Below are 144,179 nucleotides of genomic sequence, written 5' to 3'. Positions count from 1 at the left end.
AAGAAGTATAAGAATAATTTTAAGGTCCCAATAAGTTTAAGGAAAATTCGAGGACGAATTTTTATAAGGAGGGAAGAAAAAAACGTTATGAAACAAATCCAAGCGTTTCACCTTTTTAGCAATATAAGGCAAATGTTTACAAACGTTCTGAAACGAATCAAACCGTTTCACCTTTTTAATAATTTAAGCTAAGCGTTTACAAATGCTACGAAACAAATCCAAGCGTTTCACGTTTTTAGCAATTTAAGCCAAATATTTACAAACGTTACGAAACAAATCTAAACGTTTCACCTTTTCAGCGATTTAAGCCAAACGTGTACAAACGCTACGAAACAAATCCAAACTCTTCACTTTTTTAGCGATTTAAGCCGAACGTCTACAAACGTTGCGAAACAAAACCAAATGTTTCACCTTTTTTGCGATTTAAGCCAAATTTTTTCAAACGTTACGGAACAAATCCAAAAGTTTCACCTTTTTAGCGATTTAAGCCAAACGTTTACAAACGTTATGGAACAAATCCAAACGTTTCACCGTTTTAGAGATATAAGCAAAATGTTTACAAACGTTACGAAGCAAATCCAAACGTTTCACCTTTTTAGCAATTTAAGCCAAACGTTTACAAAGGTTACGAAACAAATCCAAACATGTCATCTTTTGTAGCAATTTAGGCCAAATGTTTACAAACGTTGCGAAACAAATCCAAACGTTTCACCTTTTTATCAATTTAAGCCAAACGTTTACAAAAGTTACGAATCAAATCCAAGCGTTTCACCTTTTCAGCGATTTAATCCAAACGTTTACAAACGTTACGAAACAAATCCAAACGTTTCACCTTTTTTGCGATATAAGCCAAACGTTTACAAATATTGCAATACAAACCCAAACGTTTCACCTTTTTAGTGATTGAAACAAAACGTTTACAAAGGTTACGAAACAAACCCAAATGTTTCGAAACAAATCCAAACGTTTAAAACGTTACGAAGCAAATTTAAACGTTTCACCTTCTTAGCGATTTAAGCCAAACGTTTACAAACGTTACGAAACAAAGCCAATAGTTTACCACCATTACGAAACAAAGGTTACAAAACAAAACCAAATGTTTCACCGTTTTAGCGATTTAAGCCAAATGTTTACAAACGTTACGAAAAAATCCAAGCGTTTCACCTTTTTAGCAATTTAAGCCATACGTTTACTAACATTACGGAACAAAACCAAACGTTTCACATTTTTAGCTGTTTAAGCTAAATGTTTACCAAAGCAACGAAACAAATCTAAACATTTCACCTTTTTAGGGATTGAACCCAAACGTTTACAAACGTTACGAAACAAATCCAAACGTTTTACATTTTTAGCGATTTAAACCAAATGTTTACAAACATTATAAACAAAACCAAACGTTTCACCTTTTTAGCAATTCAAGCCAAATGTTTACAAACGTTACGAAACAAAACCAAACGTTTAAAATGTTACGAAACAAATCGAAACGTTTACAAACGTTACGAAACAAAACCAAACATTTCACCTTTTTAGCGATTTAAGCCAAACATTTACAAACGTTACGAAACAAATCCAAACATTTCACCTTTTTAGCAATTTAAACCAAACGTTTACAAACATTACGAAACAAAACCAAACATTTAAAGCGTTACAAAACAAACGTTACGAAACAAATGTTCCGAAACAAATTCAAACGTTTCGCCTTTTTAGCAATTTAAGTCAAACGTTTACAAACTTTACAAAACAAATTCAAGCGTTTCACCTTTTTAGCAATTTAAGCCAAACGTTTACAAACGTTACGAAAAAAATCCAAACGTTTCTGCTTTTTAGCCATTTAAGCCGAACGTTTACAAATGCTACGAAACAAAATAAAACATTTCACCTTTTTAGCAATTTAAGCCAAACGTTTACAAAGGTTATGAAAAAAAACCAAAACGTTTCCCCTTTTTAGCGATTTAAGCGAAACGTTTACAAACGTTACGAAACAAATCCAAACGTTTCACCGTTTTAGCAATTTAAGCCAAACGTTTACAAAGATTACGAAACAAATCATAACATGTCACCTTTTTAGCAATTTAAGTCAAACGTTTACAAACGTTACGAAACAAATCCAAACATTTCACCTTTTTAGCGGTTTAAGCCAAACGTTTATAAACGTTCGAAAACACATACAAACGTTTCACATTTTTAGCGATTTAAGACAAACATTTACAAATGTTACGAACCAAAACCAAATGTTTAAAACGTTACGAAACAAATCCAAATGTTTCACCTTTTTAGCAATTTAAGTCAAATGTTTACGAACGTTATGAAAAAAATCCAAGCGTTTCACCTTTTCAGCAATATAAGCCCAACGTTTACAAACGCTACAAAATTTCAAACGTTTCGCCTTTTTAGCGATTTAAGCCAAACGTTTACAAACGGTACGAAACAAATCCGAACATTTCACCATTTTGGCGATTTAAGCCAAACGTTTCCAAACGTTACGAAACAAATCCAAACGTTTCACTTTTTTAGCAATATAACCCAAACGTTTACAAACGTTACGAAACAAATCAAAACTTTTCACCTTTTTGGCTATATAAGCCAAAAGTTTACAAGCGTTACGAAACAAATCAAAACGTTTCACCTTTTTTGCAAATTAAGCCAATCGTTTACAAACATTACGAAACAAAACCAAACGTTTAAAACGTTACGAAACATATCCAAATGTTTCACATTTTTAGCGATTTAAGCCAAACCCTTACAAAAGAAAACCAAGCGTTTCACCTTTTTCGCAATTTAAGCCAAACGTTTACAAACGTTACGAAACAAATCCAAGCGTTTTACCCTTTTAGCAATTTAAGCCAAACGTTTACAAATGATCTGAAACAAATTCAAGCGTTTCACCTTTTTAGTAATTTAAGCCAAACGTTTATAAACGTTACGAAACAAATCTAAGCGTTTCACCTTTATAGCAATTTAAGCCAAACGTTAACGAACGTTGCGAAACAAATCCAAACGTTTCAACTTTTTAGCTATTAAGCCGGACGTTTACTAACGTCACGAAACAAATCCAAGCGTTTCACCTTTTTAGTAATTTAAGCCGAACGTTTACAATCGCTACGAAATAAATCCAAACGTTTCACCTTTTTAGCGAATTAAGCCAAACGTTTACAAACGATACGAAACATATCCAAACATTTCACCTTTTAGCGATTTAAGCCAAATATTTACAAACGTTACAAAAAAAATCAAATGTTTCACTTTTTTAGCAATTTAAGCGAAATGTTTACAAAATGTTACGAAACAAATCCAAATGTTTCGCCTTTTTAGCAATTTAAGCCAAACTTTTACAGAGATTACGGAACAAATCCATACGTTTCGTCTTTTTAGCGATTTAAGCCAAACGTTTACAAACGTTACGAAACAAAACCAAACGTTTAAAACGTTACGAAACAAATCCAAACATTCACATTTTTAGCGAATTAAGCCAAACCTTTACAAACGTTACGAAACAAAACCAAGGGATTCGCCTTTTTAGCAATTTAAGCCAAACGTTTAAAAACGTTACGAAACAAATCCAAGCGTTTCACCTTTTTAGAAATTTAAGGCAAATGTTTACAAACGTTCTGAAACAAATTCAACTGTTTCACCTTTTTAGCAATATAAGCCAAATATTTACAAACGTTACGAAACAAATCTAAATGTTTCACCTTTTGAGCGATTTAAGCCAAACGTTTACAAAGGTTACGAAAGAAATCCAAACGCTTTACTTTTTTAGCGATTTAAGCCGAACGTTTACAAACGTTACGAAACAAAACCAAACATTTCACCTTTTTTGCGATTTAAGCCAAATGTTTTCAAACGTTACGGAATAAATCCAAACATTTCACCTTTTCAGCGATTTAAACCAAACGTTTACAAACGTTACGAAACAAATCCAAACGTTTCACCTTTTTTGCGATATAAGCCAAACGTTTACAAACGTTGCAATACAAACCCAAACGTTTTACCTTTTTAGTGATTGAAACAAAACGTTTACAAAGGTTACGAAACAAACCCAAATGTTTCGAAACAAATCCAAACGCTTAAAACGTTACGAAGCAAATTTAAACGTTTCACCTTTTTGGCGATTTAAGCCAAACGTTTACAAACGTTACGAAACAAAGCCAATAGTTTACCACCATTACGAAACAAACGTTACAAAACAAAACCAAACGTTTCACCGTTTTAGCGATTTAAGCCAAACGTTTACAAACGTTACGAAAAAATCCAAGCGTTTCACCTTTTTAGCAATTTAAGCCAAACGTTTACTAACATTACGAAACAAAACCAAACGTTTCACATTTTAGCTGTTTAAGCTAAATGTTTACCAAAGCAACGAAACAAATCTAAACATTTCACCTTTTTAGGGATTGAACCCAAACGTTTACAAACGTTACGAAACAAATCCAAACGTTTTACATTTTTAGCGATTTAAACCAAATGTTTACAAACATTATAAACAAAACCAAACGTTTCACCTTTTTAGCAATTCAAGCCAAACGTTTACAAACGTTACGAAACAAAACCAAACGTTTAAAATGTTACGAAACAAATCGAAACGTTTACAAACGTTACGAAACAAAACCAAACATTTCACCTTTTTAGAGATTTAGGCCAAACATTTACAAACGTTACGAAACAAATCCAAACATTTCACCTTTTTAGCAATTTAAACCAAACGTTTACAAACATTATGAAACAAAACCAAACGTTTAAAGCGTTACAAAACAAACGTTACGAAACAAATGTTCCGAAACAAATTCAAAGTTTTTGCCTTTTTAGCAATTTAAGTCAAACGTTTACAAACGTTACAAAACAAATTCAAGCGTTTCACCTTTTTAGCAATTTAAGCCAAACGTTTACAAACGTTACGAAAAAAATCCAAATGTTTCTGCTTTTTAGCCATTTAAGCCGAACGTTTACAAATGCTACGAAACAAAATAAAACATTTCACCTTTTTAGCAATTTAAGCCAAACGTTTACAAAGGTTATAAAAAAAAACCAAAACGTTTCCCCTTTTTAGCGATTTAAGCGAAACGTTTACAAACGTTACGAAACAAATCCAAACGTTTCACCGTTTTAGCAATTTAAGCCCAACGTTTACAAACGTTACAAAATTTCAAACGTTTCGCCTTTTTAGCGATTTAAGCCAAACGTTTACAAACGGTACGAAACAAATCCGAACATTTCACCATTTTGGCGATTTAAGCCAAACGTTTCCAAACGTTACGAAACAAATCCAAACGTTTCGCTTTTTTAGCAATATAACCCAAACGTTTACAAACGTTACGAAACAAATCAAAACTTTTCACCTTTTTGGCTATATAAGCCAAAAGTTTACAAGCGTTATGAAACAAATCAAAACGTTTCACCTTTTTTGCAAATTAAGCCAATCGTTTACAAACATTACGAAACAAAACCAAACGTTTAAAACGTTACGAAACATATCCAAATGTTTCACATTTTTAGCGATTTAAGCCAAACCCTTACAAAAGAAAACCAAGCGTTTCACCTTTTTCGCAATTTAAGCCAAACGTTTACAAACGTTACGAAACAAATCCAAGCGTTTTACCCTTTTAGCAATTTAAGCCAAACGTTTACAAATGATCTGAAACAAATTCAAGCGTTTCACCTTTTTAGTAATTTAAGCCAAACGTTTATAAACGTTACGAAACAAATCTAAGCGTTTCACCTTTATAGCAATTTAAGCCAAACGTTAACGAACGTTGCGAAACAAATCCAAACGTTTCAACTTTTTAGCTATTAAGCCGAACGTTTACTAACGTCACGAAACAAACCCAAGCGCTTCACCTTTTTAGTAATTTAAGCCGAACGTTTACAATCGCTACGAAATAAATCCAAACGTTTCACCTTTTTAGCGAATTAAGCCAAACGTTTACAAACGATACGAAACAAATCCAAACATTTCACCTTTTAGCGATTTAAGCAAAATATTTACAAACGTTACAAAAAAAATCAAATGTTTCACTTTTTTAGCAATTTAACCGAAATGTTTACAAAATGTTACGAAACAAATCCAAACGTTTCGCCTTTTTAGCAATTTAAGCCAAACTTTTACAGAGATTACGGAACAAATCCATACGTTTCGCCTTTTTAGAGATTTAAGCCAAACGATTACAAACGTTACGAAACAAAACCAAACGTTTAAAACGTTACGAAACAAATCCAAACATTCACATTTTTAGCGAATTAAGCCAAACCTTTACAAACGTTACGAAACAAAACCAAGGGTTTCGCCTTTTTAGCAATAGAAGCCAAACGTTTAAAAACGTTACGAAACAAATCCAAGCGTTTCACCTTTTTAGAAATTTAAGGCAAATGTTTACAAACGTTCTGAAACAAATTCAACTGTTTCACCTTTTTAGTAATTTAAGTTAAGCGTTTACAAATGCTACGAAGCAAATCCAAGCGTTTCACCTTTTTAGCAATATAAGCCAAATATTTACAAACGTTACGAAACAAATCTAAATGTTTCACCTATTCAGCAATTTAAGCCAAACGTTTACAAAGGTTACGAAAGAAATCCAAACGCTTTACTTTTTTAGCGATTTAAGCCGAACGTTTGCAAACGTTACGAAACAAAACCAAACATTTCACCTTTTTTGCGATTTAAGCCAAATGTTTTCAAACGTTACGGAATAAATCCAAACATTTCACCTTTTCAGCGATTTAAACCAAACGTTTACAAACGTTACGAAACAAATCCAAACGTTTCACCTTTTTTGCGATATAAGCCAAACGTTTACAAACGTTGCAATACAAACCCAAACGTTTTACCTTTTTAGTGATTGAAACAAAACGTTTACAAAGGTTACGAAACAAACCCAAATGTTTCGAAACAAATCCAAACGTTTAAAACGTTACGAAACAAATTTAAACGTTTCACCTTTTTAGCGATTTAAGCCAAACGTTTACAAACGTTACGAAACAAAGCCAATAGTTTACCACCATTACGAAACAAACGTTACAAAACAAAACCAAACGTTTCACCGTTTTAGCGATTTAAGCCAAACGTTTACAAACGTTACGAAAAAATCCAAGCGTTTCACCTTTTTAGCAATTTAAGCCAAACGTTTACTAACATTACGAAACAAAATCAAACGTTCCACATTTTAGCTGTTTAAGCTAAATGTTTACCAAAGCAACGAAACAAATCTAAACATTTCACCTTTTTTGGGATTGAACCCAAACGTTTACAAACGTTACGAAACAAATCCAAACGTTTTACATTTTTAGCGATTTAAACCAAATGTTTACAAACATTATAAACAAAACCAAACGTTTCACCTTTTTAGCAATTCAAGCCAAACGTTTACAAACGTTACGAAACAAAACCAAACGTTTAAAATGTTACGAAACAAATCGAAACGTTTACAAACGTTACGAAACAAAACCAAACATTTCACCTTTTTAGCGATTTAAGCCAAACATTTAAACGTTACGAAACAAATCCAAACATTTCACCTTTTTAGCAATTTAAACCAAACGTTTACAAACATTACGAAACAAAACCAAACGTTTAAAGCGTTACAAAACAAACGTTACGAAACAAATGTTCCGAAACAAATCCAAACGTTTCTGCTTTTTAGCAATTTAAGTCAAACGTTTACAAACGTTACAAAACAAATTCAAGCGTTTCACCTTTTTAGCAATTTAAGCCAAACGTTTACAAACGTTACGAAAAAAATCCAAACGTTTCTGCTTTTTAGCCATTTAAGCCGAACGTTTACAAATGCTACGAAACAAAATAAAACATTTCACCTTTTTAGCAATTTAAGCCAAACGTTTACAAAGGTTATGAAAAAAAACCAAAACGTTTCCCCTTTTTAGCGATTTAAGCGAAACGTTTACAAACGTTACGAAACAAATCCAAACGTTTCACCGTTTTAGCAATTTAAGCCAAACGTTTACAAAGATTACGAAACAAATCATAACATGTCACCTTTTTAGCAATTTAAGTCAAACGTTTGCAAACGTTACGAAACAAATCCAAACATTTCACCTTTTTAGCGGTTTAAGCCAAACGTTTATAAACGTTCGAAAACACATACAAACGTTTCACATTTTTAGCGATTTAAGACGAACGTTTACAAATGTTACGAACCAAAACCAAATGTTTAAAACGTTACGAAACAAATCCAAATGTTTCACCTTTTTAGCAATTTAAGCCAAATGTTTACAAACGTTACGAAAAAAATCAAAGCATTTCATCTTTTTAGCAATATAAGCCCAACGTTTACAAACGTTACAAAATTTCAAACGTTTCGCCTTTTTAGCGATTTAAGCCAAACGTTTACAAACGGTACGAAACAAATCCGAACATTTCACTTTTTTGGCGATTTAAGCCAAACGTTTCCATATATTACGAAATAAATCCAAACGTTTCGCTTTTTTAGCAATATAACTCAAACGTTTACAAACGTTACGAAACAAATCAAAACTTTTCACCTTTTTGGCTATATAAGCCAAACGTTACAAGCGTTACGAAACAAATCAAAACGTTTCACCTTTTTTGCAATTTAAGCCAATCGTTTACAAACATTACGAAACAAAACCAAACGTTTAAAACGTTACGAAACATATCCAAATGTTTCACATTTTTAGCGATTTAAGCCAAACCTTTACAAAAGAAAACCAAGCGTTTCACCTTTTTCGCAATTTAAGCAAAACGTTTACAAACGTTACGAAACAAATCCAAGCGTTTCACCCTTTTAGCAATTTAAGACAAACGTTTACAAATGATATGAAACAAATTCAAGCGTTTCACCTTTTTAGTAATTTAAGCCAAACGTTTATATACGTTACGAAACAAATCTAAGCGTTTCACCTTTATAGCAATTTAAGCCAAACGTTAACGAACGTTGCGAAATAAATCCAAACGTTTCACCTTTTTAGCGAATTAAGCCAAACGTTTCCAAACGATACGAAACAAATCCAAACGTTTCACCTTTTAGCGATTTAAGCCAAATGTTTACAAACGTTACAAAACAAATCAAATGTTTCACTTTTTTAGCAATTTAAGCAAAATGTTTACAAAATGTTACGAAACAAATCCAAACGTTTCGCCTTTTTAGCGATTTAAGTCAAACGTTTACAAACATTACGAAACAAAACCAAACGTTTAAAACGTTACGAAACAAATCCAAACATTCACATTTTTAGCGATTTAAGCCGAACATTTACAAACGTTACGAAACAAATCCAAGGGTTTCACCTTTTTAGCAATTTAAGCCAAACGTTTAAAAATGTTACGAAACAAATCCAAGCGTTTCACCTTTTTAGAAATTTAAGGCAAATGTTTACAAACGTTCTGAAACAAATTCAACTGTTTCACCTTTTTAGTAATTTAAGTTAAGTGTTTACAAATGCTACGAAACAAATCCAAGCGTTTCACCTTTTTAGCAATATAAGCCAAATATTTACAAACGTTACGAAACAAATCTAAATGTTTCACCTTTTCAGCGATTTAAGCCAAACGTTTACAAACGTTACGAAACAAATCCAAACGCTTTACTTTTTTAGCGATTTAAGCCGAACGTTTACAAACGTTACGAAACAAAACCAAACATTTCACCTTTTTTACGATTTAAGCCAAATGTTTTCAAACGTTACGGAATAAATCCAAACATTTCACCTTTTTAGCGATTTAAACCAAACGTTTACAAACGTTATGAAACAAATCCAAACGTTTCACCGTTTTAGAGATATATGCAAAATGTTTACAAACGTTGCGAAGAAAATCCAAACATTTCACCTTTTTAGCGATTTAAGCCAAACGTTTACAAAGGTTACGAAACAAATCCAAACGTGTCACCTTTTTAGCAATTTAAGCAAAATGTTTACAAACGTTACTAAATAAATCCAAATGTTTCACCTTTTTAGCGATTTAGGCCAAACGTTTACAAAGGTAATGAAACCAAACCAAACGTTTCACCTTTTTAGCGATATAAGCAGAACGTTTACAAAGGTTACGAAACAAATCCAAACATGTCACCTTTGTAGCAATTTAGGCCAAACGTTTACAAACGTTGCGAAACAAATCCAAATGTTTCACCTTTTTAGCGATTTAAACCAAATGTTTACAAACGTTTGGCTTTGTTTCGTAACGTTTCGCTTAAGTTGCTAAAAATGGGAAACATTTGTTCTTGTTTCGTAGCGTTTGTAAACTTTTGGCTTAAATCGCTAAAAAGGTGAAACATTTGTATTTGTTTCGTAACGTTTGTAAACGTTTGGCTTAAATTGCCAAAAAGGTGACACGTTTGGATTTTTTCATAAACTTTGTAAACGTTTGGCTGAAAAGGCGAAACGTTTGGTTTTGTTTCATAACCTTTGTAAACGTTTGGCTTAAATCGCTAAAAAAGTGAAAAGTTTGGATTTGTTTCGCAACATTTGTAAAATTTTAGCTTAAATTGCTAAAAAGGTGACATGTTTGGATTTGTTTTGTAACCTTTGTAAACGTTTGGCTTAAATCGCTAAAAAGATGAAATATTTGGATTTGTTTCGTAACGTTTGTAAATGTTTGGCTTAATCGCTAAAAAGGTGAAATGTTTGGATTTGTTTCATAATGTTTGTAAACGTTTGTCTTCAATTGCTAAAAAGGTGAAACGTTTGGATTTGTTCTATAATGTTTGAAAACGTTATTTTTAAATCACAAAAAAGGTGAAACGTTTGGTTTTGTTTCGTAACATTTGTAAACGTTCGGCTTACATCGCTAAAAAAGTGAAACGTTTGGTTTTGTTTTGTAAACGTTTGTCTTGAATCCCTAAAAAGGTGAAACGTTTAGATTTGTTTAGCAACGTTTGTAAACGTGTGGCTTAATTTGCCAAAAATGTGAAACATTTGGATTTGTTTCGTAACGTTTGTAAATGTTTGGCTTAAATCGCTATGTAGTTGAAACACTTGGGTTTGTTTCGTAACGATTGTAAACATTTGGCTTAAACCGCTTAAAATGTGAAACGTTTGGATTTGTTTCGTAAAGTTTCTAAACGTTTGGCTTAAGTTGCTAAAAAGGGGAATCATTTGGTTTTGTTTCGTAATGTTTGTAAACGTCCGGCTTAAATCGCTTAAAAGGTGAAACGTTTGGATTTGTTTTATAACGTTTGTAAACGTTTGGCTTAAATTGCTAAAAAGGTGAAACGTTTGGATTTATTTCATAACGTTTGTAAACGTTTGGCTTATATCCCTAAAAAGGTGAAACGTTTGGATTTTTCCCGTAACGTTTGAAAACATTTGACTTAAATCGCAAAAAAGGTAAAACGTTTGGTTTTGTTTCATAACGTTTGTAAACGTTCGCCTTAAATCGCTAAAAAGGTGAAACATTTGTAAACGTTTAACTTAAATTGCTAAAAATATGAAAAGTTTGGATTTTTTTCGTAATGTTTTAAATGTTTGATTTAAATTGCTAAAAAGATGAAACGCTTGGATTTGTATCGTTACGTTTGTAATCGTTTGGCTTAAATTGCGAAAAAGTTGAAACGCTTGGATTTGTTTCGTAATGTTTGTAAACGTTTGCCTTAAATCTCTAAAAAGGTGAAACGTTTGGATTTATTACGTAACGTTTGTAAACGTTTGGCATAAATCTCTAAAAAGGTGAAACGTTTGGTTTTGTTTCGTAACTTTTGTAAACGTTCGGCTTAAATCGCTAAAAAGATGAAACGGTTGGATTTGTTTCGTAACGTTTTAGTCGTTTGGATTTGTTTCGAAACATTTGGATTTGTTTCATAGTGTTTGTAAACGTTTGGCTTCAATCACTAAAAAAGTGAAACGTTTGGATTGGTTTCGTAACGTTTGTAAACGTTTGTCTTAAATCACAAAAAATGTGAAACATTTGGATTTGTTTCGTAACGTTTGCAAACTTTTGGTTTTGTTTCGTATTGTTTATAAATGTTTGGCTTAAATCGCTAAAATGGGGAAACGTTTTGTCTTGTTTTGTATCGTTTGTAAACGTTTGGATTTGTTTCGTAATGTTTTAAACGTTTGGTTTTGTTTCGGAATGTTTGTAAACGTTTGGCGTAAATCGCTAAAAAGGTGAAACATTTGGTTTTGTTTTGTAATGCTTGTAAACGTTTGGCTTAAATTGCTAAAAAGTTAAAACGTTTGGATTTGTTTCGTAATGTTTGTAAACGTTTAGCTTAAATCGCTAAAAAGATGAAACATTTGGATTTGTTTTGTAACGTTTATAAACGTATGGCTTATATTGCTAAAAAGGTGAAACATTTGGTTTTGTTTCATAACGTTTGTAAACGTTTGGCTTAAATCACTAAAAAGGTGAGACCTCTGGTTTTGTTTCATAACGTTTGTAAACGTTTGGATTTGTTTCGTAACGTTTGTTTCGTAATGTTTTAAACGTTTGGTTTTGTTTCATAGCGTTTCCAAACGGTTGGCTTAAATCTTTAAAAAGGTGAATCGTTTGGTTTTGTTTCTTACCGTTTGTAAACGTTTGGCTTAAATCTCTAAAAAAGTAAAACATTTGGTTTTGTTTCGTTACGTTGGTAAACGTTTGGCTTAAATCGTTAAAAAGGAGAAACGTTTGGATTTGTTTTGTAACGTTTGTAAACGTTTGGGTTCAATCGCTAAAACGGCGAAACGTTTTGCTTAAATCGCTAAAAATATGAAACGTTTGGATTTGTTCCGTAACGTTAGTAAACGTTTGGCTTGAATTCCTAAAAATGTGAAACGCTTGGATTTGTTTCATTACGTTTGTAAACATTTGGCTTAAATCGCTGAAAAGGTGAAATGTTTGGTTTTGTTTCATAACGTTTGTAAACGTTTGGCTTAAATTGCTAAAAACTTGAAATGCTTGGATTTGTTTCGTAATGTTTGTAAACGTTTGGCTTAAATTGCTAAACATGTGAAAAACTTGGATTTGTTTCGTAACGTTTGTTAACGTTTGGCTTAAATTGCTATAAAAGGTGAAACATTTGGATTTGTTTCCTAACCTTTGTAAACGTTTAGCTTAAATCGCTAAAAAGGTGAAAGTTTAGATTTGTTTTGTAACATTTGTAAACGTTTGGCTTAAATCGCTAAAAAGGTGAAATGTTTGGATTTGTTTCATAACGTTTTAAATGTTTGGCTTAAATCGCTAAAATGGGGAAACGTTTGAATTTGTTTCGTAACGTTTGCAAATATTTGGCTTAAATCGCAAAAAAAGTGGAAACGCTTGGATTTGTTTCGTAACGTTTGTAAACGTTTGGCATAAATAGCTAAAAAGGTTAAATGTTTAGATTTGTTTCGCAACGTTTTAAACGTTTGGCTTAAATTGCTAAAATGGGGAAATGTTTGGATTTGTTTCGTAACGTTTGTAAACGTTTGGCTTAAATTGCTAAAAAGGGGAAACGTTTTGATTTGTTTCATAACGTTTGGCTTAAATCGCTAAAAAAGGGAAACGTTTGGATTTGTCTAGTAACGTTTGAAAACGGTTGGCTTAAATCCCAATAAAGGTGAAACATTTGGTTTTATTTCATGACGTTTGTAAACGTTCTGCTTAAATCGCTGAAAAGGTGAAACGTTTAGATTTCTTTCGTAACGTTTGTAAACGTTTAGCTTAAATTGCTAAAAATGTGAAACGTTTGGATTTTGTTTCATAATGTTTTAAATGTTTGGTTTAAATTGCTAAAAAGGTGAAGCGCTTGGATTTGTTTCGTAACTTTTGTAATCATTTGGGTTAAATTGCTGAAAAGTTGAAACGCTTGGATTTGTTTCGTAACGTTTCTAAACGTTTGGCTTAAATCGCTAAAAAGGTGAACCGTTTGGATTTGTTTCGCAATGTTTGTAAACGTTTGGCTTAAATCGCTAAAAAGGGGTAACGTTTGGTTTTGTTTCGTAACATTTGTAAACGTTTGGCTTAAATCGCTAAAAAGGTGAAACGGTAGGATTTGTTTCGTAGCGTTATAAACGTTTGGATTTGTTTCGTAACATTTGTAAATGTTTGGCTTTAATCACTAAAAAGGTGAAATGTTTGGATTTGTTTCGTAACGTTTGTAAATGTTTGGCTTAAATCACTAAAAATGGGAAACATTTAGATTTGTTTCTTAACGTTTACAAACGTTTGGTTTTGTTTGGTAACGTTAATAAACATTTGGTTTAAATCGTTAAAATGGGGAAACGTTTGGTGTTGTTTTGTAACGTTTTTAAACGTTTGGATTTGTTTCGTAACGTTTTAAATGTTTTGTTTTCTTTTGTAAAGTTTGTAAACGTTTGGCTTAAATCGCTAAAAATGGTGAAACTTTGATTTTGTTTCGTAACGTTTGTAAACATTTGGCTTAAATTGCTAAAAAAGTGAAAACATTTGGATTTGTTTCGTAACGTTGTAAATGTTTGGCCTAAATCACAAAAAATGTGAAACAATTGAATTTGTTTCGTAACATTTGAAAACTTTTGGTTTTGTTTCGTAACGTTTATAAACGTTTGGCTTAAATCGCTAAAATGGGGAAAAGTTTGGTGTTGTTTTGTAACGTTTGGATTTGTTTCGTAACGTTTGTAAACGTTTGGCTTAAATTGCTAAAAAGATGAAATTCTTGGATTTGTTTCGTAATGTTTGTAAACGTTTGGCTTAAATTGCTAAACAGGTGAAACACTTGGATTTGTTTCGTAACGTTTGTTAACGTTTGGTTTAAATAGCTAAAAAGGTGAAACATTTGGATTTGTTTCCTAACCTTTGTAAACGTTTAGCTTAAATCGCCAAAAAGGTGAAATTTTAGATTTGTTTCGTAACATTTGTAAACGTTTGGCTTAAATCAATAAAAAGGTGAAACGTTTGGATTTGTTTCGTAACATTTTAAACATTTGGCTTAAATCGCTAAAATGGGAAAATGTTTGAATTTGTTTCATAACGTTTGTAAACATTTGGCTAAAATCGCTAAAAACGTGGAAACTCTTGGATTTGTTTCGTAACGTTTGTAAACATTTGGCATAAATAGCTAAAAAGGTTAAATGTTTGTATTTGTTTCGCAACGTTTTAAACGTTTGGCTTAAATCGCTAAAATGGGTAAACGCTTGGATTTGTTTTGTAACGTTTGTAAACGTTTGGCTTAAATTTCTAAAAAGATGAAACGTTTAGATTTGTTTCATAACATTTGGCTTAAATCGCTAAAAAAGGGAAACGTTTGGATTTGTCCCGTAACGTTTGAAAACGGTTGGCTTAAATCCCAATAAAGGTGAAACGTTTCGTTTTATTTCATGACGTTTGTAAACATTTTGCTTAAATTGCTAAAAAGGTGAAACGTTTAGATTTCTTTCGCAACGTTTGTAAACATCTAGCATAAATTGCTAAAAATGTGAAACATTTGGATTTGTTTCATAATGTTTTAAATGTTTGGTTTAAATTGCTAAAAAGGTTAAGCGCTTGGATTTGCTTCGTAACGTTTGTAATCGTTTGGGTCAAATTGCTGAAAAGTTGAAATGCTTGGATTTGCTTCGTAACGTTTCTAAACATTTGCCTTAAATCGCTAAAAAGGTGAACTGTTTGGATTTGTTTCATAATGTTTGTAAACGTTTGGCTTAAATCGCTAAAAAGGTGTAACGTTTAGTTTTGTTTCGTAACCTTTGTAAACGTTAAACTTAAATCGCTAAAAAGCTGACACGGTTGGATTTGTTTCGTAACGTTATGAATGCTTGGATTTGTTTCGAAACGTTTGGATTTGTTTTGTAACGTTTGTAAACGTTTGGCTTTAATCACTAAAAAGGTGAAACGTTTGGATTTGTTTCGTAACATTTGTAAATGTTTGGCTTAAATCACTAAAAATGGGAAACATTTGGATTTGTTTCTTAACGTTTTGCAAACGTTTGGTTTTGTTTCGTAACGTTTATAAACTTTTGGCTTAAATCGCCAAAATGGGGAAACGTTAAGTGTTGTTTTGTAATGTTTGTAAACGTTTGGATTTGTTTCGTAACGTTTTAAACGTTTGGTTTTGTTTCGTAACGTTTGTAAATGTTTGACTTAAATTGCTAAAAATGGTGAAATTTTGATTTTGTTTCGTAACATTTGTAAACGTTTGGCTTAAATTGCTGAAAAGGTGAAAACATTTGGATTTGTTTCGTATCGATTGTAAACGTTTGGCTTAAATCACAAAAAATGTGAAACATTTGGATTTGTTTTGTAACGTTTGCAAACTCTTTGTTTTATTTCGTAACGTTTATAAACGTTTGTCTTAAATCGCTAAAATGGGGAAACGTTTGGCTTAAATCGCTAAAAAGGTGAAACGTTTGGATTTGTTTTGTAACGTTTGTAAACGTTTGGGTTCAATCGCTAAAAAGGCGAAATGTTTGGATTTGTTGCGTAGCGTTTGTAAACGTTTGGCTTAAATCGCTAAAAATGTGAAACGTTTGGATTTGTTCTGTAACGTTTGTAAATGTTTGCCTTAAATTCTAAAACTGTGAAAGGTTTTTATTTGTTTCATAACGTTTGTAAATATTTGGCTTAAATCGCTAAAAAGGTGAAATGTTTTGTTTTGTTTCGTAATGTTTGTAAACGTTTGGCTTAAATTGCTAAAAAGATAAAATACTTGGATTTGTTTCGTAATGTTTGTAAACGTTTGGCTAATATTGCTAAAAAGGTGGAATGCTTGGATTTGCTTCGTAACGTTTGTAAACGTTTGGCTTAAATTGCTAAAAAGGCGAAACGCTTGGATTTGTTTCGTAACGTTTCTAAATGTTTCTCCTAAATTTCTAAATAGGTGCAACACTTGGATTTATTTCGTAACATTGGTAAACGTGTGGCTTAAATTGCTAAAAAGGTGAAACACTTGGTTTTTTTTAATGTTTGTAAACATTTGGTTTAAATTACTATAAATATGAAACATTTGGATTTGTTTCGTAATGTTTTAAACGTATGGTTTTGTTTCGTAACGTTTGTAAAAGTTTGGCATAAACTGTAATACCCCAAAATATTTAAAGGTAATTAAGTCGTGCCACGTGTCGTGATTTCCGATAAATTAAATTAAGGAGAATTTAATTTAATTATATCGGGAATTTAGAATAAATGTTAATAAGTCAATTAGCGGGATTTAAGGATATAACTTCGAAAATTAATATAAAATAAATTATAAATCCCGTGACGGATTTTATTTCGCCAAAGTCCGCGAAATAATATATAGTATTGTGGTAAAAGTCTCGAGTCGATCGGAGATCGTTTAAAATTTGGACGCGGATAGGTTATGGACTAAATTGAAACTTTTGAAAAGTTTTAAGGACCAAAGTGCAAATTAGCCGATATATATAATTCCTTCAGCTGAAGGAATCATCCAGAAACCATCACTTTCATTTCTTTCATTTCTCTCGCTCCGTTTCATACGATCCATCGCGCGGTTTCCGTTTCTCGTCCGTTTCCGACGTTCTATAACTCCAAACGATCGTATTTCTACGGGTAATCACGGTAAGCTTGACGTTTTATCGTTTAGACGGATATATTTTGAGTTATATCGATTCAAAGTTTTAGGCCACGGAACGAATATATCGTTTTAATCGATATTAAAATTGGATTATTGTGTTTTGGAGTTAGATTATGCGTTTAGGATGTGTTTAGGCGTTTTCGGATCGAAAGCACGTCGGAAAATTGATTTCCGGGACGACGTGTGCGGCGTGCGCTCGCGTAGCGGGGCTACGCGCCCGCATATGCGGGGACATGCGCCTGCATACGCGGGGCATGCGCCCGCATACGAGGGGCATGCGCCCGCATACTATGCGGGCTATGCGCCCGCATACTATGTGGGCTATGCGCCCGCTCCGCACACTACCCGCGCCCGCATAGGCGGGCAACGCGCCCGCATATGCGGGGCATTGCGCCCGCAGCCCGCGTGAGTCGGCGACTCGCCCGCACCGTAAACTCGCCGATCGACCTAGTTTTGAGAAAAATTCGTTATACGCGCATATCGAGACTTGAGATTAATTAATACTTGATTAATTATCGATTAATTTGAGACGTTAACCTAACGAGGTTAGACGAGAATTGAACTAAAAGTGATATTTTATCTATAAACGAGTTTGATACCGTTTATCGGGATAATCACGTGAGAAGCACGACGGTTAATGATAGTTCAGTGTGTCGAGTCTCGAGTCTAGAGTCAATCTTAGAATAGGATTCTAATACAAGTCAAATGTTTTAAAAATTGTTTTAGATCCGGCGAGGCAAGAAGCAGCTGGACCAAAAGTTTGGGAAGCTTGACGTTCTAAAGCCCCGGCGTATTTTTGGATAAGCGTTTTCTATGAGTTTATACGATTTTCTTTTAAAGTATTTATTTAAGCAAATATTTTATATTGCTTTATGTTTGTTTTGCATGACTACGATGCGAATTGTTTTTATGAATTGCATATGCTTGATTTGAAACCAGTATTGATCTGATGGAACGTGCTACCTATTGGGCGACAATAGGACTGCGTGATCACCAGTTTTGATGTGACTCAGCTGGGAGCTGATGATGATTATGAAATTTATGATTGGGTATATGATTTTGATACGAGTGAGCACTCGGCTACGGTGTAGTCTGGAGTCCCCGTATCTAGTGGCTGGGCCACCAGCGAGTTGGACTCGCAATTTGATATTAATGATTGGGTTTCTTGATTGATGATTAGTATGTTTGAGGATTAAGGTTTCAATCGGATCCTGTACTTGGCTGCATACGATTGAGTATCGTTTTATGATTTAATTTGAATACTTATTAGTAAATGTATGAACTCACTCAGTATATCCCAATATACTGACCCCCTCACAGATTTCCTTTCAGGATAAAGACGCTTTGAAGCAACGGACTTCTATCCTACTTCCAGAAGTCTGTATTTTTGAAAGTATGTAAAGAAATAATACTTTATTCTTAGAGCTGCAGTAGATAAATGCTTGTAATATATAGTTTTCTGTAAATATAACTTTAACGTTTTAAAGTTTTAAACGTTTTACGCTTGCTGCGTTATTTATATTGTGACTGCTAGAGGATATGTATGCCTGGCATGTGTGCTTCTGCATGACACGTGTTTATGTATGTCATGCATGACGTTTATGTTTCGAGAAAAATTATTTTACGTTTTTAGGCTTGCTACGGGTTTCGGAGCAACCACTCCCATTCCCTAGCGCCGGTCTCGGCCCTGAGATTGGGTCGTGACAATGTTGGTATCAGAGCATGGTACAGTTACCATTGCTTATGTCAGAAGAGTGATTGATTTTCCTAGGAAATTCTACTACATCACATAGGACTCGAGTCTTGTCTTTGTTAAGTATTCATTTGATTTTCAAACTTTCAGCTTTCCCTCTAGGATGTGAGTCTGTCATACGTGTGTGTTCGTATGTGATGAGATGCGCGTTTGATACGATATGCGGTTGCGATAATATGCGATTATGTGGTTAAGTAACGCTGTTTGTCTTGGTCAGGATGTCTGACCAACGACAAGAAGAAGAACGAGCTGCCGCTGCAGCACGAAATGTTATAGAAGGGGCGCATGACGTCCATCCAGAAGCTCAAGATGAGTCTTCTGTTCACGGAGGAGGTGGTGGCCAAGAGGCTCAGGCGCAGGCACCTGGAGTGCAAGCGCAAGCCCAGCAACCTAATGTTGTGGGTTTTGATCTGAATCAGTTTCTTACAGGAATTGCAGCTATGCAAGCCAATCCGGCTGAGGTGCAGAACATGCATCGTGAACAACTACAGTAACAACAGTTGCGTAATGTTGCTTTTACTGACCGAGATATTGTCTTGGCTTATATGCGGCTTAAGCCAACTAAGTTTGAGGGCTCAGGTGATGCTTTAGATTTCCTTGAAGAAGTAGAACGTAACGCTCGACGCCTGCAAGCTAATGAGAGACAGACCATCATTATGGTAGAAATGTCAATGAAAGGACCCGCGAAAGATTGGTTTCAGCAGCATATTCAGCCAACCATGGACACTATGACTTGGGCTGAATTCGTGAATCGTTTTAGAGAGTTTTTCTTACCATATGCGGTGACGGAGAGTTATCGTAATCAGTGGCTGACCCTGAGTAGAGGTAATCGGTCTGTGCAAGAGTTTGTCACGGAGTTTACCAGAGTGAGTAGGTTTGCACCAGACCTGACTACAGACCCAGCCAGAGTGAACTCGAGGTTTGTAGAGGGTCTAGGAGCTGAATTTGTGAGTCTGACGTCTGATATCGGTAGAACCCTAGTACAACTGATCGATAGCGCTAGGCAAATGGAAGTTTCTCTTATCCGTTTTGGGAAGATTCCCGATCCTTCCAATGTTGCTCCTGTGAGGAGTGATGTGTTCCGCAGCGTACAAAGCGCACCTACCCAATCATATGCTAGGAGTTATTCTCGACCCCCATCACGTCAGCATAGAAATAAGAAAGCTCGGTATGGAACTAGAGTCAGTACTTCAGGCACTGGATTTAGTGCCAGATCGATGAGTGACATGGGAGGCGGAGTTCCTTTATGTCTAAACTGTAATAGGAGGCACTACGGCGCGTGCTACATTGCTAGTGGAGCATGTTTTAACTGTGGTCAACGGGGCCATTTTGCTAAAGATTGTCCGAGGCAGATGCCCCAGGGTTCGATGACTACTGTGATGCAGCCTTTTTATCAGCAGCAGAGGACTACGCAGCAGACAGCGTCAGGGTACAATCAGACAGGGAGTACCTTCGCTGGCCAAAGAGGCCGTGGTTATGGAAATCGTGGAGGAAGAAATGGCGGAGGATGCGGTACTGGTCAGACTTCGCAGGCTGGCGGGAGTCAGGCCAGGGTCTTTGCACTGAATCCTCAGGAGGCTCAGGCTTCCAATGCTGTGGTGCAAGGTACCTTTCCTATCGCTTCTCAAGATGCACTAATTTTATTTGATCCGGGCGCTACGCATTCGTTTGTTTCGCCTAGTTTCGCTAGCAAGTTAGGAGTGCAACCAGCGTACATTAGGAACCCTATGTCCGTAGCTACCCCAGTGGGCGAGAGTGTAGAAGTTAGTATCGTTTATCCGTCTTGTCCTGTGAGAGTTTAAGGACGAGATTTGTTAGTTGACTTGATTTTACTCGAGGTATTAGCTTTTGACGTCATACTAGGAATGGATTGGCTAGCTCAGCACTACGCCAATGTGGATTGTCGGAAGAAGACGGTAACGTTCAACACGCCTGGAATTGAAGCGGTTTCAATTCAGGGTGATAAGATGGAATCTTTTACAAGTATCATTTCAGCTATTAAAGCTTGTCGCATGTTAAGGAAGGGATATCAAGGATTCTTAGCGATAGTACGAGACGTGGAGAAGAAAAGTGTGAACTTAAGTGATGTACCAGTTGTATCGGAGTATCCAGACGTTTTTCCAGAGGAATTACCTGGATTACCCCCAGATCGCGAGATTGAGTTTTGTATCGAATTGGCTCCTGGCACGAAGCCAATATCCATACCTCCTTATTGGATGGCGCCGGCAGAGCTCAAAGAACTTAAGGATCAGCTAGAAGAGTTGTTTGATTGTGGTTTCACTAGACCGAGTGTATCCCCATGGGGTGCACCAATGTTGTTCGTGAAAAAGAAGGATGGATCGCTTCGACTATGTATCGATTATCGACAGCTGAACAATGTGACGATCAAGAATAAGTATCCGTTACCTAGAATCGACGACCTATTCGATCAATTACAAGGAGCGAAGTATTTCTCCAAGATTGACTTGAGATCAGGCTACCATCAGCTAAAGATTTGTGATGATGATGTTCAGAAGACTGCTTTTCGAACTCGATACGGACATTACGAATTTCTCGTTATGTCATTCGGATTGACCAACGTGCCAGCAGCCTTCATGGACTTGATGAATAGGATATTGAAACCGTACTTGGATCAGTTCGTGATCGTGTTCATTGACGATATTCTGATCTATTCACGTACAGAAGAAGAGCACGCTCAGCATTTGCGGATAGTACTACAGACGCTAAGAGAGCACCAGCTTTACGCGAAATTCTCGAAATGTGAATTTTGGCTAACGGAAGTGGCTTTCTTAGGTCATGTAGTGTCACAAAGTGGCATTAAAGTTGACCCAAAGAAGATTGAAGCTGTGATAGAATGGAAGCAGCCTGAATCAGTTACGGAAGTTAGAAGTTTCCTTGGTTTAGCAGGATACTACAGACGATTTGTACAGGATTTTTCAAAGATCGCCATACCTTTGACGAAGTTAACTCAGAAAAACGCGAAATTCAACTGGACGGACAAGTGTGAACTCAGTTTTCTGAAACTGAAAGAGTGTTTGACGACGGCACCAGTCTTAGCATTACCAGAAGGAACAGAAGGATTTCACAGTTTACTGTGATGCATCAAGAGTTGGATTAGGATGCGTCCTTATGCAACACGGTAGAGTGATTGCGTATGCTTCGCGACAACTCAAGAAGCACGAAACGAACTACCCGACGCATGATCTAGAGTTAGCAGCGGTGATTTTCGCGCTAAAGATCTGGAGACATTATTTATACGGCGCTACGTGCGAGATCTTTACGGATCATAAAAGCTTGAAGTATATTTTCGATCAACGAGAGTTAAATCTCAGACAGCGAAGATGGATGGAACTATTAAAATATTACGACTGCACGATACAATACCATCCAGGCAAGGCCAACATAGTGGCAGATGCCTTAAGCACGAAGTCAGCAGGAAGTCTCGCGCATGTTACAACGACATGGCGGAGACCATTAATCAACGAGATTCACACGATGTTTAGCCAAGGAGTGGAATTTGAGATTTCATCTCTCGAAAACCTAATGGCTCAGCTAACGATACGATCAACGTTGATAGATCTAATCAAAGAGTTGCAAGCAGACGACCCTCAATTAAAGAATTTAATTGAAGAAGTTCAATAAGGAAAGAGTCAAGATTTAGGTATCGTCAACGGAATGCTGAAATACGGCAATCGAATGTGCGTTCCAGATGTGGAAGACTTAAGACAGAAGATCATGGAAGAGATTCATGGAACGATTTATAGCGTTCATCCAGGTTCCACGAAGATGTATCACGACATCAAGACGACGTATTGGTGGAGCGGAGTGAAGAAGGACATTGCAGAGTTCGTGGCGAAATGTCCGACTTGTCAGCAAGTCAAGTTGGAGCATCAACGACCTTACGGATTTCTTTAACCGTTACCCATTTCGGAGTGGAAGTGGGAGCAAATCACGATGGATTTTGTAGTTGGGTTACCCAAGACGCAGAAAGGTTTTGACTCCATTTGGGTAATCGTGGATCGTTTGACGAAGTCAGCGCACTTCATACCTATTAAGACAACGTATTTGGCAGCAAAGTTAGCTCAAAAGTATATCGACAAGATCGTGAGCCTACACGGAGTTCCCGTGTCAATCGTTTCAGATAGAGGTTCCGTTTTTACCTCTCATTTCTGGAAGAGCTTACAAGACGTGTTAGGAACGCGATTGAATTTCAGTACTGCGTTTCATCCTCAGACGGACGGTCAGTCTGAGCGGACGATTCAAACGTTAGAAGATATGCTTCGGTTATGTGTACTAGACTTTGGAGGTAGTTGGGATACGTACCTATCATTAGTGGAATTCGCCTACAACAACAGCTATCACTGGAGCATTGAGATGGCTCCATACGAAGCGTTATACGGACGTAAATGTCGATCCCCTATCTGTTGGGATGAAGTCGGCGAACGGAAGCTCACTGGAGCAGAGATCATCCAGATTACGTCAGAAAAAGTACCGTTGATAAAGCAACGTTTGAATACTGCTTCCAGTCGACAGAAGAGTTACGCGGACCCCAAGAGAAAGGATATCGAATTTCAGATCGGAGACTACGTGTTTCTCAAAGTATCACCAATGAAGGGAGTGATTTGTTACGGAAAGAAGGGCAAGTTGGCTCCGAGATATGTCGGACCATACCAGATCGTAGAACGCATAGGCTCAGTTGCCTATAAGCTAGAGTTGCCACCAGAAATGTCGCAAGTTCATCCTGTTTTCCATATTTCCATGCTCCGGAAATATGTACCAAACCCTTCTCGAATAGTTCAACCGCAAGTGGTGGACGTTAGCGAGGAACTAACATACGAAGAACGGCCAGTGCAGATTGTCGATACGCAGATACGACAATTGCGAACGAAGAGGATTCCGATGGTGAAAGTCCTATGGAGAAGTCAGTCCATAGAAGAGTGCACTTGGGAGACAGAAGAGGATATGAGGCAGAAATACCCATATCTATTTACTCAAGGTACGTGGCTAAGTTTTAAATTCGAGGACGAATTTATTTTAAGGAGGGTGAATGTAATACCCCAAAATATTTTAAGGTAATTAAGTCGTGCCACGTGTCGTGATTTCCGATAAATTAAATTAAGGAGAATTTAATTTAATTATATCGGGAATTTAGAATAAATTTTAATAAGTCAATTAGCGGGATTTGAGGATATAACTTTAAAAATTAATATAAAATAAATTATAAATCTCGTGACGGATTTTATTTCGCCAAAGTCCGCGAAATAATATATAGTATTGTGGTAAAAGTCTCGAGTCGATCGGAGATCGTTTAAAATTTGGACGCGGATAGGTTATGGACTAAATTGAAACTTTTGAAAAGTTTCAAGAACCAAAGTGCAAATTAGCCGATATATATATAATTCCTTCAGCTGAAGGAATCATCCAAAAACCATCACTTTCATTTCTTTCATTTCTCTCACTCCGTTTCATACGATCCATCGCGCGGTTTCCGTTTCTCGTCCGTTTCCGACGTACTATAACTCCAAACGATCGTATTTCGACGGGTAATCACGGTAAGCTTGCGTTTTATCGTTTAGACGGATATATTTTAAGTTATATCGATTCAAAGTTTTAGGCCACGAAACGAATATATCGTTTTAATCGATATTAAAATTGGATTATTGTGTTTTGGAGTTAGATTATGCGATTAGGATGTGTTTGGGCGTTTTCGGATCGAAAGCACGTCGGAAAATTGATTTTCGGGACGACGTGTGCGGCGTGCGCCCGCGTAGCGGGGCTACGCGCCCGCATATGCGGGCGACGCGCCCGCATAGGCGGGCGATGCGCCCGCACACTATGCGGGCTATGCGCCCGCATAGGCGGGCGATGCGCCCGCACACTATGCGGGCTATGCGCCCGCATAGGCGGGCGATGCGCCCGCACACTATGCGGGCTATGCGCCCGCACACTATGCGGGCTATGCGCCCGCATAGGCGGGCGATGCGCCCGCACACTATGCGGGCTATGCGCCCGCATAGGCGGGCGATGCGCCCGCACACTACCCGCGCCCGCATAGGCGGGCAACGCGCCCGCAGCCCGCGTGAATCGGCGACTCGCCCGCACCGTAAACTCGCCGATTGACCTAGTTTTGAGAAAAATTTGTTATACGCGCATATCGAGACTTGAGATTAATTAATACTTGATTAATTATCGATTAATTTGAGACGTTAACCTAACGAGGTTAAACGAGAATTGAACTAAAAGTGATATTTTATCCATAAACGAGTTTGATACCGTTTATCGGGATAATCACGTGAGAAGCACGACGGTTAATGATAGTTCAGTGTGTCGAGTCTCGAGTCTAGTGTCAATCTTAGAATAGGATTCTAATACAAGTCAAATGTTTTAAAAATTGTTTTAGATCCGGCGAGGCAAGAAGCAGCTGGACCAGTAGTTCGGGAAGCTTGACGTTCTAAAGCCCCGCGTATTTTTGGATAAGCGTTTTCTGTGAGTTTATACGATTTGCTTTTAAAGTATTTATTTAAGCAAATATTTTATATTGCTTTATGTTTGTTTTGCATGACTACGATGCGAATTCTTTTTATGAATTGCATATGCTTGATTTGAAACCAGTATTGATCCGATGGAACGTGCTACCTATTGGGCGACAATAGGACTGTGTGATCACAAGTTTTGATGTGACTCAGGTGGGAGCTGATGATGATTATGAAATTTACGATTGGGTATATGATTTTGATACGAGTGAGCACTCGGCTACGGTGTAGTCTGGAGTCCCCGTATCTAGTGGCTGGGCCACCAGCGAGTTGGACTCGCAATTTGATATTAATGATTGGGTTGCTTGATTGATGATTAGTATGTTTGAGGATTAAGGTTTCAATCGGATCCTGTACTTGGCTGCATACGATTGAGTATCGTTTTATGATTTAATTTGAATACTTATTAGTAAATGTATATACTCACTCAGTATATCCCAATATACTGACCCCCTCACAGATTTCCTTTCAGGATAAAGACGCTTTGAAGCAACGGACTTCTATCCTACTTCCAGAAGTCTGTATTTTTGAAAGTATGTAAAGAAATAATACTTTACTCTTAGAGCTGCAGTAGATAAATGCTTGTAATATATAGTTTTCTGTAAATATAACTTTAACGTTTTAAAGTTTTAAACGTTTTACGCTTGCTGCGTTATTTATATTGTGACTGCCAGAGGATATGTATGCCCGGCATGTGTGCTTGTCACGACCCAAAACTATTGAGCCGCAACCGGCGCTAGGGAACGGGAGTGGTAGCTCCGGAACCCGTAGCAAGCCTAAAACCACTATTAATTTTTCGCAAATATAATGTAAACAAATAATATCAAGCAACGGAAGCAAATATACAAATATAACATATAATCATATATTTGCACTAACTGTTTCAAAACCTCGGGGGCTCTAGTTACCGTACTCTGTACGAACTGGCCTCGCGGTACTATATAAATCAGTTAGTGTTTCAAACATCTCACCGGCATCTGGGGCCGTGGATCAAATACTAAACATGTAGCCTATCAAAATGCATATAAAACAATAACAGCAGTTAATATATACAATCAAAATGAACTGCTGACTAGGCTACTATACTATCGACACAGGACCACTACTGCAGCATTCACAGAAGTCATAAACTATCATATACAGATGACTTCTGCACTCCAAAATTAGCTTCTAGCTAGGTCCACAAGCTAAGCACCTGAAAGACATCAAAGGTGAGGGGTCAGTATTTGGGGAAATACTGAGTGAGTTGACATTTACTAACAGTATTAATATAGAAACATAGCATCGCATCTCAAGAAAAATATTAATATAAAACATATAAACATGTATTTGATCCGTACGAAACTAATATCCTAGCATGCGACAAATCTCTCGAATAATCATATATTGTTCAACCCAATCATAAATCTCAAGTTGTGAGTCCAACTCACTGGTGGGCCCAGCCCACTAGATACGGGGACTTCCAGGCTACACCGTAGCCGAGTTCACTCTCGTATCGAATTCATATCATATCATACATATCCAATCATTTCTCAAGTGCAAACACACTAGACTGACTCAATACTGGTGATCACACAGCCTATTGACACCCAATAGGTAGCTAGTTTCTTCGGATCGCATACTAGTTCTCGTATATACATTTGATAGAAACATATAATATTTAATCAAATCATCTAACATGCGATGCGTAAAAACAGTATACATATCAATATGAAATGACTTTATATATATAATACACGAAAGTAAAGTGCAACTCACAGTGACCGCAATCCAAGAAATGATATGATCAATTTGATAGTACTCTCTCGCTAGTCCGCCTCTACTGACTCCACTACTCGCTGACACGTCTGATAAATCGTTAATAATTAGACGTGATTCTCGTAGTCTTATACGTGTAATACTTTTAAGTTTTAGGATTTAGTTTCGTTTTACACTTATTTACGTATTCGATATCTCTAGTCGTATAGACGACTTAGTGAATACTATTTCTCATAATTGAGAATCGCTTAACGTCCTTGACGTTTCCCATTATTATTATTCATTTAAAATGTCGAGATAATCTCGAGATTAATAACTTTCCAAGTCCGAAATCTGTCCTTTAGCGTCCAATTACTCTAAACGTCGAATGCCTAGGTCAATTTCGGTTTGCATACGTGTGGAAGCGAGTTGGGGTGCACGGGTGTGCGTTTTGGTGGGTGCACGATCGTGCAACTGAGTACACGTTCGTGCACCTCAGGGGTACACGTTCGTGTACTTATTGTACACGTTCGTGCACCATGAAAGGTGCACGTTCGTGTACTTCAGTACACGATCGTCTACCTTGCTAGGTGCACGTTCGTGTACTTCCAGTACACGTTCGTGCACCCGTGGTGCACGGTCGTGCACTACGTGCACAGCCCCGGAAATCAGATTTCCCGGGGTTTCGCCACAACCCCGACGTGCTAAGCATACCCACGCTCAATACCCATATCACGGTTTCTTCAAAAACGCTATACAAATCTCACAAACGTCAAATTCAACCCAAAATCACAATCTCATTAAAACAGCCTATAAACTTGCTTTTAGTACCAAAAATCCGAAGTTTTACCTTGAAATAAAGCTCAAGATCAGTAGAGGATTGAATTCCGGAGAGATGGCCGCGAAAATCGCTTGAATCGGACGTCGAACGGCGAAACGGCGGCGAAACGACGGAAATCGGCGATAGCTTCTGTTTCCTCTCGATCCTTCTCTGATCTTCATTTCATATTTCCATAATTATATATGATTTGGCTAAAAGCTCATTTGGGCCCTTGTTCTTTTTGTTTCTTATCATTTATCCTTTAAACTTTTCAATCATACGATTTAGTCCATAGCTAAATCGTTAATCTCTTTTATTACGACTTATACGTATTATTTATATCCTATAAATAATACAAAGCCCGATAATAACACTTTCCCGTCAAAATCCAATATTTCTATTTTCGACATAAAGTGGCTAAATTACCACTTTGGTCCCTATACCTTATTTTAGGCTTTTCTCGCCATTCTCCCATTTAATTCCAATTCTAACTTTAGAATTAAAATATAATATAAGTTTTCTCCGTAATGACCTTTTCTAAAACGACCTACTAAAACTTATTTATCGGAAAACTTTCCAATATTGCCACTTCTGCGACTCAAAACTGGACACGTGGTCCAATTAGCTAATTAATTATTTTGGGGTATTACATTCTTTCCCCCTTATAAAAATTCGTCCTCGAATTTTCATAAAACTTGTTGGGACGTTACAATTATTCTTATACCTTTCTTGACATTCATTACTACGCGTCAGTCATGTCTTTTTCTTTTACTTAGCTCTTAGCTCTTTACGTATAGCTGTGATTTCGTACTTATCATTAATCGATTATCTATCTTGCTTATAGTAGTCCCTTGTCGTAGCATAGCTGAGAATCTTCTTACTGTTACCATTGTTCTATTCATCATCTTTCTAAAATAGTGTGGCTCAAGGCGTATCACCGATATCGTAATCCTGACGTCTTGTACAACTGGTTGCGATCTCTCTTTTGTCCTTATTAACGTCGATTAATCCTCGCTCGGTATCCTTCAAGTCTACTGTTTCATTCTTAATCATCATCGGGTCGCTATTTGTCTCTTTTATACGTGAATAATCATGACGTATCGGCTACCTCTTTAATGACGTACTTACTTCATTCATACTTCTATGAGTATTTTCTCTTATAAGCACAATCTATGGCTTTTAATCCTTGCTATTTCTCAACGTAGTTGAGATTGATACTTCCTTTGCTTCTTTCAACTTTTCCTTGCTTTGTTTAAGCTATTGTGAACTTTATGTTATTCTATTGGTCGTGATCCTTCGTACATTCCCCATTGCTATATGTACTTTTCTTTGTGTTGACTTTAACCGTATAGCTTATACGATCGTCTTCGTTGACCGATACTATCCATATTTTTATCTTCTTGACTTTCTCTGATTAGTCCTTAAAGATCCCCTCGAGTCATTAATTGACTTGTCAGTAAAAATGTCTCTCCTTTATGTCATAATTCCTTGTTTATAATAACTTCATAAGAATCTCGCATGTTTCTTTTAAGTCTAACTGTTTCGAGAATCCTTCTCGTTAGCTAACCTTCATTTAACTTCTTTCTTATACTATCTCTCGTCTTCTTTTGAAGGGTTTTCCGATTGTTTTTAATTTTTATATTTTATTTACTTTACAATTCCCAAAGTCAGGGAATAATTTCAATTTACTGTCATCCTATACACTTTATGCTTCCTTAGCTCTTATATCTTGATTCTAATTGTCTTTAAATATCTTGATCTCTTTGTACTAGTATCGACTCTTATCTTGTCTTTTACTTGTTATATTCGTTACGTTTTTCCTTCGTTTATAGCAGTTCTATTGCTGCTGTTCTATTCTGACAATCCTTATGGCGTATATCTAGAACTTTCACTTCTTTAATCACCTTACTAATTTTCGAGGGTATTTGAATTTTACCCTACACTTTTCTTCATATCATCCCCCATTCTTACATTTACTGACACGTATGTCTATACGTGTACCTTTGTCCTTATTATTAACGCGACTTATAATTCTTAATGCTGATATTAGTAACTTTACTTAATATCAGTCACATAGCATTATTATCTCTTTTGATCTATCCAACTTAGACTTTCATGTCTCACAAAATCATCTTCTTTGTCACTTGTATCCCTTTTTCTTTTTACTTCTGTATTTACAAACACTGATATTGACAACGCTATATCTTCTTTGAATATCGATTAATGTTCATCATTTATATTATCATCTTTTCGTCCTTCATACTTTTAATTTCTTTTCTCTATTGTGTTCCTCGTTTACTATGCTACTTATTTCACCATAAGAATAATCGTTATATTCTTCGTCCTTGCATAATCATTACGTTTCTTTCCTCTAACATAACTCTCTATCATTTCATCCTTCGTTTTATCATAAGGATAAATATCGTACCCTTAAGTATTGCCAGTGTATCGCAACTCAGCTGCGTATGCTTCCCGACGATAATTCCTTGTTCATATTCTTCCTTGGCTTCATTAGCCTTGTGGCAATAATTATTAACATGGCTTTGTTCTTCTATTGGAGTTTCTTTCACAATTTTTATTCTTATTTGATAAGAATCTTTTATTAATTGTCGCAGGGCTTTACATCCGAGTTTACTTACTGAATAACACGACTTTAAAACTTCTTTTGGCTGCGCAGCTCTTTCTAAATCACTTTTCATAAATCATTTAAAATCGTTAGTACAATTGTTGCTCAGAGTGATGATATCTCTCATCACCAAGGAGTTGCTCAAAATCGCAGTTTCTTTTTCCATTACAAAGTTATGATGCATGATCTAAAATTTTGAAAATCATTCTTTTATGCATTTCTATCGTGGTTATGCAATGTCACATGCGATGCCGGAGCACAATTGTATCTTGAAAAATCATAAAAACTTTCAAAATCTTCATAAAATCGTAAGTCTTACTCTAGATTATACGCTCTGCGACTATTAACGGCTTTCTTTATACTTATTGAGTATATTTCAGATTTTTGTACTGCTGTCAAATTTTTGTCATTTACAGACTGTTCGTCTGTCACATCACTTCTTTCTCCATATCTCTGATAACTCAATTAAATTCAAAATTTTCTATTGCTGTAATCATCATATCCACTTCTGCAACATTCTATTCTACGTCATATACAGACGCAAGTGCCGATGTTCCACATCGACTTCTTGTAAGCAATCCATTTCTTTCTTCAAATACTAAAACGTAATATAGGAATTACGTTTGCGATAATTATGTGTTGTGATGTTTATTGTATTATTGTTTTTGTGTGTTATGTTTATATGTTCTTTTATTAGGCGCGTGTTTAACTACAACGCTTCCTATAGGTTCTCGCTTTTCGAGGCTTTATCTTATAGGCATAACCTATTACTGACATTCTATCATGTAATGCAGCAATTATATAAACACAATAATGCAAACACATAAACACAATACTTAAAGCATATAAATTGCTAATACCTGGAGGTGCCTGGTGCGGAACGTTAGGTTCCCTAATAACTATGCCAGTGTGTCGGCCCCTAACTGTTCTACCCGAGTTTCGTCCACCTCTTTGTACGAAATAGGGGTTGGTTGTAGTTCTGGAGGACGTACTGACGTAATCTGGGTGGTACTCACGTCTAAAGTAATAAGGTCGTATCGGATCACCCGACCATTCATGCTCTGTTTCAATCCTACGGGCCATTGTAGTAAGCATGCTGAAATGTTCGTCCACGTGCTCATACAGCTCATCAAACTGAGGTCCTAAACCCCTGACATATCTACGATTAATGGTCCTATTGTCTTCGTTCAAATTAGGGACTCCCTCTGCCATCCGCAGAAAATCAGTAGAGTACGCTCCTACAGTTAACATCCCTCTAGAAAAAGAACGCATTTGCCTCCTAACCTGATTTAGGGCTATCTGCGCCTGACCATTAGCTATGTCCGCATCTTCCCTCAAATTGCGGTATCTCCGCACACTTGACCAGAAATAGTCACCTCTGTATTCCTCAACGTCTAACTCATCTAACTCTTCTTCTTCATACTCTTCTTCCTGAGGATTTTCCTCTTCTGCTTCTTCTTCTAATTCTTCTTCTGGATCTTCTTCAGGATCCTCCTCAGGGTCTTCCTCAGGATCTTCTTCAGGATCCTCTGCCGGATATTCTTCTGGTTCCTCTTCCTCTTCTTCACTGTATTCAATTTCCGGTGAATGCACTCTAACTCGGTTTCCAGAAGAACTACCTATCTCTGATACAGACATATAGCCATTTTGATATATCTCTGGTGATGCTCTAATATTTGCGTGGAATCCATTCTGATGGACCCCAGATAGTTCGCCTACTTCATTATGAAATCCGTTTTGAAATATAGGAGGCGCTTCCTCCCGTTCTTCCTCAGCATGCGACTGAGCTCCGTTTTTCCCAGACATGCTGAAAAGAAACAATTTCGAACGTAAGCGACCATCTGAGCCCATTTTACACGCAATTCCAAAATCAGCTTATAAAATGCTGTAACCATTTAGCATTTAATCCAGTTGCACGTAATTCGCAAGCAAATATTTATTTAATAATCTCAACGCAAGTAACAAACACTTTACCATCTCAATCGTTCATAATTTGCGACCACATAACCACTTTCTATTTCCTAGTATAAGCAATAAATACTTAGTTGTCTTCGTCGTCCGTATAAACAGATACTATTCACTTACTAACTTAATAGTCCTGGTTCGCGCGTGTAATGCCACGTACTACTAATGCACACATAACACAATTACAGACAACCACGGTCTGACTCTTGCTGCAGTAGTTCCTAGGTATACTTACTGACAATACTCCCAGTCAAACAAGCAATCAGACAATTCTAGCAGTTGTTACTGGACCAAACTGCTCTCAAACAAACATTGAAATAAACTTGCAGTGGTAACTGGACCAAACTTCTCTGATACCAACATTGTCACGACTCAAAACTATTGAGCCGCAACCGGCGCTAGGGAACGGGAGTGGTAGCTCCGGAACCCGCAGCAAGCCTAAAACCACTATTAATTTTTCGCAAATATAATGTAAACAAATAATATCAAACAATGGAAGCAAATATACAAATATAACATATAATCATACATTTGCACTAACTGTTTCAAAACCTCGCGGGCTCTAGTTACCGTACTCTGTACGAACTGGCCTCGCGGTACTATATACATCAGTTAGTGTTTCAAACATCTCACCGGCATCTGGGGCCGTGGATCAAATACTAAACATGTAGCCTATCAAAATGCATATAAAACAATACAGTTAATATATACAATCAAAATGAACTGCTGACTAGGCTACTATACTATCGACACAGGACCACTACTGCAGCATTCACAGAAGTCATAAACTATCATATACAGATGACTTCTGCACTCCAAAATTAGCTTCTAGCTAGGTCCACAAGCTAAGCACCTGAAAGACATCAAAGGTGAGGGGTCAGTATTTGGGGAAATACTGAGTGAGTTGACATTTACTAACAGTATTAATATAGAAACATGGCATCGCATCTCAAGAAAAATATTAATATAAAACATATAAACATGTATTTGATCCGTACGAAACTAATATCCTAGCATGCGACACATCTCTCGAATAATCATATATTGTTCAACCCAATCATAAATCTCAAGTTGTGAGTCCAACTCACTGGTGGGCCCAGCCCACTAGATACGGGGACTTCCAGGCTACACCGTAGCCGAGTTCACTCTCGTATCGAATTCATATCATATCATACATATCCAATCATTTCTCAAGTGCAAACACACTAGACTGACTCAATACTGGTGATCACACAGCCTATTGACACCCAATAGGTAGCTAGTTTCTTCGGATCGCATACTAGTTCTCGTATATACATTTGATAGAAACATATAATATTTAATCAAATCATCTAACATGCGATGCGTAAAAACAGTATACATATCAATATGAAATGACTTTATATATATAATACACGAAAGTAAAGTGCAACTCACAGTGACCGCAATCCAAGAAATGATATGATCGATTTGATAGTACGCTCTCGCTAGTCCGCCTATACTGACTCCACTACTCGCTGACACGTCTGATAAATCGTTAATAATTAGACGTGATTCTCGTAGTCTTATACGTGTAATACTTTTAAGTTTTAGGATTTAGTTTCGTTTTACACTTATTTACGTATTCGATATCTCTAGTCGTATAGACGACTTAGTGAATACTATTTCTCATAATTGAGAATCGCTTAACGTCCTTGACGTTTCACATTATTATTATTCATTTAAAATGTCGAGATAATCTCGAGTTTAATAACTTTCCAAGTCCGAAATCTGTCCTTTAGCGTCCAATTACTCTAAACGTCGAATGCCTAGGTCAATTTCGGTTTGCATACGTGTGGAAGCGAGTTGGGGTGCACGAGTGTGCGTTTTGGTGGGTGCACGATCGTGCAACTGAGTAAACGTTCGTGCACCTCAGGGGTACACGTTCGTGTACTTATTGTACACGTTCGTGCAGCATGAAAGGTGCACGTTCGTGTACTTCAGTACACGATCGTGTACCTTGCTAGGTGCACGTTCGTGTACTTCCAGTACACGTTCGTGCACCCGTGGTGCACGGTCGTGCACTACGTGCACAGCCCCGGAAATCATATTTCCCGGGGTTTCGCCACAACCCCGACGTGCGAAGCATACCCACGCTCAATACCCATATCACGGTTTCTTCAAAAACGCTATACAAATCTCGAAAACGTCAAATTCAACCCAAAATCACAATCTCATTAAAACAGCCTATAAACTTGCTTTTAGTACCAAAAATCCGAAGATTTACCTTGAAATAAAGCTCAAGATCAGTAGAGGATTGAATTCCGGAGAGATGGCCGCGAAAATCGCTTGAATCGGACGTCGAACGGCGAAACGGCGGCGAAACGACGGAAATCGGCGATAGCTTCTGTTTCCTCTCGATCCTTCTCTGATCTTCATTTCATATTTCCTTAATTATATATGATTTGGCTAAAAGCTCATTTGGGCCCTTGTTCTTTTTGTTTCTTATCATTTATCCTTTAAACTTTTCAATCATTCGATTTAGTCCATAGCTAAATCGTTAATCTCTTTTATTACGACTTATACGTATTATTTATATCCTATAAATAATACAAAGCCCGATAATAACACTTTCCCGTCAAAATCCAATATTTCTATTTTCGGCATAAAGTGGCTAAATTACCACTTTGGTCCCTATACCTTATTTTAGGCTTTTCTCGCCATTCTCCCATTTAATTCCAATTCTAACTTTAGAATTAAAATATAATATAAGTTTTCTCCGTAATGACCTTTTCTAAAACGACCTACTAAAACTTATTTATCGGAAAACTTTCCAATATTGCCACTTCTGCGACTCAAAACTGGACACGTGGTCCAATTAGCTAATTAATTATTTTGGGGTATTACAGTGCTTCTGCATGACACGTGTTTATGTATGTCATGCATGACGTTTATGTTTCGAGAAAACTTATTTTACGTTTTTAGGCTTGCTACGGATTTCGGAGCAACCACTCCCATTCCCTAGCGCCGGTCTCGGCCTTGAGATTGGGTCGTGACATAAATCGCTAAAAAGATAAAACGTTTGGATTTATTTCGTAACGTTTGTAAACGTTTGGCTTAAATCGCTAAAAAGGTGAAACGTTTGGAATTGCCTCGTAACGTTTGTAAACGTTAGGCTCAAATCGCCAAAAATGTGAAAAGCTTGGATTTGTTTTGTACCGTTTTGTAAACGTTAGGCTTAAATTGCTAGAAAGTTTAAACGCTTGGATTTGTTTCTTAACGTTTGTAAACGTTTGGCTTAAATTGCTAAAAAGGTGAAACGCTTAGATTTGTTTTGTAACCTTTGTAAACGTTTGACTTAAATTGCTAAAAAGGTGAAAAGTTTGGATTTTTTTCATACGTTTGTAAACGTTTGACTTAAATCGCTAAAAAGGTGAAATGCTTTGATTGGTTTCGTAACGTTTGGCTCAAATTGATAAAAAGGTGAAACGCTTGGATTTGTTTCCTAATGTTTGTAAATATTTCTCCTAAATTGCTAAAAGGGTGCAACACCTAGATTTGTTTCGTAATGTTGGTAAAAGTGTGGCTTAAATTGCTAAAAAGGTGAAACACTTGGTTTTGTTTCATAACATTTGTAAACATTTGGTGTAAATCGCTAAAAATATGAAACCTTTAGATTTGTTTCATAAAGGTTTAAACGTATGGTTTTATTTCGTAACCTTTGTAAACGTTTGATTTAAATCGCTAAAAACTTGAAATGTTTGGATTTGTTTAGTAGGTTTGTCTTAAATCGGTAAAAAGGTGAAACGTTTGTATTTATTTCGTAACGTTTGTAAACATTTGGCATAAATCGCTAATAAGGGAAAACGTTTGGATTTGTTTCCTATCGTTTGTAAATGTTTGGCTTAAATCACTAAAAAGGTGAAACGTTTGGATTTGTTTCGTAACCTTTCTAAACGTTTGGCTTAAATTGCTAAAAAGGTGAAAGACTTTGATTTGTTTTGTAACGTTTGTATATGTTTGGCTTAAATTCCTAAAAATGAGAAACAATTGGATTGGTTTCGTAACGTTTGTAAACGCTTGGCTTAAAATTCTAAAAAGGGGAAATGTTTGGATCTGTTTCGTAGCTTTTACAAACGTTTGGCTTAAATTGCTAAAAAGGTGAAACATTTGGATTTGTTTCATACCGTTTGTAAACGTTTGGCTAAAATCGCTAAAAAGGTGAAACGAATGGATTTGTTTCGTAATGTTTGTAAATGTTTGGCTTAAATTGTTAAATAGGTGAAACATTTGGATTTGTTTGAAAACCTTAGTAAACATTTTGCTTAAATCGCTAAAAAGGTTAAACATTTGGATTTTTTTCGTAACGTTTGTAAACGTTTCGCTTAAATAGCTAAAAAAGTGAAACATTTGGATTTGTTTTATATAGTTTTAAATGTTTGGATTTATTTCGAAACGTTTGGATTTGTTTCGTAACATTTGCAAACGTTTGGGTTCAATCACTAAAAAGGTGGAATGTTTGGATTTGTTTCGTAACGTTTGTAAATGTTTGGCTTAAATTGCTAAAAAATGAAACGTTTGGATTTGTTTAATAAAGTTTGTAAACGTTTGGCTTAAATCGCTAAAAAGGTAAAACGTTTGGATTTGTTTCGTAACGTTTGTAAATGTTTGGTTTAAATCACTAAAAAGGGGAAACATTTGATTTTTTTCTTAATGTTTGTAAATGTTTGGCTTAAATTGCTAAAAAGATGAAACGCATGGATTTGTTGCGTAACGTTTGTAAACGTTTGCCTTATATTGGTAAAAAGACGAAACGTTTGGATTTGTTTCGTAACGTTTGTAAATGTTTGGCTTTAATAGCTAAAAAATGAAACGTTTGGATTTGTTTCATAACATTTGTAAACGTTTGGCTTAAATCGCCAAAACGATGAAACGTATGGATTTGTTTCGTAGCACTCCTAAACGTTTGGCTTAAGTCACTAAAAAGTTGAAACGTTTGGATTTGTTACGTACCGTTTGTAAACGTTCTGCTTAAATCGCTAAAAAGGTGAAACGTTTGGATTCGTTTTGTAATGTTTGTAAACGTTTGTCTTAAATTGCTAAAAAAGTGAAACATTTGGATTTGTTTCCTAATCTTTGTAAACGTTTGGTTTAAATCGCTAAAATGGTGAAATGTTTGGATTTGTTTCGTAACGTTTGTAACGGTTTAGCTTAAATCGCTAAAATTGTAAAACGTTTGGATTTTTTTCGTAAAGTTTGTAAACGTTTGGCTTAATTTTCTAAAAAGGTGAAACGTTTGGATTTGTTTCGTAGCATTTGTAAACGTTTGGCTTAAATCACTAAAAAGGTGAAACATTTGGATTTGTTTCGTATTGTTTGTAAACGTTTGGCTTATTTCGCTAAAAAGGTGAAATGTTTGGATTTGTTTCGTAACGTTTGTAAAAGTTAGTCTTAAATTGCTAAAAAGGTGAAACGCTTGGATTTGTTTCGTAACGTTTGTAAACATTTGGCTTAAATTGCTAAAACGGTGAAACGCTTGGATTTGTTTCGTTATGTTTGTAAACGTTTGGCTTAAATTGCTCCAAAGGTGAAACACTTGGTTTTTGTTTCGTAACGTTTGTAAACGTTTGGAATAAATCGCTAAAAAGATGAAATGTTTGGATTTGTTTCGTAACGTTTTAAACGTTTGGTTTAAGTCGCTAAAATGGGGAAACGTTTGGATTTGTTTCGTAACGTTTGTATACGTTTGGCTTAAATTGCGAAAAAGGTTAAACATTTGGTTTTGTTTCGTAACCTTTGTAAACGTTTGGCTTAAATCGCTAAAAAGGTGAAACGTTTATATTTATTTCGTAACGTTTGTAAACATTTTGGCTTAAAATTGCTAAAAAAGTGAAACGCATGGATTTGTTTTGTATCTTTTGTAAACGTTTTGCTTAAATTGCTAAAAAGGTGAAACGCTTGGATTTGTTTCGTAACGTTTGTAAACGTGTTTGGCTTAAATTGCTAAAAAGGTGAAACGCTTGGTTTTGTTTTGTAACATTTGTAAACGTTTGGCTAAAATTGCTAAAAAGGTGAAACACTTGGATTTGTTTCGTAACGTTTGTAAACGTGTTTGGCTTAAATTGCTAAAAGGGTGAAACGTTTGGTTTTGTTTCGTAACGTTTGTAAACGTTTGGCTTAAATTGCTAAAAATGTGAAACGTTTGGATTGGTTTCGTAACGTTTTAAGTGTTTGGTTTTGTTTCGTAACGTTTGTGTCACGACCAAAATTCATGGATCGCGACCAGCGCTAGGGAATATGAGTGGTTGCTCCGAAACCCGTAGTAAGCCTAAAATCCTTTATAAATTTTTTGTGTTTTAAAACATAAAAAGGTTTGCAACCTCGTTGCAGAAATACTATAATACCATTATTAAAAACGGGATCGCAATTCAAGACCATACATCACATATGATATGTTTTCAGAAAATACCGTTAAAACTTTTTCTCGTTTAACGAAAACACATTTCTGAAAACTGGATTCTTAAAACCCTGATTGTATTTCAAGAAACCAGAGCACAAACATCAATCTCATATGACGTACATGCTCTGTTTCCAATACAATCCTAAAATGCTAAAAATATGAAACCAGTGTATCTCTGAAACAACTGGTTAAAGCATTTTAGAAAACACGCAGCTTTTCAATCATATATATATATATATATATACAATAGTTCAAATAAGAGTATATCAAAATAAGTTTGAACTGCTGTAAATAAAAAGACAGACTTCCCAGTACCCGACTACTTGCAACTCTAGAGGTATGGCTGACATTGACTTCCAGAATTATTATGGAAGTCTTACCTCGTACTTGATAACCTGAAAGGTAAACGTTGGGGAGGGTCAGAAATATAAATATTTCTGAGTGAGTTCACACATTTACAAATGAATATTCAAATCACATGTATATAAAACAATTGTATATATAAAATATTACCAATTACTTGATCCAGATGCAACCCTACAAGGTACACTATTGTATGGGTCTCAACCTACACAACATGGGCCTTAGACCGTGAATTAAATCACTGCCGTCTAAGCTTGGTGTCTGGACCGTAACCGTGAAACTGCCATCACAGTATTGCCTGTGACTGTAACCTTTACTGCCGTCTCAGACTGTTAAGTCAGGGTCACTAGCACTTCCAACGCCCAATGACATTAACTGACCTCTATGTCAGACACAGTCTCGTATCTATCGTATTACTGGTGATCACACAGTCCTATTAAAAACCAATAGGAAGTTTGTTCCAATGGATCTTCCATGGTTAATTATACTAGTGCGATGTGTTATTTAAAAACAGTTTAAATATAAATATTCAAAAGTAAAAACCACAAAGTAAAACTCACTGTACTGTCGTCCCCATTTTAAAAAACGTAAGCTACAAACAAGCTTGTCAGTCAAACACGTTGGTGTTTGGCTCGCTAGATCGACCACTCCTCGGATCTAATTAAAATTCAAATGTCAAAACAAATCAGACATTGAATTTCTAACTCTAGTCCTATCGTATAAACGATAGACTCAAACAACTAATGTTTATAGACGACTCTATAAACAAACACATAAACTAATCTCAATATTGAACTTCTCGTTCAATATATAATACCATTCCTGGTATAAACTTATAATCCTTTTGACATTAATCACATTGATTAATATAGGATTTTATTAAAACATCACATCGTTTTAATAACCCGACTATCCTCAAACGTCGAGGTTCTTTTAAACCTTTTAAACGTCCTAGTTCATATTTTAATAGTCCACTTATATTCTTTTCAGATCGATTAGAACTAACTAGATCAAACCGAACCGAGTCAGGGCGAAAGCCCAAATCATTTTCCCCCACTAGCCTACTGTGCTTCCGCATAGTAGGGACTATGTGTCCCCACAGTCTACTGTGCGCCCGCACAGTTTCAATACTGTGCGCCCGCACAGTACGGACAGCCTGGAATCTTTGATTCCAGGTCGCACCGACCTATTTCCGACACTCTGAAGCATCCAGAAACATTAATTCAACACTCTACTACACAATTCAATTCAATTTTGTAATTAAAACGTTGAATCGATACGCACACGATCGATTCGATATGTTTACCGTTTAATATCAAATATATAATAATTATTTATCGAAATAAACATCGTATACGAGATTAATACCTCGATTACTACTGGATTCGTTGAAAAATCGGAGTCGGAATCGCCAAATGGATCGCGTCGCGCCGGCGTATAACTAGCAAGCACCTCAGTTATGAAACTGAGGTGAGCCTCTGAGCCTCCCCACTCTTCTCTATTTATTGAGAAATGATTTGGCTAAAGTACCATTTAGTACTAGCTCAATCATGCACTTTAACTCTGATTTTAATTAGTCGTCCGTAGTCCAAACAGAGACTAATTCCAAATTTTACGAAACTTTACCCAAAAATCCAATAAAATATAAAACAAATAAAAATATAATTTTTATTCACATCCGACTTATATTTTATTTTTAATAAATCCCGAAAGATTTATTATGTCCAAATCAGTCCCGCTTAATTAAAATTACTATGTCCAAATTCCATAAAAATTTGACGGTAGTTTCGTCAAATTATTTCGCGAATATTAACACTAAGATTATTCGCTCGGCACTTATAAATTATTTATTTCAATTTGAACTTACGATTAATATTTAATTACTTAAATAACTGAAAATTAATTGAAGTAAAAGTTTAAGAATTAAATTATCCCATTCTTCTTTACTTGCCGCCCACCTCACCTCCACCATTTCTTCTTTTTTTTTTATTTAATATATATATTTATATATATATATCTTAACTTATATTCATCCATAACTCGTCGAGCTTTCCGAGTTTCGACATTTTAATTTTGGGGTTTTGTCCGAAATCTTAAACTCTCCATTTTTAGATGTATATTGATATATTAATTATCAATATATTTTCATATACGACGCCAAGTCGTATTTTCCGTTTATTAACTTCGTTCATATCCCTTTGTTAAAATTTAAATCCTCGATTTAATTTTTAAACTCTCATTATTACGATATACGTTTAGGGATATTTATAAATTAAATTTACGCTTAAATTTAATTTATATATTCCCGGCTCATAAAATCTTTACACGTGGCTGATAGAAATACGTGGTATTACATTCTCCCTTCCTTATAAAAATTCGTCCTTGAATTTAAAATTTTAGCCATGTAAATTTATTAACCCTTAACATCTTTTATACCTTATTCCTTATGCTTTATGTAGCATAAGCTTATTTCTATCAGAGGTAGATTCTAAACTTCATCCTTACAGTACTCGTGTATGATATACGGAATACTTGTCACGACACCAACTCGTCGGTGGCATGTTCATGCAACTTCCCTATATGTCACGATTCATCATGACTTGGAGTTAACGCTCCACATTCTGTTATAACCTACGTTATATTCTTTATCGTATTACGTTTTCTCCTTCGATCAGTGTCTTTTATTGAATGTCTTTCGTCTGTCAACGAAGTGTAAATCCTTACACTGTTCACTCATATGTATACACATGATTTCTATCTTTGTCAAATCATGTCTTATATTGTCTATTTTTCTTTTACTTCTCTTAATATAAAGGAGATCAATTACTTTGATCTCATAATGCTGCCTCTTAGCATTATTCTATAATCTTTTCATTATCGGTTAAGTTAACCTAACTCCATAGTCTTTTATCCACTTGGGACGTGTATATTCTTACTACTGGGTTTACCCCTTTAAGTCGTTTGTTACTTAGGGCAACAAACGATACTACTGTCTATTTACTGATCTAAAATTTCTTACAAGTTTTAGTCATCCGTAGACTTCACTTTCAGACTCTCATTGACTTACTGTTATTTGCAAAATTTTGAGAGTATGGAACGTATGATCTTCATCATACTGTTCACAATCACTTATATCGAGTCAAAACTTTCCTAATACTTACGTGTTTTGACTACCAAATCCTTCGACATCTCTTCTCATTTCCATTTTAGTTATGGCAATAGTTGCCAAATTCAGTATAGTCACTGGCATTCCAGTTTGACTTACTAGTCCTTTAGACATTTACTACCATCCTTGTCATATCGTTCTACAGATACACTTTCATACCCCTATAGTACCTCTCGTGGTACTGAGACAAAACATTTTATGTGATATTCAGACTATACAAGTCTGTTCACACAATCTATTGTCCTGTTTCAGTATTTCATCAACAATACGTAATTCGCAAACTTTTCTTTTCGTATCAATACTCATCACATACTCTAATTGTGTACTTCTAACCTATACTCTCTTTGAGCTAATCATTTCATACTGGTCTCACACTTGGCTGAGCTAATAGAATTCTAAGGTTTAAAACCATACGTCTAATGCCTGACAATACCTTGCATAATCGCTAGCACAGTAGTGTAGTATGCATGTAATTTATGCAAACCTCCACACTTTCACTGTGCTATTCTGATTAACAATCCATTAACTGTTCTCTTTACAGTTAGGTTGTACGATTCTTCTCTGATCTTCTTATATCATAATTCTAACTTTTATGACTTTTGATTCGTAGGCAACTTACTCCTTGTATACTACAAGTAGTGCATCTTGACTTCTATTACAATAACTTTTATTCGAAATAGTTCGCACTTCGTATCATACCACTAGTGTCTTTCAACTTTCAGTGCGACTATAGCTATTATCAATTCTAATTCATACATTTTGTAGTTACCTCGTGCATCTCGGCCATCGAGGAACATTTTCTATATCTTAATCATGTTATCTCATAACATAGCTCTACTTGACTATTTCAACATCTTATGAATCTTATGAATAGTACTAACACTTGCACTATTGCCAAGCATTCCTTTTTACAAATTCTAATAAATTATATAGATAAAATTAAGTTTCCATTTTAAATAGCAAACATCAAAGATTTAATTTAAATAGACTAAAACATATGTAGAGTATCATAATCCATAAGTAAAAGGCGTAATAATTACTACTGGGTAAAGATGTAAGAAGCATAATTAAAATACTGAATCTGCAAAGTATTCTTATACTCAACATCAATCAAACCCATAAGGCAAATTATAAGATCCATGAAATAAAATATAATCCTCTAAGTAACAGATAATAAAGATTAAAATGACATTACGAAAAAATTCAGAAATTGACTTACCTGCAGTTTGGGACCTTCTGGAACTGGATTAATATGTTTGTGCATATCTTAATTTGACAACGACTTATGTAGCTGAAGAAGAACATATCAAAAATCAATCCATATGCGTGCTCTAGGAAAAAACTGCAATCTTTTTATATAATTCTAATTTTACTCCCACTTTTCAACTGACCTAATTTTTAGAATTCTATTAAATACTAAATTTAGACATCATAACTCATTCTTCCTAAATAATCCACTTTTCAATTTAACTCCTCTTCTACTGTATGCATATATAAAATAATAAATCGACTATATCCTCTATCAGATTTTAAAGGGGAAATAATCTACAGCAAAACGGTTTTCTCATGACTGGAAAAGTGCCAAATTCTTATTTTACCAATAAATTTAAACAACAACATAATTAAAGATGCTTATAAGTTAATGTCTCGGCAAAGACTTCGTTAGATGGAGCAATTCCTTGAAAAATGTGTTTATATTTATAATATTAATTAGAAATTAGTTTTAGGTTTTCGTAATCAACCATGAATGAGACATAGTTTTGATTTTCGTATGGCTCAATAAATAAATTTTTGCAGGACACTAATTTTATAATGTACGCTAATATACGAAACCAAACTTAATTATATGTCTTTTATTTTTTCTAGTATTTCATGGTTCTTTTCTATAAGAGGGGCCTTATAAGCGGCCCCTCTTACTTCCACTCTATAGGGACATTTGGTGGACCTCCTCTAGTATCAGGTAAGTTTAAATTTACTAAATATAACCTTGAATCAAATATTCAGGTACTCTATTCTGGTGATTATCGATCTGGATGATCTCGACATTTCATTTTTTCCTTATCTGCAAATTCAAGGTAATACTTATATCACATTAGCCGTTACCAACGGTAAGTAATGTCTTTAATTTTTTTGTTATTATTTTTGATTGTCGCTTAATATTGCTACCGTTCGTTTAGCAAATTACCCACTGGTATTTAATTTGTTAAACGAATGTGTAATTGGATGGCTCAATTAGTAGCCGCGAAGTCCACTGTTAGTTCTTTTATTTCAAGAGGGCTCATCATCTTCATTAGATGGCCTTTCTTCTTATTTATATATTGTTATCTTTGGCAAAAAAAAATCTACTTCACGTTGATCTATCCAATCAACCTTCACACTTTCTTTATTGAATTTCATTGCTAATGCAAAGATTATTGTAACTCTTGCAAGCAATATTCATAGAAAACTGTGAAACTCAAGAAATTACTAATTTCTTTGGCCATACTGGCTACTTCCACTTATAATCTCTTTGATGTTTTCAACATCACTTATTACTGCTTGTGTCCCCAAGATGTCACTCACATTTGGAGAACCTAACTTAATTCTGATGTTTTCTCAGAAATCATAACACTAGTCGTACACATTGTGCGTCTCCTTTCTTTATTAGTCACACAGACTCATTGTCCATTAACACTCTTCCAGAAATAATATAGGAGTAGCTTAACTTCTTGTTCTTATATATCTCATAAGAACATCTGAAGTGTTCGCTCACTCGATGTCCACATCAGAACTAGTGATACTCTTACCACGTTCTGCAAATCCACTTATCAGATTTGACTTATGCTACCGTCATAGTAGGCTTTAGTTTAACTTCTTTCTTATTCACGTTTTGCAAACGTGTGAGATGTATTTCTATTATACTTCTCTATTCCCTTCGTGCAATACTCATTTGCACACTTATAATTATATATACTACTCACACCTTCACTGTCAGTGTACCATATCTCAAACTCAATTGAGTTTACATTAGTGACTTTACTTACACCATAGCCAGGTAAAGTCAAACTAGCAATCATGAACATCGATAAAACGTTTCCATGTTACTCTTAATATCGATACACACTAATCGCATCTTATGTTTTCTCTTCTTATTCTGAAATTATAGTTTATATGATTCTTTAACATAAGCTCTTAGACTCAATACTTTTTCTCCATATACTCTCTCTTTTAATGTAATAAGCGATTTACCTTTTACTCGTACGCCTATTTCATCGTAACTCGTTTCATACGACGTTACTTTCTATATCTCATCTTTATCTTCTCATATATCTTTACTATCTGATGTGTCCCTTCACAGGTCAACAGTCTTTTTCCTTTTATTATCGCAGAACTCTTATCTTAATATCCGGATATTTCTACTCTTAACATATTATTTATCTCAAACTATGGCTTACTCAGAATCTTTCATTAATTCTGATGCATAAAATTCTCAAATCTTATATCTTTGATCTAACTAACGCTACGTATCGCATTTTGATTATCCACATATAGCCTCCATGCTCGCAGCTAAGAGTCATCCTCAATGCTCTATAGCCACTATTATTATATTTAATTAACTGACTATCAACTTCTCGCTCCGTTTTCAAAACATTTATATTAAAAATAAAACATATGTTTCACATTTTTTCCACTTTTGGTCGGCCATACTTTACACATTTCTGGCCCGACTTTCAAATACATGTACTCCACATGTATATTTTGCACAAGCCAGCCAAGACTTCATAATCACAAGGCCCGATAATCGAAATTTTCTCAATTTGAAACCACTGTTTCATAACAGTTTTCAAATTCATTTACATATATATGGAGCTTACATTGATAATCCTAAGTTAATTAAACTATATATTTCATAATTTCATCACTTGCACTTTTGGCTCACTGCCAAAATTCACGCAAGTTTCTCATCACTACTTTCAAAAATATCAATCGTCTAACTTTCTGTTTGACGATCGCAACGATTAACCTCTAGGCAACCATCTTAGGAATATGATATTTCAATATTTAACCGATCCAACGGTTCAATTAAAAATTATCAGGATTTTACTACACCCTGTCTGTTTTTAAACATCATCTGAAACTCGCTTCGTCTATACACTATCTCCATCTACTATAGTTATACTGAATCACTTGTCTTTCACTTACCTTGAGTCTTTCTAACTCAAGTTACACTAATCGCTAGTGAGAAGTGACGTATCTCTAACGTTTTAATCACTGCTCGATTAGTAATTTCTATCTCTCCTTTCTTACTCCTAGTGTCTCAGGGTACAATTTCCCAGACATCTTGTTTAAGGATATACTTATCCTTAACTTGTCGTAACTCGGATATGCATTGCTATCCGAATATATATTGTAGTTCAGTGAACTACAACTCGCTTCATGCGTTCTTGTCCATAACTATATTCTCCAACTTTCACTCTTATATGCTTCTGTTACCCCCTCGAGAATCGCTTACTACTTGATCTCGAGTATTTACTTTTGTTACAGAGTTCTGGTCTAGGTATACTTACAGTAAAAACAAATCTGTATGAAATATTTCAATCATTTGCGCGCATTTTCAAACAATTTGTTTTAAAAATCACTTTTAAAATATTTACATAGTTGTGCATAGGGTGATGACGTCTCATGTCTAGGCACAATTATGCTTTTAAAATCATTTAAATGAATAACCATAACAGGTTATATCATTTGGTTTTTGTAAGTTTCCTCCTGACCCACTCTGTAACCAGTAAGATTTCCTCCACAACTACTCCATTTCTCTGAATTCGTACTTATTTTGTCAATCATCTCCTTGTACAACTATCGAATGACTTCGATAGTGTCTTCACGTTATTTCCATGCTTGATATTCAAGTATCGATATCGAATTGTCTAGACGAATTGCACACACGCGTATATCGCAGTCTTATATCCCAAAAGGGAAGGCTGAGAACCTATGAAACATAAAAATATATGTAGGAGACATGACTCGAATCCTATGTGCTGCAGTAGTTCCTATTAGTACCTATGACATCTACCCCATTCTTTATTTCCATGTATCAGCAATGTTTTTAAACGTCCTAGTTCATATTTTAATAGTCCACTTATATTCTTTTCGGATCGATTAGAACTAACTAGATCAAACCGAACCGAGTCAGGGCGAAAGCCCAAATCATTTTCTCCCACCAGCCTACTGTGTGCCCGCACAGTTCCACAGTACGGACAGCCCCGTAATCTTTGATTCCAGGTCACACCGACCTATTTCCGACACTCTGAAGCATCCAGAAACATTAATTCAACACTCTACTATACAATTCAATTCAATTTTATAATTAAAACGTTGAATCGATACGCACACGATCGATTCGATACGTTTACCGTTTAATATCGAATATATAATAATTATTTATCGAAATAAACATCGTATACGAGATTAATACCTCGATTACCACTGGAATCGTTGAAGAATCGGAGTCGGAATCGCCAAATGGATCGCGTCGCGCCGGCCCGTTTGTTATAACTAGCAAGCACCTCAGTTATGAAACTGAGGTGAGCCTCTGAGCCTCCCCCCTCTTCTCTATTTATAGAGAAATGATTTGGCTAAAGTACCATTTGGTACTAGCTCAATCATGCACTTTAACTATGATTTTAATTAATCGTCCGTAGTCCAAATAGAGACTAATTCCAAATTTTACGAAACTTTAACCAAAAATCCAATAAAATATAAAACAAATAAAAATATAATTTTTATTCGCATCTGACTTATATTTTATTTTTAATAAATCCCGGAAGATTTATTAGGTTCAAATCAGTCCCGCTTAATTAAAATTACTATGTCCAAATTCCACAAAAATTTGACGGTAGCTTCGTCAAATTATTTCGCGAATATTAACACTAAAATTATTCGCTCGGGACTTGTAAATTATTTTATTTCAATTTGAACTTACGATTAATACTTAATTAGTTAAATAACTGAAAATTAATTAAAGTAAAAAATTAGGAATTAAATTATCCCTTTCTCCTTTACTTGCCGCCCACCTCACCTCCACCAATTTCTTTCTTCTTCTTTTTTTTATTTAATATATATATATATATCTCTTAACTTATATTCATCCATAACTCGTCGAGCTTTCCGAGTTTCGACATTTTAATTTCGGGGTTTTGTCCGAAATCTTAAACTCTCCATTTAAAGATGTATATTGATATATTAATTATCAATATAGTTTCATATACGACGCCAAGTCGCATTTTCCGTTTATTAGCCCCGTTCATATCCCTTTGTTAAAATTTAAATCCCCGATTTAATTTTTAAACTCTCATTATTACGATATACCTTTAGGGATATTTATAAATTAAATTTACGCTTAAATTTAATTTATATATTCCCGGCTCATAAAATCTTTACACGTGGCTTATTAAAATACGGGGTATTACAGTTTGTAAGTGTTTTGCTGAAATTACTAAAAAGGTCAAACGTTTGTATTTGTTTCCTAATGTTTGTAAACGTTTGGCTTAAATCGCTAAAAATGTGAAACGTTTGGATTTGTTTTGTAACGTTTGTAATTGTTTGGCTTAAATCGCTAAAAAGGTGCGACGTTTGGATTTATTTCGTAACGTTTGTAAACGTTTGCCTTAAATCGCTGAAAAGGTGAAACGTTTGTATTTGTTTCGTAACGTTTGTAAACGTTTGGCTTAAATCGCTAAAAAGGTGCAACGTTTAGATTTGTTTCGTAACTTTGTAAACTTTTGGCTTAAATTGCTAAAAGGTGAAACGCGTGGATTTCTTTCGTAACGTTTGTAAACGTTTGGCTTAAATTTTTAAAAGCTGAAAAATTTGAATTTATTTTGTAACCTTTGTAAACGTTTGTCATAAATCGCCAAAAAGGTGAAACGTTTGGATTTGTTTGATACGTTTGTAAACGTTTGGCTTAACTCGCTAAAAAGGTGAAATGTTTGGATTTGTTTCGTAACGTTTGTAAACGTTTGGCTTAAATTGATAAACAGTTGAAACGCTTGGATTTGTTTTGTAACGTTTCTAAACGTTTAGCCAAATTTGCTAAAAAGGTGAAACGCTTGCATTTGTTTCGTAACGTTTGTTAAAGTTTGGGTTAAATTGTTAAAAAGGTAAAACGCTTGATTTTGTTTCGTAATGTTTGTAAACGTTTGGCTTAAATCGCAAAAAATATGAAACGTTTGAATTTGTTTCGTAACGTTTAAAACGTATGGTTTGTTTCGTAACGTTTGTAAACGTTTAGCTTAAATCGCTAAAAAGGTGAAATGTTTTGATTCGTTTCGTAACGTTTGGCTTAAATCACTAAAAAGGTGAACCATTTTGATTTGTTTCATAAAGTTTGTAAGCGTTTGGCTTAAATCGCTAAAAAGGTGAAACGTGTGGATTTGTTTCATAAAGTTTGTAAGCGTTTGGCATAAGTCGCTAAAAAGGTGAAATGTTTGGATTCGTTTCGTAACGTTTGATTTAAATTGCTAAAAAGGTGAAACGTTTGGATTTGTTTCATAAAGTTTGTAAGCGTTTGGCTTAAATCGCAAAAAAGGTGAAACGTTTGGATTGTTTTCGTAACGTTTGGCTTAAATCGCTAAAAAAGTGAAAAATTTAGATTAGTTTCGTACGGTTTCTAAACGTTAGGCTAAAATTGGTAAAAAGTCAAATGTTAGGATTTGTTTCCTAACGTTTGTAAACGTTTGGCTTAAATCGCTTAAAATGTGAAAGTTTGGATTTGTTTTGTAACGTTTGTAAACGTTTGGCTTAAATTGATAAAAAGGGGAAACGTTTGGATTTGTTTCGTAACGTTTGTAAACGTTTGGCTTAAATCGCTAAAAAGGTGAAACGTTTGGATTTGTTTCGTAACGTTTGTAAACGTTTGGCTTAAATCGCTAAAAAGGTGAAACGTTTAGATTTGTTTCGTAATATTTGTAAACGTTAGGCTTAAATTGCTAAAAAGGTGAAACGCTTGGATTTGTTTCGTAACTTTGTAAACCTTTGGCTTAAATTGCTAATAGGTGAAACGCGTGGATTTCTTTCGTAACGTTTGTAAACGTTTAGCTTAAATCTATAAAAAGATGAATAACTTGAATTTGTTTTGTAACCTTTGTAAACGTTTGGCTTAACTCGCTAAAAAGGTGAAGTGTTTGGATTTGTTTCGTAACGTTTGTTAACGTTTGGCTTAAATTGGTAAATAGTTGAAACGTTTTGATTTGTTTCGTAACAATTATAAACGTTTCGCCTAAATTGCTAAAAAGGTGAAACGCTTGGATTTGTTTCGTAACGTTTGTTAACGTTTGGCTTAAATTGCTAAAAAGGTGAAACGCTTGGCTTAAATCTCTAAAAATATGAAACGTTTCGATTTGTTTCGTAACGTTTTAAACGTATGATTTTGTTTCATAACGTTTGTAAACGTTTGGCTTAAATCGCTAAAAAGGTGAAATGTTTGGATTCGTTCCGTAACGTTTGGCTTAAATCGCTGAAAAAGTGAAACGTTTAGATTTGTTTTGTAACGTTTGTAAACGTTTGGCTTAAATCGCTAATAAGGTGAAACGTTTGGATTTGTTTCGTATCGTTTGTTACCGTTTGGTTTAAATCGCTAAAAAGGTGAAACGTTTGGATTTGTTTCGTAACCTTTCTAAACGTTTGGCTTAAATTGCTTAAAAGGTGAAACGCTTTGATTAGTTTCATAATGTTTGTATACGTTTGGCTTAAATTGCTAAAAGGGTGAAACGTTTGGATTTGTTTAGTAACGTTTGTAAAAGATTGGCTTAAATTACAAAAAGGGTGAAACGTTTGGATTTGTTTCGTAATGTTTGTAAAAGTTTGGCTTAAATCGCTAAAAAGGGGAAACGTTTGGATTTGTTTTGTACCGTTTGTAAACGTTTGGCTTAATTCGCTAAAACGGTGAAACATTTGGATTTGTTTCGTAACGTTTGTAAACATTTTGCTTAAATCACTAAAAAGGTGAAACGTTCGGATATGTTTCGTAACGTTTGTAAATGTTTGGCTTAAATCGCTAGAAAGGTGAAACGTTTGGATTTGTTTTGTAACGTTTGTAAAGGTTTGGCTCAAATCGCTAGAATGGCGAAACATTTGAATTTGTTTCGTAATGTTTGTAAATGTTCGGCTTAAATTGCTAAAAAGGTGAAACATTTGGATTTGTTTCGTCACGTTTGTAAACTTTTGGCTTAAATTGCTAAAAAGGTGAAAGACTTGGATTTGTTTCGTAAGGTTTGTTAACTTTTGGCTTAAAATGCTAAAAACGTGAAACGCTTGGATTTGCTTCATAACGTTTGGCTTAAATTGCTAAAAAAGTGAAAAACTTTGATTTGTTTCCTAACATTTGTAAATGTTTGGCTTAAATCGCTAAAAAAGTGTAATGTTTGGATTTGTTTCTTAACGTTTGTAAACATTTGGCTTAAATTGCTAAAAAGGTAAAACGCTTGGATTTGTTTTGTAACGGGCTTAAATTGCTAAAAAGGTGAACTCTTGGATTTATTTCGTAATGTTTGTAAATGTTTCGCTTACATTGCTAAAAAGGTGAAACGTTTGGATTTGTTTCGTAGCGTTTGTAAAAGTTTGGCTTAAATCGCTAAAAGGGTGAAATTTTTGGATTTGTTTCGTAGCGTTTGTAAACATTTGGCTTAAATTGCTAAAAAGGTGAAACGCTTGAATTTGTTTCGATACATTTGTATACATTTGACTTAAACTGCTAAAAAGGTGAAATGCTTGGTTTTTGTTTCGTAACGTTTGTAAACGTTTGGCTTAAATTGCTAAAAAGTTGAAACGCTTGAATTTGTTTCGTAACATTTATAAACGTTTCGCCTAAACTGCTAACAAGGTGAAACGCTTGGATTTGTTTCGTAACGTTTGTTAACGTTTGGCTTAAATTGCTAAAAAGGTGAAATGCTTGGTTTTGTTTAGTAATGTTTGTAAACATTTGGCTTAAATAGCTAAATATATGAAACGTTTGGATTTGCTTCGTAACGTTTTAAACGTATGGTTTTGTTTCGTAATGTTTGTAAATGTTTGGCTTAAATCGCTAGAAAGGTGAAACGTTTGGATTTGTTTTGTAACGTTTGTAAAGGTTTGGCTCAAATCGCTAGAATGGCGAAACATTTGAATTTGTTTCGTAACGTTTGTAAATGTTCGGCTTAAATTGCTAAAAAGGTGAAACATTTGGATTTGTATCGTCACGTTTGTAAACTTTTGGCTTAAATTGCTAAAAAGGTGAAAGACTTGGATTTGTTTCGTAAGGTTTGTTAACTTTTGGCTTAAAATGCTAAAAAGGTGAAACGCTTGGATTTGCTTCGTAACGTTTGGCTTAAATTGCTAAAAAAGTGAAAAACTTTGATTTGTTTCCTAACATTTGTAAATGTTTGGCTTAAATCGCTAAAAAAGTGTAATGTTTGGATTTGTTTCTTAACGTTTGTAAACATTTGGCTTAAATTGCTAAAAAGGTAAAACGCTTGGATTTGTTTTGTAACGTTTGTAAACGTTTGGCTTAAATTGCTAAAAAGGTGAACTCTTGTATTTATTTCGTAACGTTTGTAAATGTTTCGCTTACATTGCTAAAAAGGTGAAACGTTTGGATTTGTTTCGTAGCGTTTGTAAAAGTTTGGCTTAAATCGCTAAATGGGTGAAATTTTTGGATTTGTTTCGTAGCGTTTGTAAACATTTGGCTTAAATTGCTAAAAAGGTGAAACGCTTGAATTTGTTTCGATACATTTGTATACATTTGGCTTAAACTGCTAAAAAGGTGAAATGCTTGGTTTTGGTTTCGTAACGTTTGTAAACGTTTGGCTTAAATTGCTAAAAAGTTGAAACGCTTGAATTTGTTTCGTAACGTTTATAAACGTTTCACCTAAACTGCTAACAAGGTGAAACGCTCGGATTTGTTTTCGTAAAGTTTGTTAACGTTTGGCTTAAATTGCTAAAAAGGAGAAATGCTTGGTTTTGTTTAGTAATGTTTGTAAACATTTGGCTTAAATAGCTAAATATATGAAACGTTTGGATTTGCTTCGTAACGTTTTAAACGTATGGTTTTGTTTCGTAATGTTTGTAAACGTTTGGCTTAAATCGCTAAAAAGGTGAAATGTTTATTCGTTTCGTAACGTTTGAGTTAAATTGCAAAAAAGGTGAAACATTTGGATTTGTTTCGTAACGTTTGTAATAGTTTGGCTTAAATCACTAATAAGGTGAAACATTTGGATTTGTTTCGTATCGTTTGTAAATGTTTGGCTTAAATCGCTAAAAAGGTGAAACATTTGGATTTGTTTCGTAACCTTTGTAAACGTTTGGCTTAAATTGCAAAAAAGGTGAAACGTTTGGATTTGTTTCGTAACGTTTGTAAAAGTTTGTCTTAAATCTCTAAAAAGGGGAAACGTTTGGATTTGTTTCGTACCGTTTGTAAACGTTTGGCTTAAATCGCTAAAAGGATGAAACGTTTTGATTTGTTTTGTAACGTTTGTTAACGTTTGGCTTATATCACTAAAAAGGTGAAGCATTTGGATATGTTTCGTAACATTCTTAAACGTTTGGCTTAAATCGCTAGAAAGGTGAAACGCTTGGATTTGTTACGTAACGTTTGTAAATGTTTGGCTTAGATCGCTAAAATGGTGAAACGTTTGGTTTTGTTTCGTAATATTTGTAAACGTTTGGCCTAAATCGTTAAAAAGGTGAAACGATTGAATTTGCTTCGTAACGTTTTAAATGTTTGAATTTGTTTCAAAACGTTTGGATTTGTTTCGTAACGTTTGTAAATGTTTGGATAAAATCGCAAGAATGGCGAAACATTTGAATTTGTTTCGTAACGTTTGTAAACGTTCGGCTTAAATTGCTAAAAAGGTGAAACATTTGGATTTGTTTCGTAATGTTTGTAAACTTTTAGCTTAAATTGCTAAAAAGGTGAAACACTTGGATTTGTTTCGTAAGGCTTGTTAACTTTTGGCTTAAATTGCTAAAAAGGTGAAAGACATGGATTTGTTTCGTAACGTTTGCAAATATTTGGCTTAAATTGCAAAAATAGTGAAACGCTTTGATTTCTTTCCTAACCTTTGTAAACGTTTGGCTTAAATCGCTAAAAAGGTGAAACGTTTGGATTTGTTTCTTAACGTTTGTGAACATTTGCCTTAAATTGCTAAAAAGGTAAAACGCTTGGATTTGTTTCGTAACGTTTGTAAACGTTTGGCTTAAATTGCTAAAAAGGTGAAACGCTTGGATTTGTTTCGTAACGTTTGTAAGCGTTTGGCTTACATTGCTTAAAAGGTGAAACGTTTGGATTTGTTTCGTAGCGTTTGTAAAAGTTTGGCTTAAATCGCTAAAAGGATGAAACGTTTGGATATGTTTCGTAGAGTTTGTAAACGTTTTGCTTAAATTGCTAAAAAAGTGAAACGTTTGGATTTGTTTCGATACATTTGTAAACGTTTGGCTTAAACTTCTAGAAAGGTGAAATGCTTGATTTTTGTTTTGTACGTTTGTAAACATTTGGCTTAATTTGCTAAAAAGGTGAAACGCTTGAATTTGTTTCGTAATGTTTGTAAACGTTTGGTTAAAATTGTTAAAAGGTGAAATACTTGGATTTGTTTTGTAACGTTTGTAAACGGTTGGCTTAAATCTCTAAAAAGGTGAAATGTTTAGTTTAGTTTCGTAATGTTTGTAAATATTTCGATTTGTTTCGTAACCTTTTTTTCGTAACGTTTTAAACGTTTGGTTTTGTTTCGTAACGTTTGGCTTAAATCGCTAAAAAGGTGAAACATTTGGTTTTGTGTCGTAATTTTTGTAAACGTTTGGCTTAAATCGCTAAAAGGGTGAAACATTTGGATTTGTTTCGTAATGTTTGTAAACGTTTGGGTTCAATCACTAAAAAGGGGAAACATTTGGATTTGTTTCGTAGCGATTGTAAACGTTTCGCTTAAATCACTAAAAATGTGAAACGTTTGGTTTTGTTCCATATTGTTAGTAAACGTTTGGCTTATATTGCTAAAAAGGTGAAACGCTTGGATTTGTTACGTAACATTTGTAAATGTTTGGCTTAGATCGCTAAAATGGTGAAACGTTTGGTTTTGTTTCGTAACGTTTGTAAACGTTTGGCCTAAATTGCTATAAAGGTTAAACTCTTGGATTTGTTTCGTAACATTTGTAAACGTTTGGCTTTGTTTCGTAACGTTTGTAAACGTTTAGCATAAATCGCTAAAAAGGTGAAACGATTGAATTTGCTTCGTAACGTTTTAAATGTTTGGATTTATTTCAATATGTTTGGATTTGTTTCGTAACATTTGTAAACGGTTGGCTTCAATCACTAAAAAGGTGAAATGTTTAGATTTGTTTCGTAACGTTTGTGAACGTGTGCCTTAAATTGCTAGAAAGGTGAAACGCTTGGTTTTGTTTCGCAACGTTTGTAAATGTTTGGCTTAAATTGCTAAATCGGTGAAACATTTGTATTTGTTTCATAACATTTGTAAATATTTTGCTTAAAACGCTAAAAAGGTGAAACATTTGGATTTTTTCGTAACGTTATTAAACGTTTCGCTTAAATAGAAAATAAAAGTGAAACGTTTGGATTTGTTTCGTAACGTTTGTAAACTTTTGGCCTAAATTGCTAAAAAGGTGAAATCCTTGGATTTGTTTTGTAACGTTCGTAAACGTTTGGCTAAATTTCTAAAAAGGTGAAACGCTTTGATTTGTTTCCTAACGTTTGTTAACGTTTCGCTTAAATCGCTAAAAAGGTGAAACGTTTGGATTTGTTTTGTAATGTTTGTAAACGTTTGGCTTAAATCGCTAAAAAGGAGAAACGTTTAGATTTGTTTTGTAACGTTTGTAAATGTTTGGCTCAAATTGCTAAAAAGGGTGAAACGCTTGGATTTGTTTCATAACGTTTGTAAACGTTTGGTTTAAATTTCCAAAAAGGGAAAACGCTTGGATTTGTTTCGTAATGTTTGTAAACGTTTGGCTTCAATTGTTAAAAAGGTGAAAATTTTGCATTTGTTTTGTAACCTTCGTAAATATTTGGCTTAAATCGTTAATAATGTGAAATGTTTGGATTTGTTTCTTAAGTTTGTAAACGTTTTGCTTAAATCGCTAAAAGGTGAAATGCTTGGAGATGTTTCGTAACGTTTGTAAACGTTTTGCTTAAATTGCTAAAAAGGTGAAACCCTTGGATTTGTTTCGTAATGTTTATAAATGTTTTGCCTAAATTGCTAAAAAGGTGAAACACTTGGATTTGTTTCGTAACGTTTGTAAACGTGTGGCTTAAATTGCTAAAAAGGTGAAAGGCTTAGTTTTGGTTAGGAATGTTTGTAAACGTTTGTCTTAAATCGTTAAAAATATATAACGTTTGGATTTGTTTCGTAACGTTTTAAACGTATGGTTTTGTTTTGTAACGTTTGTAAACGTTTGGCTTAAATCGCTCAAAAGGTGAAATGTTTGGATTTGTTTCGTAACATTTGGCTTAAATCGGTAAAAAGGTGAAATGTTTGGATTTGTTTCGCAACGTTTGTAAACATTTGGCTTAAATAGCTAATTAGGAAAAACGTTTGGATTTGTTTTGTATCGCTTGTAAACATTTGGCTTAAATCGCTAAAAAGATGAAACGTTTGGATTTGTTTCGTAACCTTTCTAAACGTTTGGCTTAAATTGCTAAAAAGGTGAAACGCTTTGATTTGTTTCGTAACATTTGTATATGTTTGGCTTAAATTGCAAAAAATGAGAAACGCTTGGATTTGTTTCGTAATATTTGTAAACGTTTGGCTTATATTTCTAAACGTTTGGTTTAAATCGCTAAAAAGGTGAAACGTTTGGATTTGTTTCGTACCGTTTGTAAATGTTTGGCTTAAATCGCAAAAAAGGTGAAACGCTTGGATTTGTTTCATAATGTTTGTAAATGTTTGGCTTAAATTGCTATATAGGGGAAACATTTGAATTTGTTTCATAACCTTTGTAAACGTTTTGCTTAAATAGCTAAAAAAAGTTAAAAGTTTGGATTTGTTTTGTAATGTTTTAAATTTTTGGATTTGTTTCGAAACGTTTGGATTTGTTTCGTAACATTTGTAAACGTTTTGCTTCAATCACTAAAAATGTAAATGTTTGGATTTGTTTCATAGCGTTTGTAAGCGTTTTGTTTAAATTGCTAAAAAGGTTAAACGCTTGGATTTGTTTCGTAACGTTTGTAAACGTTCGGCGTAAATCGCTAAAAAGGTGAAATGTTTGGATCTCTTTTGTAACGTTTGTAAACATATGGCTTAAATTGCTAAAAAGGTGGAAACGCCTGGATTCGTTTCGTAAAGTTTGTAAACATTTGGCTTAAATTGCTAAAAATGTGAAACGTTCGGATTTGTTTCGTAACGTCTGTAAACGTTTGGCTTCAATCGCTAAAAATGTGAAACGTTTGGATTGGTTTCGTAACGTTTGTAAACGTTTGGCATAAAACGCTAAAAAGGTGAAACGTTTGCATTTGTTTCGTAACGTTTCAAACGTTTGGCTTAAATCGCTAAAATGGAGAAACATTTGAATTTGTTTCGTAACGTTTGTAATCGTTTGGCTAAAATCGATAAAAAGGTGGAAACACTTGGATTTGTTTCGTAACGTTTGTAAACATTTGGCTTCAATCGCTAAGAAGGTGAAACGTTTGGATTTGTTTCGTAACGTTTGTAAACGTTTTGCTTAAATTGCTAAAAAGGTGAAAGGCTTGGAATTGTTTCGTAACGTTTGTAAATGTTTGGCTTTAATTGCTAAAAATGGGAAACGCTTGGATTTATTTCGTAACTTTTGTAAAAGTTTGGCTTTAATTGCTAAAAAGGTGAAACGCTTGGATTTGTTTTGTAACGTTTGTAAACGTTGGCTTAAATTGCTAAAAACGTGAAACATTTGGATTTGTTTCGTAACCTTTGTAAACGTTTGGCTTAAATCACTTAAAAGGTGAAACGCTTTGATTAGTTTCATAATCTTTGTATACGTTTGGCTTAAATTGCTAAAAGGGTGAAACGTTTGGATTTGTTTAGTAACGTTTGTAAAAGATTGGCTTAAATTACAAAAAGGGTGAAACGTTTGGATTTGTTTCGTAATGTTTGTAAAAGTTTGGCTTAAATCGCTAAAAAGGGGAAACGTTTGGATTTGTTTTGTACCGTTTGTAAACGTATGGCTTAATTCGCTAAAACGGTGAAACATTTGCATTTGTTTCGTAACGTTTGTAAACGTTTTGCTTAAATCACTAAAAAGGTGAAACATTCGGATATGTTTCGTAACGTTTGTAAATGTTTGGCTTAAATCGCTAGAAAGGTGAAACGTTTGGATTTGTTTTGTAACGTTTGTAAAGGTTTGGCTCAAATCGCTAGAATGGCGAAACATTTGAATTTGTTTCGTAATGTTTGTAAATGTTCGGCTTAAATTGCTAAAAAGGTGAAACATTTGGATTTGTTTCGTCACGTTTGTAAACTTTTGGCTTAAATTGCTAAAAAGGTGAAAGACTTGGATTTGTTTCGTAAGGTTTGTTAACTTTTGGCTTAAAATGCAAAAAAGGTGAAACGCTTGGATTTGCTTCATAACGTTTGGCTTAAATTGCTAAAAAAGTGAAAAACTTTGATTTGTTTCCTAACATTTGTAAATGTTTGGCTTAAATCGCTAAAAAAGTGTAATGTTTGGATTTGTTTCTTAACGTTTGTAAACATTTGGCTTAAATTGCTAAAAAAGGTAAAACGCTTGGATTTGTTTTGTAACGTTTGTAAACGTTTGGCTTAAATTGCTAAAAAGGTGAACTCTTGGATTTATTTCGTAACGTTTGTAAATGTTTCGCTTACATTGCTAAAAAGGTGAAACGTTTGGATTTGTTTCGTAGCGTTTGTAAAAGTTTGGCTTAAATCGCTAAAAGGGTGAAATTTTTGGATTTGTTTCGTAGCGTTTGTAAACATTTGGCTTAAATTGCTAAAAAGGTGAAACGCTTGAATTTGTTTCGATACATTTGTATAAATTTGGCTTAAACTGCTAAAAAGGTGAAATGTTTGGTTTTTGTTTCGTAACGTTTGTAAACGTTTGGCTTAAATTGCTAAAAAGTTGAAACGCTTGAATTTGTTTCGTAACGTTTATAAACGTTTCGCCTAAACTGCAAACAAGGTGAAACGCTTGGATTTGTTTCGTAACGTTTGTTAACGTTTGGCTTAAATTGCTAAAAAGGTGAAATGCTTGGTTTTGTTTAGTAATGTTTGTAAACATTTGGCTTAAATAGCTAAATATATGAAACGTTTGGATTTGCTTCGTAACGTTTTAAACGTATGGTTTTGTTTCGTAATGTTTGTAAATGTTTGGCTTAAATCGCTAGAAAGGTGAAACGTTTGGATTTGATTTGTAACGTTTGTAAAGGTTTGGCTCAAATCGCTAGAATGGCGAAACATTAGAATTTTTTTCGTAACGTTTGTAAATGTTCGGCTTAAATTGCTAAAAAGGTGAAACATTTGGATTTGTATCGTCACGTTTGTAAACGTTTGGCTTAAATTGCTAAAAAGGTGAAAGACTTGGATTTGTTTCGTAAGGTTTGTTAACTTTTGGCTTAAAATGCTAAAAAGGTGAAACGCTTGGATTTGCTTCGTAACGTGTGGCTTCATTTGCTAAAAAAGTGAAAAACTTTGATTTGTTTCCTAACATTTGTAAATGTTTGGCTTAAATCGCTAAAAAATTGTAATGTTTGGATTTGTTTCTTAACGTTTGTAAACATTTGGCTTAAATTGCTAAAAAGGTAAAACGCTTGGATTTGTTTTGTAACGTTTGTAAACGTTTGGCTTAAATTGCTAAAAAGGTGAACTCTTGGATTTATTTCGTAACGTTTGTAAATGTTTCGCTTACATTGCTAAAAAGGTGAAACGTTTGGATTTGTTTCGTAGCGTTTGTAAAAGTTTGGCTTAAATCGCTAAAAGGGTGAAATTTTTGGATTTGTTTCGTAGCGTTTGTAAACATTTGGCTTAAATTGCTAAAAAGGTGAAACGCTTGAATTTGTTTCGATACATTTGTATACATTTGGCTTAAACTGCTAAAAAGGTGAAATGCTTGGTTTTTGTTTCGTAACGTTTGTAAACGTTTGGCTTATATTGCTAAAAAGTTGAAACGCTTGAATTTGTTTCGTAACGTTTATAAACGTTTCACCTAAACTGCTAACAAGGTGAAACGCTCGGATTTGTTTCGTAACGTTTGTTAACGTTTGGCTTAAATTGCTAAAAAGGAGAAATGCTTGGTTTTGTTTAGTAATGTTTGTAAACATTTGGCTTAAATAGCTAAATATATGAAACGTTTGGATTTGCTTCGTAACGTTTTAAACGTATGGTTTTATTTCGTAATGTTTGTAAACGTTTGGCTTAAATCGCTAAAAAGGTGAAATGTTTATTCGTTTCGTAACGTTTGAGTTAAATCGCAAAAAAGGTGAAACATTTGGATTTGTTTCGTAACGTTTGTAATAGTTTGGCTTAAATCGCTAATAAGGTGAAACATTTGGATTTGTTTCGTATCGTTTGTAAATGTTTGGCTTAAATCGCTAAAAAGGTGAAACATTTGGATTTGTTTCGTAACCTTTGTAAACGTTTGGCTTAAATTGCAAAAAAGGTAAAACGTTTGGATTTGTTTCGTAACGTTTGTAAAAGTTTGTCTTAAATCTCTAAAAAGGGGAAACGTTTGGATTTGTTTCGTACCGTTTGTAAACGTTTGGCTTAAATCGCTAAAAGGGTGAAACGTTTTGATTTGTTTTGTAACGTTTGTTAACGTTTGGCTTATATCACTAAAAAGGTGAAGCATTTGGATATGTTTCGTAACATTCTTAAACGTTTGGCTTAAATCGCTAGAAAGGTGAAACGCTTGGATTTGTTACGTAACGTTTGTAAATGTTTGGCTTAGATCGCTAAAATGGTGAAACGTTTGGTTTTGTTTCGTAATATTTGTAAACGTTTGGTTTTGTTTCGTAATATTTGTAAACGTTTGGCCTAAATCGTTAAAAAGGTGAAACGATTGAATTTGCTTCGTAACGTTTTAAATGTTTGAATTTGTTTCAAAACGTTTGGATTTGTTTCGTAACGTTTGTAAATGTTTGGATAAAATCGCAAGAATGGCGAAACATTTGAATTTGTTTCGTAATGTTTGTAAACGTTCGGCTTAAATTGCTAAAAAGGTGAAACATTTGGATTTGTTTCGTAATGTTTGTAAACTTTTAGCTTAAATTGCTAAAAAGGTGAAACACTTGGATTTGTTTCGTAAGGCTTGTTAACTTTTGGCTTAAATTGCTAAAAAGGTGAAACACATGGATTTGTTTCGTAACGTTTGCAAATATTTGGCTTAAATTGCAAAAATAGTGAAACGCTTTGATTTCTTTCCTAACCTTTGTAAACGTTTGGCTTAAATCGCTAAAAAGGTGAAACGTTTGGATTTGTTTCTTAACGTTTGTGAACATTTGCCTTAAATTGCTAAAAAGGTAAAACGCTTGGATTTGTTTCGTAACGTTTGTAAACGTTTGGCTTAAATTGCTAAAAAGGTGAAACGCTTGGATTTGTTTCGTAACGTTTGTAAGCGTTTGGCTTACATTGCTTAAAAGGTGAAACGTTTGGATTTGTTTCGTAGCGTTTGTAAAAGTTTGGCTTAAATCGCTAAAAGGATGAAACGTTTGGATATGTTTCGTAGAGTTTGTAAACGTTTTGCTTAAATTGCTAAAAAAGTGAAACGTTTGGATTTGTTTCGATACATTTGTAAACGTTTGGCTTAAACTTCTAGAAAGGTGAAATGCTTGATTTTTGTTTTGTACGTTTGTAAACATTTGGCTTAATTTGCTAAAAAGGTGAAACGCTTGAATTTGTTTCGTAATGTTTGTAAACGTTTGGTTAAAATTGTTAAAAGGTGAAATACTTGGATTTGTTTTGTAACGTTTGTAAAAGGTTGGCTTAAATCTCTAAAAAGGTGAAATGTTTAGTTTAGTTTCGTAATGTTTGTAAATATTTCGATTTGTTTCGTAACCTTTTTTTCGTAACGTTTTAAACGTTTGGTTTTGTTTCGTAACGTTTGGCTTAAATCGCTAAAAAGGTGAAACATTTGGTTTTGTGTCGTAATTTTTGTAAACGTTTGGCTTAAATCGCTAAAAGGGTGAAACATTTGGATTTGTTTCGTAATGTTTGTAAACGTTTGGGTTCAATCGCTAAAAAGGGGAAACATTTGGATTTGTTTCGTAGCGATTGTAAACGTTTCGCTTAAATCACTAAAAATGTGAAACGTTTGGTTTTGTTCCATATTGTTAGTAAACGTTTGGCTTATATTGCTAAAAAGGTGAAACGCTTGGATTTGTTACGTAACATTTGTAAATGTTTGGCTTAGATCGCTAAAATGGTGAAACGTTTGGTTTTGTTTCGTAACGTTTGTAAACGTTTGGCCTAAATTGCTATAAAGGTTAAACTCTTGGATTTGTTTCGTAACATTTGTAAACGTTTGGCTTTGTTTCGTAACGTTTGTAAACGTTTAGCTTAAATCGCTAAAAAGGTGAAACGATTGAATTTGCTTCGTAACGTTTTAAATGTTTGGATTTATTTCAATATGTTTGGATTTGTTTCGTAACATTTGTAAACGGTTGGCTTCAATCACTAAAAAGGTGAAATGTTTAGATTTGTTTCGTAACGTTTGTGAACGTGTGCCTTAAATTGCTAGAAAGGTGAAACGCTTGGTTTTGTTTCGCAACGTTTGTAAATGTTTGGCTTAAATTGCTAAATTGGTGAAACATTTGTATTTGTTTCATAACATTTGTAAATATTTTGCTTAAAACGCTAAAAAGGTGAAACATTTGGATTTTTTCGTAACGTTATTAAACGTTTCGCTTAAATAGAAAATAAAAGTGAAACGTTTGGATTTGTTTCGTAACGTTTGTAAACTTTTGGCCTAAATTGCTAAAAAGGTGAAATCCTTGGATTTGTTTTGTAACGTTCGTAAACGTTTGGCTAAATTTCTAAAAAGGTGAAACGCTTTGATTTGTTTCCTAACGTTTGTTAACGTTTTGCTTAAATCGCTAAAAAGGTGAAACGTTTGGATTTGTTTTGTAATGTTTGTAAACGTTTGGCTTAAATCGCTAAAAAGGAGAAATGTTTAGATTTGTTTTGTAACGTTTGTAAATGTTTGGCTCAAATTGCTAAAAAGGGTGAAACGCTTGGATTTGTTTCATAACGTTTGTAAACGTTTGGTTTAAATTTCCAAAAAGGGAAAACGCTTGGATTTGTTTCGTAATGTTTGTAAACGTTTGGCTTCAATTGTTAAAAAGGTGAAAATTTTGGATTTGTTTTGTAACCTTCGTAAATATTTGGCTTAAATCGTTAATAAGGTGAAATGTTTGGATTTGTTTCTTAAGTTTGTAAACGTTTTGCTTAAATCGCTAAAAGGTGAAATGCTTGGAGATGTTTCGTAACGTTTGTAAACGTTTTGCTTAAATTGCTAAAAAGGTGAAACCCTTGGATTTGTTTCGTAACGTTTATAAATGTTTTGCCTAAATTGCTAAAAAGGTGAAACACTTGGATTTGTTTCGTAACGTTTGTAAACGTGTGGCTTAAATTGCTAAAAAGGTGAAAGGCTTAGTTTTGTTTCGGAATGTTTGTAAACGTTTGTCTTAAATCGTTAAAAATATATAACGTTTGGATTTGTTTCGTAACGTTTTAAACGTATGGTTTTGTTTTGTAATGTTTGTAAACGTTTGGCTTAAATCGCTCAAAAGGTGAAATGTTTGGATTTGTTTCGTAACATTTGGCTTAAATCGGTAAAAAGGTGAAATGTTTGGATTTGTTTCGCAACGTTTATAAACATTTGGCTTAAATAGCTAATTAGGAAAAACGTTTGGATTTGTTTTGTATCGCTTGCAAACATTTGGCTTAAATCGCTAAAAAGATGAAACGTTTGGATTTGTTTCGTAACCTTTCTAAACGTTTGGCTTAAATTGCTAAAAAGGTGAAACGCTTTGATTTGTTTCGTAACATTTGTATATGTTTGCCTTAAATTGCAAAAAATGAGAAACGCTTGGATTTGTTTCGTAATATTTGTAAACGTTTGGCTTATATTTCTAAACGTTTGGTTTAAATCGCTAAAAAGGTGAAACGTTTGGATTTGTTTCGTACCGTTTGTAAATGTTTGGCTTAAATCGCAAAAAAGGTGAAATGCTTGGATTTGTTTCATAATGTTTGTAAATGTTTGGCTTAAATTGCTATATAGGGGAAACATTTGAATTTGTTTCGTAATGTTTGTAAACTTTTAGCTTAAATTGCTAAAAAGGTGAAACACTTGGATTTGTTTCGTAAGGCTTGTTAACTTTTGGCTTAAATTGCTAAAAAGGTGAAAGACATGGATTTGTTTCGTAACGTTTGCAAATATTTGGCTTAAATTGCAAAAATAGTGAAACGCTTTGATTTCTTTCCTAACCTTTGTAAACGTTTGGCTTAAATCGCTAAAAAGGTGAAACGTTTGGATTTGTTTCTTAACGTTTGTGAACATTTGCCTTAAATTGCTAAAAAGGTAAAACGCTTGGATTTGTTTCGTAACGTTTGTAAACGTTTGGCTTAAATTGCTAAAAAGGTGAAACGCTTGGATTTGTTTCATAACGTTTGTAAGCGTTTGGCTTACATTGCTTAAAAGGTGAAACGTTTGGATTTGTTTCGTAGCGTTTGTAAAAGTTTGGCTTAAATCGCTAAAAGGATGAAACATTTGGATATGTTTCGTAGAGTTTGTAAACGTTTTGCTTAAATTGCTAAAAAAGTGAAACGTTTGGATTTGTTTCGATACATTTGTAAACGTTTGGCTTAAACTTCTAGAAAGGTGAAATGCTTGATTTTTGTTTTGTACGTTTGTAAACATTTGGCTTAATTTGCTAAAAAGGTGAAACGCTTGAATTTGTTTCGTAATGTTTGTAAACGTTTGGTTAAAATTGTTAAAAGGTGAAATACTTGGATTTGTTTTGTAACGTTTGTAAACGGTTGGCTTAAATCTCTAAAAAGGTGAAATTTTTAGTTTAGTTTCGTAATGTTTGTAAATATTTCGATTTGTTTCGTAACCTTTTTTTCGTAACGTTTTAAACGTTTGGTTTTGTTTCGTAACGTTTGGCTTAAATCGCTAAAAAGGTGAAACATTTGGTTTTGTGTCGTAATTTTTGTAAACGTTTGGCTTAAATCGCTAAAAGGGTGAAACATTTGGATTTGTTTCGTAATGTTTGTAAACGTTTGGGTTCAATCGCTAAAAAGGGGAAACATTTGGATTTGTTTCGTAGCGATTGTAAACGTTTCGCTTAAATCACTAAAAATGTGAAACGTTTGGTTTTGTTCCATATTGTTAGTAAACGTTTGGCTTATATTGCTAAAAAGGTGAAACGCTTGGATTTGTTACGTAACATTTGTAAATGTTTGGCTTAGATCGCTAAAATGGTGAAACGTTTGGTTTTGTTTCGTAACGTTTGTAAACGTTTGGCCTAAATTGCTATAAAGGTTAAACTCTTGGATTTGTTTCGTAACATTTGTAAACGTTTGGCTTTGTTTCGTAACGTTTGTAAACGTTTAGCTTAAATCGCTAAAAAGGTGAAACGATTGAATTTGCTTCGTAACGTTTTAAATGTTTGGATTTATTTCAATATGTTTGGATTTGTTTCGTAACATTTGTAAACGGTTGGCTTCAATCACTAAAAAGGTGAAATGTTTAGATTTGTTTCGTAACGTTTGTGAACGTGTGCCTTAAATTGCTAGAAAGGTGAAACGCTTGGTTTTGTTTCGCAACGTTTGTAAATGTTTGGCTTAAATTGCTAAATCGGTGAAACATTTGTATTTGTTTCATAACATTTGTAAATATTTTGCTTAAAACGCTAAAAAGGTGAAACATTTGGATTTTTTCGTAACGTTATTAAACGTTTCGCTTAAATAGAAAATAAAAGTGAAACGTTTGGATTTGTTTCGTAACGTTTGTAAACTTTTGGCCTAAATTGCTAAAAAGGTGAAATCCTTGGATTTGTTTTGTAACGTTCGTAAACGTTTGGCTAAATTTCTAAAAAGGTGAAACGCTTTGATTTGTTTCCTAACGTTTGTTAACGTTTTGCTTAAATCGCTAAAAAGGTGAAACGTTTGGATTTGTTTTGTAATGTTTGTAAACGTTTGGCTTAAATCGCTAAAAAGGAGAAACATTTAGATTTGTTTTGTAACGTTTGTAAATGTTTGGCTCAAATTGCTAAAAAGGGTGAAACGCTTGGATTTGTATCATAACGTTTGTAAACGTTTGGTTTAAATTTCCAAAAAGGGAAAACGCTTGGATTTGTTTCGTAATGTTTGTAAACGTTTGGCTTCAATTGTTAAAAAGGTGAAAATTTTGGATTTGTTTTGTAACCTTCGTAAATATTTGGCTTAAATCGTTAATAAGGTGAAATGTTTGGATTTGTTTCTTAAGTTTGTAAACGTTTTGCTTAAATCGCTAAAAGGTGAAATGCTTGGAGATGTTTCGTAACGTTTGTAAACGTTTTGCTTAAATTGCTAAATAGGTGAAACCCTTGGATTTGTTTCGTAATGTTTATAAATGTTTTGCCTAAATTGCTAAAAAGGTGAAACACTTGGATTTGTTTCGTAACGTTTGTAAACGTGTGGCTTAAATTGCTAAAAAGGTGAAAGGCTTAGTTTTGTTTAGGAATGTTTGTAAACGTTTGTCTTAAATCGTTAAAAATATATAACGTTTGGATTTGTTTCGTAACGTTTTAAACGTATGGTTTTGTTTTGTAACGTTTGTAAACGTTTGGCTTAAATCGCTCAAAAGGTGAAATGTTTGGATTTGTTTCGTAACATTTGGCTTAAATCGGTAAAAAGGTGAAATGTTTGGATTTGTTTCGCAACGTTTGTAAACATTTGGCTTAAATAGCTAATTAGGAAAAACGTTTGGATTTGTTTTGTATCGCTTGTAAACATTTGGCTTAAATCGCTAAAAAGATGAAACGTTTGGATTTGTTTCGTAACCTTTCTAAACGTTTGGCTTAAATTGCTAAAAAGGTGAAACGCTTTGATTTGTTTCGTAACATTTGTATATGTTTGCCTTAAATTGCAAAAAATGAGAAACGCTTGGATTTGTTTCGTAATATTTGTAAACGTTTGGATTATTTTTCTAAACGTTTGGTTTAAATCGCTAAAAAGGTGAAACGTTTGGATTTGTTTCGTACCGTTTGTAAATGTTTGGCTTAAATCGCAAAAAAGGTGAAACGCTTGGATTTGTTTCATAATGTTTGTAAATGTTTGGCTTAAATTGCTATATAGGGGAAACATTTGAATTTGTTTCATAACCTTTGTAAACGTTTTGCTTAAATAGCTAAAAAAAGTTAAAAGTTTGGATTTGTTTTGTAATGTTTTAAATATTTGGATTTGTTTCGAAACGTTTGGATTTGTTTCGTAACATTTGTAAACGTTTTGCTTCAATCACTAAAAATGTAAATGTTTGGATTTGTTTCATAGCGTTTGTAAACGTTTTGTTTAAATTGCCAAAAAGGTTAAACGCTTGGATTTGTTTCGTAACGTTTGTAAACGTTCGGCGTAAATCGCTAAAAAGGTGAAATGTTTGGATCTCTTTTGTAACGTTTGTAAACGTATGGCTTAAATTGCTAAAAAGGTGGAAACGCCTGGATTCGTTTCGTAAAGTTTGTAAACATTTGGCTTAAATTGCTAAAAATGTGAAACGTTCGGATTTGTTTCGTAACGTCTGTAAACGTTTGGCTTCAATCGCTAAAAATGTGAAATGTTTGGATTGGTTTCGTAACGTTTGTAAACGTTTGGCATAAATCGCTAAAAAGGTGAAACGTTTGCATTTGTTTCGTAACGTTTCAAACGTTTGGCTTAAATCGCTAAAATGGAGAAACATTTGAATTTGTTTCGTAACGTTTGTAAACGTTTGGCTAAAATCGCTAAAAAGGTGGAAACGCTTGGATTTGTTTCGTAACGTTTGTAAACATTTGGCTTCAATCGCTAAAAAGGTGAAACGTTTGGATTTGTTTCGTAACGTTTGTAAACGTTTGGCTTAAATCGCTAAGAAGGTGAAACGTTTGGATTTGTTTCGTAACGTTTTAAACGTTTGGCTGGAATCGCTAAAATGGGGAAACGTTTGAATTTGTTTCGTAACGTTTGTAAACATTTCGTTAAACTGGCTAAAAAGGTGAAACGTTTGGATTTGTTTCGTAACGTTTGTAAACGTTTTGCTTAAAATGCTAAAAAGGTGAAAGGCTTGGAATTGTTTCGTAACGTTTGTAAATGTTTGGCTTTAATTGCTAAAAATGGGAAGCGCTTGGATTTATTTCGTAACTTTTGTAAAAGTTTGGCTTTAATTGCTAAAAAGGTGAAACGCTTGGATTTGTTTTGTAACGTTTGTAAACGTTGGCTTAAATTGCTAAAAAAGTGAAACATTTTGATTTGTTTCGTAACCTTTGTAAACGTTTGGCTTAAATCACATAAAAGGTGAAACGCTTGGATTTGTTTCGTAACCTTTGTAAACGTTTGGCTTAAATCTTTAAAAAGGTGAAACGCTTGGATTTTTTTCGTAACGTTTGTCAACGTTTGGCTTAAATTTCTAAAAAGGTGAAACGCTTGGATTTGTTTCATAGCGTTTGTAAACGTTTGTCTTACATTGCTAATAAGGTGAAACGTTTGGATTTTTTTCGTAGCGTTGTAAACGTTTGGCCTAAATCACTAAAAAGGGGAAATGTTTGGATTTGTTTTGTAGCGTTTGTAAATGTTTCGCTTAAATCGCTAAAAAAGTTAAATGTTTGGATTTGTTTCTTAACGTTTGTAAACATTTGGCTTAAATTGCTAAGAAGGTAAAACGCTTGGATTTGTTTTGTAACGTTTGTAAACGTTTGGCTTAAATTGATATAAAGGTGAAACGCTTGGATTTATTTCGTAACGTTTGTAAACGTTTGGCTTATATTGCTAAAAAGGTGAAACGCTTGGATTTGTTTAGTAACGTTTGTAAACGTTTGGCTTAAATTGCTAAAAAGGTGAAACGCTTGGATTTGTTTCGTAGCGTTTGTAAACGTTTGGCTTACATTACTAAATAGGGGAAACACATGGATTTATTTTGTAGCGTTTGTAAACGTTTGGCTTATATTACTAAATAGGTGAAACGTATGGATTTGTTTCGTAGCATTTCTAAACATTTGGCTTAAATCGCTAAAAACGAGAAACGTTTGGATTTCTTTCGTAGCGTTTGTAAACGTTTGGCTTAAATCGCTAAAAAGGTGAAATGTTTTGATTTGTTTCATAACGTTTGTAAACGTTTGGCTTATATTGCTAAAAAGGTAAAACGCTTGGATTTGTTTCGTAACGTTTGTAAACATTTAGCTTAAATTGCTAAAAAGGTTAAACGCTTGGATTTGTTTCGTTACGTTTGTAAACGTTTGGCTTAAATTGCTAAAAACGAGAAACATTTGGATGTTTTTCATAACCTTTGTAAATATTTGGCTTAAATCGCTAAAAAGGTGAAACGTTTAGATTTGTTTCGTTACGTTTGTAAACGTGTGGATTAAATCGCTAAAAAGGTGAAACGTTTGGATTTGTTTCGTAACATTTGTAAACGTTTTTCTTAAATTGCTAAAAAGGTGAAACGCTTCGATTTGTTTCGGAACGTTTGTAAACGATTGGCTTAAATTGCTAAAAATGTGAAACGCTTTGATTTGTTTTGTAATGTTTGTAAACGTTTGGATTAAATTGCTAAAAAGAGGTTATGAAACAAAACCAAACATTTAGAACGTTACGAAATAAATCCAAACGTTTCACCTTTTTAGCAATTTAAGCTGTAACCTTTATAAACGTTTGTAAACATTTGGCTTAAACGTTTACAAACATTACGAAATAAATCCAAACGTTTCACCTTTTTTGCGATTTGAGCCAAACGTTTACAAATGTTACGGAACAAAACCAAGCGTTTCGCATTTTTAGCGATTTAAGTCAAATGTTTACAAACGCTATGAAACAAATCTAAACGTTTCGCATTTTTAGCGACTTAAGCCAAACGTTTAGAAACGTTACAAAACAAATCTAATCCAAACGTTTCCCCATTGTTTCATAACCTTCGTAAATGTTTGGCTTAAGTCGCAAAAACGGTGAAACATTTAATTTGTTTCGTAATGTTTGTATACGTTTGGCTTAAATCGCTAGAAACATTTAGATTTGCTTCGTAACGTTTTAAACGTTGGCTTAAATCGCTAAAATGGGGAAACGTTTTGATTTGTTTTGTAACGTTTGTAAACGTTTGGCTTAAATTGCAAAAAATATGAAACGTTTGGATTTGTTTCGTAACGTTTGTAAACGGTTGCCATAAATCGCTAAAAAGGTAAAACGCTTGGATTTGTTTCGTAAGGTTTGTAAACGTTTGGCTTAAATCACTAAAAAATGTGAAACGTTTGGTATTGTTTTGTAACGACTATAAATGTCTGGCTTATAAATTAATAGGAACGTAATTGTACTATGTCCAAATTAATTAGGGACTAATTTATAGGAGTTATAAATTAGTAGGAACCTAATTATATTTTAACCAAGTTTTATGATTAAAAGGTTTAAGTAATTAATTAGTGTAATTAATGATACTTAAATCATTAATCATAAGCTAATGGAATGATTATGTCATGGTGATGATGTAATGAGATAAGCTTATGTCATATATGTGATGTCATATGATGACATCGCCTATATGATGCCACCACATGAAAGGTGTCATGTGGTGGCAACACCTTTGCTTGGTGTGTGACACCTAGCATGCAAGGTGTTGCATTGTTAAGACATGCTCTAGCCTATAAATAGATCATGTCCTTCCTCATTTCAATACACCACACAACACACATCTCACTACAAAGTTGTAGAGAGAGAAAGCACTTGAAGGAGTTCAAGTAGTCATCAATCACGGGAAAAACTTGGCGACGTTTTCCATACATCTGAGCAAGGTAGTGATCGCGGCGAGAGTTTGAGCTTATGGCTGCTTGACAAGAGGAACTCTTGCAGATTACTTCAAGGCGAGGATTCAATCGGAGGCTTACTTGTGTGGACGAGCTTGAGGTCACCGTACTTTCGGGACTATAAGAATCGTTGGAGAATCGACATAGGTATTCTTCTTATGATTCCTAGATGCGTGCTTTAATTACTAAATGATACGACGATCCATTTGTTGTTGATATGATCAACTTTAGGATCCGGATTGTTGGAATTTTGATTTTGAATTGAAATATATGATCTGGACCCGCGCCTCACGCTGCGCCAACAATCCCCTCATTCTCACCCATTTATTTCTCAACTTCAACTTCTTATTCTTCTTCTTATTCTTCTTCTTCAATCATCGCGCGAGAGCATTGAATGAAGCTTATTTCTCAACTTCAACTTCAACACAGAACCGCCGCAGCCGCCATCGCTTCCGTTTTCTGAAAGAAATGACCTTATTATAATTGTTCTTCTTTGGGTAGTGAATTTGTAGCTTCTGCTTCTGGGTCTCTCAATAATAATGGGTTTCTTTATTTTTGAAGATTACAATCATGGATTTGGAACCTGGGTTTTTTCAAAACCAAGTAAAGGTGAGTTGGGTACTTTACTGTTCATAATAAGGGGGTTCACTTTTTGTTTTATTATCAACTCGTGATTTTCAAATTGCAAATTTTGATGGCTCTTTTTGGTACTGTACAGAAAGAATCGTGGAAAACAATTTTACTTTTGGCATATCAAAGTTCAGTAATTGCATATGGTGATTTAAGCATTTTTCCATTATATGTATACAACAACACGTTTAATAAAGGGCAAAAACTGTCGAGATGGAAGAGAGTTGTGGCTATGGTGGCGATGATGAGCTTGGTATGGAGGTGGTGGCGGCGGTGAGTGTGGCGGGGGTGTGAGAGTGGCCGTGGTTAGTGTCGTTATGGTTGCAGTGATGGAGTTTTCTCCTTTGGAGAAAGGAAAGTGGAAATTGTGACGTGCCACTATTTAATTTTATTATATAAACTAATTTTTGTAGTTAACGGTGACTTTTAATAGTTAACGGTTTTTTTGGCCAGTTAACGGCAAGTGGTATCCAATCGCAAAAAAAGGGTATCAAAATCGCGAAAATGGCAAGTAGAGGGACTGATAGGATAACATTTTTGAAATAAGGAACTTATGAATAAAAGTGGTATAGTTGTGGGGCTTTAATATGGGTTTGGCCTTTATATTTCCGTGACGTTTCAAACCTGCTAAATACAATAATTACATTTTATTTTAGATCACACCTAATTAAAACTTAATAAAAGTATATATAAAAAATAAAATATCAAAGTATACATATAATATCGTTTAAAACAAAATCGTATTCATAAACAAAACTAACATGACACTACAAATCTGTATTGTCGCCACCGTTTGGCGGGGGAGGCGGAAACTGTGGCTGATACTGTGGAGGGAGATTTGGCATCATCCTTGCAATCTCATCATGGATCATATGTGCCATGCTCGCCTGTTGCGCCGCCAACCGCTCCTCAACATGCCAAAGGCCCTCCTGGATGCCAGCCTGCACACGGCGCTCGACCTCCTCATCCGCCTGCTGTGATGTCCTTGAAGAGCTACCTTGCTGCGGCCTGATACTCGGGCCTGCATACCTGCTGCTAGTCGAACCCAAGCCGTACACCCGGTGCTTCTTGTTGACGCCCTCGATATCCAAAAATAGTTGCGTCTCATCCACAGGACTCGAGGAGATATCCTCCTCGATCGGCGACTGTGTTGCAGCAGCAAGCCTCTCGGCGATGGCGACCTACGTACAAAACAGTAACAAAACATATCAGTTTAGGTTTATAACAAATAAAAAAACATAACACTTTACAAATAATTTTAATTATTCAGGAAATTTCGGCAACATTTCCTCTGTAATATGAGAATCACCCATTTTTCAGGGAAGTCCTGCAAGCAAATTACAATATATAACCCAACCAACCAAATATTGAGTTCTAATTACACAAACGTTAAGCCTACACAACCTATACAATTTAACACTTAAGCTATTTAACAGGTATAATATATTCAACACTTAAGCATATATACACAACTTATAGAATTTTAATATGATAAGGACTTACAGTCATGTCGTGAGCCCTCTTGTCGACCGGTTTCTTATCAGCCTTCGTGGAGTGAAGGCGACTGTACAGTTCAGTCGCAGTCGGCTTCCGGCCGAGCTCCTTAGCCTATCAGAAAAATACAATTTTATTAAGTATGAAAATAAAACAAACACGTTATTTAAGTAATTTAATTACTGATTAGAAACAAACCATCACATCCATATGCTTGATAGAGGAGCGAGATTCCCCGGTATGGCGGACAGGTCCAGAACCGGCGCCCGGCGGCTCACTCATCCGGTTTGCCCGGGCTGTCTCCGACTTCTTTTTCTCCTTCTCTGTGTCCCAAAATGCATTCCAGGCGTCCCAGATCTAATGGTTCACAGATGTATGCTTCTTTTGCTCTTTCCTCATCTTGTGGACGTTGTCTTTGTAGCGGGTGGCTGCATGGGTCATGAAGACCTATCTGATGACCTCCTCGTTGTACGACGAGTCATCCCACCAGAACGTTTTCTACAAACAGTAATAACATGTTCTTTGAGTTAGAATTTTCACAAATATCAAAACTTAAATAAATTAAACTGAAAATTTAATTACCTGAAATTCCAGAAAATAGAACTCCCTCTGGTCCTCTGTCAGAAAGCGCCATGCTGATCTAGTCTCAAACCAGCACTGCCTGAAAATATCCCGGATAGCCCGAGAAACTGGCCCAGAGTCTAGCAACAATGTCCTGTGATTTTAGAAGAATAATTTACCTTACATACATATTAATTCCATATTACTATTCACATAAATTACAAAAATTGTAATCATACCTGCTACGGTTCGGGCGAACCATCGCCCTACCCCGGTTGTCCAGAATGGCCGGGGGCTCGCCTGCCTCACGCTCCTACAAAGGCTGAACAGGTCCTCCGGCCTCCTCACGATGCTGCTCCGTATCGCCAATAACATGCTCGGTAGGGTCCCCCCCGTCCTCGGCCTGATCCTCGGCCTGATCCTCGACCTGAGCCTCGACCCCTCATACCTGCACTAAATGTCAAGTTAATTGTTTCAAAACTAGACAAAATATTATAACAATACATATGTGAAACATATAATTAAGAAATATAAATTCACTTTCAAATAGTACACATGAATAATATAATTATGAAACATAATTATAATTAAGAAACATGCTAATACATAAAATATACTCTAAACTACTAAAGTTCTTCAATTGCATCTTCGTCTGATGAGGATGCGGTAAAATCAGATTCTGTTTCTTCAGGAGGCACGAACAACGCATCTTCTTCAGCTTCTCCATTTTTATCAGCCAAATATGTTGAATTGTCGTCCGTTGCAACAATGAGAGGATTTTCTTCTATCACATCTTGAAAAGCCGGGATAATTCCCTCGGGCATGTCAAGTTCGGATGTTGCCTTTATCCTGCAAACTGCCCACCAATTTAATTTATCCTTCATTTACTCGGATATGGCAGGTAATGAACCTGATCGGCCTATTCGGCTAAGATGAACGGTTCATACTTACTGTATATCTTTCTGTTATTAATATCCACCATGTTGTATTTTTTGTTACTCACTGTGCCAGAATTTTGCGTTGGGTCGAACCAATCGGATTTAAATAAGACAGTCGTCTTCACTGGAAGCGACGGATAGTCTAGCTCAATTATGTGTGTCACATAAAAGTCATTTTCGCTGTCGACATATTGAATTCCCTTCACGCAGACTCCATTATTCATTGTAAGTTGTTCCTCCCCAGACGCTTGAGTCTAAAACTTGAATCCATTTACACGGTACCCCTTAAATGTTCTAACTGATCTAAGAGGTCCTTTAGTGAGACTAAGAATGAAGGGATTGGTACAGACAGTTGGATTTTGCACCTGTAGCGTAAAAGTGTATTATAAATCGGAACTTTTAATTAAAAGAATTGAAATATATTCTGAAAAATACTTCAGAATATACCAGGATCCTCTGCGCAACTTGCCTTCGAAAACCCTTTAGTTAAGAAGAAAACAATAATTAGAAGCTGAATAATCATTGTTAATTACATTGATAACTGTATTAAAGCTTACTCTCTGTAATTTTCAATTTCTGAACAATTCAACAGAACATATGTCCGGGCAGCAACAATCTCAGCATCTTCAAGATATCTCTTGCGGCAAGCACCAACTGATTGCCCTTGCGGATTGAAAATAGATAGTCTGTCAACATCGTCATCGACTTCAATGTCACAAACTTCATTCCTTTGCGGCCGCTAAGGCATCATTGGGTCACCTTCTGAAAAGTAATAGGCTGCAAATTTTGCGGTTTCTTCATTCAAGTATCCATTACTGATGCTTCCTTCCACCCTCCCTTTATTGCAGACTTTTTTTTTCAGTTTTCTCAAATATCTGATTCCACATGCCATTGTTAATAAACATTACATGTTAATATAATGATACACAGAATTGAGAAACTTCAGTGATATTACCTTTCAAATGGATACATACAGTGATACTGAACCGGACCTGCCATCATAGCTTCGTACGGTAGATGTACAGGTAGATGTTCCATTGAGTCAAAAAAGTTGGGCGGAAAAATACGTTCCAGCGTGCATAATATCTTTGGGATTTCCAGCCTCATACGATCTAGATCTTTCTTTGTTAGAGACGTGGAGGTTAACTCACGAAAGAAGATACTCAGCTCTGTTAAAGGCTCCCACACTTCCTTCGGTAATAGCTCACAGAGAGCGATTGGCAGAAGTCTTTGTATAAAAATATGGCAGTCGTGACTTCTCATTCCATGCATTTTCAGACCGACTGTATCGACACATCTGGACAAGTTGGACGCATAGCCATCTGGAAACCTTATTAACTTAATCCACTCAAGTTAAGCTTTTTTCCGTCCCTGTCCAAAGCATACATCGCCTTAGGAAATCTCCCAGTAACCGGGTCTTTTTCTAACTCAGGCCGATCACATATGTCATTCAACTCTTCTCTAGATTTTGCATGGTCTTTTGTTTTCCCGGGAACATTTAGTACAATATTGCAAATGTTGTCGAATACGTTTTTCTCAATGTGCATGACATCGAGATTGTGACGAATGAGATTCATTTTTCAATACGGCAAATCCTAGAAAATGCTTTTTTTATTCCAACCATAATCTGTCGACTTCGCCGCATTATTTGTCTCAACCCCAATTTTATATGCCTTCATAAACCCCAAACGGTCCACCTCTTCCAACAATTCTTCTCCTGTTTTCGGCTGTCCGAATACTTTATTTAAGCTTTTTCCTTTTGGAAATCAGTAGTATTACGATTGTACATGTGACCACGAGGCAAGAACTTTCTGTGGCAATTAAACCACGACTTTTTTCTACTCCCTTTAAGCGTGAAAGCATCTGTATTTTCCATGCAGTGTGGGCAAGCCAGTCTCCCAGATGTGCTCCAGCAAGATAACATAGAATAAGCGGGAAAATCATTAATCGTCCACATAAGTGCCGCTTTCATTTGGAAATTTTGTCGTCCGTGAACGTCATATGTTTCGAATCCAAATTCCTACAGGTGGTTCAGCTCAGCTATCAACGGCTGCAGAAAAATATCCATTTGGTGTTTAGGATTTCGAGGCCCAGGGACAATAACAGTTAAAAACATGAACTCATCTTTCATACACATCCCTGGGGGGAGATAATAGGGTGTCAAAATTACTGGCCATGATGAATAATTCTGCCCGAAGGCCCCAAATGGTTGAAACCCATCAGTACACATGCCTAGTCTAATATTTCGAACTTCTTCCGCAAACTCTGTATGCAATTCACTGAAATGTTTCCATTCCGGGGAGTCTGACGGGTCACATATCTTTCCATCAAACATTTCGTGTTATGCGTGCCACGTCATATGCTTGGTGGTGGCTTTATAAGCGTACAATCTCTGTAGTCTCGCAGTTATAGGAAAATAAAACATTTTTCTATAAGGTACGTTAACTCGTCAATCACAGAATTTCCTTTAGGGGGCGGTTTCCACCATTCGTGATCGCAAATTTTGCATCGCGTTAAATCCGCGTCTGACCCCCAGTAAATCATGCAGTTGCAGAAACAACAATCGATAACTTCGACCGGCAACCCAAGACCTCTAACCATCTTCTTTATTTCGACAAAGTTCTTTGGCATCTTGTTCTCCTGTGGGAGCAGCTCTTGTATAAATTCGGTCACATCATCTACTAAAGCTACTGACCCACTATGATGACATTTGATGTCCAACATTTTAATAGCCGCATACAACGGAGAGTGTTTGCTATTACCGGGGCATACAGGTTCTTCGTCCGCACGCATTATATCATAAAAATGTTTAGATTCGTTATTCGGTTCCTCCTCCGTAAACACTATTTCTGGACTAGCAGCATCAATAATTATTCTCTGAACAGAGCTGAAGTCGTCTTCCCCCTCATTTTCCATGTCAACGTCATACTCCGGTAACTGTGCAACGGGACGGGGATTTAAAACATTTCCCTCTCAATGAAAACCCACATTTGATAATCTTCCACAAACCCTTTTCTGCAGAATGTGTAGTTTCAACGTTTTGACGTATTGATAACTCATATTTTTACATCTTGTCCTAGGACAGGGGCATTTAATCTCGGGCCCACTCACACGCGCGGGATGGCGTAAAGCGAAATTAACAAACTCCTGCACGCGCTCAGTAAAGCCTGGGCATAACAACCCGCCCTAGAGCCCTCTATACATCCAACTTTGGTCTGTATCCATTTCTGTAGCACGGATAATTAGGAGGGGTTTTCGCTCGGAAATAGCAAAGTCAATGTAATTGACTGCTTTAAAGGTATGGACCTATCCCATTCACAAAACTGGCGCCCCTTAACTCGGCAACGATATATGCCTAGCAACGGAGAAAATATTCGGCAGCCTTCCGGCGTCGTTACGTTTACAAACGTTAAGAAACAAAACCAAACATTTCACCTTTTTAGCAATTTACACCAAACGTTTAATAAACGTTACGAAACAAATCCAAACATTTCCCCATTTTAATGATTTAAGCCAAACGTTTAAAATGTTATAAAACAAATCCAAACATTTCACCTTTTTAGCGATTTATGCCAAATGTTTACAAACGTTATGAAACAAATCCAAACGTGTCACCTTTTTAGCAATTTAAGCCAAACCTTAACAAACGTTACGAAACAAATCCAAACATTTCACCTTTTTAGAGATTGAAGACAAACGTTATGAAAAAAAACCAAACTTTTAAAACGTTACGAAACAAATCCAAATGTTTCACATTTTTAGCGATTCAAGCCCAACCCTTACAAACTTTACGAAACAAAACCAAGTGTTTCACCTTTTTAGCAATTTAAGCCAAACGTTTACAAACGTTACGAAACAAATCCAAGCGTTTCAACTTTTTAGCAATTTAAGCCAAACGTTAACAAACGTTACGAAACAAATCCAAACATTTCACCTTTTTAGAAATTTAAGCAAAACGTTTACAAACGTTACGAAACAAAACAAAACGTTTAAAACGTTACGAAACAAATCCAAACGTTTCACATTTTTAGCGATTCATGCCAAACCCTTACAAACGTTACGAAACAAAACCAAGTGTTTCACCTTTTTAGCAATTTAAGCCAAACCTTTGCAAACGTTATGAAATAAATCCAAGCGTTTCCCGTTTTTAACAATTTAAGCGAAACATTTACAAACGTTCCGAAACAAATTCAAGCGTTTCACCTTTTTAGTAACTTAAGCCAAACGTTTACAAACGTTACTAAATAAATCCAAGCTTTTCACCTTTTTAGCAATTTAAGCAAAACGTTTACAAACGTTACGAAACAAATTCAAACGCTTCACCTTTTTAGCGATTTAATCCTAACATTTACAAACGTTACAAAACAAATCCAAACATTTCCCCATTTAATCGATTTAAGCCAAACGTTTAAAACGTTATGTAACAAATCCAAACATTTCACCTTTTTAGCAATTTATGCCAAACGTTTACAAATGTTACGAAACAAATCCAAACGCTTCACCTTTTTAGCGATTGAAGCCAAACGTTAACAAACGTCACGAAACAAATCGAAACGTTTCATCTTTTTAGCGATTTAAGCCAAAGATTTACAAACGTTACAAAACAAATTCAAGCGTTTTACCTTTTAGCGATTTAAGCCGAACGTTTACAAACGTTGCAAAACAAATCTAAACATTTCACCTTTTTTGAAATTTAAGTCGAACGTTTACAAGCGATACGAAACAAATCCAAACGTGTCACCTTATTAGCGATTTAAGCCGAACGTTTACAAATGTTACGAAACAAAACCAAACATTTCACCTTTTTAGCAATTTAAGCCAAACGTTTACAAACGTTACGAAACAAATCCAAACATTTCCCCATTTTAGCGATTTAAGCCAAACGTTTAAAACGTTACGAAACAAATCCAAACGTTTCACCTTTTTAGCGATTGAAGCCAAACGTTTACAAGCGTTACGAAACAAATCCAAACGTTTCCTCTTTTTAGCGATTGAAGCCAAACGTTTACAAACGTTACTAAACTAATCCAAACGTTTCACCTTTTTAGTGATTTAAGCCAAACATTTACAAACTTTACGAAATAAATTCAAACATTTCACCTTTTTAGCGATTTAAGCCGAACATTTACAAACGTTACTAAACAAATCCAAACATTTCACCTTTTTAGCGATTTAAGCCGAACGTTTACAAACGTTACTAAACAAGTCAAAATGTTTCACCTTTTTAGGAATTTAAGCCAAACATATACAAACGTTACGAAAGAAATCCAAACGTTTCACATTTTTAGCGATTTAAGCCAAACATTTACAAAAGTTACGATACAAATCCAAGCGTTTCATCTTTTTTGCAATTTAAGGAAAACGTTTACAATCGTTACGAAACAAATCAAGCGTTTTATCTTTAGCAATTTAAGCCAAACGTTTACAAACATTACGTAACAAATCTAGACCTTTTTAGCAATTTATGCGAAACGTTTACAAACGTTCAGAAACAAATCCAAGCGTTTCACCTTTTTAGCAATTTAAGACAAATGTTTACAAACGTTCCAAAACAAATCCAAGCGTTTCACCTCTTTCGCAATTTAAACCAAACTTTTACAAAAGTTACGAAATAAATCTAAGCTCTTCACCTTTTAAGCAATTTAAGCCAAACGTTTACAAACGTTACGAAACAAATCCAAACGTTTCACCTTTTTAGCAATTTAAGCCGAACGTTTACAAACGTTAAGAAACAAAACCAAACATTTCACCTTTTTAGCAATTTACACCAAACGTTTAATAAACGTTACGAAACAAATCCAAACATTTCCCCATTTTAATGTTTTAAGCCAAACGTTTAAAATGTTATAAAACAAATCCAAACATTTCACCTTTTTAGCGATTTATGCCAAACGTTTACAAACGTTATGAAACAAATCCAAACGTTTCACCTTTTTAGCAATTTAAGCCAAACCTTAACAAACGTTACGAAACAAATCCAAACATTTCACCTTTTTAGAGATTGAAGACAAACGTTACGAAAAAAAACCAAACTTTTAAAACGTTACGAAACAAATCCAAATGTTTCACATTTTTAGCGATTCAAGCCGCCTTACAAACTTTACGAAACAAAACCAAGTGTTTCACCTTTTTAGCAATTTAAGCCAAACGTTTACAAACGTTACGAAAGAAATCCAAGCGTTTCAACTTTTTAGCAATTTAAGCCAAACGTTAACAAACTTTACGAAACAAATCCAAACATTTCACCTTTTTAGAAATTTAAGCAAAACGTTTACAAACGTTACGAAACAAAACCAAACGTTTAAAACGTTTCACATTTTTAGCGATTCATGCCAAACCCTTACAAACGTTACGAAACAAAACCAAGTGTTTCACCTTTTTAGCAATTTAAGCCTAACCTTTGCAAACTTTATGAAATAAATCCAAGCGTTTCCCCTTATGAACAATTTAAGCCAAACGTTTACAAACGTTCCGAAACAAATTCAAGCGTTTCACCTTTTTAGTAACTTAAACCAAACGTTTACAAACGTTACTAAACAAATCCAAGCTTTTCACCTTTTTAGCAATTTAAGCAAAACGTTTACAAACGTTACAAAACAAATTCAAACGCTTCACCTTTTTAGCGATTTAATCCTAACATTTACAAACGTTACAAAACAAATCCAAACATTTCCCCATTTTAGCGATTTAAGCCAAACGTTTAAAACGTTACGAAACAAATCCAAACATTTCACCTTTTTAGCAATATACACCAAACGTTTAAAAACGTTACGAAACAAATCCAAACATTTCCCCATTTTAACGATTTAAGCCAAACGTTTAAAACGTTATAAAACAAATCCAAACATTTCACCTTTTTAGCGATTTATGCCAAACGTTTACAAACGTTATGAAACAAATCCAAACGTTCCACCTTTTAAGCGATTGAAGCCAAACGTTTACAAACGTTACAAAACAAATCAAAATGTTTCACCTTTTTAGCGATTTAAGCCAAATTTTTACAAACGTTACGAATGAAATCCAAACGTTTCACCTTTTTAGCGATTTAGGCCGAATATTTACAAAGGTTGTGAAATAAATCCAAATGTTTTACGTTTTATGTAAGCCAAAAGTATACAAACGTTATGAAACAAATTCAATTGTTTTACCTTTTTAGAAATTTAGGCCAAACATCTACAAACGTTACGAAACAAATCCAATCGTTTCACCTTTTTAGCAATTTAAGCCAAACCTTAACAAACGTTACGAAACAAATCCAAACATTTTACCTTTTTAGAGATTGAAGACAAACCTTACGAAAAAAAACCAAACTTTTAAAACGTTACGAAACAAATCCAAATGTTTCACATTTTTAGCGATTCAAGCCAAACCCTTACAAACTTTACGAAACAAAACCAAGTGTTTCATCTTTTTAGCAATTTAAGCCAAACGTTTACAAACTTTACGAAACAAATCCAAGCGTTTCAACTTTTTAGCAATTTAAGCCAAACGTTAACAAACGTTACGAAACAAATCCAAACATTTCACCTTTTTAGAGATTTAAGCAAAATGTTTACAAATGTTACGAAACAAAACCAAACGTTTAAAACGTTACGAAACAAATCCAAACGTTTCACATTTTTAGCGATTCATGCCAAACCCTTACAAACGTTACGAAACAAAACCAAGTGTTTCACCTTTTTAGCAATTTAAGCCTAACCTTTGCAAACGTTATGAAATAAATCTAAGCGTTTCCCCTTTTTAACAATTTAAGCGAAACGTTTACAAACGTTCCGAAACAAATTCAAGCGTTTCCCCTTTTTAGTAACTTAAACCAAACGTTTACAAACGTTACTAAACAAATCCAAGCTTTTCACCTTTTTAGCAATTTAAGCAAAACGTTTACAAACGTTACAAAACAAATTCAAACGCTTCACCTTTTTTCGCGATTTAATCCTAACATTTACAAACGTTACAAAACAAATCCAAACATTTCCCCATTTTAGCGATTTAAGCCAAACGTTTAAAACGTTACGAAACAAATCCAAACATTTCACCTTTTTAGCAATTTATGCCAAACGTTTGCAAATGTTACGAAACAAATCCAAACGCTTCACCTTTTTAGCGATTGAAGCCAAACGTTAACAAATGTTACGAAACAAATCGAAACGTTTCACCTTTTTAGCGATTTAAGCAAAAGATTTACAAACGTTACAAAACAAATTCAAGCGTTTTACCTTTTAGCGATTTAAGCCGAACGTTTACAAACGTTGCAAAACAAATCTAAACGTTTCACCTTTTTTGAAATTTAAGTCGAACGTTTACAAACGTTACCAAAAAAATCCAAACGTGTCACCTTGTTAGGGATTTAAGCCGAACGTTTACAAATGTTACGAAACAAAACCAAACATTTCACCTTTTTTGCAATTTAAGACAAATGTTTACAAACATTACGAAACAAATCCAAAGATTTCCCCATTTTAGCGATTTAAGCCAAACGTTTAAAACGTTACGAAACAAATCCAAACGTTTCACCTTTTTAGCGATTTATGTCAAACGTTTACAAACGTTACGAAACAAATCCAAACGTTTCACCTTTTTACCGGTTGAAGCCAAACGTTTACAATCGTTACTCAACAAATCCAAATGTTTCACCTTTTTAGCGATTTTAGCCAAACATTTACAAACGTTATGAAACAAATCTAAACATTTCAACTATTTAGCGATTTAAACCAAACATTTACAAACGTTACCAAACAAATCCAAGCGTTTCACCTTTTTAGCGATTTAAGTCGAACGTTTACAAACGTTACATAACAAATCCAAACGTTTCATCTTTTTAGCAATTTAAGCCGAACGTTTACAAACGTTACGAAACAAATCCTAACGTTTCACATTTTTAGCGATTTAATCCAACCGTTTACAAAAGTTGAGAAACAGATCCAAACGTTTCACCTTTTTAGCGATATAATCCAAACATTTACAAACGTTACGAAAGAAGTCCAAAAGTTTCACCTCTTTAGCGATATAAGCCAAACATTTACAAACGTTAGAAAACAAATCCAAGCGTTTCACCTTTTTAGCGATTTATGCCGAACGTTTACAAACGTTACTAAACAAATCCAAACGTTTCACCTTTTTAGCATTTAAGCCAAACGTTTACAAACGTTACGAAAGAAATCCAAACGTTTCACATTTTTAGCGATTTGAGCCAAACATTTACAAAAGTTACGATACAAATCCAAGCGTTTCATCTTTTTTGCAATTTAAGGAAAATGTTTACAATCGTTACGAAACAACACCAAGCGTTTCATCTTTTTAGCAATTAAAACCAAACGTTAAAAACGTTACGAAACAAATCCAAACGTTTACCATCTTTAGCAATATAAGCCAAACGTTTACAAACGTTACAAAACAAATCTAAACGATTCCCCTTTTTAGTGATTTTAGCCAAACGTTTACAAACGTTACCAAACAAAACCAAGCGTTTCACATTTTTAGAAATTTAAGCCAAACGTTTACAAACGTTCAGAAACAAATCCAAGCGTTTTACCTTTTTAGCAATTTAAGCCAAACGTTTACAAACGTTCCAAATTAAATCCAAGCGTTTAACCTTTTTAGCAATTTAAGCCAAACTTTTACAAACATTACGAAATAAATCCAAACTTTTAATCTTTTAAGCAATTTAGGCCAAACATTTACAAACGTTACGAAACAAATCTAAACATTTCACCTTTTTAGCAATTTATGACGAACGTTTACAAACGTTCATAAAGAAAACCAAACATTTCACCTTTTTAGCAATTAATGGCAAACGTTTAAAAACGTTACGGAATAAATCCAAACATTTTGCCATTTTAACAATTTAAGCCAAACGTTTAAAACGTTAGAAAACAAATCCAAACATTTCACCTTTTTAGCGATTTCTGCCAAACGTTTACAAACGTTACGAATCAAATCCAAACGTTTCACCTTTTAAGGGATTGAAGCCAAACGTTTACAAACGTTAAGAAACAAATCAAATGTTTCACCTTTTTAACGATTTAAGCCAAACGTTTACAAACGTTACGAAACAAATCCAAACGTTTCACCTTTTTATCGATTTAGGCCAAACATTTATAAACATTACGAAACAAATCCAAACGTTTCACCTCTTTAGCGATTTAAGCCAAACATTTACCAACATTACAAAACAAATCCAAGCGTTTCACCTTATTAGCGATTTAGGCCGAACGTGTACAAACATTATAAAACAAATCCAAACGTTTCACCTTTTTTGCAATTTAAGCCGAACGTTTACAAACGTTACGAAACAAATCCAAATGTGTCACCTTTTTAGCGATTTAAGCCGAACGTTTACAAATATTACGAAACAAATCCAAACATTTCACCTTTTTAGCAATTTAAACAAAACGTTTAAAAACGTTACGAAACAAATTCAAACATTTCCCCATTTTAACGATTTAAGCCGAACGTTTACAAACGTTGCAAAACAAATCTAAACGTTTCACCTTTTTTGAAATTTAAGTCGAACGTTTACAAACGTTACCAAAAAAATCCAAACGTGTCACCTTGTTAGCGATTTAAGCCGAACGTTTACAAATGTTACGAAACAAAACCAAACATTTCCCCTTTTTTGCAATTTAAGCCAAATGTTTACAAACGTTACGAAACAAATCCAAAGATTTCCCCATTTTAGCGATTTAAGCCAAACGTTTAAAACGTTACGAAACAAATCCAAACGTTTCACCTTTTTAGCGATTTATGCCAAACGTTTACAAACGTTATGAAACAAATCCAAACGTTTCACCTTTTAAGCGATTGAAGCCAAACGTTTACAAACGTTACAAAACAAATCAAAATGTTTCACCTTTTTAGCGATTTAAGCCAAACGTTTACAAACGTTACGAATGAAATCCAAACGTTTCACCTTTTTAGCGATTTAGGCCGAACATTTAGAAAGGTTATGAAATAAATCAAAATGTTTCACGTTTTATGTAAGCCAAAAGTATACAAACGTTATGAAACAAATTCAATTGTTTTACCTTTTTAGAAATTTAGGCCAAACGTTTACAAACGTTACGAAACAAATCCAATCGTTTCACCTTTTTAGCAATTTAAGCCAAACCTTAACAAACGTTACGAAACAAATCCAAACATTTCACCTTTTTAGAGATTGAAGACAAACGTTTACAAACATTACGAAAAAAAACCAAACTTTTTAAACGTTACGAAACAAATCCAAATGTTTCACATTTGTTAGCGATTCAGGCCAAACCCTTACAAACTTTACGAAACAAAACCAAGTGTTTCACCTTTTTAGCAATTTAAGCCAAACGTTTACAAACGTTACGAAACAAATCCAAGCGTTTCAACTTTTTAGCAATTTAAGCCAAACGTTAACAAACGTTACGAAACAAATCCAAACATTTCACCTTTTTAGAGATTTAAGCAAAACGTTTACAAACGTTACGAAACAAAACCAAACGTTTAAAACGTTACGAAACAAATCCAAACGTTTCACATTTTTAGCGATTCATGCCAAACCCTTACAAATGTTACGAAACAAAACCAAGGGTTTCACCTTTTTATCAATTTAAGCCAAACCTTTGCAAACGTTATGAAATAAATCCAAGCGTTTCCCCTTTTTAACAATTTAAGCCAAACGTTTACAAACGTTTCGAAACAAATTCAAGCGTTTCACCTTTTTAGTAACTTAAGCCAAACGTTTACAAACGTTACTAAACAAATCCAAGCTTTTCACCTTTTTAGCAATTTAAGCAAAACGTTTACAAACGTTACAAAACAAATTCAAACGCTTCACCTTTTTAGCGATTTAATCCTAACATTTACAAACGTTACAAAACAAATCGAAACATTTCCCTATTTTAGCGATTTAAGCCAAACGTTTAAAACGTTACGAAACAAATCCAAACATTTCACCTTTTTAGCAATTTATTTCAAACGTTTGCAAATGTTACGAAACAAATCCAAACGCTTCACCTTTTTAGGGATTGAAGCCAAACGTTAACAAACGTTACGAAACAAATCGAAACGTTTCACCTTTTTAGCGATTTAAGCCAAAGATTTACAAACGTTACAAAACAAATTCAAGCGTTTTACCTTTTAGCGATTTGAGCCGAACGTTTACAAACGTTGCAAAACAAATCTAAACGTTTCACCTTTTTTGATATTTAAGTCAAACGTTTACAAACGTTACCAAAAAAATCCAAACGTGTCACCTTGTTAGCGATTTAAGCCGAACGTTTACAAATGTTACGAAACAAAACCAAACATTTCACCTTTTTTGCAATTTAAGCCAAATGTTTACAAACGTTACGAAACAAATCCAAAGATTTCCCCATTTTAGCGATTTAAGCCAAATGTTTAAAACGTTACGAAACAAATCCAAACGTTTCACCTTTTTAGCGATTTATGTCAAACGTTTACAAACGTTACGAAACAAATCCAAACGTTTCACCTTTTTAGCGGTTGAAGCCAAACGTTTACAATCGTTACTCAACAAATCCAAATGTTTCACCTTTTTAGCGATTTTAGCCAAACATTTACAAACGTTACGAAACAAATCTAAACATTTCAACTATTTAGCGATTTAAACCAAACATTTACAAACGTTACCAAACAAATCCAAGCGTTTCACCTTTTTAGCGATTTAAGTCGAACGTTTACAAACGTTACAAAACAAATCCAAACGTTTCATCTTTTTAGAAATTTAAGCCGAACGTTTACAAACTTTACGAAACAAATCCAAACGTTTCAAATTTTTAGCGATTTAATCCAACCGTTTACAAAAGTTACGAAACAGATCCAAACGTTTCACCTTTTTAGCGATATAATCCAAACATTTACAAACGTTACGAAAGAAGTCCAAAAGTTTCACCTCTTTAGCGATATAAGCCAAACATTTACAAACGTTAGAAAACAAATCCAAGCGTTTCACCTTTTTAGCGATTTATGCCGAACGTTTACAAACGTTACTAAACAAATCCAAACGTTTCACCTTTTTAGCATTTAAGCCAAACGTTTACAAACGTTACGAAAGAAATCCAAACGTTTCACATTTTTAGCGATTTAAGCCAAACATTTACAAAAGTTACGATACAAATCCAAGCGTTTCATCTTTTTTGCAATTTAAGGAAAATGTTTACAATCGTTACGAAACAACACCAAGCGTTTCATCTTTTTAGCAATTACAACCAAACGTTAAAAACGTTAAGAAACAAATCCAAACGTTTACCATCTTTAGCAATATAAGCCAAACGTTTACAAACGTTACAAAACAAATCTAAACGATTCCCCTTTTTAGTGATTTTAGCCAAACGTTTACAAACGTTACCAAACAAAACCAAGCGTTTCACATTTTTAGAAATTTAAGCCAAACGTTTACAAACGTTCAGAAACAAATCCAAGCGTTTTACCTTTGTAGCAATTTAAGCCAAACGTTCCAAAACAAATCCAAGCGTTTAACCTTTTTAGCAATTTAAGCCAAACTTTTACAAACATTACGAAATAAATCCAAACTTTTAATCTTTTAAGCAATTTAAGCCAAACATTTACAAACGTTACGAAACAAATCTAAACGTTTCACCTTTTTAGCAATTTATGCCGAACGTTTACAAACGTTCATAAACAAAACCAAACATTTCACCTTTTTAGCAATTCATGGCAAACGTTTAAAAACGTTACGAAATAAATCCAAACATTTCGCCATTTTAAAAATTTAAGCCAAACGTTTAAAATGTTACAAAACAAATCCAAACATTTCACCTTTTTGGCGATTTCTGCCAAACGTTTACAAACGTTACGAATCAAATCCAAACGTTTCACCTTTTAAGGGATTGAAGCCAAACGTTTACAAACGTTAAGAAACAAATCAAATGTTTCACCTTTTTAACGATTTAAGCCAAACGTTTACAAACGTTACGAAACAAATCCAAACGTTTCACCTTTTTATCGATTTAGGCCAAACATTTATGAACTTTACGAAACAAATCCAAACGTTTCACCTCTTTAGCGATTTAAGCCAAACATTTACCAACATTACAAAACAAATCCAAGCGTTTCACCTTATTAGCGATTTAAGCCGAACGTGTACAAACATTATGAAACAAATCCAAACGTTTCACCTTTTTAGCGATTTAAGCCAAAATTTTACAAACGTTACAAAACAAATTCAAGCGTTTCACATTTTTAGCGATTTAAGCCGAACGTTTACAACCGTTACAAAACAAATCAAAACGTTTCACCTTTTTAGCAATTTAAGCCGATCATTTACAAACATTTCGAAACAAATCTAAACGTTTCACATTTTTAGCAATTTAAGCGAAACGTTTACAAACGTTATGAAAACAAATCCAAGCGTTTTATCTTATTAGCAATTTAAGCAAAACGTTTACAAACGTTACAAAACAAATCCAAGCATTTCATTTTTTCAGCAATTAAAACCAACGTTAAAAACGTTACAAAACAAATCGAAACGTTTAACATCTTTAGCAATTTAAGCCAAACGTTTACAAACATTACGTAACAAATCTAGACCTTTTTAGCAATTTAAGCCAAACGTTTACAAACTTTCAGAAACAAATCCAAGTGTTTCACCTTTTTAGCAATTTAAGCCAAACGTTTACAAGCGTTTCACCTCTTTAGCAATTTAAGCCAAACTTTTACAAACGTTACGAAATAAATCCAAGCTCTTCACCTTTTAAGCAATTTAAGCCAAACGTTTACAAACGTTACGAAACAAATCCAAACGTTTCACCTTTTTAGCAATTTAAGCCGAACGTTTAGAAACGTTATAAAACAAATCCAAACGTTTCACCTTTTTTGCAATTTAAGCCGAACGTTTACAAACGTTACGAAACAAATCCAAATGTGTCACCTTTTTAGCAATTTAAGCCGAACGTTTACAAATATTACGAAACAAATCCAAACATTTCACCTTTTTAGCAATTTAAACAAAACGTTTAAAAACGTTACGAAACAAATCCAAACATTTCCCCATTTTAACGATTTAAGCCGAACGTTTACAAACGTTGCAAAACAAATCTAAACGTTTCACCTTTTTTGAAATTTAAGTCGAACGTTTACAAACGTTACCAAAAAAATCCAAACGTGTCACCTTGTTAGCGATTTAAGCCGAACGTTTACAAATGTTACGAAACAAAACCAAACATTTCACCTTTTTTGCAATTTAAGCCAAATGTTTACAAACATTACGAAACAAATCCAAAGATTTCCCCATTTTAGCGATTTAAGCCAAACGTTTAAAACGTTACGAAACAAATCCAAACGTTTCACCTTTTTAGCGATTTATGTCAAACGTTTACAAACGTTACGAAACAAATCCAAACGTTTCACCTTTTTACCGGTTGAAGCCAAACGTTTACAATCGTTACTCAACAAATCCAAATGTTTCACCTTTTTAGCGATTTTAGCCAAACATTTACAAACGTTATGAAACAAATCTAAACATTTCAACTATTTAGCGATTTAAACCAAACATTTACAAACGTTACCAAACAAATCCAAGCGTTTCACCTTTTTAGCGATTTAAGTCGAACGTTTACAAACGTTACATAACAAATCCAAACGTTTCATCTTTTTAGCAATTTAAGCCGAACGTTTACAAACGTTACGAAACAAATCCTAACGTTTCACATTTTTAGCGATTTAATCCAACCGTTTACAAAAGTTGAGAAACAGATCCAAACGTTTCACCTTTTTAGCGATATAATCCAAACATTTACAAACGTTACGAAAGAAGTCCAAAAGTTTCACCTCTTTAGCGATATAAGCCAAACATTTACAAACGTTAGAAAACAAATCCAAGCGTTTCACCTTTTTAGCGATTTATGCCGAACGTTTACAAACGTTACTAAACAAATCCAAACGTTTCACCTTTTTAGCATTTAAGCCAAACGTTTACAAACGTTACGAAAGAAATCCAAACGTTTCACATTTTTAGCGATTTGAGCCAAACATTTACAAAAGTTACGATACAAATCCAAGCGTTTCATCTTTTTTGCAATTTAAGGAAAATGTTTACAATCGTTACGAAACAACACCAAGCGTTTCATCTTTTTAGCAATTAAAACCAAACGTTAAAAACGTTACGAAACAAATCCAAACGTTTACCATCTTTAGCAATATAAGCCAAACGTTTACAAACGTTACAAAACAAATCTAAACGATTCCCCTTTTTAGTGATTTTAGCCAAACGTTTACAAACGTTACCAAACAAAACCAAGCGTTTCACATTTTTAGAAATTTAAGCCAAACGTTTACAAACGTTCAGAAACAAATCCAAGCGTTTTACCTTTTTAGCAATTTAAGCCAAACGTTTACAAACGTTCCAAATTAAATCCAAGCGTTTAACCTTTTTAGCAATTTAAGCCAAACTTTTACAAACATTACGAAATAAATCCAAACTTTTAATCTTTTAAGCAATTTAGGCCAAACATTTACAAACGTTACGAAACAAATCTAAACATTTCACCTTTTTAGCAATTTATGACGAACGTTTACAAACGTTCATAAAGAAAACCAAACATTTCACCTTTTTAGCAATTAATGGCAAACGTTTAAAAACGTTACGGAATAAATCCAAACATTTTGCCATTTTAACAATTTAAGCCAAACGTTTAAAACGTTAGAAAACAAATCCAAACATTTCACCTTTTTAGCGATTTCTGCCAAACGTTTACAAACGTTACGAATCAAATCCAAACGTTTCACCTTTTAAGGGATTGAAGCCAAACGTTTACAAACGTTAAGAAACAAATCAAATGTTTCACCTTTTTAACGATTTAAGCCAAACGTTTACAAACGTTACGAAACAAATCCAAACGTTTCACCTTTTTATCGATTTAGGCCAAACATTTATAAACATTACGAAACAAACCCAAACGTTTCACCTCTTTAGCGATTTAAGCCAAACATTTACCAACATTACAAAACAAATCCAAGCGTTTCACCTTATTAGCGATTTAGGCCGAACGTGTACAAACATTATAAAACAAATCCAAACGTTTCACCTTTTTTGCAATTTAAGCCGAACGTTTACAAACGTTACGAAACAAATCCAAATGTGTCACCTTTTTAGCGATTTAAGCCGAACGTTTACAAATATTACGAAACAAATCCAAACATTTCACCTTTTTAGCAATTTAAACAAAACGTTTAAAAACGTTACGAAACAAATTCAAACATTTCCCCATTTTAACGATTTAAGCCGAACGTTTACAAACGTTGCAAAACAAATCTAAACGTTTCACCTTTTTTGAAATTTAAGTCGAACGTTTACAAACGTTACCAAAAAAATCCAAACGTGTCACCTTGTTAGCGATTTAAGCCGAACGTTTACAAATGTTACGAAACAAAACCAAACATTTCCCCTTTTTTGCAATTTAAGCCAAATGTTTACAAACGTTACGAAACAAATCCAAAGATTTCCCCATTTTAGCGATTTAAGCCAAACGTTTAAAACGTTACGAAACAAATCCAAACGTTTCACCTTTTTAGCGATTTATGCCAAACGTTTACAAACGTTATGAAACAAATCCAAACGTTTCACCTTTTAAGCGATTGAAGCCAAACGTTTACAAACGTTACAAAACAAATCAAAATGTTTCACCTTTTTAGCGATTTAAGCCAAACGTTTACAAACGTTACGAATGAAATCCAAACGTTTCACCTTTTTAGCGATTTAGGCCGAACATTTAGAAAGGTTATGAAATAAATCCAAATGTTTCACGTTTTATGTAAGCCAAAAGTATACAAACGTTATGAAACAAATTCAATTGTTTTACCTTTTTAGACATTTAGGCCAAACGTTTACAAACGTTACGAAACAAATCCAATCGTTTCACCTTTTTAGCAATTTAAGCCAAACCTTAACAAACGTTACGAAACAAATCCAAACATTTCACCTTTTTAGAGATTGAAGACAAACCTTACGAAAAAAAAACAAACTTTTAAAAATTTACGAAACAAATCCAAATGTTTCACATTTTTAGCGATTCAAGCCAAACCCTTACAAACTTTACGAAACAAAACCAAGTGTTTCACCTTTTTAGCAATTTAAGCCAAACGTTTACAAACGTTACGAAACAAATCCAAGCGTTTCAACTTTTTAGCAATTTAAGCCAAACGTTAACAAACGTTACGAAACAAATCCAAACATTTCACCTTTTTAGAGATTTAAGCAAAACGTTTACAAACGTTACGAAACAAAACCAAACGTTTAAAACGTTACGAAACAAATCCAAACGTTTCACATTTTTAGCGATTCATGCCAAACCCTTACAAATGTTACGAAACAAAACCAAGGGTTTCACCTTTTTATCAATTTAAGCCAAACCTTTGCAAACGTTATGAAATAAATCCAAGTGTTTCACCTTTTTAACAATTTAAGCCAAACGTTTACAAACGTTTCGAAACAAATTCAAGCGTTTCACCTTTTTAGTAACTTAAGCCAAACGTTTACAAACGTTACTAAACAAATCCAAGCTTTTCACCTTTTTAGCAATTTAAGCAAAACGTTTACAAACGTTACAAAACAAATTCAAACGCTTCACCTTTTTAGCGATTTAATCCTAACATTTACAAACGTTACAAAACAAATCGAAACATTTCCCTATTTTAGCGATTTAAGCCAAACGTTTAAAACGTTACGAAACAAATCCAAACATTTCACCTTTTTAGCAATTTATTTCAAACGTTTGCAAATGTTACGAAACAAATCCAAACGCTTCACCTTTTTAGGGATTGAAGCCAAACGTTAACAAACGTTACGAAACAAATCGAAATGTTTCACCTTTTTAGCGATTTAAGCCAAAGATTTACAAACGTTACAAAACAAATTCAAGCGTTTTACCTTTTAGCGATTTGAGCCGAACGTTTACAAACGTTGCAAAACAAATCTAAACGTTTCACCTTTTTTGATATTTAAGTCAAACGTTTACAAACGTTACCAAAAAAATCCAAACGTGTCACCTTGTTAGCGATTTAAGCCGAACGTTTACAAATGTTACGAAACAAAACCAAACATTTCACCTTTTTTGCAATTTAAGCCAAATGTTTACAAACGTTACGAAACAAATCCAAACTTTTCCCCATTTTAGCGATTTAAGCCAAATGTTTAAAACGTTACGAAACAAATCCAAACGTTTCACCTTTTTAGCGATTTATGCCAAACGTTTACAAACGTTACGAAACAAATCCAAACGTTTCACCTTTTTAGCGGTTGAAGCCAAACGTTTACAATCGTTACTCAACAAATCCAAATGTTTCACCTTTTTAGCGATTTTAGCCAAACATTTACAAACGTTACGAAACAAATCTAAACATTTCAACTATTTAGCGATTTAAACCAAACATTTACAAACGTTACCAAACAAATCCAAGCGTTTCACCTTTTTAGCGATTTAAGTCGAACGTTTACAAACGTTACAAAACAAATCCAAACGTTTCATCTTTTTAGAAATTTAAGCCGAACGTTTACAAACTTTACGAAACAAATCCAAACGTTTCACATTTTTAGCGATTTAATCCAACCCTTTACAAAAGTTACGAAACAGATCCAAACGTTTCACCTTTTTAGCGATATAATCCAAACATTTACAAACGTTACGAAAGAAGTCCAAAAGTTTCACCTCTTTAGCGATATAAGCCAAACATTTACAAACGTTAGAAAACAAATCCAAGCGTTTCACCTTTTTAGCGATTTATGCCGAACGTTTACAAACGTTACTAAACAAATCCAAACGTTTCACCTTTTTAGCATTTAAGCCAAACGTTTACAAACGTTACGAAAGAAATCCAAACGTTTCACATTTTTAGCGATTTAAGCCAAACATTTACAAAAGTTACGATACAAATCCAAGCGTTTCATCTTTTTTGCAATTTAAGGAAAATGTTTACAATCGTTACGAAACAACACCAAGCGTTTCATCTTTTTAGCAATTACAACCAAACGTTAAAAACGTTAAGAAACAAATCCAAACGTTTACCATCTTTAGCAATATAAGCCAAACGTTTACAAACGTTACAAAACAAATCTAAACGATTCCCCTTTTTAGTGATTTTAGCCAAACGTTTACAAACGTTACCAAACAAAACCAAGCGTTTCACATTTTTAGAAATTTAAGCCAAACGTTTACAAACGTTCAGAAACAAATCCAAGCGTTTTACCTTTGTAGCAATTTAAGCCAAACGTTCCAAAACAAATCCAAGCGTTTAACCTTTTTAGCAATTTAAGCCAAACTTTTACAAACATTACGAAATAAATCCAAACTTTTAATCTTTTAAGCAATTTAAGCCAAACATTTACAAACGTTACGAAACAAATCTAAACGTTTCACCTTTTTAGCAATTTATGCCGAACGTTTACAAACGTTCATAAACAAAACCAAACATTTCACCTTTTTAGCAATTCATGGCAAACGTTTAAAAACGTTACGAAATAAATCCAAACATTTCGCCATTTTAAAAATTTAAGCCAAACGTTTAAAATGTTACAAAACAAATCCAAACATTTCACCTTTTTAGCGATTTCTGCCAAACGTTTACAAACGTTACGAATCAAATCCAAACGTTTCACCTTTTAAGGGATTGAAGCCAAACGTTTACAAACGTTAAGAAACAAATCAAATGTTTCACCTTTTTAACGATTTAAGCCAAACGTTTACAAACGTTACGAAACAAATCCAAACGTTTCACCTTTTTATCGATTTAGGCCAAACATTTATGAACTTTACGAAACAAATCCAAACGTTTCACCTCTTTAGCGATTTAAGCCAAACATTTACCAACATTACAAAACAAATCCAAGCGTTTCACCTTATTAGCGATTTAAGCCGAACGTGTACAAACATTATGAAACAAATCCAAACGTTTCACCTTTTTAGCGATTTAAGCCAAAATTTTACAAACGTTACAAAACAAATTCAAGCGTTTCACATTTTTAGCGATTTAAGCCGAACGTTTACAACCGTTACAAAACAAATCAAAACGTTTCACCTTTTTAGCAATTTAAGCCGATCATTTACAAACATTTCGAAACAAATCTAAACGTTTCACATTTTTAGCAATTTAAGCGAAACGTTTACAAACGTTATGAAAACAAATCCAAGCGTTTTATCTTATTAGCAATTTAAGCAAAACGTTTACAAACGTTACAAAACAAATCCAAGCATTTCATTTTTTCAGCAATTAAAACCAACGTTAAAAACGTTACAAAACAAATCGAAACGTTTAACATCTTTAGCAATTTAAGCCAAACGTTTACAAACATTACGTAACAAATCTAGACCTTTTTAGCAATTTAAGCCAAACGTTTACAAACTTTCAGAAACAAATCCAAGTGTTTCACCTTTTTAGCAATTTAAGCCAAACGTTTACAAGCGTTTCACCTCTTTAGCAATTTAAGCCAAACTTTTACAAACGTTACGAAATAAATCCAAGCTCTTCACCTTTTAAGCAATTTAAGCCAAACGTTTACAAACGTTACGAAACAAATCCAAACGTTTCACCTTTTTAGCAATTTAAGCCGAACGTTTAGAAACGTTATAAAACAAATCCAAACGTTTCACCTTTTTTGCAATTTAAGCCAAACGTTTACAAACGTTACGAAACAAATCCAAATGTGTCACCTTTTTAGCAATTTAAGCCGAACGTTTACAAATATTACGAAACAAATCCAAACATTTCACCTTTTTAGCAATTTAAACAAAACGTTTAAAAACGTTACGAAACAAATCCAAACATTTCCCCATTTTAACGATTTAAGCCGAACGTTTACAAACGTTGCAAAACAAATCTAAACGTTTCACCTTTTTTGAAATTTAAGTCGAACGTTTACAAACGTTACCAAAAAAATCCAAACGTGTCACCTTGTTAGCGATTTAAGCCGAACGTTTACAAATGTTACGAAACAAAACCAAACATTTCACCTTTTTTGCAATTTAAGCCAAATGTTTACAAACGTTACGAAACAAATCCAAAGATTTCCCCATTTTAGCGATTTAAGCCAAACGTTTAAAACGTTACGAAACAAATCCAAACGTTTCACCTTTTTAGCGATTTATGTCAAACGTTTACAAACGTTACGAAACAAATCCAAACGTTTCACCTTTTTAGCGGTTGAAGCCAAACATTTACAATCGTTACTCAACAAATCCAAACGTTTCACTTTTTTAGCGATTTTAGCCAAACATTTACAAACGTTACGAAACAAATCTAAACGTTTCACCTATTTCGCGATTTAAGCCAAACATTTACAAACGTTACCAAACAAATCCAAGCGTTTCATCTTTTTAGCGATTTAAGCCGAACGTTTAAAAACGTTGCAAAACAAATCCAAACGTTTCACCTTTTTAGCAATTTAAGCCGAACGTTTACAAACGTTACTAAACAATTCCAAACGTTTCACATTTTTAGCGATTTAATCCAACCGTTTACAAAAGTTACGAAACACATCCAAACGTTTCACCTTCTTAGCGATTTAATCCAAACATTTACAAACATTACGAAACAAGTCCAAAAGTTTCACCTCTTTAGCTATATAAGCCAAACATTTACAAACGTTACAAAACAAATCCAAGCGTTTCACCTTTTTAGCAATTTAAGCCGAACGTTTACAAACGTTACAAAAGAAATCCAAACGTGTCACCTTGTTAGCGATTTAAGCCGAACGTTTACAAATGTTACGAAACAAAACCAAACATTTCACCTTGTTAGCAATTTAAGCCAAATGTTTACAAACGTTACGAAACAAATTCAAACATTTCCCCATTTTAGCGATTTAAGCCAAATGTTTAAAACGTTACGAAACAAATCCAAACATTTCACCTATTTAGCGATTTATGTCAAACGTTTACAAACGTTACGAAACAAATACAAACGTTTCACCTTTTTAGCGGTTGAAGCCAAACGTTTACAATCGTTACTCAACAAATCCAAACGTTTCACTTTTTTAGCGATTTTAGCTAAACATTTTCAAACGTTACAAAACAAATCTAAACGTTTCACCTATTTAGCGATTTAAGCCAAACATTTACAAACGTTACCAAACAAATCCAAGCGTTTCACCTTTTTAGCGATTTAAGCCGAACGTTTACAAACGTTACAAAAAAAATCCAAACGTTTCACATTTTTAGCAATTTAAGCCGAACGTTTACAAACGTTACTAAACAAATCCAAACGTTTCACATTTTTAGCGATTTAATCCAACCGTTTACAAAAGTTACGAAACAGATCCAAACGTTTCATCTTCTTAGCAATTTAATCCAAACATTCACAAACATTACGAAACAAGTCCAAAAGTTTCACCTCTTTAGCTATATAAGCCAAACATTTACAAACATTACAAAACAAATCCAAGCGTTTCACCTTTTTAGCGATTTAAGCCGAACGTTTACAAACGTTACAAAACAAATCCAAACGTGTCACCTTGTTAGCGATTTAAGCCGAACGTTTACAAATGTTACGAAACAAAACCAAACATTTCACCTTGTTAGCAATCTAAGCCAAATGTTTACAAACGTTACGAAACAAATTCAAACATTTCCCCATTTTAGCGATTTAAGCCAAACGTTTAAAACGTTACGAAACAAATCCAAACATTTCACCTTTTTAGCGATTTATGTCAAACGTTTACAAACGTTACGAAACAAATACAAACGTTTCACCTTTTTAGCGGTTGAAGCCAAACGTTTACAATCGTTACTCAACAAATTCAAACGTTTCACTTTTTTAGCGATTTTAGCCAAACATTTACAAACGTTACAAAACAAATCTAAACGTTTCCCCTATTTAGCGATTTAAGCCAAACATTTACACATTACCAAACAAATCCAAGCGTTTCACCTTTTTAGCGATTTAAGCCGAACGTTTACAAACGTTGGAAAACAAATCCAAACGTTTCACCTTTTTAGCAATTTAAGCCGAACGTTTACAAACGTTACTAAACAAATCCAAACGTTTCACATTTTTAGCGATTTAATCCAACCGTTTACAAAAGTTACGAAATAGATCCAAACGTTTCACCTTCTTAGCAATTTATTCCAAACATTTACAAACATTACGAAACAAAAAGTCCAAAGGTTTCACCTCTTTAGCTATATAAGCCAAACATTTACAAACATTACAAAACAAATCCAAGCGTTTCACCTTTTTTGCAATTTAAGCCGAACGTTTACAAACGTTACGAAATAAATCCAAATGTGTCACCTTTTTAGCTATTTAAGCCGAACGTTTACAAATGTTACGAAATAAAACTAAACATTTCACCTTTTTAGCAATTTAAGACAAAAGTTTACAAATTTTACGAAACAAATCCAAACATTTCCATGTTTTAGCGATTTAATCCAAATGTTTAAAACGTTACGAAACAAATCTAAACATTTCACCTTTTTAGCGATTGAAGCCAAACGTTAACAAACGTTACGAAAGAAATCTAAACGTTTCACCCTTTTAGCGATTTAAGCCAAACGTTTACAAACGTTACGAAACAAATCCAAACGTTTCACCTTTTTAGCGATTTAAGCCGAACATTTACAAACGTTATAAAACAAATCCAAGTGTTTCATCTTTTTAGCAATTTAAGCTGAACGTTTACAAACGTTACAAAACAAATCCAAATGTTTCACCTTTTTAGCAATTTAAGCCGAACGTTTACCAACATTTCGAAACAAATCCAAACGTTTCACATTTTTAGCAATTTAAGCCAACCGTTTACAAACATTACGAAACAAATCCAAGCGTTTTATCTTTTTAGCAATTTAAGCAAAACGTTTACAAACATTACAAAAAAATCCAAGCTTTTCATCTTTTTAGCAATTAAAACCAAACGTTAAAAACGTTACAAAACAAATCCAAACGTTTAACATCTTTAGAAATTTAAGCCAAACGTTTACAAACGTTACGAAACAAATCTAAACGTTTCCCCTTTTTAGCGATTAAGTCAAATGTTTACATACATTGCCAAACAAAACCAAGCGTTTCACCTTTTTAGCAATTTAAGTTAAAGGTTTACAAACGTTTTGAAACAAATCCGAGCGTTTCACCTTTTTAGCAATTTAATCCAAACGTTCACAAACGTTCCAAAACAAATCCAAGCGTTTGACCTCTTTAGCAATTTAAGCCAAACTTTTACAAACGTTACGAAATAAATCCAAGCTCTTCACCTTTTAAGCAATTTAAGCCAAACGTTTACAAACGTTACGAAACAAAACCAAACGTTTCACCTTTTTAGCAATTTAAGCCGAACGTTTACAAACGTTAAGAAACAAAACCAAATATTTCACCTTTTTAGCAATTTAAGCCAAACGTTTAAAAACGTTACGAAACATATCCAAACATTTCCCCATTTTAACGATTTAAGCCAAACGTTTAAAATGTTACAAAACAAATCCAAATAGTTCACCTTTTTAGCGATTTATGCCAAACATTTACAAACGTTATGAATCAAATACAAACGTTTCACCTTATAAGCGATTGAAGCCAAACGTTTACAAACGTTACGAAACAAATCAAAATGTTTCACCTTTTTAGCAATTTAAGCCAAACCTTTACAAACGTTACGAATGAAATTCAAACGTTTCACCTTTTTAGCGATTTCGGCCAAACGTTTACAAAGGTTATGAAACAAATCCAAATGTTACACCTTTTTAGCAATGTAAGATAAAAGTTTACAAACGTTATGAAACAAATTCAAGCGTTTACCTTTTTAGCAATTTATGCTAAACGTTTAAAAACGTTACGAAACGAATCCAAACGTTTGATCTTTTTAGCAATTTGAGCCAAACGTTAACAAACGTTACGAAACAAATCCAAACGTTATGAAACAAAACCAAACGTTTAAAACGTTACGAAACAAATACAAACGTTTCACATTTTTTGCGATTCAAGCCAAAACCTTACAAACTTTACGAAACAAAACCAAGACTTTCACCTTTTTAGCAATTTAAGCCAAACGTTTACAAAAGTTATGAAACAAATCCAAGCGTTTAACCTTTTTAACAATTTAAGCCAAACGTTTACAAACTTTTCGAAACAAATTCAAGCGTTTCACCTTTTTAGTAATTTAAGTCACACGTTTACAAACGTTACGAAACAAATCCAAGCGTTTCACCTTTTTAGCAATTTAAGGTAAATGTTTACAAACGTTACGAAACAAATCCAAACGTGTCACCTTTTTAACAATTTAAGCCAAACGTTTACAAACATTACAAAACAAATCCAAACGTTTCACCTTTTTATCAATTGAAGCCAAACGTTTACAAACGTTACGAAACAAATCCAAACGTTTCGCTTTTTTAGAGATTTAAGACAAACGTTTACAAAGGTTACGAAACAAAACCAAATGTTTAAAACGTTGCGAAAATTATCCAAACGTTTCACATTTTTTGCGATTTAAGCCTAACTCTTACAAACGTTACGAAACAAAACCAAGCGTTTCATCTTTTTAGCAAGTTATGCCAAACTTTTACAAACGTTAAAAAACAAATCCAAACGTTTCACCTTTTTAGCAATTTAAGCCAAACGTTTACAAAAGTTCCGAAACAAATTCAAGCGTTTTACCTTTTTAGTAATTTAAGCCAAACGTTTACAAATGTTACGAAACAAATTCAAATATTTCCCCATTTTAGCAATTTAAGCCAAACGTTTACAAATGTTACGAAACAAATCCGAAAGTGTCACTTTTTTAGCGATTTAAGCCAAACGTTTAGAAACATTACCAAACAGAACCAAACATTCCACCTTTTTAGCAATTTAAGCCAAACTTTTACAAACGTTACGAAACAAATCCAAACATTTCCCCATTTTAGCGATTTAAGCCAAACGTTTAAAACGTTACGAAACAAATCTAAACATTTCACCTTTTTAGCGATTTATGCCAAACTTTTACAAACGTTACGAAACAAGTCCAAATGTTTCCCCTTATTAGCGATTGAAGCCAAACGTTTACAAACGTTACGAAACAAATCCAAACGTTTCCCCTTTTTAGCGATTTAAGCCAAACATTTACAAACATTACGAAACAAATCCAAACGTTTCACCTTTTTAGCGATTTAAGCCAAACGTTTACAAAGGTTGTGAAACAAATCCAAATGCTACACCTTTTTAGCAATTTAAGGCAAATGTTTACAAACGTTACGAAACAAATGCAAGTGTTTCCCCTTTTTGGCAATTTAAGCCAAACGTTTACAAACGTTACGAAACAAATCCAAGCGTTTCACCTTTTTAGCTATTTAAGCCAAACGTTTACAAATGTTACAAAACAAATCCAAACGTTTCACCTTTTTAGCGATTTAGGCAAAACATTTACAAACGTTACGAAACAAATCCAAACGTTTCACCTTTTTAGCGATTTAAGCCAAACGTTTACAAACATTACGAAACAAGTCCAAATGTTTCACCTTTTTAGCAATTTAAGCCAAACGTTTACAAACGTTACGAAACAAGTCCAAACATTTCCCCGTTTTAGCAATTTAAGCCAAACGTTTAAAACTTTACGAAACAAATCCAAACGTTTCACCTTTTTAGCTATTTAAGCCAAGCGTTTACAAACGTTACAAAACAAATCCAAACGTTTCACCTTTTTTGTAATTTAGGCCGAACATTTATAAACATGTCGAAAAAAATCCAAACATTTCATATTTTTAGCAATTTAAGCCAAATGTTTACAAACGTTACGAAACAAATCGAAGAGTTTTATCTTTTTAGCAATTTAAGCAAAACGTTTACAAACGTTACAAAAAAAATCCAAGCGTTTCATCTTTTTAGGAATTAAAACCAAACGTTTAAAACGTTACAGAACAAATCCAAACGTTTAACATCTTAAGCAATTTAAGCCAAACGTTTACAAACGTTACGAAACAAATCTAAACGTTTCCCATTTTTAGCGATATAAGCCAAACGTTTACAAAACCAAGCGTTTCACCTTTTTAGCAATTTAAGCCAAACGTTTACAAACGTTCAGAAACAAATCCAAGTGTTTCACCTTTTTAGCAATTTAAGCCAAATGTTTACAAACGTTCCAAAACAAATCCAAGCGTTTCAAATCTTTAGGAATTTAAGCCAAACTTTTACAAACGTTACGAAATAAATCCAAGCTCTTCACCTTTTAAGCAATTTAAGCCAAACGTTTACAAACGTTACGAAACAAAACCAAACGTTTCACCTTTTTAGCATTTTAAGCCGAACGTTTACAAAAGTTAAGAAACAAAACCAAACATTTCCCCTTTTTAGCAATTTAAGCCAAACGTTTAAAAACGTTACTAAACAAATCCAAACATTTCCCCATTTTAACGATTTAAGCCAAACGTTTAAAACGTTACAAAACAAATCCCAACATTTCACCTTTTTAGTGATTTATGCCAAACATTTACAAACGTTATGAATCAATTCCAAAAGTTTCGCCTTTTAAGCGATTGAAGCCAAACATTTACAAACGTTGCGAAACAAATCAAAATGTTTCACCTTTTTAGCAATTTAAGCCAAACGTTTACAAACGTTACGAATGAAATCCAAACGTTTCATGTTTTTAGCGATTTAGGCCGAACGTTTACAAAGGTTATGAAACAAATCCAAATGTTTCACCTTTTTAGAAATGTAAGACAAAAGTTTACAAACGTTATGAAACAAATTCAAGCGTTCACCTTTTTAGCAATTTAGGCCAAACATTTACAAACGTTACGAAACAAATCCAAACGTTTCACCTTTTTAGCAATTTAAGCCAAACGTTATCAAATGTTACGAAACAAATCCAAACATTTCACCTTTTTAGTGATTGAAGACAAACGTTTAGAAACGTTATGAAACAAAACCAAACGTTTCAAACATTACGAAACAAATACAAATGTTTCACATTTTTAGCGATTCAAGCCAAACCCTTACAAACTTTACGAAACAAAACCAAGTGTTTCACCTTTTTACCAATTTAAGCCAAACGCTTACAAACGTTACGAAACAAATCTAAGCGTTCCACCTTTTTAGCAATTTAAGCCAATCGTTAACAAACGTTACGAAACAAATCCAAACATTTCACCTTATTAGAGATTTAAGCCAAATGTTTACAAACATAAAGAAAAAAAACCAAACGTTTAAAACGTTACGAAACAAATCCAAACATTTCACATTTTTAGCGATTCATTCCAAACCCTTACAAACGTTATGAAACAAAACCAAGTGTTTCACCTTTTTACCAATTTAAGCCAAACGTTTACAAACGTTATGAAACAAATCAAAGTGTTTCACCTTTTTAACAATTTAAGCCAAACGTTTACAAACGTTCCGAAACAAATTCAAGCGTTTCACCTTTTTATTAATTTACGCCAAACGTTTACAAACATTACGAAACAAATCCAAGCGTTTCACCTTTTCAGTAATTTAAGCAAAACGTTTACAAACGTTACGAAACAAATCCAAACGTTTCAATTTTAGCGATTTAAGCCAAACGTTTACAATGTTACGAAAGAAAACCAAATATTTCACCTTTATAGCAATTTAAGCCAAATGTTTACAAACGTTACGAAACAAATCCAAACATTTCCCCATTTTAGCGATTTAAGCCAAACGTTTAAAACGTTATGAAACAAATACAAACATTTCACCTTTTTAGCTATTTATGCCAATCGTTTACAAATGATACGAAACAAATCTAAACGCTTCACCTTTTTAGCGATTGAAGCCAAACGTTAACAAACGTTATGAAACAAATCCAAACGTTTCACCTTTTTAGCGATTTAAGCCAAACATTTACAAACGTTACGAAACAAATCCAAACGTTTTACCTCTTTAGCGATTTAAGCCAAACATATACAAACATTACAAAACAAATCCAAGCGTTTCACCTTTTTAGCGATTTAAGCCGAACGTTTACAAACGTTGCAAAACAAATCCAAACGTTTCACCTTTTTTGAAATTTAAGCTGAACGTGTACAAACGCTACGAAACAAATCCAAACGTGTCACCTTATTAGCGATTAAAGCCGAACGTTTACAAATGTTACGAAACAAAACCAAACATTTCCCCTTTTTAGCAATTTAAGCCAAATGTTTACAAACGTTACGAAACAAATCCAAACATTTCCCCATTTTAGCGATATAAGCCAAACGTTTAAAACGTTACGAAACAAATCCAAACATTTCACCTTTTTAGCGATTTATGTCAATTGTTTACAAACGTTACGAAACAAATCCAAACGTTTCACCTTTTTAGCGATTGAAGCCAAACGTTTACAAGCGTTACTAAACAAATCCAAACGTTCCACGTTTTAAGCGATTTAAGCCAAACATTTACAAACCTTACGAAACAAATCCAAACGTTTCACCTTTTTTGCGATTTAAGCCAAACATTTAAAAACGTTACGAAACAAATACAAGCGTTTCACCTTTTTAGCGAATTAAGCCGAACGTTTACAAACGTTACAAAAAAATCCAAACGTTTCACCTTTTTAGCAATTTAAGCCGAACGTTTACAAAAGTTACGAAACAAATCCAAGCGTTTCATCTTTTTAGCAATTTAAGCAAAACGTTTACAATCGTTACGAAACAAATCCAAGCGTTTCATCTTCTTAGCAATTAAAATCAAACGTTAAAAACGTTACGAAACAAATCCAAACGTTTAACATCTTTAGTAATTTAAACCAAACGTTTACAAACGTTACGAAACATATCTAAACGTTTCCTCTTTTTAGCGATTTAAGCCAAACGTTTACAAACGTTACCAAACAAAAACCAAGCGTTTCATATTTTTAGCAATTTAAGCCAAATGTTTACAGACGTTCAGAAACAAAACCAAGCATTTTACCTTTTTAGCAATTTAAGCCAAATGTTTTCAAAAGTTTCGAAACAAATCCAAGCGTTTCACCTTTTTAGCAATTTAAGCCAAACTTTTACAAACGTTATGAAATAAATCCAAACTTTTCACCTTTTAAGCAATTTAAGCCAACCGTTTACAAACGTTACGAAACAAATCTAAACTTTTCGCCTTTTTAGCAATTTAAGCCGAACGTTTACAAACGTTCAGAAACAAAACCAAACATTTCACCTTTTTAGCAATTTATGCCAAACGTTTAAAAATGATACAAAACAAATCGAAACATTTCCCCATTTTAACGATTTAAGCAAAACGTTTAAAACGTTACAAAACAAATCCAAACATTTCACCTTTTTAGCGATTTATGCCAAACGTTTACAAACGTTACGAAACAATTCCAAGCGTTTCACCTTTTAAGCGATTGAAGCCACACGTTTAAAAACGTTACGAAACAAATCAAAATGTTTCACCTTTTTAGCGATTTAAGCCAAACGTTTACATACGTTATGAAAAAATCCAAACGTTTAAAACTTTGGGAAACAAATCCAAACGTTTCACATTTTTAGCGATTTAAGCCAAACCCTTACAAACGTTACGAAACAAAACCAAGCGTTTTATCTTTTTAGCAAGTTATGCCAAACTTTTAAAACTTTATGAAACAAATCCAAGTGTTTCACCTTTTTAGCAATTTAAGCCAAACGTTTACAAACGTTCCAAAACAAATTCAAGCGTTTCACCTTTTTAGTAATTTAAGCCAAACATTTACAAATATTACGAAACAAATCAAGCGTTTCACCTTTTTATCAATTTAAGCCAAACGTTTACAAATGTTACGAACCAAATCCAAACGTGTCACTTTTTTAGCGATTTAAGCCAAACGTTTGCAAACGTTACGAAACAAAACCAAACGTTCCACCTTGTTAGCAATTCAAGCCAAACTTTTACAAACGTTACGAAACAAATCCAAACATTTCCCCATTTTAGCGATTTAAGCCAAACATTTAAAACGTTATAAAACAAATCTAAACATTTCACCTTTTTAGTGATTTATGCCTAACTTTTACAAACGTAAAGAAACAAATCCAAATGTTTCACCTTTTTATCGATTGAAGCAAAACGTTTACAAACGTTATGAAACAAATCCAGACGTTTCCCCTTTTTAGCGATTTAAGAGAAACGTTACAAAGGTTGTGAAACAAATCCAAATGCTACACCTTTTTAGCGATTTAAGGCATACGTTTACAAAAGTTATGAAACAAATCCAACCGTTTCCCCATTTTAGCAATTTAAGCCAAACGTTGACAAACGTTACGAAACAAATCCAAGCGTTTCACCTTTTTAGCTATTTAAGCCAAACATTTACAAACGTTGCGAAACAAATTCAAACGTTTCACCTTATTAACGATTTAGGCCAAACGTTTACAAATGTGACAAAACAAATCCAAGCGTTTCACCTTTTTATCGATTTAAGCAAAACATTTACAAACGTTACGAAATAAATCCAAGCGTTTCACCTTTTTAGCGATTTAGGCCAAACGTCTACAAACATTACGAAACAAGTCCAAATGTTTCACCTTTTTAGCAATTTAAGCCAAACGTTTACAAACGTTACGAAACAAGTACAAACATTTCCCCGTTTTAGCAATTTAGGCCAAACGTTTAAAACGTTACGAAACAAATCCAAACGTTTCCCCGTTTTAGCGATTTAAGCCAAACGTTTAAAACGTTACGAACCAAATCCAAACGTTTCCCCTTTTTAGATATTTAAGCAGAGCGTTTGCAAACGTTACGAAACAAATCTAAACGTTTCCCCTTTTTTGCAATTTAAGCCAAATGTTTACAAACATTACGAAACAAAACCAAGTATTTCACCTTTTTAGCTATTGAAGCTAAACGTTTACGAACGTTACGAAATAAATCCAAACGTTCCACTTTTTTAGCTATTTAAGCCGAACGTTTACAAACGTTGCAAAACAAATCCAAACGTTTCACCTTTTTTGAAATTAAAGCTGAACGTTTACAAATGTTACGAAACAAATCCAAACGTGTCACCTTATTAGCGATTAAAGCTGAACGTTTACAAATGTTACGAAACAAAACCAAACATTTCCCCTTTTTAGCAATTTAAGCCAAATGTTTACAAACGTTACTAAACAAATCCAAACATTTCTCCATTTTAGCGATATAAGCCAAACGTTTAAAACATTACGAAACAAATCCAAACATTTCACCTTTTTAGCGTTTTATGTCAATTGTTTGCAAACGTTACGAAACAAATCCAAACGTTTCACCTTTTTAGCGATTGAAGCCAAACGTTTACAAGCGTTACTAAACAAATCCAAACGTTCCACGTTTTAAGCGATTTAAGCCAAACATTTACAAACCTTACGAAACAAATCCAATCCAAACGTTTCACCTTTTTTGCGATTTAAGCCAAACATTTACAAACGTTACGAAACAAATCCAAGCGTTTCACCTTTTTATCGATTTAAGCCGAACGTTTACAAACGTTACAAAAAAATCCAAACGTTTCACCTTTTTAGCAATTTAAGCCGAACGTTTACAAAAGTTACGAAACAAATCCAAGCGTTTCATCTTTTTAGCAATTTAAGCAAAACGTTTACAATCGTTGCGAAACAAATCCAAGCGTTTCATCTTCTTAGCAATTAAAATCAAACGTTAAAAACGTTACGAAACAAATCCAAATGTTTAACATCTTTAGCAATTTAAGCCAAACGTTTACAAACGTTACGATACATATCTAAACGTTTCCCCTTTTTAGAGATTTAAGCCAAACGTTTACAAACGTTACCAAACAAAACCAAGCGTTTCACATTTTTAGCAATTTAAGCCAAACGTTTACAAACGTTCAGAAACAAATCCAAGCATTTTACCTTTTTAGCAATTTAAGCCAAATGTTTTCAAACGTTCCGAAACAAATCCAAGCGTTTCACCTTTTTAGCAATTTAAGCCAAACTTTTACAAACATTATAAAATAAATCCAAACTTTTCACCTTTTAAGCAATTTAAGCCAAACGTTTACAAACGTTACGAAACAAATCTAAACTTTTCAACTTTTTAGCAATTTAAGCCGAACGTTTACAAACGTTCAGAAACAAAACCAAACATTTCACCTTTTTAGCAATTTATGCCAAACGTTTAAAAATGTTACGAAACAAATCGAAACATTTCCCCATTTTAACGATTTAAGTCAAACGTTTAAAACGTTACAAAACAAATCCAAACATTTCACCTTTTTAGCGATTTATGTCAAACGTTTACAAACGTTACTAAACAATTCCAAGCTTTTCACCTTTTAAGCGATTGAAGCCAAACGTTTAAAAACGTTACGAAACTAATCAAAATGTTTCACCTTTTTAGCAATTTAAGCCAAACGTTTACAAATGTTATGAAAAAATCCAAACGTTTCCCCTTTTTAGCGATTTAGGCCAAACATATACAAAGGTTATGAAACAAATTCAAAAGTTTACAAATGTTACGAAACCAATCCAAGCGTTTCACCTTTTTAGCAATTTAGGCCAAACATTTACAAACGTTAAGAAAAAAAATCCAAGCGTTTCACCTTTTTAGCAATTTAAGCCAAACGTTAACAAATTTTACTATGCAAATCCAAACATTTCACCTTTTTAGAGATTTAAGCCAAACGTTTACAAACGTTACGAAACTAACCAAACGTTTAAAACGTTACGAAACAAATCCAAACGTTTTTCACCTTTTTAGCAATTTAAGCCAAACGTTTACAAACGTTACGAAACAAATCCAAACATTTCCCAATTTTAGCGATTTAAGTCAAACATTTAAAACATTACGAAACAAATCCAAACATTTCACCTTTTTAGAGATTTATGCCAAACGTTTACAAACGTTACGAAAGAAATCCAAACGTTTCTCCTTTTTAGCGACTTAAGCCAAGCGTTTACAAACATTACGAAACAAATCTAAACATTTCACCTTTTTAGCGTTTTAAGCCGAACGTTTACAAACGTTACGAAATAAATCAAAGTGTTTCACCTTTTTAGCAATTTAAGCCAAACATTAATAAACGTTCAGAACAAATCTAAGCGTTCTACCATTTTAGCAATTTAAGCCTAACGTTTACAAATGTTCCGAAACAAATCCAAGCTTTTCCCCTTTTTAGCAATTTAAGCGAAACTTTTACAAATCTTACGAAATAAATCCAAGCTTTTCACCTTTTAAGCAATCTAAGCCAAACGTTTACAAACGTTACGAAACAAATCCAAACGTTTCCCCTTTTAAGCGATTGAAGCCAAACGTTTACAAACGTTTTGAAACAAATCCAAATGATTCACCTTTTTAGCGATTTAAACCAAACGTTACGAAACAAATCCAAACGTTTCACCTTTTTAGCGATTTAGGCCAAACGTTTACAAAGGCTATGACACAAATCCAAATGTTTCAACTTTTTAGCAATTTAAGCCAAAAGTTTACAAACGTTACGAAACAAATCTAAACGTTTCACCTTTTTAGAGATTTCAGCCAAACGTTTACATACGTTATGAAACAAAACCAAACGTTTAAAACGTTGGGAAACAAATCCAAACGTTTCACAGTTTTAGCGATTTAAGCCAAACCCTTACAAACGTTACGAAACAAAACCAAGCGTTTCATCTTTTTAGCAAGATATGCCAAACTTTTACAAACTTTATGAAACAAATCCAAGCGTTTCACCTTTTTAGCAATTTAAGCCAAACGTTTACAAACGTTCCAAAACAAATTCAAGTGTTGCCAAACGTTACGAAACAAAACCAAACATTCCACCTTTTTAGCAATTCAAGCCAAACTTTTACAAACGTTATGAAACAAATCCAAACATTTCCCTATTTTAGCGATTTAAGCCAAACATCTAAAACGTTACAAAACAAATCTAAACATTTCACCTTTTTAGCGATTTATGCCAAACTTTTACAAATGTAACGAAACAAATCCAAATGTTTCCCCTTTTTAGCGATTGAAGCAAAACGTTTACAAACGTTTATGAAACGAATTCAAATGTTTCCCCTTTTTAGCGATTTAAGCGAAACGTTTACAAACGTTATGAAACAAATCCAAACGTTTCACCTTTTTAGCAATTTAAGCCAAACGTTTACAAAGGTTGTGAAACAAATTCAAATGCTACACCTTTTTAGCGATTTAATGCAAACGTTTACAAAAGTTACGAAAAAAATCCAAGCGTTTTCCCTTTTTAGCAATTTAAGCCAAACGTTTACAAACGTTACGAAACAAATCCAAGCGTTTCACCTTTTTAGCTATTTAAGCCAAACATTTACAAACGTTATGAAACAAATTCAAACGTTTCCCCTTATTAGCGATTTAGGCCAAACATTTACAAATGTTACAAAACAAATCCAAGCGTTTCACCTTTTTAGCGATATAAGCAAAACATTTACAAACGTTACGAAATAAATCAAAGCGTTTCACCTTTTTAGCGATTTAGGCCAAACGTTTACAAACGTCACGAAACAAGTCCAAATGTTTCACCTTTTTAGCAATTTAAGCCAAACGTTTACAAATGTTACAAAACAAGTCCAAACATTTCCCCATTTTAGCAATTTAAGCCAAACGTTTAAAACGTTAAGAAACAAATTCAAACGTTTCCCCGTTTTAGCGATTTAAGCCAAACGTTTAAAACTTTACGAACCAAATCCAAACGTTTCACCATTTTAGATATTTAAGCCAAGCGTTTACAAACGTTACGAAACAAATCTAAACGTTTCACCTTTTTTGCAATTTAAGCCAAACATTTACAAACGTTACGAAACAAAACCAAGTGTTTCACCTTTTTAGCTATTGAAGCTAAACGTTTACGAACGTTACGAAATAAATCCAAACGTTCCACCTTTTTAGCGATTTAAGCCAAAACGTTTACCAAGGTAATAATACAAATCCAAGCGTTTCACCTTTTTAGCAATTTAAGCAAAACGTTTACAAACGTTACGAAACAAATCCAAACATGTCACCTTTTTAGCGATTTAAGCCAACGTATACAAATGTTACGAAACAAAACCAAACATTTCACCTTTTTAGCAATTTAAGCCAAACGTTTACAAACGTTACGAAACAAATCCAAACATTTCCCAATTTTAGCGATTTAAGTCAAACGTTTAAAACGTTACGAAACAAATCCAAATATTTCACCTTTTTAGTGATTTATGCCAAACGTTTACAAACGTTACGAAAGAAATCCAAACGTTTCTCCTTTTCAGCGACTTATTTCAAGCGTTTACAAACATTACGAAACAAATCTAAACATATCACCTTTTTAGCGTTTTAAGCCGAACGTTTACAAACGTTACGAAATAAATCCAAGTGTTTCACCTTTTTAGCAATTTAAGCCAAACATTAATAAACGTTCAAAACAAATCTAAGCGTTTTACCTTTTTAGCAAATTTACCCTAACGTTTACAAACGTTCCGAAACAAATCCAAGCTTTTCCCTTTTTTAGCAATTTAAGCGAAACTCTTACAAATGTTACGAAATAAATCCAAGCTTTTCACCTTTTAAGCAATCTAAGCCAAACGTTTACAAACGTTACGAAACAAATCCAAACGTTTCACATTTTAAGCGATTGAAGCCACACGTTTACAAACGTTTTGAAACAAATCCAAATGATTCACCTTTTTAGCGATTTAAGCCAAACGTTTACAAACGTTACGAAACAAATCCAAACGTTTTACCTTTTTAGCAATTTAGGCCAAACGTTTACAAAGGTTATGACACAAATCCAAATGTTTCACCTTTTTAGCAATTTAAGCAAAAAGTTTACAAACGTTACGAAACAAATCCTAGCATCTCACCTTTTTAGCAATTTAGGCCAAACGTTTACAAACGTTAGGAAACAAATCCAAGAGTTTCACCTTTTTTAGCAATTTAAGCAAAACGTTTACAAACGTTAAGAAACAAATCCAAACGTGTCACCTTTTTAGTGATTTAAGCTAAACGTATACAAATGTTACGAAACAAAACCAAACGTTTACAAACGTTACGAAACAAATCCAAACACTTCCCCATTTTAGCGATTTAAGCCAAACGTTTAAAACGTTACGAAAGAAATCCAAACATTTTCACCTTTTTCGTGATTTATGCCAAACGTTTACAAACGTTATGAAAGAAATCCAAACGTTTCTCCTTTTTAGCGATTGAAGGCAAACGTTAACAAACGTTACGAAACAAATCCAAACGTTTCACCTTTTTAGCGATTTAAGCCAAACATTTACAAACGTTACGAAACAAATCCAAGAGTTTCACCTTTTTAGCGATTTAAGCCAAACAATTACAAACATTACAAATCATATCCAAGTGTTTCACCTTTTTAGCGATTTAAGCTTACAAACGTTACAAAACAAATCCAAACGTTTCATGTTTTTAACAATTTAATCCAAACGTTTACAAACGTTACAAAACAAATCCAAACGTGTCACCTTTTTACTATTTAAGCCGAACGTTTACAAACGTTACGAGACAAAACCAAACATTTCACCTTTTTATCAATTTATGCCAAACGTTTAAAACGTTACGAAACAAATCCAAACATTTCACCTTTTTAGCGATTTATGCCAAACGTTTACAAACGTTACGAAACAAATCCAAACGTTTGACCATTTTAGCGATTGAAGCCAAACGTTTACAAACGTTACGAAACAAATCCAAATGCTTCACCTTTTTAGCGATTTAAGCCAAACATTTACAAACGTCACGAAACAAATCCAAACGTTTCACCTTTTTAGCGATTCAAGCCAAAAAATTACAAACGTTACAAAACAAATCCAAGAATTTCACCATCTTAGCAATTTAAACCGAGCATTTACAAACGTTACAAAACAAATCCAAACGTTTCACCTTTTTAGCAATTTAAGCTGAACGTTTACAAACGTTACGAAACAAATCCAAACGTTTTACGTTTTTAGCGATTAAAGCCAAACGTTTACAAACGTTACGAAACAAATCCAAATGTTTCATCTTTTTAGCAATTTAAGCAAAACGTTTACAAACGTTACGAAACAAATCCAAGCGTTTCATCTTTTTAGCAATTAAAACCAGACGTTAAAAACGTTACGAAACAAATCCAAACGTTTAACATCTTTAGCAATTTGAGCCAAACGTTTACAAACGTTACAAAACAAATCTAAATGTTTCCCATTTTTAGCAATTTAAGCCAAACGTTTACAAACAATACAAAACAAAACCAAGCGTTTTAACTATTTAGCAAATTAAGCCAAACGTTTACAAACGTTCAGAAACAAATCAAAGCGTTTCACCTTTTTAGCAATTTAAGCCAAACGTTTACAAACGTTCCGAAACAAATCCAAGCGTTTCACCTTTAAAGAAATTTAACCAAAGTTTTACAAACGTTACGAAATAAATCCAAGCTTTTCACCTATTAAGCAATTTAAGCGAAACGTTTACAAACGTTACGAAACAAATCCAAACTTTTCCCCTTTTTAGCAATTTAAGCCGAACGTTTACAAACGTTAAGAAACAAAACCAAACATTTCACCTTTTTAGCAATTTAAGCCAAACGTTTAAAAACGTTACGAAACAAATCCAAACATTTCACCTTTTTAGTGATTTATGCCAAACGTTTACAAACGTTACGAAAGAAATCCAAACATTTCTCCTTTTCAGCGACTTATTTCAAGCGTTTACAAACATTACGAAACAAATCTAAACATATCACCTTTTTAGCGTTTTAAGCCGAACGTTTACAAACGTTACGAAATAAATCCAAGTGTTTCACCTTTTTAGCAATTTAAGCCAAACATTAATAAACGTTCAAAACAAATCTAAGCGTTTTACCTTTTTAGCAAATTTACCCTAACGTTTACAAACGTTCCGAAACAAATCCAAGCTTTTCCCTTTTTTAGCAATTTAAGCGAAACTCTTACAAATGTTACGAAATAAATCCAAGCTTTTCACCTTTTAAGCAATCTAAGCCAAACATTTACAAACGTTACGAAACAAATCCAAACGTTTCACATTTTAAGCGATTGAAGCCACACGTTTACAAACGTTTTGAAACAAATCCAAATGATTCACCTTTTTAGCGATTTAAGCCAAACGTTTACAAACGTTACGAAACAAATCCAAACGTTTTACCTTTTTAGCAATTTAGGCCAAACGTTTACAAAGGTTATGACACAAATCCAAATGTTTCACCTTTTTAGCAATTTAAGCAAAAAGTTTACAAACGTTACGAAACAAATCCTAGCATCTCACCTTTTTAGCAATTTAGGCCAAACGTTTACAAACGTTAGGAAACAAATCCAAGAGTTTCACCTTTTTTAGCAATTTAAGCAAAACGTTTACAAACGTTACGAAACAAATCCAAACGTGTCACCTTTTTAGTGATTTAAGCTAAACGTATACAAATGTTACGAAACAAAACCAAACATTTCACCTTTATAGCAATTTAAGCCAAACGTTTACAAACGTTACGAAACAAATCCAAACACTTCCCCATTTTAGCGATTTAAGCCAAACGTTTAAAACGTTACGAAAGAAATCCAAACATTTTCACCTTTTTCGTGATTTATGCCAAACGTTTACAAACGTTATGAAAGAAATCCAAACGTTTCTCCTTTTTAGCGATTGAAGGCAAACGTTAACAAACGTTACGAAACAAATCCAAACGTTTCACCTTTTTAGCGATTTAAGCCAAACATTTACAAACGTTACGAAACAAATCCAAGAGTTTCACCTTTTTAGCGATTTAAGCCAAACAATTACAAACATTACAAATCATATCCAAGTGTTTCACCTTTTTAGCGATTTAAGCTTACAAACGTTACAAAACAAATCCAAACGTTTCATGTTTTTAACAATTTAATCCAAACGTTTACAAACGTTACAAAACAAATCCAAACGTGTCACCTTTTTACTATTTAAGCCGAACGTTTACAAACGTTACGAAACAAATCCAAACATTTCACCTTTTTAGCGATTTATGCCAAACGTTTACAAACGTTACGAAACAAATCCAAACGTTTGACCATTTTAGCGATTGAAGCCAAACGTTTACAAACGTTACGAAACAAATCCAAATGCTTCACCTTTTTAGCGATTTAAGCCAAACATTTACAAACGTTACGAAACAAATCCAAACGTTTCACCTTTTTAGCTATTTAAGCCAAAAATTTACAAACGTTACAAAACAAATCCAAGAATTTCACCATCTTAGCAATTTAAACCGAGCATTTACAAACGTTACAAAACAAATCCAAACGTTTCACCTTTTTAGCAATTTAAGCTGAACGTTTACAAACGTTACGAAACAAATCCAAACGTTTTACGTTTTTAGCGATTAAAGCCAAACGTTTACAAACGTTACGAAACAAATCCAAATGTTTCATCTTTTTAGCAATTTAAGCAAAACGTTTACAAACGTTACGAAACAAATCCAAGCGTTTCATCTGTTTAGCAATTAAAACCAGACGTTAAAAACGTTACGAAACAAATCCAAACGTTTAACATCTTTAGCAATTTGAGCCAAACGTTTACAAACGTTACAAAACAAATCTAAATGTTTCCCATTTTTAGCAATTTAAGCCAAACGTTTACAAACAATACAAAACAAAACCAAGCGTTTTAACTTTTTAGCAAATTAAGCCAAACGTTTACAAACGTTCAGAAACAAATCAAAGCGTTTCACCTTTTTAGCAATTTAAGCCAAACGTTTACAAACGTTCCGAAACAAATCCAAGCGTTTCACCTTTAAAGAAATTTAACCAAAGTTTTACAAACGTTACGAAATAAATCCAAGCTTTTCACCTATTAAGCAATTTAAGCGAAACGTTTACAAACGTCACGAAACAAATCCAATCTTTTCCCCTTTTTAGCAATTTAAGCCGAACGTTTACAAATGTTAAGAAACAAAACCAAACATTTCACCTTTTTAGCAATTTAAGCCAAACGTTTAAAAACGTTACGAAACAAATCCAAACATTTCCCCATTTTGACGATTTAACCCAAACGTTTAAAACGTTACAAAACAAATCCAAACATTTCACCTTTTTAGCGATTTATGCCAAAAGTTTACAAACGTTACGAAACAAATCCAAACGTTTTGCCTTTTTAGCGATTGAAGCCAAACGTTTACAAACGTTACGAAACAAATCCAAATGTTTCACCTTTTTAGCGATTTAAGTCAAACATTTACAAACGTTACGAAATATATCTAAGTGTTTCACCTTTTTAACGATTTAAGCCAAACATTTACAAACGTTACAAAACAAATCAAAGGGTTTCACCTTTTTAGTGATTTAAGCTTACAAACGTTACAAAACAAATCCAAACATTTCACCGTTTTAGCAATTTAAGCCGAACGTTTACAAACGTTACGAAACAAATCCAAACGTGTCACTTTTTTAGCGATTTAAGCCGAACATATACAAATACCAAACATTTCACCTTTTTAGTAATTTAAGCCAAACGTTTAAAAAAGTTACGAAAAAAATCCGAACATTTCCCCATTTTAGCGATTTAAGCCAAACGTTTAAAACGTTACGAAACAAATCCAAGCATTTCACCTTTTTAGCGATTTATACTAAACGTTTACAAACGTTACGAAACAAATCAAAACGTTTCACCTTTTTAGCGATTGAAGCCAAACGTTTACAAACGTTACGAAACAAATCCAAAAGTTTCACCTTTTTCGCGATATTAAGCCAAACATTTATAAACGTTACGAAACAAATCCAACCATTTTACCTTTTTAGCGATTTAAACCAAGCATTTACAAACATTACAAAAAAAATCCATGCGTTTCACCTTTTAGTGATTTAAGCCAGACGTTTACAAACGTTACAAAACAAATCCAAACGTTTCACCTTTTTAGCAATTTAAGCCGAACGTTTACAAACGTAACGAAACAAATCCAAACGTTTCAATTTTTTAGCCATTTAAGCCAAACGTTTACAAATGTTACGAACAAATCCAAGCGTTTCATCTTTTTAGCAATATAAGCAAAACGTTTAAAAAAGTTACGAAACAAATCCAAGCGTTTATTCTTTTTAGCAATTAAAATCAAACGTTAAAAATGTTAAGAAACAAATTTAAACGTTTAACATCTTTAGCAATTTAAGCCAAACATTTACAAACGTTACGAAACAAATCTAAAAGTTTCACCTTTTTACCGATTTAAGCCAAACTTTTACAAACGTTACCAAACAAAACCAATCGCTTCACCTTTTTAGCAATTTAAGACAAACGTTTACAGACGGTCTGAAAAAAATCCAAGTGTTTCACCTTTTTAGCAATTTAAACCAAACTTTTACAAATGTTACGAAATAAATCCAAGCTTTTTACCTTTTAAGCAATTTAAGCCAAACGTTTACAAACATTACGAAAAAAATCCAAATGTTTCACCTTGTTAGCAATTTAAGCCGAACGTTTACAAACATTAAGAAACAAAACCAAACATTTCACCTTTTTAGCAATTTAAGCCAAACGTTACGAAACAAATCCAAAAATTTCTCCATTTTAACGATTTAAGAAAAACGTTTAATACGTTACAAAACAAATCCAAACATTTCACCTTTTTAGCAATTTATGCCAAACGTTTACAAATCTTATGAAAAAATCCAAACGTTTCACCTTTTAATCGATTGAAGCCAAACGTTTACAAACGTTACGAAACAAATCAAAACGTTTCACCTTTTTAGCGATTTAAGGCAAATGTTTACAAACGTTGCGAAACAAATCCAAACGTTTCACCTTTTTAGCGATTTAGGCCAAACATTTACAAAGGTTACGAAACAAATCAAAATGTTTCACCTTTTTAGCAATTTAAACCAAAAGTTTACAAACTTTACGAAACAAATCCAAGCGTTTCACCTTTCTAGCAATTTAGGCCAAACGTTTACAAACGTTACGAAACAAATCCAAGCGTTTCACTTTTTTAGCAATTTAAGCCAAACGTTAACAAACGTTACGAAACAAATCCAAACATTTCACCTTTTTAGAGATTTATGCCAAACGTTTACAAACGTTACAAAATAAAACCAAACGTTTAAAACGTTGAGAAACAAATCCAAACGTTTCACATTTTTAGCGATTCAATCCAAACCCTTGCAAACGTTACGAAACAAAACAAAGTATTTCCCCTTTTTAGCAATTTAAGCCAAACGTTTGCAAACGTTATGAAACAAATCCAAGCGTTTCACCATTTTAACAATTTAAGCCAAACGTTAATAAACGTTCCGAAACAAATTCAAGAGTTTCACCTTTTTTGTAATTTAAGCCAAACGTTTACAAATGTTACGAAACAAATCCAAGCGTTTCACCCTTTTAGCAATTTAAGCAAAACGTTTACAAACGTTACGAAACAAATCCAAACGTGTCACCTTTTTAGTGATTTAAGCCGAACGTTTACAAATGTTAGGAAACAAAACCAATCATTTCACCTTTTAGCAACATTAGCCAAACGTTTACAAACGTTACGAAACAAATCCAAACATTTCCCCATTTTATCGATTTTTAAGCCAAACGTTTAAAACGTTATCAAACAAATCCAAGCATTTCACCTTTTAAGCGATTGAAGCCAAACATTAACAAACATTATAAAGAAATCAAAACGATTCACCTTTTTAGCGATTTAAGCCAAACATTTACAAACGTTACGAAACAAATCCAAACGTTTCACATCTTTAGCGATTTAAGCCAAACATTTACAAACGTTACAAAACAAATCCAAGCGTTTCACCTTTTTAGCGATTTAAGCCGAACGTTTACAAACGTTACAAAACAAATCCAAACGTTTCTGTAATAATCCCAAAATTTTGAAATAAGAAAATGATGCCACGAGTCCTAAAGTTTCATAATTTGGACCAAGTAGGTCGGGAAATGGACACCGACATGAGAATTATTAAAGATATGTCGAGAAATAATAATAATTTAAAATGGGAATTATCATTATTAATAATATATAAGGATTTATCGGAAAAGAAATTCCGAAAGTTAAGTGCAACGGTTAATTAGAAATTTGAGTTTACGTGTAAATTAACCATATCGAGCCAAAGTGGGCTTTAACCAAAACTTAGCCCTTAAGTATTTGAATAGATATCTTCATTCATTTGCTCAAGGAAGCAAAATTCCGTAGCTCCTTCATCCAAAAACCTTCCAATCTTCAATTCACCATATCTTTTTCGTTTCTTAACGAAATTGAGTGATTCTTGTGGCCACGGAACAAGGAAATGATCCTCTACATGATTATAGCTTAAATTTGAGGTAAGTTTGGGCATTTCAAGTTAGAGTTTTGAGAGTTTAAATTCGGTTTGGGGTGATTGTGTGGTGACTTGTGCAATTGATACTTCTAAGGTATTTATAAGCTTGATTCATGACTTTTGATGGTGAATTGGAGTAAGGAAAGCATTCTTCCATGGAGAGTCACATGAGGAAAGGTAATTCTGAAATTTTAAGGTTGAGGATTGATGTGTTTGATTGATAAATTAGCTATGGGTTTAGGTTATGTTTATGAACATAAGATGTTAGATGAATTGTTTAGGCTAAGTATTGTGGTGATTGGAATTTTGATTTGAAAAATGTCAAAGGCATTCGGCCCTAAGCTTAGGTGATGGAGATGAAGTCTAAATGTTAAATTTAGGCTTAATTCATGTTTGTTGGGACTGAATTAGAGTCCATTGGAGTCAAGTTTGAGTGTTTGAGATGTTTGTGATGTTGCTGGAAATGTTGCAGAAAATGAGCTGTAGAACAACTCTGTTGTGAGGAGTTTATCTCAGGCTATATAGCTCCAAATTAAGTTTCGTTTGTTGGTACAGAAACTTAAGAGTGTCGTCTAAATATGTCTAGGTTTAAGTTTCCTCAGATTCGGCCTTTAAGTGGCCCAAACAGATCAGAACATTACGACGCGCTTAACAGTTCTGATTTTCTGGACAGCCCAAGTTAATAAGTTAAGGGATAGTTTCCGACACCTTAGGGTGCTAGTATTAGTTCGAGACCTAAATGAAATTTGTAGAGGACATTATGAACTTTATGAATGTCAGTTTTGTTTTGAGGTCAGACTATTTTACGATTAGCAAACATAGTCGACTACGTGGTCGATAATATGACAAGTTATGTAACGTGTTTAAATTTCGAGTCTATGTGTTGTTGAGTAAGAATCTCACTTGAAATCCATTTGATATATGTCCTAGGTCCGATAAGGCGACCTACTAGCGGACAAGGAGCTCAGGGAGGTTACGCTATAATAAGCAAAAAATTTGGATAAGCAAGTTGTGAGTATATTTTACTTACTCGCATTATCGTAATTAAATATATGTTAATATACTATTTGAATAGTACTTGAAAGCATCGCAAATGTGTAGTGTTTGGATTGGTTTGGATTAGATTGTTTTGGATTGTATTTTTTAACTTGGATTGTTTGTATTGGTTTGTGTCGTTTGTATACGACTTATTTGTATTGCTTTGTATATGCAACTTGTGATTTGTATATGGTTCGAATTAGAAATATGATATGCCTTTATGGCTATTGGATAGTCATTTGATTTGGTAAATGATGCATTAAAGTGTTTGTTGTTGAAGTTGTTTTGAGATTTGTTTTTGTGGCCAAATGGTTATTTAGTTGTGCTTAAATGGTTGAGATTTATGTTGGTGATATGCCACTATGTAATGATGTATATGAGAGGTGATGAATTGTGATATGCAACTGTGAGTATGTGCTGATATAGACATATGCACATGGGAGAATATTTTGTTAGATGTCAATGCGCATGACACCGGGCTAAGTCCTGAACGATGGTCGGTGAAGGGAGAAGGGCCGAGCCTACTAATGAAGTAGAAGGGTTAGCCGTCAGGTGGCCTAGAAAGAGTTTGGCTAGGCTATAAGCCAGTGTTGTGTTCCCGGTTATAGACCTAGGGTTTGATGAATTATTACAAAGATGGATATCACAATTGTTGATATGATGTTCATGTTATTATGAGCTTTATAGATGTTGAGAATATTGTTGTTAATCATGTCACAGCTAGAACCTTTGGTTGGTTGTCTATGTGAGGTAAAATGAAAATGAGTATGATTTAAGAATTAGAGAATTAACTAGTTTGTAATGGAGTAAAAGTATATGTATATGAAAGAATTGTGTTTGCATAAAACGTTTTAAAAACGCGATGCTATTTTGATAATAAGGTATGTAATGTATAACTCACTCAGTCTCGACTGACCCTCCAACAGTGTATGTTGCAGGTGTATGGTCTATGACACGACAGACTTCTACCCTAGTTCCAGAAGTCTTTATGTACAGGAAGAAGGAGTCAACCAATAGTGCTGTAGTAGGATCGAGTCCTAGCATATGTATGTTTGCTTGTCAAACGATTTTCGTGTATGATATAACTCTGATTGTAAAAGTGTTTTGAGACTTCCGCTATAAAATTGTTTTCTTTGTTTTGAGAATGGGCTGTGCTAGGATGTGGGACATCGCACGGTAAGGCCAAAGTTCCTATGGAACGCTTTGTGTTTTGAAACAAACGTTTGTACACATCAAAACTCAAGAAGCTTTTAATGAATTTGATTTGTTTATGGATGGGCGTTTGAATTTTAGGAATGAATGTTTTACGAAAAATTTATACGTGTTTTTAAAGGCTTGCTACGGGTTTTGGAACTACCATTCCCATTCCCTAGCGCCGGTCACGGCTCGTGATTTCAGGTCGTGAGAGTTTCACCTTTTTAGCAATTTAAGCCGAACATTTACAAACGTTACGAAACAAATCCAAATGTGTCACCTTTTTAGCGATTTAAGCCGAACGTTTACAAATGTTACGAAACAAAACAAAACATTTCACCTTTTTAGAAATCTGAGCAAAACGTTTACAAACGTTACGAAACAAATCCAAACATTTCCCCATTTAGCGATTTAAGCCAAACGTTTAAAACGTTACGAAACAAATCCAAACATTTCACCTTTTTAGCGATTTATGCCAAACGTTTAAAAACGTTACGAAACAAATCCAAACGTTTCGCCTTTTTAGCGATTAAAGCCAAACGTTTACAAACGTTACGAATAAAATCCAAACATTTCCCCTTTTTAGCGATTTAATCCAAACATTTACAAACGTTACGAAACAAATCAAAACGTTTCACCTTTTTAGCAAATCAAGTCGAACGTTTACAAACGTTACAAAACAAATCCAAACGTTTTACCTTTTTAGCAATTTAAGCCGAACGTTTACAAACGTTACGAAACACATCCAAACGTTTCATATTTTTAGCGATTCAAGCCAAACGTTTACAAATGTTACGAAACAAATCCAAGAGTTTCATCTTTTTAGCAATTTAAGCAAAACATTTACAAACGTTACGAAACAAATCCAAGCGTTTCATCTTTTTAGAAATTAAAACCAAATGTTAAAAACGTTACGAAACAAATCCAAACATTTAACACCTTTAGCAATTTAAGCTAAACGTTTACAAACGTTACGAAACAAATCTAAACGTTTCACCTTTTTAATTAGCGATTAAGCCAAACGTTTACAAACGTTACCAAACAAAACCAAGCGTTTCACCTTTTTAGCAATTTAAGCCAAACGTTTACAAATGTTCAGAAACAAATCCAATTGTTTCACCTTTTTAGCAATTTAAGCCAAACGTTTACAAACGTTCCGAAACAAATCCAAGCGTTTCACCTTTTTAGCAATTTAAGCCAAACGTTTACAAACGTTACAAAAGAAATCCAAGCTTTTCACCTTTTAAGCAATTTAAGCCAAACGTTTACAAACGTTACGAAACAAATCCAAAGGTTTCACCTTTTTGGCAATTTAAGCGGAGCGTTTACAAATGCTAAGAAACAAAACCAAACATTTCACCTTATTAGCAATTTAAGCCAAACGTTTAATAACGGTACGAAAGAAATCGAAACATTTCCTTATTTTTCGAATTAAGCTAAATGTTTAAAACGTTACGAACCAAATTCAAACATTTCACCTTTTTAGCGATTTATGCCAAACGTTTACAAACGTTACGAAACAAATACAAACGTTTCACCTTTTAAGCGATTGAAGCTAAACGTTTACAAACGTTACGAAAAAAATCCAAAAGTTTCACCTTTTTAGCGATTGATGCCAAACGTTTACAACGTTTATGAAAGAAATTCAAATGTTTCACCTTTTAAGCAATTTAAGCAAAAAGTTTACAACGTTTATGAAAGAAATTCAAATGTTTCAGCTTTTTAGCAATTTAAGCAAAAAGTTTACAAAAGTGGCCAAACGTTTACAAACGTTACGAAACAAATCCAAAAGTTTTACCTTTTTAGCAATTTAAGCGAAACATTTACAAACGTTACGAAACAAATCCAAACATTTTACCTTTTTAGAGATTTAAGCCAAACGTTTACAAACGTTACGGAAAAAAAACCAAACGTTTAAAATGTTAAGAAACAAATCCAAACGTTTCACATTTTTAGTGATTCAAGCCAAACACTTACAAACGTTCCGAAACAAATTCAAGCGTTTCACCTTTTTAGCAATTTAAGCCAAACGTTTACAAACGTTATGAAACAAATACAAGCGTTTCACCTTTTTAAAAATTTAAGCCAAACATTTACAAACGTTCCAAAACAAATTCAAGCGTTTAACCTTTTTAGTAATTTAAGCCAAACGTTTACAAACGTTACGAAATAAATCCAAGCGTTTCAACGTTTTAGCAATTTAAACAAAATGTTTACAAACGTTACGAAACATCTCCAAACGTGTCACCTTTTTAGCGATTTAAGCCGAACGTTTACAAATGTTACAAAACAAAACAAAACATTTCACCTTTTTAGGAATTTAAGCCAAACGTTTACAAACGTTACGAAACAAGTCCAAACATTTCCCTATTTTAGCGATTTAAGCCAAACGATTAAAATGTTACGAAACAAATCTAAATGTTTCACCTGTTTAGCGATTGAAGCCAAACGTTTACAAACGTTACGAAACAAATCCAAACGTTTCCCCTTTTTAGCGATTTAAGCCAAACATTTACAAACGTTACGAAAAAATCCCAACGTTTCCCCTTTTTAGCGATTTAAGCCAAACATTTACAAACGATACAAAACAAATCAAAGCGTCTCACCTTTTTAACAATTTATGCCAAACGTTTACAAGCGTTAATAAACAAATCCAAATAATTCATCTTTTTAGCGCTATAAGCCAAACGTTTACAAACGTTACAAAACAAATCCAAACGTTTCACCTTTTTAGCGATTCAATCCAAACATTTACAAACGTCACGAAACAAATCCAAAAGTTTCAATTTTTAGCGATTTAAGCCAAACGTTAACAAAATGTTACGAAGCAAATTCAGACATTTCACCTTTTCAGCCATTTAAGCCGAACGCTTACAAACGTTACGAAACAAATCCAAACGTTTCACCTTTTTAGCAATTTAAGCCAAACGTTATGAAACAAATCCAACTGTTTCACCTTTTTAGCTTGTTAAGCCAAACGTTTACAAACGTTACGAAACAAATTCAAACGTTTCACCTTTTTAGCGATTTAGGCCAAACGTTTAGAAATGTTACAAAACAAATCTAAACGTTTCCCCTTTTTAGCGATTTAAGCAAAACATTTACAAACGTTACGAAACAAATCCAAACGTTACGAAACAAATCCAAACGTTTCACCTTTTTAGCGATTTAAGCCAAACGTTTACAAACGTTACGAAACAAGTCCAAATGTTTCACCTTTTTTGAAATTTAAGCCAAACGTTTACAAACGTTACGAAACAAGTCCAAACATTTCCCCGCTTTAGCAATTCAAGCCAAACGTTTAAAACATTATGAAACAAATCCAAACGTTTCCCGGTTTTAGCTATTTAAGCCAAACGTTTAAAACGTTACGAACCAAATCCAAACGTTTAACCTTTTTAGACATATAAGCCAAGCGTTTACAAACGTTACGAAACAAATCTAAATATTTCACCTTTTTAGCCATTTAAGCCAAACGTTTACAAACGTTACGAAACAAAATTAAGTGTTTCACCTTTTTAGCTATTGAAGCTAAACGTTTACGAACGTTACGAAATAAATCTAAACGTTCCACCTTTGTAGCAATTTAAGCCAAAACGCTTACCAAGGTAATAATACAAATCCAAGCGTTTCACCTTTTTTGCAATTTAAGCAAAACGTTTAAAAACGTTACGAAAAAAATCCAAACATGTCACAATTTTAGCGATTTATGCCAAACGTATACAAATGTTACGAAACAAAACCAAACATTTCCCCATTTTAGCGATTTAAGCCAAACGTTTCAACCATTATGAAACAAATCCAAACATTTCACCTTTTTAGGGATTTATGTCAAACGTTTACAAACGTTACGAAAGAAATCCAAACGTTTCTTCTTTTTAGCGATTTAAGCCAAGCGTTTAGAAACATTATGAAACAAATCTAAACATTTCACCTTTTTAGCGATTTAAGCCGAACGTTTACAAACGTTATGAAATAAATCCAAGTGTTTCACCTTTTTAGCAATTTAAGCCTAACGTTTACAAACGTTCCGAAACAAATCCAAGTATTTCCCCTTTTTAGCAATTTAAGCCAAACTTTTACAAATGTTACGAAATAAATCCAAGCCTTTCACCTTTTAAGCAATCTAAGCCAAACGTTTACAAACGTTACGAAACAAATCCAAACGTTTCACCTTTTTAGCAATTTAAGCCGAACGTTTACAAACCTTAAGAAACAAATCCAAACATTTCACCTTTTTAGCAATTTAAGCCAAACGTTAAAAAAAGTTACGAAACAAATCCAAACATTTCCCCATTTTAACAATTTAAGCCAAACGTTTAAAACGTTACGAAACAAATCCAAACATTTCACCTTTTAGCGATTCATGCCAAACGTTTATAAATGTTACGAAAGAAATCCAAACGTTTCACCTTGTAAGCGATTGAAGCCAAACGTTTACAAACGTTTTGAAACAAATCCAAATGTTTCACCTTTTTAGCGATATAAGCCAAACGTTTACAAACGTTACGAAACAAATCTAAACGTTTCACCTTTTTAGCGACTTAGGCGAAACGTTTACAAAGGTTACGAAACAAATCCAAACGTTTCACCTTTTTAGCGATTTAAGCCAAACAATTACAAACGTACGAAAGAAATCCAAGCGTTTCACCTTTTTAGCAATTTAGGCCAAACATTTACAAACGTTAGGAAACAAATCCAAGCGTTTTACCTTTTTAGCAATTTATGCAAACGTTTACAAACGTTATGAAACAAATCCAAACATTTCACCTTTTTAAAGATTTATGCCAAACGTTTACAAACGTTACGAAACAAAAACCAAACTTTTTAAACGTTACGAAACAAATCCAAACGTTTCACATTTTTAGCGATTCAAGCCAAACCCTTACAAACGTTGCGAAACAAAAGCAAGTGTTTCACCTTTTTAGCAATTTAAGCCAAACGTTTACAAACGTTATGAAACAAATCCAAGTGTTTTACCTTTTTAACAATTTAAGCCAGACGTTTACTAATTCTGAAACAAATTCAAGCGTTTCAACTTTTTAGTAATCTAAGCCAAACGTTTACAAACGTTACGAAATAAATCCAAGCGTTTCGCCTTTTTAGCAATATAAGCAAAAAATTTACAAACGTTACGAAACAAATCCAAACGTGTCACCTTTTTTGCGATTTAAGCCAAACGTATAAAAACATTACGAAAGAAATCCAAACGTTTCTCCTTTTTAGCAATTGAAGGCAGACGTTAACAAACGTTACGAAACAAATCCAAACGTTTCCCCTTTTTAGCGATTTAAGCCAAACGTTTAAAAAAGTTACGAAACAAATCCAAACATTTCCCCATTTTAACAATTTAAGCCAAACGTTTAAAACGTTACGAAACAAATCCAAACATTTCACCTTTTATTGATTCATACCAAATGTTTATAAACTATACGAAAGAAATCCAAACGTTTCACCTTGTAAGCGATTGAAGCCAAACGTTTACAAACGTTTTGAAACAAATCCAAATGTTTCACCTTTTTAGCGATATAAGCCGAACGTTTACAAACGTTACGAAACAAATCTAAACGTTTCACCTTTTTAGCGACTTAGGCCAAACGTTTACAAAGGTTACGAAACAAATCCAAACGTTTCCCCTTTTTAGCGATTTAAGCCAAACAATTACAAACGTACAAAAGAAATCCAAGCGTTTCCCCTTTTTAGCAATTTAGGCCAAACGTTTACAAACGTTAGGAAACAAATCCAAGCGTTTCACCTTTTTAGCAATTTAAGCAAACGTTTACAAACGTTACGAAACAAATCCAAACATTTCACCTTTTTAAAGATTTATGCCAAACGTTTACAAACGTTACGAAACAAAAACCAAACTTTTTAAACGTTACGAAACAAATCCAAACGTTTCACATTTTTAGCGATTCAAGCCAAACCCTTACAAACGTTACGAAACAAAAGCAAGTGTTTCACCTTTTTAGCAATTTAAGCCAAACGTTTACAAACGTTATGAAACAAATCCAAGTGTTTTACCTTTTTAACAATTTAAGCCAAACGTTTACTAATTCTGAAACAAATTCAAGCGTTTCAACTTTTTAGTAATCTAAGCCAAACGTTTACAAACGTTACGAAATAAATCCAAGCGTTTCGCCTTTTTAGCAATATAAGCAAAAAATTTACAAACGTTACGAAACAAATCCAAACGTGTCACCTTTTTTGCGATTTAAGCCAAACGTATAAAAACGTTACGAAAGAAATCCAAACGTTTCTCCTTTTTAGCAATTGAAGGCAAACGTTAACAAACGTTACGAAACAAATCCAAACGTTTCACCTTTTTAGCGATTTAAGCCAAACATTTACAAACGTTACGAAACAAATCCAAACATTTCCCCATTTTAACAATTTAAGCCAAACGTTTAAAACGTTAAGAAACAAATCCAAACATTTCACCTTTTAGCGATTCATACCAAACGTTTATAAACGTTACGAAAAAAATCCAAACGTTTCACCTTGTAAGCGATTGAAGCCAAACGTTTACAAACGTTTTGAAACAAATCCAAATGTTTCACCTTTTTAGCGATATAAGCCAAACGTTTACAAACGTTACGAAACAAATCCAAATGTTTCACCTTTTTAGCGATTTAAGCCAAACAATTACAAACGTATGAAAGAAATCCAAGCGTTTCACCTTTTTAGCAATTTAGGCCAAACGTTTACAAACGTTAGGAAACAAATCCAAGCGTTTCACCTTTTTAGCAATTTAAGCAAACGTTTACAAACGTTACGAAACAAATCCAAACATTTTACGTTTTTAAAGATTTATGCCAAACGTTTACAAACGTTACGAAACAAAAACCAAACTTTTTAAACGTTGCGAAACAAATCCAAACGTTTCACATTTTTAGCGATTCAAGCCAAACCCTTACAAACGTTACGAAACAAAAGCAAGTGTTTCACCTTTTTAGCAATTTAAGCCAAACGTTTACAAACGTTATGAAACAAATCCAAGTGTTTTACCTTTTTAACAATTTAAGCCAAACGTTTACTAATTCTGAAACAAATTCAAGCGTTTCAACATTTTAGTAATCCAAGCCAAACGTTTACAAACGTTACGAAATAAATCCAAGCGTTTCGCCTTTTTAGCAATATAAGCCAAACGTTTACAAACGTTACGAAACAAATCAAAACGTGTCACCTTTTTAGCTATTTAAGCCGAACGTTTACAAACGTTACGAAACAAATCAAAACGTGTCACCTTTTTAGCTATTTAAGCCGAACGTTTACAAACGTTACGAAACAAAACCAAACATTTCACCTTTTTAACAATTTAAGCCGAACATTTCCAAACGTTACGAAATAAATCCAAACATTTCTCCATTTTAGCGATTTAAGCCAAACATTTAAAACGTTGCGAAACAAAGTCAAACATTTCACCTTTTTAATGATTTATACCAAACGTTTACAAACGTTATGAAACAAATCCAAATGTTTCACCTTTTTAGCGATTTAAGCCAAACGTTTACAGACGTTACGAAACAAATCCAAACGTTTCACCTTTTTAGCGATTTAAGCCAAACATTTACACACGTTACGAAACAAATCCAAATGTTTCACCTTTTTAGCGATTTAAGCCAAACATTTACAAACGTTACAAAACAAATCCAAAAGTTTCACCTTTTTAGCAATTTAAGCCAAACGTTTACAAACGTTACGAAACAAATCCAAACGTTTCATGTTTTTAGCGATTTAAGTCAAACGTTTACAAACGTCACGAAACAAATCCAAGTGTTTCATCTTTTTAGCAATTTAAGCAAAGCGTTTACAAACGATGCGAAACAAATCCAAGCGTTTCATCTTTTTAGCAATTAAAACCAAACGTTAAAAATGTTACGAAACAAATCCAAACGTTTAACATCTTTAGCAATTTAAGCCAAACGTTTTCAAACGTTACGAAACAAATCTAAATGTTTCCCCTTTTTAGCGATTTAAACCAAACGTTAACAAATGTTACCAAACAAAACTAAGCGTTTCACCTTTTTAGCAATTTAAGCCAAACGTTTACAAACGTTAAGAAACAAATCAAAGCGTTTCACCTTTTTAGCAATTTAAGCCAAATGTTTACAAACGTTCCGAAAAAAATCCAAGCGTTTCATCTCTAAAGCAATTTAAGCCAAACTTTTACAAACGTTACGAAATAAATCCAAGCTTTTCACCTTTTAAGCAATTTAAGCGAAACGTTTACAAACGTTACGAAACAAATCCAAATGTTTCACCTTTTTAGCAATTTAAGCCGAACGTTTACAAACGTTAAGAAACAAAACCAAACATTACACCTTTTTAGCAATTTAAGCCAAACGTTTAAAAACGTTACGAAACAAATCCAAACATTTCCCCATTTTAACGATTTAACCCAAACGCTTAAAACGTTACAAAAAAAATCCAAACATTTCACCTTTTTAGCGATTTATGCCAAATGTTTACAAACGTTACGAAACAAATCCAAATGTTTCACCTTTTTAGCGATTGAAGCCAAACGTTTACAAACGTTACGAAAAAAATCCAAATGTTTCACCTTTTTAGCGATTTAAGTCAAATATTTACAAACATTACGAAACATATCCAAGTGTTTCACCTTTTTAGCGATTTAAGCCAAACATTTACAAACATTACAAAACAAATCCAAGCGTTTCACCTTTTTAGTGATTTAAGCTTACAAACGTTACAAAACAAATCCAAACATTTCACCTTTTTAGCAATTTAAGCTGAACGTTTACAAACGTTACAAAATAAATCCAAATGTGTCACCTTTTTAGCAATTTAAGCTGTCACGACCCAAAATATTGAGCCGTAACCGGCGCTAGGGAACGGGAGTGGTAGCTCCGAAACCCGTAGGAAGCCTTAAATCACTAGTAATTTTTCGCAAATAATAAACAAATAACAGTAAACAACGGAAGCAAATATACATATATAACATATAACCAAATATTTACATTAACTGTTTAAACCTCGCGGGCTCTAGTTACCGTACCCTGTACGAACTGGCCTCGCGGTACTCTATACATCAGTTAATGTCTCAAAACATCTCACCGGCATCTGGGGCCGTGGATCACATATAAAACACGTAGCCTACAAAACATATAAAGAAGACATCAAGTAATATGTACACTCAAAATGTACTGCTGTCTAGGCTACAACTCTGTCAACGCGGGACCACTACTGCAGCATTCTCAGAAGTCAGAAACTATACATACACAGCTGACTTCTGGACTTCAAAATTGGCCTCTAGCTAGGTCCACATACTAAGCACCTGAAAACATCAAAGGTGAGGGGTCAGTATTTGGGAAAATGCTGAGTGAGTTTGCATTTACTAACGGTATTAGTATAAAAATATAGCATCGCATCTCCAGAAAACAATAATATAAAACATACAAACATGTATTTGATCCGTACGAAACTAATATCCTAGCATGCGACACATATCTTGAATAATCATATATCGTTCAACCCAATCATAAATCTCAAGTTGTGAGTCCAACTCACTGGTGGGTCCAACCCACTAGATACGGGGACTCCAGGTTACACCATAACCGAGTGCTCACTCGTATCAAATCATTATCTGATTTCGAAATTCATATTCAAATCATGCCATACATATCAAATCATTTCTCAAATGCAAACACACTAGACTGACTCAATATTGGTGATCACACAGCCTATTGACACCCAATAGGTAGCTAGTTTCTTCGGATCGCATACTAGTTCTCGTATATATACTTGATAGAAATATCTATTATTTACTCAAACCATATATCATGCGATGCGATAAACAAAATAAATATATATATATATAATAACTTTAATATATAATACACGAAAGTAAAGTGCTACTCACAGTGACCGCAATCCAAGTAATGATGTGGTCGATCTGATAGTAAGCCCTCGCTAGTCCACGTCTACTGACCCCACTACTCGCTGACACGTCTGACAAACCGTTTAATAGTTAGACGTGGAACTCATACTTTTACACGTGTTATACTCCTAAGTTTTAGGGTTATATTTCATTCTTAGTGTTATTCGTGATCTCGATATTCTTTTATCGTATTCACGATATATCGAAACTTGTTTCTCGTATTCGAGAAACGTACACTATCCTTAGCGTTTTCCATTATCGTAGCTCACGTAAAACGTCGAGCTAACACTTCACTTTTTAAAATTATTGGGGTCCTTAATCGTTTTTAGGGTCTAATATTCAAAAATATTGAATTCCTGTTCAATTAGGGTTAAAAGTCCATTTTAGTCCCTTGGGCAAAAGTCCATTTTGGTCCCTGGGGACTCACTGTGCGGGCGTGAAAAAGCACTGTGCGCCCGGATAGTGTGGTGTGCGTTCGCACACAAATACTGTTGTGCGTCCGCACACCACGGGTGTGCGTTCGCACACCGTGTGCGATTCGCACACAGCCGTCCTATCGTGCTATCACTCGCCATACACACCAAACACTTCATTTCCGACAAAACCCATAACTCAGTTTTCATTAAAACGTTAAACCGAGCTTAAATCGCTAAATTTCTATTTTATACTAAAACCATCATTTAATTCGAATTTATCACCAAATATTAAGATATTTACCTCAAAACGAAGCTTAGGATCGATAGAGGATTCGATTCTGAAGAAATCGCCGCAAAAATCACAAGATTCGGGCGTCGAACGGCGAAACGGCGGCGAAACGATCGTATTCAGCGATTACCTTCCAATTCTCTCGATCCTTCTTCTGTTTCATATTTCTCTATATATATATTTTGGAAAATATACCACTTTGGTCCTTGTTCTTTTTGTTTATTATCATTTATCCTTTCAACTTTTCTTTCGTACGATTTAGTCCATAACTAAATCAATAAACTCTTAAATTATTACTTTTACGTATTATTTATACCCAATAAATAATACGAAGCTCAACATTAATACTTTCCCGTCAAAATCTAAAATTTCTGTTTTCTACACAATGTGGCTAAATTACCACTTTGGTCCCTGTACTTTATTTTGGACTTTTCTTGACATTTTTTCCTTTTAATTCCAATTCTAATTTTTAGAATTGAAATATAACCTTAATTTTCTCATAGTTAATATCCCCAAACCGACCTACTTGAAATTTATTTACTTTAATTTTATCAGAAATCTTTCCGATTTCGCCACTCGGGTGAGTCAAAACTGGACACGTGGTCCAATTAGCTAATTAAATATCTTGGGGTATTACATTCGAACATATACAAATACCAAACATTTCATCTTTTTAGCAATTTAAGCCAAACGTTTACAAACGTTACGAAACAAATCCAAACATTTCCCCATTTTAGCGATTTAAGCCAAACGTTTAAAACGTTACGAAACAAATCCAAGCATTTCACCTTTTTAGCGATTTATGCCAAACGTTTACAAACGTTACGAAACAAATCCAAACATTTCTCCATTTTAGCGATTTAAGCCAAACGTTTAAAACGTTGCGAAACAAAGTCAAACATTTCACCTTTTTAACGATTTATACCAAACGTTTACAAACGTTAAGAAACAAATCCAAATGTTTCACCTTTTTAGCGATTTAAGCCAAACGTTTACAGACGTTACGAAACAAATCCAAACGTTTCACCTTTTTAGCGATTTAAGCCAAACATTTACAAACGTTACTAAACAAATCCAAACGTTTCACCTTTTTAGCAATTTAAGCCAAACGTTTACAAACGTTACAAAACAAATCCAAACGTTTCATGTTTTTAGCGATTTAAGTCAAACGTTTACAAACGTTACGAAACAAATCCAAGTGTTTCATCTTTTTAGCAATTTAAGCAAAGCGTTTACAAACGATACAAAACAAATCCAAGCGTTTCATCTTTTTAGCAATTCAAACCAAACGTTAAAAACATTACGAAACAAATCCAAACGTTTCACTTTTTTAACGGTTTAAGCCAAACGTTTACAAACGTTACGAAACAAATCCAAGCGTTTCATCTTTTTAGCAAAATAAGCAAAACGTTTACAAAAGTTACGAAACAAATCCAAGCATTTCATCTTTTTACCAATTAAAATTAAACGTTAAAAACGTTACGAAACATATCCAAACGTTTAACATCTTTAGCAATTTAAGCCAAACGTTTACAAACGTTACGAAACAAATCTAAACGTTTCACCTTTTTACCGATATAAGCCAAACGTTTACAAACGTTACCAAACAAAACCAAGCATTTCACCTTATTAGCAATTTAAGCCAAACGTTTACAAACGGTTCGAAACAAATCCAAGCGTTTCACCTTTTTAGCAATTTAAGCCAAACTTTTACAAATGTTACGAAATAAATCCAAGCTTTTCATCTTTTAAGTAATTTAAGCCAAACGTTTACAAACGTTACGAAACAAATCGAAATGTTTCACCTTTTTAGCAATTTAAGCCGAACGTTTACAAACATTTAGAAACAAAACCAAACATTTCACCTTTTTTGCAATTTAAGCCAAACGTTACGAAACAAATCCAAAACATTTCCCCATTTTAAAGATTTAAGACAAACGTTTAATACGTTACAAAACAAATCCAAACATTTCACCTTTTTAGCAATGTATGCCAAACGTTTACAAACGTTATGAAAAAAATGCAAATGTTTCACCTTTTAATCGATTGAAGCCAAACGTTTACAAATGTAACGAAACAAATTAAAACGTTTCACCTTTTTAGCGATTTAAGTCAAATGTTTACAAACGTTACGAAAAAAATCCAAACGTTCCACCTTTTCAGCGATTTAGGCCAAACGTTTACAAAGGTTATGAAACAAATCCAAATGTCCACCTTTTTAGCAATTTAAGCCAAAAGTTTACAAACGTTACGAAACAAATCCAAGCGTTTCTATTTTCTAGCAATTTAGGCCAAACGTTTACAAACGTTATGAAACAAATCCAAGCGTTTTACTTTTTTAACAATTTAAGCCAAACGTTAACAAACGTTACGAAACAAATCCAAACATTTCACCTTTTTAGAGTTTTAAGCCAAACGTTTACAAACGTTACGAAACAAAACCAAACGTTTAAAACGTTGAGAAACAAATCCAAACGTTTCACATTTTTAGCGATTCAAACCAAACCCTTACAAACGTTACGAAACAAAACCAAGTGTTTCACCTTTTTAGCAATTTAAGCCAAACATTTGCAAACATTATGAAACAAATCCAAGCGTTTCACCTTTTTAACAATTTAAGCCAAACGTTTACAAATGTTCCGAAACAAATTCAAGAGTTTCACCTTTTTGGTAATTTAAGACAAACGTTTACAAACGTTACGAAATAAATTTAAGCGTTTCACCCTTTTAGCAATTTAAGTAAAAAGTTTACAAACATTACGAAACAAATCCAAACATGTCACCTTTTTAGCGATTTAAGCTGAACGTTTAGAAATGTTAGGAAACAAAGCGAATAATTTCACCTTTTTAGCAATATTAGCCAAACGTTTACAAACGCTACGAAAAAAATCCAAACATTTCCCCATTTTATCGATTTAAGCCAAACGTTTAAAACGTTATGAAATCCAAACATTGTACCTTTTTAGCGATTGAAGCCAAACGTTAACAAATGTTACGAAACAAATCAAAACGATTCACCTTTTTAGCGATTTAAGCCAAACATTTACAAACGTTACGAAACAAATCCAAACGTTTCACATCTTTAGCAATTTAATTTAAAAATTTACAAACGTTACAAAACAAATCCAATTGTTTCACCTTTTTAGCGATTTAAGCCGAACGTTTACAAATGTTACAAAACAAATCCAAACGTTTCACCTTTTTTGCAATTTAAGCCGAACGTTTACAAACGATACGAAACAAATCCAAATGTGCCACCTTTTTAGCGATTTAAGACGAACGTTTACAAATGTTACGAAACAAAACCAAACATTTCACCTTTTTCGAAATTTGAGCCAAACGTTTATAAACGTTACGAAACAAATCCAAACATTTCCCCATTTAGCGAATTAAGCCAAACGTTTAAAACGTTACGAAACAAATCCAAACATTTCACCTTTTTAGCAATTTATTTCAAACGTTTAAAAAGGTTACGAAACAAATCAAAACGTTTCACCTTTTTAGCGATTAAAGCCAAACGTTTACATACGTTACGAATAAAATCCAAACATTTCCCCTTTTTAGCGATTTAATCCAAACATTTATAAACGTTACGAAACAAATCCAAACGTTTCACCTTTTAGCGATTCAAGCCGAACGTTTACAAATGTTACAAAACAAATCCAAACGTTTTACCTTTTTAGCAATTTAAGCCGAACGTTTACAAACGTTACGAAACACATCCAAACGTTTCACATTTTTAGTGATTCAAGCCAAACATTTACAAACGTTACGAAACAAATCCAAGAGTTTCATCTTTTTAGCAATTTAAGCAAAACGTTTACAAACGATACGAAACAAATCCAAGCGTTTCATCTTTTTAGCAATTAAAACCAAATGTTAAAAACGTTACGAAACAAATCGAAACATTTGACATCTTTAGCAATTTAAGCCAAACGTTTACAAACGTTACCAAACAAAACCAAGCGTTTCACCTTTTTAACAATTTAAGCCAAACGTTTACAAACGTTTAGAAACAAATCCAATTGTTTCACCTTTTTAGCAATTTAAGCCAAACATTTACAAAATTTACAAAAGAAATCCAAGCTTTTCACCTTTTAAGCAATTTAATCCAAACGTTTACAAACGTTACGAAACAAATCCAAAGGTTTCACCTTTTTGGCAATTTAAATGGAGCGTTTACAAATGTTAAGAAACAAAACCAAACATTTCACCTTTTTAGCAATTTAAGCCAAACGTTTAAAAACGGTTCGAAAGAAATCCAAACATTTCTCCATTTTAACGATTTAAGATAAATGTTTAAAACGTTACGAAACAAATCCAAACAGTTCACTTTTTTAGCGATTAATGCCAAACGTTTACAAACGTATGAAACAAATAAAAACGTTTCACCTTTTAAGCGATTCAAGCTAAACGTTTACAAACGTTACGAAAAAAATCCAAAAGTTTCACCTTTTTAGCGCTTGGTGCCAAACAATTACAAAACGTTATGAAACCAATCCAAATGTTTCACCCTTTTTAGCGATTTAGGCCAAACGTTTACAACGGCTATGAAAGAAATCCAAATGTTTCAGCTTTTTAACAATTTAAGCCAAAAGTTTACAAAAGTTACGAAACAAATACAAGCGTTCCACCTTTTTAAAAATCCAAGCGTTTCACGTTTAGCAATTTAGGCCAAACGTTTACAAATGTTACTAAACAAATCCAAGCGTTTTACCTTTTTAGCAATTTAAGCGAAACATTTACAAACGTTACGAAACAAATCCGAACATTTCACCTTTTTTAGAGATTTAGGCCAAACGTTTACAAACGTTTCGAAAAAAAACTAAACGTTTAAAACGTTACGAAACAAATCCAAACGTTTCACATTTTTAGTGATTCAAGCCAAACACTTACAAACATTCCGAAACAAATTCAACCGTTTCACCTTTTTAGCAATTTAAGCCAAACGTTTACAAACGTTATGAAACAAATACAAGCGTTTCACCTTTTTAAAAATTTAAGCCAAACATTTACAAACGTTCCGAAACAAATTCAAGTGTTTCACCATTTAGCAATTTAAGCAAAACGTTTACAAACGTTACGAAACATCTCTAAACGTGTCACCTTTTTAGCGATTTAAGCCGAATATTTACAAATGTTACAAAACAAAACATTTCACCTTTTTAGCAATTTAAGCCAAACGTTTACAAACGTTACGAAACAAATCCAAACATTTCCCTATTTTTGCGATTTAAGCCAAACGATTAAAACGTTACGAAAAAATTCCAAACGTTTCACCTGGTTAGTGATTGAAGCCAAACGTTTACAAACGTTACGAAATAAATCCAAGCGTTTCACCTTTTTAGCAATTTAAGCAAAACGTTTACAAACGTTACGATACATCTCTAAATGTGTCACCTTTTTAGCGATTTAAGCCGAACGTTGACAAATGTTACAAAACAAAACAAAACATTTCACCTTTTTAGCAATTTAAGCCAAACGTTTACAAACGTTACGAAACAAATCCAAACATTTCCCTATTTTAGCGATTTAAGCCAAACGATTAAAACGTTACGAAACAAATCCAAACGTTTCACATGGTTAGCGAATGAAGCCAAACGTTTACAAACGTTACGAAACAAATCCAAAAGTTTCCCCTTTCTACCGATTTAAGCCAAAACATTTACAAAAGTTACGAAAAAAATCCAAACGTTTCCCCTTTTTAGCGATTTAAGCCAAACATTTACAAACGTTACAAAACAAATCAAAGCGTTTCACTTTTTTAGCAATTTATGCCAAACGTTTACAAACGTTACAAAACAAATCCAAATGTTTCATCTTTTGAGCGCTATAAGCCAAACGTTTACAAATTTTACAAAACAAATCCAAACGTTGCACCTTTTTAGCGATTCAATCCAAACATTTACAAACGTTACGAAACAAATCCAAATGTTTCATTTTTTTAGCGATTTAAGCCGAACGTTAACAAAATGTTACGAAGCAAATTCAAACATTTCGCCTTTTTAGTCATTTAAGCCGAACGCTTAAAAACGTTACGAAACAAATTCAAACGGTTCACCTTTTTAGCAATTTAAGCTAAACGTTTACAAACGTTATGAAACAAATTCAACCGTTTCACCTTTTTAGCAATTTAAGCCAAACGTTAGGAAACAAATCCAAGTGTTTCACCTTTTTAGCAATTTAAGCCACACATTTACAAACGTTACGAAACATATCCAAACATCTCCCCATTTAGCGATTTAAGCCAAATGTTTAAAAAGTTACGAAACAAATCCAAACATTTCCCCTTTTTAGCGATTTATGCCAAACGTTTCGAAACCAATCCAAACGTTTCCCCTTTTTAGAGATTGAAGCGAAACGTTTGCAAACGTTACAAAACTAATCCAAACGTTTCACCTTTTTAGTGATTAAAGCCAAACGTTTCACCTTTTTCGCAATTTAAGCCGAACGTTTACAAATTTTGCGAAACAAATCCAAACGTTTCCCATTTTTAGCGATTCAAGCCAAACGTTTACAAACGTTACGAAACAAATCCAAGTGTTTCATCTTTTTAGCAATTTAAGCATAACTTTTACAAACGTTACAAAACAAATCCAAGCATTTCATCTTTTTAGCGATCTAAGCCAAACGTTTACAAACGTTACGAAAAAAATCAAGCGTTTCACCTTTTTACCAATTTAAGCAAAACGTTTAAAAACGTTACGAAACAAATCCAAGTGTTTCACCTTATATGCAATTTAAGCCAAATGTTTACAGACGTTATGAAAGTAATACAAACATTTAACCTTTTTAGCTATTTACGCCAAACATTTACAAACGCTACGAAACAAATGCAAACCTTTAACCTTTTTAGCGTTTTATGCCAAACGTTTACAAACATTACAAAACAAATCCAAACGTTTCCCCTTTTTAGCGATTTAAGACAAACATTTACAAACGTTATGAAACAAATCCAAATGTTTCACCTTTTTAGCGATTTAAGACAAACGTTTACAAAATGTTACGAAACAAATACAAACGTTTTGCTTTTTTAGCAATTTAAGCCAAACGTTTACAAACATTACGAAACAAATCCAAACGTTTCACCTTTTTAGCGATTAAAGCAAAACGTTTATAAAGGTTACGAAACAAAACCAAACGTATAACACGTTACGAAACAAATCCAAACGTTTCACATTTTTAGCGATTTAAGCCAAACCTTTACAAACGTTACGAAACATAACAAAGCGTTTCGCCTTTTTAGCAATTGAAGCCAAACGTTTACAAATGTTACGAAACAAATCTTCGCGTTTCACCTTTTTAGCAATTTACGCCAAATGTTTACAAACGTTCCGAAACAAATCCAAGCGTTTCACCTTTTTAGTAATTTAAGCCAAACGTTTACAAACGTTACTAAACAAATCCAAGTGTTTCATCTTTTTAGCAATTTAAGCAAAACCTTTAGAAACGTTACGAAATAAATCCAAACGTTTCCCCTTTTTCGCGATTTACGCCGAACGTTTACAAACTTTACGAAACAGAACCAAACGTTTCACCTTTTTAGCAATTTAAGCCAAACGTTTCCAAACGTTACGAAACAAATCCAAACGTTTCACATTTTTTCCGATTTAATCCAAACGTTTACAAACGTTACGAAACAAATCCAAGCGTTTCATTTTTTAGCAATTTAAGCAAAACGTTTACAAACGTTTCGAAACAAATACAAGCGTTTCATCTTTTTAGCAATTTAAACCAAATATTTAAAACGTTACGAAACAAATCCAAACATTTAACATATTTAGGAATTTAAGCCAAACAACGTTAAGGAACAAATCTAAACGTTTCACCTTTTTAGCGATTTAAGCCAAACGTTTACAAACATTACGAAACAAAACCAAGCGTTTCACCTTTTTGGCAATTTAAGCCGAACGTTTAGAAACCTTCAAAAACAAATTCAAGCGTTTCACCTTTTTAGCAATTTAAGCAAAACGTTTACAAACGTTCTGAAATAAATCCAAGCGTTTCACCTTTTTAGCAATTTAAGCCAAACGTTTACAAACTTTTCGAAACAAATCCAAGCGTTTCACCTTTTTGGAAATTTAAGGCAAACGTTTACAAACGTTACGAAACAAATCAAAACGTTTCACCTTTTTAGCAATTTCAGCCGAGCATTTACAAACGTTTAAAAACAAAACCAAACATTTCACCTTTTTAGCAATTTAAGCCAAACGGTTACAAACGTTAAGAAACAAATCCAAACATTTCCCCATTTTAACGATTTAAGACAAACGTTTCAAACGTTACAAAATAAATCCAAACGTTTCACATTTTTAGCGAATTAAGCCAAACGTTTACAAACGTTACGAAATTAATCCAAGCGTTTCATCTTTTTAGCAATTTAAGCAAAGCGTTTATACGAAACAAATCCAAGCGCTTTATCTTTTTAATTAAGTCGTGCCACGTGTCGGGAATTCCGATAAATTAAGTTAAGAAGAATATAATTTAAATATCTCGGAAATTGGAATGATTTTATTAGGCTAATTAGCGGGTTTTAAGAAATATCTTCGAAAATTTATATAAAATAAAATATAAATCCCGTAATGGAATTTATTTCGCCAAAGTCCGCGAAATATTTTATAGTAAAGTCTCGAGTTAATCGGAGACTGTTTAAAATTTGGACGCGGAAGCGTTTTGGACTAAAGTGTAACTTTTGAAAAGTTTCAAGGGCTAAAATGCAAATTAGCCAATTGAGCGTCGAGAATAGAAATTAGAGGATTATTGATGGAAAATAATAATTTTAGAATCGTATTATTTATTTGGATATAAACAATACGGACGTAATTGAGTTAAAGTGAGTAATTAACCGTTTAGTAAAAATATAAAGTTTAAGTTACAAAAAAGAAGGATCAAAGTGATACATTTGCAAATATGTATAGGATAAGAAGTAAAGGAGAGAAAGAAAGCTCCAGAAGGTGGGAGGAGCATCAGAAGGAAGAAAGAAAAGAGCGATCGATTCGATCCGTCGCCGCTTCGCCGTTTCTCGTCCGTTTCCGACGTTATATAGCTCGAAACAATCGTATTTCAGTGGCGAATCACGGTAAACTTGACGTTTTATTATTTGGATGGATGAATTACATTATATATCGAGTTAAAGTTTTAGACCACGAAACGATTTTATCGTTTAATCGCTTTTAGAATCGTATTTGGATGTTTTGAGTTTAGATTAAGCGTTTTGGATGCGTTAGGAGTATTTTTACGCCTATAGCACATTGGAATACCCCAGAAAACGATTTCGGGGATCGTGCACACGAGGTGCACGAACGTGCACCTTTATATGGTGCACGACCGTGCACCAAGGTGCTCGAACGTACACCACCAAAGGTGCACGATCGTGTACCCCAAGGCACGAACGTGCACCTAGATCCTTTCGTCCTATCGTATTTTTTTGAGACCCCGTTCTGTATTCGCATACCGAGATTGAAATCGATCGATTATCGATTGATCGAATCGCTAACCTAATGAGTTTAAATGTGAGATGACTTAGAAAGGATATTCGATCCATAAACGAGTTAGATACTGTTTATCGGGATAAATATATGAGAAGCACGATGGTTAAAGAGTGTGGCGTGTCGTGTCTCAAATCTAGAATCAGATTCTGATATGAATCAAACGTTTTGAAATTGTTTTAGATCCGGCGAGGCAAGAGGCAGTTGGACAAAGAGCTCGGGAAGTTTGACGTTTCTAAGCCCCAAAGTGTTATTGGATAAGCGTTTTCTGTGAGTACATTTTAATTACTAGTTAATATTCATAAAGTCGAGTATTTTCATATACGGACGACTATATGAATACTTATATGTTTAATAATATGTTTGAAAAAGTATATGTATGTATTTTTTGAAAACGATTACTTTCCGTACTGTGTTATTTTAAGAATAACCTAAGTAGATGAAAAGAACATATATGCTTAAAATACTGGGAAAGGGTTAAGCAATACAATCGTAACCAAATATCGAATAATATACGAGTATCGAACCAAATATGCGTGAGAAAAGTATAGTACATTCCTATATGTACTATTATTCATATGTTTATAAAGAAACATGGTACGTTCCCATACGTACTTTTAATTATGACGAATACCATACGTGCGTGTGTTATATATGTATGATTGTAGATTGTAATGTGCATGTCACGTTTACAAAAGTTACGAATCAAATCCAAGCGTTTCATCTTTTTATCAATTAAAATCAAACGTTAAAAACGTTACGAAATATATCCAAACGTTTAACATCTTTAGCAATTTAAGCCAAACGTTTACAAACGTTACGAAACAAATCTAAACGTTTCACCTTTTTACCGATATAAGCCAAACGTTTACAAACGTTACCAAACAAAACCAAAAGTTTCACCTTTTTAGCAATTTAAGCCAAACGTTTACAAACGGTCCGAAACAAATCCAAGCGTTTCATCTTTTTAGCAATTTAAGCCAAACTTTTACAAATGTTACGAAATAAATCCAAGCTTTTCACCTTTTAAGCAATTTAAGCCAAACGTTTACAAACGTTACGAAACAAATCCAAACGTTTCACCTTTTTAGCAATTTAAGCCGAACGTTTACAAACGTTACGAAACAAATCCAAGAGTTTCATCTTTTTAGCAATTTAAGCAAAACGTTTACAAACGATACGAAACAAATCCAAGCGTTTCATCTTTTTAGCAATTAAAACCAAATGTTAAAAACGTTACGAAACAAATCCAAACATTTGACATCTTTAGCAATTTAAGCTAAACATTTACAAACATGACGAAACAAATCTAAACGTTTCACCTTTTTAATTAGCGATTTAAGCCAAATGTTTACAAACGTTACCAAACAAAACCAAGCG

This window comes from Mercurialis annua, linkage group LG4, assembly GCF_937616625.2.
Source record: "Mercurialis annua linkage group LG4, ddMerAnnu1.2, whole genome shotgun sequence".
NCBI classification, from domain to species: Eukaryota; Viridiplantae; Streptophyta; class Magnoliopsida; order Malpighiales; family Euphorbiaceae; genus Mercurialis; species Mercurialis annua.
This window is presented reverse-complemented; position numbering follows the sequence as displayed.